Here is a 101,756-nt window from a genome sequence, read left to right on the forward strand (position 1 = left end):
ACAAAAATACCACTGAGGGGCTGGAGAGATGGCTCAAATGGTTAAGAGCATTGCCTGTTCTTCCAAAGGTCCTGAGTTCAATTCCCAGCAACCACATGGTGGCTCACAACCATCTGTAATGAGGTCTGGTGCCCTCTTCTGGCCTGCAGATATACAGACAGAATATTGTATACATAATAAATAAATAAATATTTAAAAAAAAAAATACCACTGAGTTCATGTGTGTTGGTCACTTATTCCTCAGCATGGGGACTGCCCTGAAGCGTGGTAAACAAACCCACTGAGACTCCCCTGGGAAAGCCTCACATTACCTTTGTAACTGGGCACTAATTGCTGATAGGCTCTTGGTTGGAAGTAGGACCCTGTGTCTACTTCCCATCTCAGTGCTTGAACCCCAACATCGCTGTTTCTAAATTTTTGGCCTTTTTGTTGTTGTTGTTGTTGTTGTTTTGCTTTGGGAGTTTTTTGTTTTTGTTTTTCAAAACAAAGTTTATCTGTGTTACAGTCCTGGCTGTCTTGGAGTTTGCTTTGTAGATCAGGCTGGCCTTGAACTCAGAGGTCCTCCTGCCTCTGCCTCTTGAGGTGGCATTAAAGTTGTGCGCCACCACCAATGGCTAACTTGTCTCTTTTTTTCCCCCAGTATCTCATGAGCCCAGGTGATCTTAAACCCATAGCTAATGGTGACTCTGATCTTCCTGCCTCTACTTCCCAAGCACAAGGTACAGTACCCCTCCCAACCTTGTCTTGGTTTTGGACTTTATAAAAGAGGAATTATACAGTATATACTCTCTGGAGATTGGATTACTTGGTTCAAAACTTTATATTTGAGTTATCCACGTGGTATATTGGTAGGGTACTTCTTGGCTGTAGAGTATTTCATGGTGTGACCGTTTTGGCTTATCTAGTTTCCTACCGATACGTTTCTGCCTACTGTGGGTTGTGCTATTTGCACATACTTTTAGAAATTCCATGACATTATTATTTACTTTGTGTGTGTGTTGGTGGTACACGCACACCACAGCACATGTGTGGCGGTCAGAGGACAACTCATCTTTACATGATGAGTTCTCTTCCACCTTTACACGGGTCCTGGGGTTAATTAGATTCAGGTTCAGACTCAGCAACGAGCTCCTCCAGCTGCTGAGTCATCTTGCCGGTACCTTGTACATCCTGAAGTGCACTCTCTTGTTCACCTCTGCGTGCCACACGTCTGGGAATGCCGTTGGTGGAGCATGGTACAAAATTATATGGTTTTCTGACAAGCATGATATGAATTTTCAGGTTGCTACTGGTTTGGTCTTTCTCAATGCTGTGACTCTTTTATTATTATTTTTTATAGTGCTGGGATTGAACCCAGGACCTTGCCTATTCTAGGAAGCACTCTACCACTGTGCTACGTCCCCAGTGTACTGCAACCGTGTTGATGAACGTTCTCTGAGCTTATAGTAGCGTTTCCCTAACAACTAATAAGGCTTAGCATGTTTCAGTATGCTTTCTGGCCATTTGGGTATCATTTTCTGGGGATTTCTTGTTCTAGTCATTTGTTGATAGAAACATCCCAAACATTAAATGTCCTATTTTCTGCCTAGCTAGCTTCTCCTACAGAAGATGACTCCCAGTTCCTGATGGCTTCAGCCCTCACTTTTCCATCCCCTTTCCACAGTCTCAAATGTCCAGATCTACTGCTGAATCAAAGAGGCTGTGGATATCCAAGTTAAGAACTGGGGCCAAACTGTTTTCCAAAATGGTCAGACGCTGGATTTCTCACCCTCCTCGCACTGGCTGTGACGAGTCAGGTTTGGTTTTGGTTTCTTATCCAGGTTTAAAATGCTCTCATTCTGCATTTCCACATCACTGAAGTTGAATATTCCTCTTCTGTGACAAGCTTGCTCCTAATTTTCTCCATTTTTTTACAGTGTTTCAGAGCTTTCAAGAACTGGAAGACACTGTTGTTTGTTTGACACGGTGTTGTTACGGAGCCCTGGCTAGCCACGAGCTCACTAAGTAGCCCAGATTGGCCTTAACTCCTGGTAGTCCTCTTACCTCATCTCCCAGAGTAGTAGGGTTACAGGTGTGCACTTGCGTGTGCCAGCGCATGTTTTTACATGTGTGTGCGGGCCCACGTGTGTGCTTGTACATATGGAAGTCAACTGCTGCCCGTCTTTTTGAGATAAGCGTAGAATTCACTGATCCAGCTAGCCCAGACGGACAGCAAGGCGCAGGCCGCCTGCCTCTGCTCACAGGTGTGGTCTGGGGTCACAGGTGCACTCTGTTTGGTTTCTAGTGTGCGTGTTGAGGAGCTTTGCACAGCAAGTACATGACCAACTGAGCTGCCCTCCTAAATCCCTATAGACTTTTTCGAGATAGGGTTTCTCTGTAGCTTTGGAGCCTGTGATACAGACTGGAAATCTCTCCATTTTTGACTTGTCTTTTTTTATTTTATTTGACAAACAAACACATAAAGTTTCAATGTATTCACATAGATCATCTTTCATCAGACAGATACTGTTTGGTCAGATGTGAGAAATCTTCTCCTACTTCTGTTTTCCAATAAAAATTAAGTTTTGCAGGGCATGGTAGTGCGGGGCTCTTAATCCAGCACTTGGAAGACAGAGTTTTAATCATGACTAGGGAACAGGTGTTGCTAAAAGTGTTTTAATCATGTCATCCCCCCCCCCTTTCCTCTCTCTCTCTCTCTCTCTCTCTCTCTCTCTCTCTCTGACAGGGAACTTGGTATATAGCCCAGGCTGGGCCTGAACTCACAAAGATCAACCTGCAGTGCTGGGATTAAAGGTGTGTGCCACCACCGCCTGGCTTCCAGACTGACTTTAAAGCAAAATGAAGGTTCCATTTGAGTCATTATTACTCATTAAAATCCAGAATTTCCTTCGCCCTTTATCACACTTTCCATTGCTTGACTAGAGCAGCACCGCTCCCCTGCTCCCCGCCCAGAAAATACCATAAAATCTCTGGGCTCAGAAGGAGAGGGCCGGGTAGAGGAGAAATTGGAAAAGGGGAGTCAGCCTTTGACAGTGAGAGCTACTCCCTCTGGTGGTCATTATGAGAATCTGCAGGCTCAGAAGCAGGAACCAGGGCTAGGGTTGGGGTTGGATGCTGGTTGAATGGTCCCTAGTGCTGTCTTTGTCTGGAGAAGAGCTGTCTTCTCTTCTGGCAGGATGGAGGGTTCCGAGCTTCTGCCCGCTGAGGGTCAGGTACTATGAGGATGAGTTGTTGCCTAATCTTCAGGGAGAGAAGCAAACTCAAAGGTGTAAATCACTTTGGCTTAGCCCAGTAGTGACTCCTTTCTTTGCCTTTTGTTTGTTCTAAGGAGACCATCTTGAACCCACTAGGCCCTGGCATTTTCTCTTTTCTTCACAGAGGTGCCTTTGTTCTGATATTTCTCTATAGCTTTAGTTCCTGACCTGGAACTTGTAGACCAGGCTGGCCTCGAACTCACATATCCACCTGCCTCTGCCTGCCAAAGTGTTGGGATTAAAGGTGTGAATCACCACCACCCAGCAAGACCATGTTCTTTACTTGGATATTATAATGAATTTCAAACCAGCATGGTCAATGTGAGCTCTGCTCTCTTTCCCCTTGATGCCAGGACTGTGGTACATCTTACTTTTACACAGTAAGGTTGTAGGGTAAAAGGGTCAGCTGGAGCAGGAAACCAACCAATCACTGAGCACCCTGACTCTGAACCCAGAACCAGTGAAAGAAACACACCCTGGATCTGAGAGCTGAGTCAGGGAAAAAAAACATTTTTTATCTTTGAACCCAAGACCAAAGAAACATGCCCTGACTCTGTCTGATACCAGTGTCAAAGAAACACACTTTGGCCCTGAAATCAGAGCCAGTGAAAGACATATGCCCTAAGATTAGAGTCAAAACGCTAAAAAGGCCAGTGAAAGAAACACAGTTTGGCCCTGAAATCAGAGCCATCTCTGCCCCTGACCAACAAAACTAACCAATCCCTGAGGAGGGAAAACTAACCAATCCCTCTTCTCCCTTGGGAAAACTCTGCCCCTAAGAAGCTCTATATAAGCCTCTCTGACAGAGGCAGCCACTCTCCTGGCCTCCTCCTTCCCAAATAAATCTCTCAGAAGAGTCTTGGGTGACTCATTCACCAGCATAGAATAGAAGAACCTGGCTGGGGCGTCCCTTGTGGTGGGGGAAGCTGAGCAAGACTGAACAGAACAGAAGAGCCTTGTTGGGACACCCCCTTAGAGGGGTTGAGCAAGGCTAAGCAGAAAAAGTAGTTAAGTTTTGGCGGGAGCACAGAACAGAGCTCAGCTGTAGTGGCTCTCCAGGAGATCAGGATTGCTACATCCTGCAGGGAGACCATCCCTCACCACACCCCAGCTTCAGGTAGCCTGGTTTCCTGGAAAGTCAGGACACATTCCCTCCAGGGCTGAGCTGTCCTATTGCTGCTCTACCCCAAGGATAGCCTGGCTTCCAGATAAGTCAGGATATCTTTGCAGCTCCAGGGCTGTAACACTCATACTCCCCTACAAAGGTGAACTCTTCTGAGGCAGCGAGCAGGAACCTCTAACCCAGGGACCTCTGCTCACCCCCCATTGGGAGAGGAAATGCCATACTGAGGCTTTCTCTCCCCGACTTCAACCTTCCTGAGAGCTGAAGAAAGTGCCTCCTCTTCTGAAGTTCTGTTTCCTCAGGCTGCACCATCAACACAGCCGGCCGGGCTATGCAGCAGGGTCCACACCATTCTGTTCGTAAGGCTCTAAGTTTAAAGTCGGGGAGCACGGCATGCGAGGGGCTTCGAGAAGTCTCTTCAGCACTGTTCAACCTTGCTCTTTCCAACCTCACCGGCCTAACGGTTAGAATCTAACCAGTGGGCCTGAGCGTGACAGCTACAGTGTTGGGTCTCAGGACCAAATGCAGTTCTTTCTGCCCTGGTAATGGTTTATTTCTCTCTGAAGCTAGTTTTAGCGGCTCAGGCCTTGCCCCTGTATAAACAGTTAATTCCTCGGGCTATGATCTTATGTTAACGGAAACCAGGGTGAAGGGAAAATACAGAATATTGGTAGACTGTTAAGTCAGGACAGAAGACCAGTAGATGGCACCTTCCTGAGTCTGCTGTGTGGGGCTCCTTTCTTATCAGTGAATACTGTTCGTAAATTGTGGGGGTGTAGGTTTTGGCTGTGAGAACAAAGGTTTTACACCAGGGTTTCACTGTGTGGGGAAGGTGTCCGGTTGCCCTTCCAGGAGAAGTCAGGTTGATACACTGCTCGGATACTACAGAAGGGAAAAATGCCATGATTTCACAAGATTTTTCACAGAATGGACAGTGACTTATCCAAAGGACAGGCGTTCCCGTAGCTCTTCAGGAACAGGTTGGTCCATGAGGATGTGTGTGTGTATGTGTGTGTGTGCATGTCCCGTGGATTGGTCCGACAGATCTGCCAGCTGTACATTTGCTGTATAATACTTGTGGGCTCACAACACCAACAGGCCATGAGCATCCTCAGAAGTTTCGTAAGTGGGGTAAGTGAGTTATGTATCCAATGGCATGGGGATCTGCCTTGTTGGCCTCCAGAGGAAAAAAATCTGTTCTCAGCTGGACCTCATGATGCCTTCCTCTGTGCCCTGAATCTTGGGTTCATCCTCTGATATCAAAAGGTCATTGTGAGTCTTGGGCAGTTTTCTCCAGATACCCTATAACCCCTCCAGGAGTCCTTCAATGCTCCAAGTGACATTTTCTGTCTCTGTGCTCCCTGATTCTGAATGGCCCCAACTCTTTCTCCTTCCTGGATCTCACATTCTGCTCATTTTTGGGGGGGAGGTGTTCGTCCACATGCACACGTGTGCACCAGCGTGGAAGTCACAGGTTGTCTCTGCCCCAACAGCCCTGGAATTGCAGGAGTACGCTGCTGTGCCCGGCTTTGTGTGGGAGGGCTGGGGATCTGATGAGGTGATCATGCCTGCACAGTGGACGTTTTGCTCACCTAGGCATCCCCACAGCCCCCCCTCAAACACAATTTTAGTCCTTTAGAAAGTCCAGTTATTTCTACCAGAGATACAGTTCTCAAATCTAACTTCCTGCTTCAGCCTCCCCAATCCATTACCTGATCACTTCTTTCCTGGCCTCATCCTTACTCCTCTGGTCTTCACGTCCCATCTGTCCCCTCCTCCACAGAGCAGGCATTCACTGGCATTTCCGGGACCCGTTTCTAACTGTGTTGCTGTCTTGCTCACAGAATTTGTTCATGTGTGCAGCCCACGGAGCTCCCTTAGCTTTGAATCTCATCCTGTTTCTTACGAGGCTACAGCTACTGATGGACATTACTGCCCCAGCGTGACCTCACCTGCTCAGCTGTGACACTCAGTTCCGTTTCCCGCTATAGCCAATTGCTGTGACCCTAAGGGACCTTGCTCTGCCGGGCCTTCTGGGACATGAGGTCCACTTTCATCTTAATGAGTATTATAAATGACTCCTGCATTAAATCCCATTTGCCCCAGTAAATGTTTTAAAAGGGTTTTTATTATCTCCAATTTGGGGAAGAATACAATACTCATTCTGTTTTTGAAACTTGAACTTGCTTGTATAGTCATTGAGTTGAAGCTGACCTGAGTTCCTCTTGAGTAGTCGGCATAAAACTGCACTTGCTGAGGGCGGAGAGATGGCTTAAATATTCACAGTACTTGTTGTTCTTGCATAGGACTTAGGTTCAGTTCCCAGCACCCACGTAGTGGCTCACAGCTCTCTGTGACTCCAATTCCATGGTCCAGTGCTTCCTTCTGGCCTCTGAGGGCTCTAGACACTCACATGGTACACATACATACATACATACATACATACATGCAGGCACTCACATATACATAAAATAAAATAAAAAGAATTTATTCTTTTTAAATTATTTATTTTGTGTGCATTGATGCTTTGCCTACCTGTATGCTTGTGTGAGGATGTTGGATCCTCTGGAATTGAAGTTGCAGACAGGTGTGAGCTGCCATGTGGGTGCTGGGAATTGAACCCGGATCCTTTGGAAGAGCAGTTAGCGCTCTTAACTGCTAAGCCTTTTCTCCAGCCCCATAAACAAATCTTATTTAAAAAATGCTCTCTTAGACATTTATTTAAACATTTAATTTTTATTTGGGGACATGGGTGTTTATTGTATGTGTTTACATGTCTGTACATATGCATATGTGTGCACACGCATGTGGAGACCAGAGATCATTGTTGAGTGGCTTGTTTTTGTGGGTTTCGCTTAACCTGTGTCCTGCTCTCCCCATTGCTGGGATGTCTGCTGTGCCTGGCTTTTTATGCGGCTGTGGAGATCCAAACTCAGGTCCCGCTGCTCACACAGTAAGTACTTCCTGGCTGAGCCAACTCCCTACTCCAAATGTGTGTTTATTTTGGTGCTGATCACATTTTAGAACCTTCTGAAAGCTTAAATAATTTAAGTTGTTGTTGTTGTTGTTGTTGTAAGGCGGGGTCTCTCTATGTAGTAGTTCTAGTTGCCCTGGAACTCTATGTAGACCAGGCTGGCCTCAAATACACAGAGCTCTATCTGCCTGCCTCTGTCTTCTGAGTGCTGGGATTAAAGGCATGAGCAGCTACTCTCTGTGTAAATCCTTGCAATGCTAAATCTGAAGCTATAAAGCAGTTGAAGTGTCTGAGTCTCTTCCAAGAGTCCTGGCCTTTGAAGTTTGTTAGGGCTTCTTTGTCATAACAGAGCTGGTGACTGGGGGAGGAGGTGTCCTAGCACCTCATTTTCTTAGTCATCAAAGTCAGTCCTACGGTGCCCGGTGCCTGAAGGGTCCTGGGGAGTGGTCCCTTCTCAGCTTCTCCAGCCAGGGTGCCTGTTGCCTTCTCATGCCACTCTGGCATCTCCTTTTCATGACTGTGTGATGCTGGCTCGCTTCCAGTTTTCTTCAAGTCTGGCTCCTCAGGGCCCCAAGCTACGTGGAGACAGACCAGACACACAAGCTCTTGCACACTCTGGTCTCATTTCCAGTGTCCCAAGCTCACAGAACTGTGGGATGTGGTGAGTGGCATTGGTGGAGTCAGAAGGCGTGGGCTCGTATGACATGCGATGGCTTCCTCTCCTCCACCTATTTTTAGTCCACAGTCTGCTCAGTCACCAAGGATTTTAGTCTGGCCAACTTCCTTTCCCACTTGCCTGGTTCTTGGCATGAGGACATCCGGGTGTCTGATCCTATGTGAGAAAGACCAGAAGCCTGTTTTCTTCACTGCTGATGGATGCTGGGGCCTCACTTAGCCTCCTGACGAGGTGTTCCTCTTTTCCCAACAGCCCCTGCTCTCCCTTCACTATCCCCAGTGTCCCCTGTCTTTCTGCAGAGGTGCAGAAGACTAAATGTATGTCCTCTGGGTTGAGTTCAAGACCTCACTCTCTTATACTCACCAAATGCAAACTGACTAATGGAATTCTCCTTCCTTTGGCCCTTGTACTCGACCTAACTATTTAAGCCCAAAGAGAAGGCTTATGTTCTAAAATAGAAAAAAATACTTAATTTGAACACCCATCATGAAGCAGTCTGTGTCAGCAAACCAGTCCGATGAATTGGCGCTGCTGTATCTTCCTTACAGGAAGGGGGTGGCTGGTGTCCAGTTTCTGTTCAAACTGCGGTCATCCTGCAAATATGGCAGCCAAACTTGGCCTGGCCTCTGTCCACCAATTTTTATATGCTGGTTACATAACAATGGGCAATATTTTCTTGCTTGACAAGCAGGGAGCAGGATCTCCAAAGAATGGTCCAGGTACCATCCATCCTTCTTATCAGTGTCACCACCATCACCACTACCACCATCTTCATCACCACCATTATCATCAACATCACCATCACCACCACCACTACCATCACTACCACCATCACCACCATCATCAACATCACCATCACCACCATCACTACCATCACCACCATCATCAGCATCACCATCACCACCATCATCAACATCACTAGTACCCCCATCACCACACCACCACCACCATCACTACCACCATCACCACCACCATCAACATCACTAATACCCTCATCACCACCATCACCAACACTATCACCAAAATTATGACTGTCACTAGCATCCCTACCCCTTCCATCATCATCACTACCACCAACACCAAAACCACTACTACTATCATCTTTACTACCACCCACCAGCACCACCATCATTGTGACCTGTGGTGGTTTGAGTAGGTATGGCCCCAAAGACTCATGTATTTGAATGCTTGCATAGGGAGTAGCACTGTTAGGAAGTGTGGCCTTGTTGGAGTAGCTGTGGCCTTGTTGGAGGAAGTATGTCGCTGTGGGGTGGGCTTTGAGGTCTCATATGCTCAAACTACACCCAATGTGGTGTACTGTAGCACAAATAATAGAAACCTAGAGACAGATATTGAGGTTCAACCTGAAGATTAGAAAAGCAGAGCAGCCAATCACTAGAGAGACCTTTTACCTCTACCAGATCTTCAGACCAAAAGGGTGAGATCCTGTCTCCATGAACCCTCAGATTCCACACTCCAGTGAGTTCCTCTCTCTTCCCCTGTATATTCCCCTCTCCACCCAGCCATATCGCTCCTGTCTTCCACCTCCCTAGTGCTGGGATTAAAGGTGTGTGACTCCCAAACACTGGGATTAAAGGTGTGAACCACCACCACCTGGATCTGATGATTATGGATCGATTTTGTGTAGCCCAGGGTAGCCTTGAACTCACAGGGATCCCTCTCCTCTGTCTCCTGAGTCCTGAAAATAGAGGTGTGCACCACCACTGCCTGGCCTGTATAGCTGTGACTGTTTTGCCTGTGACAAGCTTTATTTATTAAAACACAAATAATATACCACTATAGTATACAGTCTCCTTCTACTGTCTATGGATCAAGATGTAGAACTCTCAGCTTCTTCTCCAGCACCATGTCTCCCTGCACGCCACCATGCTTCTCGCCAGGATGATACTGGATTAAACCTCTGACTGATTTACAGCTAAGTCAATTAAATGTTTTCCTTTATAAGAGTTGCCATGGTCACTGTGTCTCTTCACAGCAATAGAATCCTAACTAAGACACCACCATCTCCATAGCCACTACCACCATGACCATTACTACCATCGTTACCACCATCACCATTATCACCATCACTACCACCAAAATTATTACCAACGCTACCATTCCTAGTCATGCCACCATCATCTCCACCACTATCCCATCTCTTTAATCCCCATCACCATCCCATCTCATCACTAGAGCAGGTGGGTGAAGACTCGCATCGATCAAAGTGTAACTTTCCCATCTGTGTGACCAGCCATCTTCATCCTGTCTCCAAAGTTCTACCAGGATGTCTCGCCCGGCATCTTTGCTGTCATTACATTTGTTCAGATCAGACATCTGTCCTAGCTAATGGCTTTCTATCGTTTTCTGACAGTGACACCAGTTTTCTTTCAGAGAGTCACTTTTACTGATCCTCTGATTGATTCATTTGGTGAACTTTTCTTTTTCTATCTGCCTTGTGATAAATATAATTGTAAGATGGAAACAGGATAAATAAAGCCAGCAATATCCCAGGGAACTCAGACAGTTTAGCAGCTGTGGTAGAGGGGGCGTTATACACAAATAGGTTTTTGTTTTGGTTTGGTTTTTTTTGTTTGTGTTTTGTTTTGTTTTTCAAGACAGGGTTTCTCTGTGTAACAGTAAGGATGTCCTGGAACTCACTCTGTAGATCAAGCTGGACTCAAATTCACAGAGAACCACCTGCCTCTGCTTCCTGAGTGCTGAGGTTAAAGGCATATACTGGTACCATCTAACAACTAAGTTTTCTAAGTGAGTAGAATGATTCTACAGTAGAAGGGGCTACATATTAAGGAAGCAGAGAGACAGAAAAGGACCAAGGATCTCACACTAGGCTCTTTCCAATGTGTGTTTCAGTAACAGACAGGCAACAAGGCAGCTGGAGCACAGGCAACAACCGGGAACTAGGCGAGAACAGGATGCTCACTGACCCCAGCAAGCTCATGTACAGTATTGATAGCCACAGTTGGGAATGTAGATGTTGTTCCAGGGGCTGTAGGATGCTGAGTATGGGTCCTCTAGGGGGATGACATAATCCCTGTGATGGTACACGAGGGTCCCCAGGGTGCAGGGGAGTCACAGGTGGTTATATCCGGTCAACAGGAAAGGTGCAGCTAGAACCCCATTTGCCCTTCAAAGAGCTTGGGAGGAAGGCCTTGCCACACATCTCAGAAAGCTGCACCTGCCAGCGACCCCGCCGGAAAGTCCAGCAAAAGGAAATGACAGGTCAAGCTCACTCATGAATATTAATATAATAATCCCTAATGATTTAGTAGGGCTATTCTGAAGCACATTTAAAAGTACATCACCACCAAACTGGTGTTCTACCAAAACAGCAAGCATAGCTGAATAGGATTGACTGTTATTATAATTAAATTTGTTGACGAATCAAAGTGGAAAAGATACGGCTGTCTATAGAGACTGGAAAAGCATTTTTACAACTTCATCATCTCTCTGTTAGTTTTTTACAAGGCTTTCTGAGTCAAATAGAAGTTGATGGATAGTTTCTAAATATTTTATGTCAAAATTCACCATCATGCTTAATGGGGAGTTACTGGAACATTCTTATTAAATCCAGGAAATAAGCCAGGTGGTAGTGGCTTAATCCTAGCACTTGGGAGACAGGGGCAGGTGGAACTTTGAGTCCAAGGCCAGTCTACAGAGTAAGTTCCAAGACAGAGAAACCCTATCTTGAAAAACTGGGGGGAAATTTTCAGAAAAATAATTCTAGAGACACAGTAAGGGTGATTGGCTAAGAGAAAGACATGGGAGATACAAAAACGAGAAAGGGGAGCTGGGCGGTGGTGGTTCACGCCTTTAATCCCAGCACTCAGGAGGCAGAGGCAGGCAGATCTCTGAGTTTGAGGCCAGCCTGAATTACAAGAGCTAGTTACAGGACAGGCTTCAAAGCCACAGAAAAACCCTGTCTTGAAAAAAGAAAAAAAAAAAAAGAAGGGGGCTGGAGAGATGACTCATGTAATGAGGTCTGGTGTCCTCTTCTAGCCTGCAGGCATATATGCAAACAGAGTATTGTATCCATAATAAGTAAATATTTTAAAAAAGAAAAACAAAAAACAACAACAAGTGTGTGTGTGGGGAACCTGTCATTTATGTAAGCAATAAACTCCAGGCAATTTACAGCTGATGAATAGCAGGGAATGTTGAACGGTTCCTGAGAAGAACATGTACGTGAATCTTTGACAACCATGCTGTTTACTGTGTCAGTCACTCGTCTCACGTCTGTGATAAAATTCCTGGTAACAAGCAGCTTAAGACGAAAGTTTGGGCTGGAGAGACAGCTCAGTGGCTCAGAGCCCGAGCTGAGTCTGATTCCTGCAGCTCACAACTGCCCGTGACACTGGATCCAGGGTGATCTGACACCTCGAGTCACCTGCACTCGTGTGATACACTCATACATACTTACATACACTCACACACATATACATGCACGTACACACACACCACACCATACACACATGCAGTACACACATACCCATGAGCAATACACACACACCACACCATACACACACGCAATACACACATATACACATGCAATACACACACAACACACACACATGCATGTGCACACACACCACGTGCAAACATGCACACATATACACAAGATTTAAAATAAAAACAAATCTGTTTCTAAAAGAGAAGAAAGGGGATTTTTTTTGGCTCACAGTTTGAGGGCACAATTCATCATGGTGGGGAAGGCATGGTGGCTGTCACATTATGCCCACAGTGAAGGTGCAGAGAGAAACAAATGCTGGTACACAATCTCTCTCTCTCTCTCTCTCTCTCTCTCTCTCTCTCTCCCTTCACTAGTGCCTTAAAGGCAAGTGTACTGGTTTAAATGGGAGTGCTCCCACAGACCAAGCTTGTGGATACTTGGTCCCCTTTGGTGACTTGGAGGAAGATGTCACTGGTGTGTGTGTTGGGGGGTGGGGAAGTTTGAGGTATCCATAGACTGCCTATTTGAGTTAGTTGTTTCCTGTCCAGCTGGAGACATGAGCTCTCAGCTGTTCCTACTGCCGATGCCTGGTGCTTGCTGTCCTGTTTCCCTGCTGTGGTGGTGATGGGCTCTTATTCCGCTAGAACTGTAAGCCCCAAACAAACCCTTCTGTAAGTTTCCTTAGTCAAGGTGTCTGTCACAGCAACAGAAAAAGAACTAAGATTAACAGGGGTACCAAATGGGCATATACTGAAGCCTATAACCCTGTGGACGAAAACAAATCTTGCCTCCTTATACAGCAATTATCTCAGGTATTCTGTCTCAATGACAGAAGGTGATGAAAATAATATCATGTATCTAGTGGAGCAGCCAAAGTAAAAATCACTGGTGCACCGGGCGTGGTGGCGCATGCCCATAATCCCAGAACTAGAGAGGCAAAAGCAGGAAGATCTCGGTGAGTTTGAGGCCAACCTGGTCTCTAAAGTGAGCTACAGCTAGGATTGTTACACAGAGAAGCCCTGTCTTGAAACCCCCCCGCCACACACACACACACACACACACACACACACACACACGCGCGCGCGCACACAGGCGCGCATCACTGGTGCTTTTCAAGGCTATGGGGAAACTAGGTCTCTCATTCACTGCTGATGGAAGTGTAAAATAGTAGTGCCCCTTTGGAAATCAGCCTGGCTGTTTCTTTAAAAGTTAAACCTGCATACTATAGAACCCAGCATCTATGTTCATGAGAAACAGAAGTAAATAGAACGCTTGTACATGTAGTTCATGAAAGTATAATGCTTTTTATTTTAATATTTATTTATTTATTATGCATACAATATTCTATCTGTATGTACGCCTGCAGCCCAGAAGAGGGCACCAGACCTCATTACAGATGGTTGTGAGCCACCATGTGGTTGCTGGGAATTGAACTCAGGACCTTTGGAAGAGCAGCCGGTGCTCTTAACCTCTGAGCCATCTCTCCAGCCCCAGTATAATGCTTTAATGTTCCCAAATAGAAACAGCTTAAATGTTTTTTTTTTTTTTTACAAAACAAAACGCAACATATCTAGACGATGGAATACTACTTATTTACAAAAGGGGACATGCAACAGCTTGGATGGATTTTCACAAATTAAGTGAAGGGCGGCCTCCATGGTTATCTGTGCTGTGATTGCATCTATTTAGTACTCTCAGCAGCCAAGACTCTAGGGGTGGAGGCCAGACCTGTGGTTGCTGGAGAAACTGAGGTGATCCGGGAGGGCGTAAGGAGGAAGAGGCGGCCTGGTGACAGAGCACTTCTGTGCCATCTGTGAGGAAATCGTAGATGGACAGCCCCTAAAGCCACATGAACAAAGCGCAAGGAAGGTCCAGTGACACCCGAATCCAGTCTGTAGTCTAGCTAACTGTGAGATGCAGTGCCAACTTCCTTCTTTTGATAGTGTGGTATAATTACGACCTCATCATCAGAACGCTGGAGTGATGGGCATAGGGGACTTTCCTGTGCTGTTTCTGAAACTGCAAGCCTGTAATTATTTAAAGACAGAAAGTTACAAAGTAATCCCATTTCCACCTGGGGTGGGGGTGGGGAGCATCGCAGAAGAATCCTATGAACAGGGTGTTGTTCTCAAGAGGAGAAAGCCTCAAAAATCAGAATATAGAAATTCTCAAAATATTCAATAAGTTGAACGCAATCCCATGAAAAATTTCATAAACCTTTTTTTTTTTTTTACTATTGAAGTTGCCAAGAATTGGACAGACTGACTCCAAAATTGATAAGGATGAGGAAGTGTAACTTGTTCCAGGTGCACAGGGCTTTGCTTGTTTCATTCAGTGTCCTGTACTACAGTGAGGAATGGGACCTGGTGGTCAGTAAGAACTCAGAAATATCTGTAAAAAGATAAATAACTATACAGAAAACAAGGAGAGGGGGGACAGAAGAGGAGAGGTTCACCCTGTTAATTATTAACATCCACAGTAATTTCTACCATTTTGGCCAGGGATAAGTAAATAAACCAATAGAACAGAAGTACTATTTATATGCAGAATCTCATGAGCATAAAAAAATTGCTGCATGCTGGAGGAGACATTGTCAGCGAGGGACGGGCATACTGCTCCAAGAACACTCTCTCTCTCTCTCTCTCTCTCTCTCTCTCTCTCTCTCTCTGAGACAGGACCTCACTATGTAGCTGGCCTCGAACTCTTGCCTCTGCTGGGATTAAAGGCATGTGCCACCACCACTCAGCCTCAAAGAACATTCTTAAAGAAATGTGGAAAAATTAAAAGCATTGCTGTCTCCAGTAAGGTTTGTTCTTGGCTATAATGTGGAGGGTTTTTTTCTCATAAAAAAAATTCCAAAGCTGAACAAAAAAGAAAATCCTAGAGACTAAAGGCAAGCAAATTCAATGAGGCCAGTGTAGCTCCTCACAGAACCACAGGCAGACCCAGGCTCCGACTGTCTGAACCTCCACAATCTGTTCTTAAGCTTGTCTCCTCGTGCAGACGAACAGGGATGAGACTCTATCACAAATGGAGAGGTCAGAGAAAGGAAAACAGAAGGGAAATACTTGCATCGGAAAGCCAATATTTTCTCAGAATCCCCTAAGGGTCTTTTGCTTTTTCTTCACTAGGAAAACCCCTGTTGCCTGACTACTTTGGCTGTAAGAAAGTCTAGAAGGGAAAGAACACGGTTTTCCTGAACTGAAATAACCCAGGGGCAAGGCCTCTAGGCAAGGAAGGAATTCTGCTATATGAATTCACAACACAGACAAAAGAGAGAGGATTCTGAAACAAGCAACTTCAAGAGATGGAGAGATGGCTCAGAGCTAAGAGCACTTAGAGCCTTTGCAGAGGACCCTAGTAGCTATCAACACCATGTTAGGCCGCTCACAAGCCTTAACTCTAGCTCCAGGAGATCTGACACCATCTTCTGGCTTCTATGTTCTGGCACCTGCATTCATGTGCAGAGATACACACACACACACACACACACACACACACACACACACATCTTTTTTTTTTTTTTTTTTTTTTTTTTTTTTTTTTAAATTTTTTATGATTTATTTATCTTTATTTTATGTGCATTGGTGTGAAGGTGTCAGATCCCCTGGAACTGGATTTTCAGACAGTTGTGAGCTGCCATGTGGGTGCTGGGAATTGAACCCGGGTCCTCTAGAAGAGCAGTCAGTGCTCTTAACCGCTGAGCCATTTCTCCAGCCCCCACACACATCTTTTTTTACGCCTTTAATCTCAGCACTTGGGAGGCAGAGGCAGGCGGATCTGTAAGTTCGAGGCCAGCCTGGTCTACAAGAGCCAGTTCCAGGACAGGCTCCAAAGCTACAGAGAAACCCTCAAAAAACTAAAACTAAAATTAAATAAAATAAACCCACAAGAAAAATATTCACGAATAGTGTTATAAGGAAAGACTCCAGCCAGTAAATGTGGAAGGAATAACGGAGTCAGAAAAATCACCATTGGACAAACACTTGTGGTAAGTGTGCTAGGGAAAACACATCATTCGTTAAAATTAACAGATGAGAATATCACGAGTGACAGAAGGGTCACGGTCTTGCTTAGTGTAATATTTGGACATGATAAAGAACGACAGAATGCTTAGAAATCTGAGAAAATATGTCTTCAAAATGTTCTCATGTGGTCTCTCTCATTCTGTTAAAAGAAGACATGTTTACTGTGTCTCTTAGCCTGTTTGGGGTTGTATCAGAACACCATAGACCTGGAGCAGAAACAACATGTGTTCCCAGCTCCAGGGCCTGGGAAACACAAGATCAAAGCGTTGATAGAAGTGGTGTCTGGTGAGGGCCCATTTCCTGCTTTACAGATGTTGCAAACATGAAACTCCAGCCTCCTCCTCTTCTTATTAGGGAATTTATCTGGGGGTGGGGGTGGGTATCTGTCCTCATGACCTCATCTATATTCCCCCAAAGCTAGTCCCTTGGTGTTAGGGCTTTAGCAGCATATGTGTTTGGTGGACACATACGTTCAGTCTATGATAACCTATAGCAGCAACCAGTGAAGAAAAGTGTGTGTGTGTGTGTGTGTGTATGTGTGTGTGTTTATGTACATGTGTGTATGAGTCTGTGGTTTCTAGCTTCTAATATATAACCTAATATTCTAATATTCATTTATTCTATGATTCTGGAATGATGTCATTTTATTGCTTTGAGATTCTAGGACTCCAAATAAATGGTTTTTTATCCTAAAATGCTATCATTCTTTTATTCGGATTTCAGAATTCAAAGATGCCCTTATCCTGCTTTCTTTTATTCCTATGTCTGATCTCACGGCAGCCTCCTCAGAAGTCCTATGAGTCCTCCAAGGCCTACATTGCTCCATCACTGAAGGCTTGTGACTGCGCCCCATGGTCCCCTGGTTGGTAGTGGAAGAAGGAAAAAGCCCAGCATTTCATGATAAAGTGTGAAGCCGGGTAGGCACCTTTGATGTAGCAGGGAAGGTCTACCCTCCAGGATATTGTAAGAACTGATTATTGGGTGTCAAATATGATCCTGCTCTTGAGTTGACGTATGCTCTTTCCCTTTAATCTGTTGTGGGCAGAATTATATCCACACATTTCTTCTATGAAACCAGTGCTCAGTTCTAGAATGAAGACTACCAATGATTAGATTTTTACATGTATTTATTTATTTTGAGCGTGCATGTGTGTGCATGAATGTGCCATAGCATGTGTGTGCATGAATGTGCCATAGCATGTGTGTGCATGAATGTGCCATAGCATGTGTGTGCATGAATGTGCCATAGCATGTGTGTGGAGTTGGAGCACAACCTCTAGAACAGATCCCTCACCAGATAAGCTGTACCTGGGCAAACTGGAGTAAGAGAAAAATGCTCAGTATAGTATGCTGCAGAGACTTTGCAAATTAAAGCAACAATGAAACCAAAATACAGACAGCCCAAATACCAGCAAGGAGTGGGAAGACAGGAGCTCTCATTTGTTAATACTGAGAACTCAACACTGATACAACCACAGTGAAAGACAGTTTCCTTTGTTACAAAACTAACCATCCTTGGACTGTGTGCTCACAATCCCACTCCTTGATAATCACCCAAAGGTGTTCAAAGCTTTTGTCAATAGAAAAACATACACACTGTTTTAGCAGCTTTTTAAAAAAATAATTCTACAAACATTGAAGCAATCAGCATGCCATTCATTAGGTGAATGGATCGATAAACTATGATATATATGTCCATATAAAGAAATATTACTTAGTCCAGAAAAAAATGAGATACCAAGCCATGGAAATATAAGAAGGGGCCTTAGGGCTTATTACTGAGTCTGTCTCCTCCTTAAGGGCTAATCCAGTGGGACAGGTTAGGGGACCACTAGTAAGAAAGTATGTTCACCTTACCACAATGTGTTCCTTCCTCCTGGACTTCTGACCTCTTAGTGCAGTTCCCTTGCTGTGCAAGCGTGAGGACATGACTTCAAATCCTGTGCAGCGAAGTAAAATCAGGATGTGGACCGGTGAGCACCTGACCGCCCCCCCCCCCCCCCCCCCCGCACTGTGAGGGGCGGAGCCAGGAGAACTGCAGGGGTTTGCTGGTCGATCAGCCTAGCTCCAGTTCAGTGAGAAGCCTTGTCTCAAGAGAAAAAGGTAGAGGTTGACAGAGCAGGACAGCCAATGTCCTCTCCTGGACGTGTACGTACGTATCACATACATACACACATTAACTTAATTAAAAGTAAAGAAACAAGCCAGGCAGTGGTGGCACACGCCTTTAATCCCAGCACTCAGGAGGCAGAGGCAGGCGGATTTTTTGGTTTGAGGCCAAACCAAATAAATAAATAAAAAGTAAAGAAATCACAGAAATTTTTAGATTTTTTTTTTTTGAGACAGGGTTTCTCTGTTGTTTTGGAGGTCTTGTAGACCAGGCTGGCCTCGAACTCACAGAGATCTGCCTGCCTCCGCCTCCCGAGTGCTGGGATTTAAGGCGTGCGCCACCACTAACCCGGCTAGAAAATTATTTTTTTTTAAATGAGGAAGCAAAGGCAAAGGGTCTCCTGGAGCAGGCTTCAGAGTCGCTTATCTGGAAGACTCTGCCTGCGGGACTCCTGGGCGGGCCTTTTGAATATTAACAGTGGCCGCTGAAAGAGCCGCTGTCATATGCCAGGGGCTGCCGCTAATTATCTCCAGTGAACGGTATCATTTTAGTTTTCACAATAACTTCGCAAGTTCAGAGTAGATACCCTCGTTCTGAGACAACATTAGGGTCAAAAGGTTCCAGGATTTGTTTCTGGCCTTGCAGCCAGAAGTCCCAAAGCCAGGATGCGAACCCCTGAATAGCTGATTGGACTGCTCACAGGCTTCTGCTGGGAGCGCTAGATCCCCTCATGAAACCTGAGGCACCTATTACCTCCTCCCTTCCTCTCCATGTGGCTGCAGCCAGAGACAACCCAAGCCACAAAGAGAATATCAGAGCCAAACTAGATCCGTTAGACCCCCATGTCTGATGAACACAACAGAGAATCCCTTTAGGGAAGGTCTTGCTCTTTCCCGGGGAACTCTCTGCCACCCCACCGCCCCCTCCTTAGGCCCCATTCCAGAATCTTCTTTCCTCATCCTCTGCCCCCCCCCCCCCCCCGTGCAGTCTCTGGGCTGAAGAAGGATGAGTCTTTCTCTGAGAGGGTAGAGAGCACAGTTTCCTGAGGATTGTGCAGCCAGGACACACCTAGACCTGCATCTCCCGATCTCAAACACCTGGGGGAAGCCCTGCGTATAGACGGGGGTGGTATAGGTCAGGAGCCAGCAGCACTGAGCGTAAGTACTGCCTGGTGACTGGCCACTAACAGCAGCTTCCTTTTTAAAAGTATCTGCTCAGGGCCTGCAGAGATAGCTGTGTGGTTAAAAAACTATAATGCTCCAGAGGACCCAAGCTGGATCCCAGCACCCGCACAGGCCTGGGATGGAAGTTCCTAAGAGTAACTCTAACCGGACTCCCCTGGCCCTCTGATCTCAACAGGCTCCCATACCCACAGACACAAGCACATAATTAAAAGTAAAATTAAAAAAAATTTAAAACGAACAAAAGCATCTATTCTGAGACAGACATTTCATTGGGAGGGAGTTCTTATACGTTTTAATGTAATATTCTCACTCTTTCAGTGGTCGGGCTTATTTTTACCAAAGAGGAGACTCGGATCCAGGATGAGACGCCAGCAACCCAAGGACAGCAAGTCCTCAGGAGCTTGGGACTTGAACCTACCAAGGACCCAGTTCTGTCGTTGCCTAGGAACAGAGGAGGGAGGAGCTGCTGGAGAGAAGGGAGGAGGGGACAGGGAGAGGGCAACCTCTCAGCAGCGCGCGCTGACGACAGCAGGTGATTTTTTTCTGCAGCGCGCACACTCTCAGCATCTTTTCTTGATCACCCCCCACCCCTTGCAGAAAAGGGTGGGGCCGCCTCTCTGCAGCAGAGACGGCGGCGGCGGCTGCGGCATCACCAGGGGTATCGAGACGGCAGAGGCAGCTGGGCTCTCTGCTCTGTCTGGGTTGGAGGTGACCGCTGCCTAGCCCTACTAGGCGGCCCACTTGAACCAGACATAAAGGAGACATGAGCCTGTTTGCGGATCCTGCCCAGTCCTCTCTCTGCGCCATGGCTTAAGCCCACAGCCTCCCTGCCAAGCATCTCCTCACTCGGCCGGGGTCTCCACGACACCGTAGCCGCAGGGAGGGCGCGCCCAGACGCTCTAGGCCTGGATTCTGGAACGCCGAGCCTCGCTCACATCTGTCGCCGGCTACAGCAGGTTCTCTGCCGAAGGCGTTTGCAGCCGGTAATCGAGGGACTTTGCGGACTTTATTTCAGCAGTACATCGTCCCTGGGTGCTCTTTGAGGGAGGAGGAAGAGGCAAACGACTGCTAAGGGGAGGAAGCATTGGGAACCACATTGGCGGGTCTGGGTTGGGGTTAAAGGGAGACTGGAGGTTTGATTTAGGACGACTAAAAGAGAGAGACGACCGGTTTTGCACCTAGCATCATCATGGCGTGGCCGTGCATCACAAGGGCCTGCTGCATTGCCCGCTTCTGGAACCAGCTGGACAAGGCGGACATTGCAGTGCCGTTGGTTTTCACCAAGTACTCGGAGGCCACCGAGCATCCAGGAGCCCCGCCACAGCCTCTAGCGCCGCTGCAGTCAGCGATAGCGCCCCCCTCGCGCGCTGTCGCCATAGAGACGCAGCCGGCCCAGGGCGAGTCGGATGTAGTTGCCCGGGCAACAGGGCCAGCGCCCGGGCCCAGCGGCGACCGCGAGACTGCAACCGCCCACGGCCGGAGCGGGCTGGGTCTGGGCGCGGCCTCTGGCTCCACTTCCGGCTCAGGCCCCGCGGATTCGGTGATGCGACAGGACTACCGCGCTTGGAAAGTGCAGCGGCCAGAACCCAGCTGCCGGCCGCGCAGCGAGTACCAGCCCTCCGACGCGCCCTTCGAGCGCGAGACCCAGTACCAGAAGGACTTTCGCGCCTGGCCACTGCCCCGCCGCGGGGACCACCCCTGGATCCCCAAGCCGGTGCAGATCCCTTCGACATCGCAACCTTCCCAGTCTATTCTTGGGGTACCCAAGCGTCGGCCGCAGAGTCAAGAGCGCGGGGCCATGCAGACCTCTGCCGAAGCCCGGGACCCGGAAGGCGCTGGAGGAGCCGGGGTGCCGGCGGCGGGAAAAGCGTCCGGTATAGACCAGCGCGACACACGCAGAAAGGCTGGGCCCGCGTGGATGGTGACTCGCAACGAAGGGCATGAGGAGTCGCCTCTGCCCCCGGCCCAGTCCCTGACCCAGGAGGGCGGCCCTGCAGCTGGAAAGGCCTCTGGTGCAGACCCCCGCGATACACGCAGGAGGGCCGGGCCCTCGTGGATGGTGACTCGCACTGAAGGGCATGAGGAGTCGCCTCTGCCCCCGGCCCAGTCCCTGACCCAGGAGGGCGGCCCTGCGGCTGGAAAGGCCTCTGGTGCAGACACCCGCGATACACGCAGGAAGGCGGGACCGGCTTGGATGGTGACTCGCACCGAAGGGCACGATGAGTCGCCTCTGCCCCCGGCCCAGTCCCTGACCCAGGAGGGCGGCCCTGCAGCTGGAAAGGCCTCTGGTGCAGACCCCCGTGACACACGCAGGAGGGCCGGGCCCGCGTGGATGGTGACTCGCACCGAAGGGCACGATGAGTCGCCTCTGCCCCCGGCCCAGTCCCTGACCCAGGAGGGCGGCCCTGCTGCTGGAAAGGCCTCTGGTGCAGACGAGCGCGACACCAGGAGGAAGGCGGGACCGGCCTGGATGGTGCGTCGCTCTGAGGGGCACGAGCAGACACCCGCTGCCCATGCCCAAGCCTCAGGGCCCGAAGGTGGCAAAGGGCGCGCCGTCGCAGATGCCCTGAATAGGCAAATCCGGGAGGAGGTGACGAGTACAGTGAGCAGCTCCTACAGGTGAGACAGGGGCAGCAGGTGATGCTGGTCACCCTCATCCCCCTCGCTAGGACTACCCAGGGTTCACTTCCCCCACTGAAAGCCTTGCATTCAGACCACGCCCTCTCCCTAGCCACGACATTCCAGAACGCTCACTACTCAGACTTCCCTGCCCCACCCTGTAGGCTGGTCCTTAACATTTTCCACCCTGGTCTTCCCAGCTCGGTTTTTTTTTTTTTTTTTTTTTTTGTGCCACCCCTAGACCACACTGGCCTCCCTGCTGCCTAGTTCGGCACCCCACCTGCCCCACAGAGACCTTGTCAGTTTCCTCCCAGCTGAAGTGTGCTTTCCTCCTGGCCCACCCAATTCACCTGCTACCTCAGCCTGGATCCTGCTCTCCCAACCCCCCCCAACTCCCCCAACCCCCCCCCCCCCGCGCGCGCCCCAGTTGGCTTTCCAGTTCTTCCCAAGCAATCCTTTCTCCTTCCTAGTCCATTTCTTTCTTTTGGCCTCTTATTCGCTCCCTCTCCCGGTCCCTTGCTGACACTCAAGCGCCACACCCTTTTGGAGATTTCCCCACACGATCCTTACAAATGACTCTCCTCAACCACTGGTACTTTGAAGGCATTTTTCTCTGGCGTCTTTAGTAGCTTTGACACATTGGGGCAGTTTCTTAACCTTCCTGGACCTCAAGATCTTATCTGTAAGATGTAATCAATAATAGTTATCTCAGGACCGTCCACACCAGGACCTTTTCTGTAGTTTTGAGTGTTGACAATATGCCAAATATTGTGCTGGCCGTTTGGGAGGATGGAAAGAGGTGACTCATGAGGACCGGCCATGCCTGGGACACAGCGGTGGTTTTTTGTTTCCATTGTAATCTCATACACGATGCCTTCTTACTCTGGTTTCTGATCCCTAGATCTCCAGCCCTCTTCCCTGTGGAGGCAGCTTTTTCCCTGTGTTTAGTAGATGCGTTTCTTGTCCTCTCTGGCACATACACATTCCTTGTAAATGAATGAGTTCAAGAATGGAAATGTTCCCCGTTTTACACACACACACGCGCACGTGCACACACACACATACATTTCTAGAATTCTGTGCTGCAGACTCAGTCTTCCAACCTACCTTCTCACCCTTTATCCATCCATTGAATGTTTAGCTTTCAATCCTTCCTTTGTGTTTCAACCAGCATCACTTAGCTGGTAGATCCTGGTTGACTTGAACGTCTAACGTCAAACTTGGGGTTCTGGGGAAGCAGGTGTGCGTGGCGAGTGAGTGAGCTAGTGGCGTCCAGACATAGCTCTTCATGGGGCCCTTCATCAGCCACATTCAGTTAGGTGCCTTTCCCCTGCAGGTGTGGGGGAGGGCTGTTGAGATAGTGTCTTCCACCAACACTGTATGTGGCCTCAGGTCAGAACGATAGTCTTCCTCAGCCAATGTGGCAAGCACCTCTTCACACATCAGAAGACCGGGAGGTGTAGAAACTCTCTTGTTAAGGCAAAAATCAGACCCCTGCCTCAGAATTCCATGTCTTCGTGAGTTCTGTTCCCCTGCCCCCTAGCTCTCTGGGTTAACTGGTATCACAGCCATACTGGTCTCCCAGAAGGGGTACATCACTTCCTTCTAAAGCTCTGGTTCAGCAAGGGAGAAGCTCCTTTTTCTTGAACAGCCACAGGGAAGTGGGGTTTTCACAATAATGTTTATACTAGAAATGGATGATCAAAGGAGAGAAGGGAACAAACAAGCCGGGGCATTAAAGAAACTCACAAAGAAAGACATGCCTTTTTGGTTCTGCCATGGTTTTCTCGCTCACAAGTCCTGGTTCGTTACCTGAGAAGCCTGTGGGTAGCCTGACATCGGATTCCAGCCCCTTTCATCTTCCTGCTTCCATTCTGCCCTGCCTGGCGGATGGAACTTTACCCACCACCCGCGAGGATCTTCCTCCTTCTGACCTTCGTAGAGATCATGCCAACTCAAGGTTCCCACACTGCCTCGGGTGATCCCGTTCCGCTCAGGTTGAACTGGCTGGAGTTGTTCTGTTTGTGGACGCTGGGTCAGACAGTCGAAAGTGAGCTTGGATGTTAGTCTGCGCCTTTGTTCCGTAGAGCAGTCTTCCCCACAGCAGTACCTCACCTGTAGTAGGCATGCCCTGCTCCATGTTTCCAATTACACAAATACTGGATGGTCAGACAGAGTAGCGGGCACTGTTGATGCCGGTGAGAATGACGGCTTTTACCAGCTACCGGAAGTCTAGCGAGATCACTCTTTCTGTAAAATATATACATACATGTGACTCTGTAAAATACATACATCTGACTTTGTGGCCATTGATGCCCTTTTGCTGTATTTTGAAACATGAAGAAAACGAGTCTTGCTAAAAGACATTTCTTTAATGAACAATTTGAATTTATGACAAATTAGTTGTGGAATTTACTTTGTGGCTGTCCTTGTTCCAGAAGAAATATTAATCAATTCTAGAGGAATGGACTTTGGGTGAAAGTAGCTATGAAGAAGTAATACATTCTATAAATTAACACATATATGCTGTAGAGAAAAAAATGTTTGGGATGTATGGGCCTATTTGGAACGTTGATTTTTTTTTTTACCTTGCCTATTGTCTGACATTCTTTTTCTCGCTATGATTCTGGATAGTTCCTTAATTTAAGTGTGTTCCACGACTACTGTAGAGGGGCCTAATGTCACCATAGAAACCGAATTAGGCTCCACGTCAATGACAATTTGATTTCTAAAACCTTTTCTTCTGCCGCTCCCCATAAATCACGGTGTGTTTACGCCATGGCAGCTGGTTCCTCTCCTGGGCTTTAAAAGTGACATCCATCACTTGACAGCAAAGCTAGCAGTTTGCTTAGTAAAGAGAAAAGGACGTAGGATCCATCATCTTCTCCTCTGGTCTGTAATGGACATTTGATGTGCAGAATCGTATATATGCTAAGTAACAGTCAGTGAGTAACATCTGCTACCCTGGATAGTTCTCTGGTTTTGAGACGTTGTCCTTCCTGTTTGGCAGCCCAGCTGAGTCATAACCCATCATACCAACCCGGGATTTTCACACTCAAGTGGTGTCTGAGGTATCTTTGTCATTATTCATAATCGTGCAGTTGATAAAATTTTAACATATGCCTTTTACATAGATGAAACTATAAAACTGAGAACCATGTCGTAAAGGCGGATTTTTATTGGGACGCCATTTGTGACATTCGACCCAGCATCTTCAATTAGGAAATAAGTCAGTCATAAGCAGGGGATTAAGATCCCTCTCCTAGTCAGCCCCATTGCCCTGGCTGTCAGCTAATGGGAATGGATGGGGTAGCAGGTGCTCCCTGTAGAAATGCTAATGACAAACCCTTCCTAGATGAAATCGGCGGAGACCCTGGGAGGTGGAAATAATAAAACAGAGGCAAAACACTTGAAAAAATGAGCGCAATAACAGGAACTCAGAAAGAAAAAGAGCCTTTGGTGCCTGCCTTCCAGCCCCGCATGAGGGTTGGAGAAGGCCCATCTGACTTGGCTTTCTCCCTATTCACCAACTACACACATCCCTAATTTTCTACTTCCCAAGTCATAGCAATGCCTCAAGACAGCCTGAGATATTGACTCTTCAGCACCTTCCGCAGTCCTGCCTTTTAGAAGATTCCTTCCTTTTGACTCAGAATGTACTCTGTAAACTCTTCTGTCTTTGCTTACATGAATGTGCTTGCCCCCATCCCCCAGCCCGTGAGGACTCAAAGAGAAGGGCTTTGCTTTGTCGTGTTCGTGAGCGTCACGGTCTAATCTGTGCCTGGATTTGCTGATCGTACGGGATTTGGGGGGCTTAGGGAAATGTTTATGCACCTACATTTTGATAAATTCCCTGCAGTTTCACATGGTTGAACTTAGAGCATGAGATGACCTCCAAGCCCTGCTATACATCAGCCAGGGTGTGGGGTGCGGGGTACCAATGAGCACGCTTTAATCCTACATAAGGAAGGAGATTGTGTCTCCTTTAACTGGAATAAAGCCTGAATCATGCAAAGTTACACTAGAAGGCAATGTCACCCGGGAAAGGCCAGCGGGACACACAGGCCTCTCTGCCCAAGCCTTCGCCTGGGGCAAGCGCCTCAACCTTGCTGCACAGATGCTGATGCAGGGCCTGGAGAGAGGCTCAGCTAGTAAAGTGATCACTGGGCAAGCAGAGAGCCTGAGTTCAGATCCCCAGAATCCACATAAAATGTCAGATGGGGCAGCATGTCTCTGCAACCCCAGCCCTGGAGCAAACAGCTGCAGATGCCCAGAGTGTAACAGCCAGCCAGCCTAGCTGGATTCATGAGTTCTAGGCTCAGGGAGGGACCTGTGTCAAAAATAAGGCAAGACCAAGGAAAACACGTGATATCAACCCCTGGCCTCCACATGCCCACACATGGGAACACATACATTTTTTTTTTAATGCTGATGTATATGTGTCCCACTCAGAAACTCTGATGCAGTTCATGCAGGGTATGGCCTTGCATCTGAACATCCAGCCGATAACATAACAGCCTCTTCCTAATTCGGGGCTCTCAGACTTCAGGCTGTGGAAGAACTGCCTAGAGAATTTCCCAAGCCCCAGATTCCTGGGCCATGTCCTCAGACATTCTACCGGGCAAGTTTAAACTGGAGCCCCCAGATCTATTCCTGTTGCTAAGTTAGACTTAAGGCTTTCTTTGGCAAAACACTACTGTTTTTAAGGGGATGAGTTGCCCTTATGCAAGCATGGTTTTTTTTGTTTTTTGGGTTTTTTTTTTTTTTTTTTTGGATTTTCGAGACAGGGTTTCTCCGTAGCTTTTGGTTCCTGTCCTGGAACTAGCTCTTGTAGACCAGGCTGGCCTCAAACTCACAGAGATCCACCTGCCTCTGCCTCTCAAGTGCTGGGATTAAAGGCGTGCGCCACCACCGCCCCGCATAAGCCACCACCACCCGGCGTAAGCCACCACCGCCCGGCGTAAGCATGTTTTTTTATTCAAGTCTGTTGCATCTTTGCCTACATAATTTTTCTCCATAAGATCTTATATAGATACGTAATCTTACATGTAGTTTTTAAAAGTTTTATATTATCCTTTTACAGTTTAGTCTGTAGTAACCTCATTGGATTTTTTTATTTTTTAAAATTGTTTTTATTAAGCTATATATTTTTCTCTGCTCCCTTCCCTTCCTTCCCCCCTCCCCTTCTACCGTCTCCCATAGTCCCCATGCTCCCAATTTACTCAGATCTTGTCTTTTTTTGCTTCCCTTGTAGATTAGATCCATGTATGTCTCTCTTAGGGTCCTCTTTGTTGTCTAGGTTCTCTGGGATGTAAATTATAGGCTTTTTTTTTCTTTATGTCTGTCTAAAAACCACTTCTGAGTGAGTACATATTATATTTGTCTTTCTGGTTCTGAGTTACCTCACTCAATATAATGTTTTCTAGATCCATCTATTGCTTGCAAATTTCAAGATGTCATTTTTTCTGCTGTGTAGTACTCCATTGTGTAAATGTACCACATTTTCCTTATCTATCCTTTAGTCAAGGGGCATTTAGGTTGTTTCCAGGTTCTGTCTATGACAAGGCTTTTATGAACATAGTTGAGCACGTGTCCTTGTGGTACCTCATTGGATTTTTTTATTCATTTGTAAAACGACTTAGGAATCAAATTCCCTAGGACTGGAGATTGGTGTAGCTGGAGAGATGGCTTAGCAGAGCAATTGCTGCTCTTGCAATGGACCTGAATCCCCAGCACCCATATTTGGCAACTCCTAAGTACCTGTAATCCAGCTCCAGGTGATCTGACATGCATATGTTTGGAGACATGCACACATGTATGCATTAATAAAAATAAAACAAACCTTTAAAAAAAAGCTTTCCCCTTCCCCTCACATGTGTGTCCCATACTCTTCATAAGACTTGCCTTCCCCTTAATAGACAATGTCTTTCCTCTAGCATGGAAGCATCCCATATACTTGGGTGTCATTTCTGGACCCCTTGTTCTGTTCCATCAGCCTGAGCTAATGCCACACTCTCATTTGCTCTTATTTTTCTCTACCCTTTATTTATTGTTCCTTTTGTGAGGAGCACAGTGGCTACATTTGCTAATGTATCATTGGTCGGACACATTTATTTCTCTAAGTTCATCTTGTGTTCCATAACCTTATCACATGGTGATTAGTTTGTCTTCTAGGGGATGATTTTATATTTCTAGCAAGTGGTAATCTGTTGTCATGCTTCCAACATGTACGTGTCTTGCTTGTGTTGTGTTTTGTATTCGTTAGAATGTCTGGTGTTGTTTTGAGTGGCCTGGGATAATAGCTGTCTGTCCGGGGACACGGGACTGCTTCTGAAATTTTATCGTAGAAGAATCCCAGCACTCGGGAGGCAGAGGCAGGCGGATCTCTGTGAGTTCGAGGCCAGCCTGGTCTACAAGAGCTAGTTCCAGTACAGGAACCAAAAGCTACGGAGAAACCCTGTCTCGAAAAATCCAAAAAAAAAAAAAAAAAAAAAAAGATGAAGTCTGCTCTGTTTTTCAGAGACCAGGTTAGGACACTTACTTCTCTTTCACCTACTCAAGTGGGTGGTCGTTTGATCCTGTTGATATCAACTGATGTCTGCTTTTACTTTTTAATGTTAATAGATTTCTTCCTGATACTAAGGCTTATTTATTGTCCTGGGATAAACCCTGCTTAGATAAAAGAAATGATTTTATTATGCTGAGCGTGACTTGCTGTTTTTAAATTAAAATATACTAGCATGTGTATTTGTAAGTGAAATTGGTCTGACATTTTCAATTTTTTCTGTACTGGATTCATGTAGTATTGGGGTGAGGTTATAAGATTAGCTGAATAGACTCCCCTCTTTTAAGTTGTTTGGAATAAGTTGTGTAAAAGGGTGTTTCTTCAGTATTGAATCAACTTTGGACATGCTTTTTTCGTGAATATATTTTACTACAGTTTAGATATCTTCAAAGCAGGCTTTTTCTTATTTCTTCTTGAGCCAGTTCCAGAAGTTCATATTGATATTTTCTGGTTTCTGATTTTGAATTTTATTGACATAAACTTGATAATCGCATTCTTTCAAATTTTTAAATATCTCTATTTGCCTGTAGCTTTATCTTTTTCATACCTAATATTAATTTGTGCCTTCTCTCCTTTTTCAAAGTTAGTCTTTGTTTGTTTGGTTGGTTTTTGAGACTGGGTTTCTCTATGTAAGAGTCCTGGCTGTCTTGGAACTCGCTCTTGTAGGCCAGGCTGGCTTCAAACTTACAGAGATCCACCTGCCTCTGCCTCCCAAGTGCTGGGATTAAAGGCGTGTGCCACCACCACCCAGCCAAGGCTAATCTTATTGAGATTAATTTTGCTTCTTTGTCTTCCCAAAGAATGAAATTTGGTTCTGTTGAAGAACACCCAGCAGAAATAGAACTGTCACTTCTGTGATGGGCCTTGACCTGTCAGAGGTTTCCGGACCACTGAAAGTACAGACTTTGTGTATGTTGGTTTTTCCCTCCATTTGGCGTTCCTCTTCCCAGGCCTCATTAGCGAGTTTGTTTTTAAGTCACCAAATGCTTGTGTCTACCGTGTCAGGGCCTGAACTAAGTCCTGGGATGATGAAGCGGCCCTGGCTTGCAAGCACTTGTGTTTAGTAGACAGAAACGTACGTGCTGTGCAATTCCTGTGCTGGTCGGGTAGGGCAGAGTGTGAGTTGTGTGCTAAGTGGGGAATGCTCGAGGAGGGACCAAGACAGGCTCAGGCCAGCTCCTTTATCCTATAAATGAAGGGAATCAGGTGGGAATTTTAGGAAAGGTGACTTTGCCAGAGGTGGGAGCGATGAACTTGAAGTATAAGTCTGAGACCACCAGGGGCAAGGGAAAAAAAAGAACTGTCCAGATGAGAGATGATAAGACCTTCAGCAAGGTAGGCACGCGTGTTGACGGTACAGGATAAGGTACCAATAGGCAGGCTGTGCCTAGGATGTTCCCTTGATGCCTGCTCCGTATGGCGGGGAAACACCGAGCCACTGAGTGAGCTGAACAGAGCAGTTTGGACAAGTTGAGTTGGCAATGTCTTCAGAAGGTTTACAAAGAGAGTCTCAGTAGAAAATGAAAACGGAAATACTGCTGGCACAATCACGTTATAGCATTTGTTCCTTTGCCCTATTACTCAACAGCTCCTTCCTTAGATCTCGCCTAACAGAAATGAGCACAGGAGGTGTGTGCAAGAATGCATGTAGCATCCTCGCTGGAGAAACGAGCACAGTGCAAGTGTGTAAGAGCCCGCAGGTGATGGAGAGCATTATAGCAGGGTCGAGTGGGGAGGACAGCACTTCCCTCAAGATGCCCCACTCTAATAGCTGGAGCCTGTGGGTACATAGGCAAAGGCGACTATGTAGGTAGATCTTGCGATGGGGAGAATAGCCTGGATAACCCCAGAGGACTGGGTCTGAGCACAGAAGAGAAACAGGAAGACAGTGTCAGAGAGATGCAGGCTCATGGTCTTGCTGCCTGTTTTTAGGTTGAAAGACTGGAAAGAGTGTGCCTTGAAGCTGGGGAAAGGGGGAAATGTGGGCTGCCCCGCACAGACCCCAGCAAGACCTGTTAATCGATGACTGAACAGCAGAGCTTCCTCCATAAGTTTGTGTGGGTTCTCTTCCCTCCTCCTTTTCCTCTCTCTCTCCCTGTGTGCACACTAGGCAAGCACTCTACCATTGAGCTACATCATCAGCTCTATTTTTTTCAGACCAGGTCTCAGTAAATCACCCCAGTTGGCCTTGAACTCACTGAAGAAGGCCTTCGCTTGTGATCTTCCATCCTGCCTCGGCTTCCTAAGGAGCTGGGATTACAGGTCCCTTCCTCCAGGCCCTGCCTTGTGTTCCGACCATTCCGTTCTGGCAGTTTGTTGTGGCTGCTATAGGAGACTGATACACAGAGATTTTCGTCTCGGCATTGAGACATTTTCAGTGTCCTTTTCATGAAGGGCTGCCTTTTGCTTTTGCAGTGCAGGGCATTTGGCAACACCCCGGCCCTATTCATGGCCTCTACCCACGTCATGCCAGAGGTATTTCCCATCCTTCCCTGCCCTGGTTGTAGCAATAAAAGTATCTCCATAAAACACCCCCCGTGGCAGCAAGGATTTATTCCTAACTGAGAACCGTTGCTAAGTAGCAGTGAAAAAGCCCATGACACACTCTGATTTAGATAGATCACAGGCATAATGGTGAGTGGGAGAAAATAAACACACCTGCATTTACTGCATGCCCCCTTTATATGGCATTCCCACACAAGCGGGAATCTCTGATGGTGGTTGGAGTAGCGATGCTTTCAGTGAGGCTGAGGAATGTCTTCTGCATGCGTGAGAATGGCATTGGCCTACATGAGTCAGTGGTTAGGACATGTAGACTTCTAGGGTGTGTGTGTGTGTGTGTGTGTGTGTGTGTATTAACCAAAAAAAGTATCCAGATGAAGATAAAGTTTGATGCTTAGGAGAAAGAGAAAGAACAGAAAAAGAAAAATTTGGACAACATCAACCTGTTGGTGAGAACCAAGCCCAGAGATGTTAGTCTGGGTGGGGGAGGGGAAGAGAAGAGAAGAGAAGAGTCGAGGAGGAAGAGGAATGGAGGAGAGAGAGAGAGAAGAGATGAGAGGAGAAGAGAAGAGAGGAGAGAAGGACGCTGAGACCAGAGTTCGGTGTCCACCCATCTCCAGGGGTGGGGTGGGGTGGGTCAGTGAGTGACAGGCTGCTGGTTTCCATGCTTGCCTTCCCAACTCAGGAGAGCCAGGCCGGTCGCTTACTGTCCCTGCCTCCTAGCTTCCCCCACACTGGAAAACACATTGAGTAGCCGTAGTAAATAACGGCTCTCACGTATTCCACACCAACGTGTAATTATTCACACATGAATGGAAGGCATTCTGCAGGATCAAGCCCAATGTGGGGTGGAAACTGTGCCCAGACCTCAGGCCACAAAACCCTCAAGAGCCGGGGAAAACACTACCTCATTCACTCTGCTGTGCTCCGTGGTCACCGTCCATTTCCTAGCGGTGACTTCACAGCATCGGCCCGCTTGGTGGCATTGCCTGCAGTGTATTTTCTCAAGCCTCCTACCAAGGCTTTCTCGCAATTAAATCACAGCAATTAAAAGAAAGACAGAGCGAAAACGGTGAGAGGGCAGAGGCAGCACGGTGCTTCCGTCGCATTGCTGAGTGCTTGCTCACTCGGCCACTTGCTCTTGTGTCTTTAATTAGGGGCGTGTGCACATGCATGTGTGCATGTGTGCACATGTGCTGTGCTTGTGCCAAAGGACAACCTTGGATATCACAGGTGAGGCCCAGCTTTGAGACAGGGTCTCTCTTACTGGCACCTGGAGACTGCTAATCAGGTTGGCATAGCTCGCCAGAAAACTTTTTTTAAAGATTTTATTTATTTATTATATATACAGTGTTCCGCCAGCACGTATCCCTGCAGGCCAGAAGAGGGCACCAGATCTCATCACAGATGGTTGTGAGTCACCATATGGGTGCTAGGAACTGAACTCAGGTTCTCTGAAAGAACAACCAGTGCTCTTAACCTCTGAGCCATCTCTCCAGCCCTCGCCAGAAAACTTTTAAGAATCCTCCTGCCTCAGCCTCTCCGGCACGTGTTGTGTACCTGGCATGCCATGGGCTTGCTGCACAATGAACTCAAGCCCTCACACTAGTGCGTCTCTCTGACTGAGTTATAGTTGTCTTCCCAGCTTCTATTTAGGATTCTCTAGGGTGTAGCCTGGCTGGCCCCTAACTCACGGAGACTCATTTGCCTTTGTGTCCTGAGTTAGCCAGACTAACATCGCCATATAAGGATGTAGAGTCAGGGAAGGATGGAAACTGAGTTCTCATACCCGTCAGTGGTCAGACAGGCCGAGGAATTCACTTCTCATTCAGAACATTCCCGACAGGAGCCCTGTCTGAATCGTGTAGCTCCTCCATCAGGTCACTTCTGTCACCCAGCCCTCCAGTTCCACACACTGTTCTAGAAAGGGCTGATCTCCCTCCCCTAAATCCATACGGTCACCCTCCATCAACACTATCTGTGTGTTTGGGTAGAGGGGTCTCCCCACTTCTTGTCCTAACCTCTCTGTGGACCCTTCACTTTGGCTTGAGGTCACTGCTTTCCAGGATCCGGCTTAGCTAGTGTTTCCAGCCTCTCTGCTTCCTGCTCCCACGCCTGATGCTTCCCCCTCCCAGGTGGGGGGTCTCAGCTCTGGTTGAACATTGAAATCACAGGGACACAGCAGGTGCTCTGACCAAATCCCATCCTGAGCTGAGTCAGGAGCCCCACACTTAGGTAGTGTGCAATTTCACTCCGTTTTTCCTCTTTCTAAATCCCTGGCCTGTGGGGCTTTTAGTTATGAAAGAGGCTTATGCTGTAAAAAGCAGGGAATTAGGTTGGATTTATGTCTTAATTCCGTGATAGTAATGCAGGGAGATTAATAGTTTTATTCCAAATTCAATGAGGCCATCTTAAAAGCTTGAAAGGCTGGGACACTGGGTCTCTCTGTTCGTGGCAACAAGCGCATGACCCCGTTAGAGGGGACCGCTGTCACGAAGAGAGTGACGTGAACTCATTATCTGAGTTGCCGGCAGGCCACCATGAAGGTGACCATTATCAGGGACGAGAGCTGTACAGGAGCCCTGCAGGGCTGGGTGATTCCACTGGAAGGCTGGAGGCAGAAGAGTGGCTTGCACCCAGGCCATGTCCTGGCGTTTAGAGAAGGGGTTGGCGACCATCACAACCCGAGGGGTGTCCTGGCGTTTAGAGCAGGGGTTGGTGACCACCACAACCCGAGGGGTGTCCTGGCGTTTAGAGCAGGGGTTGGCGACCATCACAACCTGAGGGGTGTCCTGGCGTTTAGAGCAGGGGTTGGTGACCACCACAACCCGAGGGGTGTCCTGGCGTTTAGAGCAGGGGTTGGCGACCACCACAACCTGAGTTTGAACCCTGTACTTTAGCTTAAAGTCTATGTGGCCTTGGGAAGGTCACAGTAACACAGTAGAGACCACAGAGTCATGGTGACTCTGGCAAAGTTAACGTTTGTATAACAACCACAGCCAGTGCTAGCTGCTTTCCTTGTTATTGTTTTGACAGAGTGGAACAGAGTAGGTGAGGAGGAAGTGGTCGTTTATCCTTGGCGGTGTGGAGAAGTTACACAGAGACCTGTCTGTGGGAGTGCTTGGTCTAGTGAGGGGCACGCATGGCAGGAAAATTACAGGAGCGACGCGTTGAGGAATGCCAGGAAGTGAGATAAGCCTGGTCATGACCACTTCCTGGAGAAGTTTGCCTGTGTGGAGTTAGGATGCAGAAGCTAGCTTCACGTGGAAGGAAGGGACCAGGAGGAAGCCATCTGGCAGGGAGCTGTGGGGGCAGGCGGTCATTTAAGGGCACACACATCCTTACCCCCACATCCAGTTCCTCTCTAGCTTTGGGGCCTTGGGTTCCGTTGCTGTCTGACTTGTTAACTGTAAGACGTTGGAGATGTGACGTAACCTCTTTCCTTATTGGTAACACAGAACCAGGGACACCAGGGACACCGGCTTGTCAGTTGTTGACAGACCTGACATTCCCTCAGGTCCGCATCTCTCTTTCCTGCCTTCCTTATCACTGCTCTCCCAGCACCTAGCCTGGTGCTTAGTAGTTTTTTGTTTTGTTTTGTTTTGCTTTTTCAAGATAGGGTTTCTCTATGTAGCCTTGGATGTTCTAGAACTCACTCTGTAGACCAGGTTGGCCTCAAACTCACAGAGAACTGCCTGCCTCTGCCTTCCGAGTGCTGGGATTAAAGGCGTGTGCCACCACCACCCAGCCCTTAGGTAAATTCTTAATAGACTATTTTTGAGACAGAGACTTGCAATGCAGTCAAGGTTGGCCCCAAATTCTCAGTCCTTCCAAGCTGGAAATATAGGCATGTGTCACCATGTGCTTGCTGCTAGAATTTTAAATTTTTTTATTGTTTAATTATGTGAACAAATGTGTGTGTAGAGGAAGGAGGAATCTGTGTGTGTGTGAGTTCAGAAGCCTGTGGAGGCCACAACAGGGCATCGGATCCCCTGGCACTGGAGTTGCAGGTGGGTGCTGGGAACTGAACTCAGGAGCTCTGCAGGAATGCTGAGGCACCTCGCAGCCCTCGGCTGGACCACTAGTTAAACACGTGAACGGGTGATGTGCGCAGCACTTAGCGTGGGGTGCAGCCTACAGTAAGCAGTAAATGCGCCCCATCTTCATCGCTTGCTGTTACCCGGGCTTGAGTGCCACTTGGCTTTTCTGTCTGAGCAAGTTCTGGGTTTCTGGGAAAGATCGTGGGATGCTCGGGTAAGATTCTCTGTGGGCGTCCACCAGTCATCTGAGTCACTGATTGACTCATGCTTTGTCTTTGCAAATATAAATTAAACGGGGAGGTGAGGCCCTTGCTATTCTGTGTTCATGAAAACATTGCAAACCTAAAAGAGAAAATATAAAATCCGAGTCTTAATGACATAAATTAGAAATGAATGATTGTTAGCAAGCTTAAATTTACAGCAGTTTCTGTCGTTAGTAAAGCTTTATGTTCTAATTGATTCTTCATGTTTATCATTAGTATATAGTAATTAGGCATTAAATGGATTTCTTTATGACATTTTCCTGCATTAGCTAATGCATTTTGACCCTGTTCTCTTCCCATTACCTCTCTTGTCCTTCCCACCTGTACTGGTCCCCTTCCTCCTCCCAGCTAGTCAGGCTTTTAACTCCCTCGGGGCCACCAATCGGAGTGTGGCTAAAAATCCACTCTTTTCATTAATAGTCCTGTATTGCTTAAGATTGTACTCAATCATCAACATTATTATGGGGTTTTTAATTTTGACAACACTATTTTGGGGGAATTTATTTTCTGTCTCTTTGTGGAAAGACTGATTTTATTCTTATTTATGTGCCTGTGTGGCCTGTGGAGCTGGAAGGTGTCGGAGCCCCTGTAGCTAGAGGGACAGGCAAATGGGAGCCACTAATGTGGTGCTGGGAACTGAGGGCTGGTTCTTGGGAAGGGCAGCAGGGGCTTTTACCTGCCAGGTATGGTGGCACAGGAGGCAGAGGCAGGCAGATCTCTGTGATCCTGAGATCCACCTGACCTATAGAGCTTCTTCCAAGCCAACCAGAGTTATATGGTGAGACCCTGTCTCAAAAAGAAGGAAAAGAAGAAAGAGAGGGAGGGAAGTAGGGAGGGAGGGAGGGAGGGAGGGAGGGAGGGAGGGAGGGAGGGAAAGAAAAGCTGGTTAGTGGTAGCACACGCCTTTAATCCCAGCACTCAGGAGGAAGATACAGGGGGATCTCTGTGAGTTCAAAGCCAGCCTGGTCTACAGAGCTAGTTCCAGGACAGCCAGGACTAAGTAGAGAAACCCTGTCTCAAACAAACAAACAAATAAATAGGAAGAAAGGAGGGGAGGAAGGAAGGAGGGTGGGAAAGGTCTTTAGGGAAATAACATGGGCTGAGCTAGTTCCAGGACAGGCTCCAAAGCTACAGAGAAACCCTGTCTCAAAAAAAAAAAAAAAAGGAAAGTTCTGAAGAAAAGGTGAGGATCACAAGAAAATTAGTATATAGTCTTCCTCTCCTCAAGATTTCAGTCACTTGTGGTTAGTGTTGGCCCAAAAGCATTAAACAGAAAATTCTACCCTCCTATTTGTCTCTGGATGTTATCAGACTGATCGTGCATATTTATGAAAACGTGAGGGACTCTAGGCACTATCAGGTCATCCCTAACATGTGTCCTCCCCGCTGAGCCTACAGGATTCCTTCTCCATATCTTGGGCTTTCTAAGAGACTGTTGTCCACATGGGGGGACTCCCCGACTCCTCCACCCTGTTGAACTGAAGGAAACAAGACTATCTTAGTTTTGGTATCTTGATCTGACGCCCATAGAATTTCTAAACTAAAAGAGGCAAGAATACAATAAATAAGAGGAGAATCAGAAAAATAAAGTCTGAATTTGATGTTAGAGGGATTGGGGTGGGGGTGGGAGTTGGCGCAGATCCAGTGACCAGCTGCTCTGACCAAAGGCTCTAAAATCAAACAAATCTCTAAAAACAAACAAATGTATCCATCAGCTAGCCCAGAATAAACCAGCAGCTGTGAACCAAAACAAAGGGGAGGCCCAGGCTTGGAAAATCTCCCCAATGTCTGCCCAGCAGACCACAGGGCAGTTGGGAAAAAGGAGTCTATGCTGGTGCCTGGCTTCAATCCAGAGGATGCCTTCTGTCAAAGTGGATCGTCCCTGGGGCCCCACACTGGATGCCAAAGCTGTCAGCACACAACACAGCTGTCACCAGAGGGGAATAAAAGATGGGGCATTCCGAGACAAATATTAAATGGTCATAGCCTAGGAACAAAGATACGGGTTTCCTTGGATAGTGTCTTTCACCATAAAAATGGTTATGTGAGCTTTAGTCACAAAGAAAAAGAAATTGATTGATCAGTGTATTGACCAAACACATGGATGGGGACGGACCACAGGTGAGGGCTACCACCAAGCAGATAAAACTAAACTGTAGGTTCAGATGTTACTGACTTTAGAAGACAGTAGTCTGTCTTACCAAACAATCCAAAGGGTCTTAGGTCACAGAAGTGAGCCATGAATATATTAAGGGGACCGAAGATAGCCCAAGACAATAGGATCTGGATTTGTAACACTCCAACTCCCTACAATCACGAAGTTCCGGTTAGCTGATCAGGTCTGGAGTGTCCTTAGCACAGGCGTGGCTTTTTCTGGAAACGTCTGTTCATAGAAAACTGAGCTTCAAAGTGATATAGTGACCTGAAATAGGGCAATAGCCAGAGACCCCATGTGACCCACAAATGTGGGGACAGTGAGAATGACCTGCAGGGAAGCCAGGACGCCTTCATCTCAACTGGAGTCCTGACCACTTGCCTTGGTCCTCCAGTTCTGCAGGGCTCAGTGGGAGCAGCCATTGTAGGACTTGGTGGGGGTGACAGCCATTCTGAGATGGGGGGGGGGGGTCTAATTTCTGGGGGGCAAAACCAGAACAAACCAGGCTCAGACAGAGCCTTCTTGGCCACCATGCATTTTCCCTAGGGTACTGAAAGTATTCATTTAGGGTTGGCTGAGTTTAATCCCTGAGACCCACAAGATACATGAGGACTAACTCTGGCGCCCACATGCAAGCTGCGGCACATACACACCTCTCCTCCCACCCTAAATAAATACAATGTTAAATTTTTTTTAAACTTTTTAAAATGTAAGTTAGCTTTTTAAAAATTACTGGTGTATATTCTTTGTATAAAATTGGGTTTCGCCAGGTTTTCATCCATGGTTACAACACTTACATTCTGTAGATTGTACACCATTGTATCACACGGCTCTGAAATGTATTAACCTTTCTCCTAGTGACTGGATGCTTCACTTAGATGTAGCTTTTCAATCACAGTTACTTCAAAACTAGCTTCCGTCTCCTCCATCCTCACTCCCTTTAAAGCCACTGCTCAGGTCCTCTGTCAGTCTGGTGATCAGAGGGATCTTATAAGGACCTCCCTGCCCTCTGTTTATAGATGTGACATCCGAGGCTGGCAAGCTGCATTTGTGACTTGACCCGGGCCACAGAGAGATAAATTCAGAGTAGGAAATGGATTTGTTGGAATTTCAACAAATCCTCTAAGCTCTTGGGCCTCTGGGCCTAAGCCCTGGTCTCTCCCTGGGCAGCCTCTATAGGGCTTTGCTTGTTGCACGAGAACGTTCCATCCCAGACGGATGAATATCTGGGATTGGATATTTTTCTATTATTTTAAATGTTTGTGTTTGGGGCTGGTGAGAGATGGTGCAGTAGTTAAGGGTTCAATTTCCAGCACCTGTATCCGGTCACAAACACATGTCACTCCAGCTCCAGGGGATCTGCACCTCTGGGATCCATGTATTCACCTGTACACAGACATGTAGTTAAACGTAAGATGAATCTGGAACATCATTTATGGCAAGTGAGAAGGCGGGAACTGTATCTTTTTCAGCGTAGCATTAGAACTTTGCATTTACACAAAGGAACCTGTGATAACTGTAGCTCTGCATGGCCTGCCATTCCCTCTTACCGTTCTGTCTGAGAAAAGCAACACCTTTGGGAATGGTTTGATAATTGGTCTTAAGTTCTAACCCCAAAGTGAACAATATCTAGGATAGCAGGCTTTGTTTAAGCTTGTTGGCCAAGTCTTTCAACAAATTCAACAGATACTTAGAACCTCACACTGCCTGAGACACTGAATTAATCCACTATTTGCTAGAGTTTGTCCTTATGTGGCTTCTAACTCAGTCTAGGGGCCAGGTCAAGGGACTAGCAGGGAGTTACAGAAGAGAATTTCTCAAAAGAAGCCCCGGGCCACACAAGACCACATGTCATCGTCACCAGGGTTGTCGGGCAGTAGCAGGAGTGGGTCCAAGAGCCGGGCAGAGCTTCTGCTTTGGTCCCTAGGATGGGACAGGTGAGCGGAATTAGTGGGCCAGGGAGCTATGGGGCAGGAGATGGCGGCTCAGCTGTAAGACTCTAATGAAGAAGGTCCTTGGATAGGCATGGACGAGTGGGTTTGCACACAAAAGGCAAACTCACAGAAGGTAATTACTATCTCTCTGAGTGTGGGTGTGGCCTGTTGACCTAGGGTCAGTGTCTCAGTTAGGCTTACTATTGCTTCAATGAAACACCTTGACCAAAAGCAACTTGAGGAGGAAAGGGTTTTTTTGACTTACATATCCTAAACCACAGTCCTTTGAAGGAACCCAAGGTAGGAACTCAAACTGGCTGGGAACCTGGAGGCCACAGAGGGGTGCTCCTTGCTGGCTTGCTCCTCATGGCTTGCACAGCCTGCTTTCTTATAGAACCCAGGACCACCTGCCCAGGGATAGAACCACCCACAATGGGCTGTGCTCATCAATCACCAATTAAGAAAATGCCTTGTAGGTTTGCCTACAGCCCCATCTTCTGGAGGCATTTTCCCTCCTCCCAGATGTCCATAGCTTGTGTCCAGCACAGCAAGGTCCCAGAAGCCAAAACATCAGATGAGACAGCCGTTTAACTCTAGTGTGTAGGGTGACAGCTATACATGACAGAAGAGACTCATGCTCCGGTGTCAGAGGAGATCCCTTACTTGTTCTGACTCAGGCTTAATGGAGGAATAGTGGCTTCTGAGCAGGGCGGGTGAGGGGAGGAGCCCAGCGGCCACCATTCACTGGCAAGCTGCCCTCCCTTCTAGGGCAAGTTAAAGAGACCCCCTGAACAGGATTCATTCCGTGTCTGGCCCAAGGCTGGGGCAGATCAGCAACAAAGTGTTTCTCTCAATATACATCATCATTGGGCCTGTACCAGGATCACCTGGTTAAACAGCCACCACCACCACCCCCAACCAGAATCCACCCGACCCTGACGGCAGGAGCCTGCGCTTTAACAAGTCCCTCATTCCCACGCTGGGTGATTGTTAGTGTGGGAGCCTTCGACCAGTCCCGAGAGAGCAATGCTAGCAGCCTTCCAGAATGAACTTAAAGAGCGAGATTCCACACAGCCACGGAGATTTATTTTGTGTACTTAATACCCTCACCGTGCTGGTGTTATACACACAGGAGATCCTGTGTAGGCTGCCTCCCTCTGGCAGTCTGCTGAGCTCAGCATTAGTCACACCCTTCCTAACGCCTCTCAGGCCAGCTGTGCAGGGAGTCTAATGTTACAGATGTTCTGATACCACCCAAAGGCATGAAGCCAAGCAACCAAGCCCTCAGACTCTGAGGACGTTCCAGTCACAACTCAACCGTGGATGCAGCTGTGTGATACAAATTCCTTATTTAGCCTTAAATGTTTCTATTTTTACCTCAGAGTTTTAAAAATACGAGCTGACAGACTAAATGAAAGCGATTTGGGCTACTTAGAGGGAAAATACATGGATAAAAATAACTGAACACACGTGAAGCCCTGTGGAGTTAAGGAATGGGGTCCTCTTCTCTCTGGTGCTGTGAGTCGTGGTGACTGAGGGGCTGGATTCTAACAATGACCAAGCATCCTGGCGCCACTTGTGCCTTCGTGTCGTGGTTATCAGCCCTCACAGCGCAGCTAGGAGCGTCTGTTTCCTATTTTACTGCAGAACAGTGAAGCTAAGTCATGGTCTGTCCCTTCCCTGAGACACCGTTTGAATACTTCCTGGAAGATAAATTTTAGCCAGTCTCGAGGCTCCTTTACATCCATCCAAGTCACCCCCAAGAGGCCACCCAGCATCAGGGAGACGTGAGAGCCTCCACCTCTACTTACCTCCCAGTCTGGCTACCCCTACAGCACTCTGAGAAACTCCCATTTTATGAACTGAGAGCCATTCTTCCCCGACCTTCCCTGGAAGAGCCTCAGACGTCTGACTGAACAGCCCACATCCAGCTGCCTGCTTCACTCTGCATTTTTCTTCCCGCCTGCTTAAAATTAAACAGCAATTATTATTCTGGTAATTACCTCATTAGGAATTTGGTGTGAGGAACTTCAATGAGATAATAATGCCTTTATAGTTCAAAATTACGAATGACAAAGCCAATTTTAATGTTCTAAGCACTCATTAAGAGAAGGTTTCCTGTACAGTGTTTTTAAAAGTGTTGACATGTTTCTTGATCAATACACGCATCTCTGACGAGCCCACGCTATTCTTATCTGGAGACTTCCAAGGAAGTTGGAGGTTCTGGAGGGAAAGACTGACAGCCTGAGGGGACGCAGAGCCCCGTCACCTCCCAGCAGAGGAGTACAGTGCCCCGGGCAGGGCTTCCCCAACCGGAAAAGCATGCACATCCACAGACCAGCGCTCAGGAGGTTAGAGCAGCAGCGTTGAGAGTGTGGGGCCACCTGGGCTGAGATGTTGAGACACTGTCTCAAAAACAACACAAACAAGACGCGGGAAAGATGCTAGGCCAAGATGGAACTGCGTATCCAGGCCATGGCTCCCCAGAGTCAGCACCTCTGAGTCCTTTCTCCTGAAACCAGGTTGGAAGCCCCTGGAGGCCGGCTTTGTGCTGTTCCGCCTTCCCTGGTTCCAATCACTCGGGCCCCTGACTGTAGCAGGTCCAGCTGCCCACACTCAGGCTGCTCGGGCTGCCATGTTACCTACTTTCCTACCTTCCAGTGGCTCCGCCCACCGTCATGGCTGTGACAAGCCCCACAATGCCTCCGGTTTGTGGAAAAATTATGTCACCAATCACCAAGATTGAACTTGTGGTTTTCTTGGCTTTTTTTTTTTTTGCTATTGTCCCACTTCCCTAAGTAGAATAAACCTCCCATGTGCTCTTAGTACAGTTGCACACTTCCTGTGTCCTTGCACAGTTGCACATTTCCTGTGTCCTTGCACAGTTGCACACTTCCTGAGTCCTTGTACAGTTGCACACTGCCTGTGTCCTTGCACAGGTGCACACTTCCTGAGTCCTTAACACAGGTGCACACTTCCTGAGTCCTTGGCACAGTTGCACACTTCCTGTGTCCTTGCACAGGTGCACACTTCCTGAGTCCTTAGCACAGGTGCACACTTCCTGAGTCCTTAGCACAGGTGCACACTTCCTGTGTCCTTGCACAGGTGCACACTTCCTGAGTCCTTAGCACAGGTGCACACTTCCTGAGTCCTTAGCACAGGTGCGCACTTCCTGAGTCCTTAGCACAGGTGCGCACTTCCTGTGTCCTTGGCACAGATGCACACTTCCTGAGTCCTTGGCACAGATGCACACTTCCTGTGTCCTTAGCACAGGTGCACACTTCCTGTGTCCTTGGCACAGTTGCACACTTCCTGTGTCCTTGCACAGGTGCACACTTCCTGTGTCCTTGCACAGGTGCACACTTCCTGAGTCCTTAGCACAGGTGCACACTTCCTGTGTCCTTGGCACAGATGCACACTTCCTGTGTCCTTGGCACAGTTGCACACTTCCTGTGTCCTTGGCACAGTTGCACACTTCCTGTGTCCTTGCACAGTTGCACACTTCCTGTATCCTTGCACAGTTGCACACTTCCTGTATCCTTGGCACAGGTGCACACTTCCTGTGTCCTTGCACAGTTGCACACTTCCTGAGTCCTTGTACAGTTGCACACTTCCTGAGTCCTTAGCACAGGTGCACACTTCCTGAGTCCTTAGCACAGATGCACACTTCCTGAGTCCTTAGCACAGGTGCACACTTCCTGTATCCTTAGCACAGGTGCACACTTCCTGAGTCCTTGGCACAGGTGCACACTTCCTGAGTCCTTAGCACAGGTGCACACTTCCTGTGTCCATCAGATTATTCTCCCTCTTCAGCCTCCTGCCTGGGAGTTCCCTCTGTCAAGTTGGGGTAGGTGAAGCGAGGAGCACATCAGAGGCTCGTGGAAGAGAATCAGCTCCCCAGGACCTCAGAGCTGACACTGGTTCCCAAGGCCATGGTAGAAGAAATCAAAGAAGCTCTTATAGTTTTGAAGTTTTTAAGTTAGTGGATTTAAAGTAAGAACTGACTGTCATGCTCAAAGGAAATTTCACCATTGGTAAAAATTCACTCATTTGGGACTTGAGAGCTGGCACAGTGGTCAAGAGCGTGCACCACTCCTGCAGAGGACCTGGGTTGGATTCCCAGCTCATAATGCCCTGAAGCCCCAGCACCTGGGATCAAATACCCTTTTCTGGCCTCCTCGGGTACCTGAATTCCTGTGCACAAATCCCCCCACAGACAGGCAGACACACACACACAGGTGCACTTAAAAATAAAAAATCTTTTATAAAATAAAATAAATGCACTCATTCATATGCCTGGTGTCCTTAACAGCGAAGGAAAGCAGAAATGCCTTTGTTGGTGGCACCGCTAGATGGAATTGGAGCATCCCAACTGAGTGACACAATTATCCAATAAGCTCGGTGCTTATCCCTTGGGACACCAGAAATGATCGGTTTCTTCTGATCTTCTGTAGAACTGGCCTTCGTGCCCCTTCCTGTCTCCCTCTCCATATATCAAAGGAGATAAATGCATTTTCTCCCAGTTGAATTTCCCTGGTCTCCTGTGGAGGCCTGTGAGGAGTAAGAGCAAGATCACAGCATCGCAGGCAGCCTTTGAATCTGCCTTTCTCTTCCCTTTGTCTTGTGTGAGTTTTGTTAGCTGAGACAATTACCAGAGGGCCATCCATCAATGTGGCAGCTGCATTATTCATACTGTCTCTTGCTGGCCTTGTGTTAAATGATCCCAGCTGGGAAGGGGGCAGGAACGGAGGCTGGGCTCTGAGAAAATACTTGTAGAGTCTGGGATACAGTTTAATGGTACAAGTATCCTTAGGATGGGGAGTCCCTGCATTTTATTCCTAATGGCCCTGAATAAAAATAAATAAATAAATAAATAAATAGACTTTTATAGTACTTCAGAAAACAGTAAATGACACCTCCATTTTACAGATGAGGGATATGAGGCTCAGGGAAGACAGGGTTTTTTTTCTTCAGATTTTTTTTTGGGGGGGTGGGTTTTTGAGACAGGGTCTCTCTGTAGCTTTGGAGCCTTTTCTGGAACTAGCTTTTGTAGACCAGGCTGGTCTCAAACTCACAGAGATCCGCCTGCCTCTGCCTCCCGAGTGCTGGGATTAAAGGCACATGCTACCACCGTCTGACCAGATTTTATTTTTAATAAAGTGTGTGTGTGTGTGTGTGTGTGTGTGTGTGTGTGTGTGTGTGTGTGCGCGCGCGCACATATGTACCTGAGGCCAGAGCTATCAGATTCCCTCTGGAGCTGGAGTTATAGGCAGTCGTGTGAACTGTGTGTGCAAAGAGCTAGAACTCAGATACTCCGTAAGAGCAGTGTGTTCTTAACTGCCAAGCCGTGTCGCTGGCACCCAGAAGGGCAGTTCTTGAAGTCATACAGCTGTAAACAGCAAACTGGGTTCACAAACTCAACCCCCTCTATTCCGATGGCCACACTTGGAACTGCCCAGAGTGAAGGAGACTGGTGAGTGCCCACACGCATAGGTCTGACTACAGCCCCAGCCGTGATGTAAGTCTGACTCACCGAGCCTCTGAACTCCAGTTCTGCTTCCCAAACCAGTCATATTGGCTCCTGAGGCATGAGCTACCTTGAGCAGGGTCCTGTCCCAGCCCACTTTTCCCTGGTTCATCACAGGGCTTTGACAGCTTCAAAGTGGGCTTTCTCAGACTGTGTCCCTCTGACTGGCAACATTAAAATCTCCAAGGACCCTGTTAAAGTATAGATTCTGGAGTTTCCTCTGCAAGCTGGAGACAGTGGAATTCATTGTTAAATTTTCCATCATGCTGAATGCACAATTTGATAGCAATTGTTCTTGCGATAACAACTCCTTGTTACTAATGAAATGCTGGCGATCACTAACTTTTCAAAGCCTTTGTAAGTTAACCACTTTGGTCTCTCAACACAGTCATTGATTCCTTGCAATGAATCATAGGATTGGGAAGGATGCAGATAGGAAACTGGAATCCAGTGCAGGGTTCAGGTGAAGGGATTTTCTCTGATACCCAGAAGAATCTGAGGTGTTTTATCTTGAGAATTGATGTCCAGGTCACGATTATAAAAACTCAGGTCCTGATACAAACATCCTTACAACTGGCCTGCGGTCTTGACTTCTGTAAAATTATGTGACATCATGTATAAATCTCTTTCGGATATTTAAGTGAGGAGGCTGGAGAGATGGCAAGGTTATAAAGAACACTGGCTGCTCTTCCAGGAGACCCAGGTTCAATTCCCAGCACCCACATAGCAGTTCAGAAACTGCCTGTAACTCCAGCTCCAGGAGATCCAGAGCCCTCTTCTGGCTTCTGAATGTACTGGTCATTCATGTGGTGCACAGACATACAAGTTGGCAAAACACCCATATGCATAAAATAAAATTTAAAAAACATAGCTCTTTAAATATTTAAGTAAAAATATTAGTTGTAAAGTATATTCAGTAAGGTACAAAATTACAAAAACAAGTTTATTTCTATTTGAGCTCCTTCCCAAGACATCAAGTGTACCGAAGGCACAATGGGTTCCAGAGACAAATTAGCAGGCGATTCTAACCACACTCAGGGAACCACTGCTGACTCCTCAGAAACACTTGCAAGAAGTGGAAGAGGGGAGATGCGCATCCCACAAGGGCAGCATTGCCCCAACATCCAAATGGGGCAGAGACAGAAGTTCCAGGGCAGGTGGGAGTTCAGGCTGGGGGTAGGCTGCCAGCTCTCTGCCTCTGCGGGGAGCTATCAAGGGAGGTGCAGACAGGGAGGCAGTTAGACCCTGGCCAGGACAGTGGAGGTATGTGGTGGTCGTAACAGTAGCATACAGCCTCTCTGATCTACACAAATATGTCACTTATGGACAGGTGAGACCTTGCTCCTGTGTCAGTAAGACTGCCTTCACGCTGTCTCCACCCGTGTCCCCAGTCCCTCTTCTCCTCTGGTTTCCCTGACTAGTTCCTTCCACATAACTCCCATGCCAACATACAGCTCTGTTTACAAGCTTGGACTCAGACCTTCAACGAGCTATTTGGCTGTGACTATTGCAGTTTAAATTAATGTTTTGACAATAACTCAAGCGGCAGCTGCCATAGAATGAAATTTTTCTTCCCAGTCCTTTTTAATCTCCAAACAGAGGACTTCATTTTGTATTGGTACTGAGAGAAAAGCCTTTTCCTTTCTGTGGTGAAATCTTTACTGAATGAATGTGAGAAGAATGAATTCAGAATGATTTCCTTGTAAATGCGTGGTACAGCTCACAGCAGGGACTTTTCCGTTGGTTAAGTTGACACGATAGGAAGACCCAGGCTGGAGCTGGTTGGCTCACTGGTTAAGAGCATGTTTTGCTCTTTCAAGGCACTTGGGCTTGGTTCTCAGCATCCACATGGTGGCTCACAACCATCTGTTACTCCAGATTCAATGGCCTCTGCAGTGAGTCTTTCTCTGTCCCACCAGCCAGCTCCCAAATAATGACATGGAGACTTATTATTTTTTTTATGAAAGTTTGGCCAATAGCTTATGTTTGTTCCTAACTGGCTCTTATAACTTAAATTAACCCATTTATTGTAATCTACGTTCTGTCACGTGGCATTACCTCATCTCTCCACACTGCTGTGCTGCTTGCTTCACAGCTGGCTGGGACGGCATCTTCATGGGACCCTGGGAAAACTGGGATAATGGACAAGTCTTGGGGGAGCTAGCGGTATTTGTTGTTTAGTCTCTGCGTGATGGGAAAGTGTAGAGCTTACCTGAAGGCTTAGCTGGATAGTCTGTGAGGCTGGACCATCTCAGCTAGCAGCTTTGAAATTGTTTTGGATGCAGAATTTTGAGGCAACAGAGGCGTTTGGGGAGCCATGCCTCTGTATGCCGAGCCTCCCTGAGAGACTGCTTTTTCCAGCGCTATTTGGATATTAAAGCCTCCATGTTGGATACCAGTCCTCTTCTCTCATCCGCGGGCAGTACATGGATGTGGTGCATATACATACACAAAATAAAAAGAAATAATTTTTTTCTTAATGAAAGGCCCAGTTTTAGAGTTCTTGGGGTTTTGAAGATAGTGCCAGTGCCAGGGTTTTGCTTGCTCTGTCACTTTAAGCAAGTCACTTGACCCCCAAGCCTCCATTTTCTAATCTATTAAACAGAAATAAGAGCTTTGTCCTTGGAGATTAGTCTAAGATTAAATTACAAAAAGTGTGCAAGTCCGTATCTAGCTTCTAGCACGCAGCCTGCACTGCCTATAAATGCATCCAGCAAACGCAGCATTACGAGGTGGCTGTTTTTAATCTTTTTACATTTTTGTAGGGGGTTGGGGGTGTCTCACACTGCTCTTGCAGAAGACCCGAGTTCAGGTCACAGTGTCCAGGTTAGGCACCTTGCAAGGGCCTGTAACTCCAGCTCCAGGGAATTCAGTGCCCTCTTTTGGCCTCTGTGGGTACTGTGCTCATATACTCACACCCCCCCCCCCCGACACACACACAATTTAAAATAAAACAATAGGGACTGAAGAGATAGCCCTCTCCTGGCCTCCATTGTCATCCCCACACATGTGACACACACACATCAACAACAACAACTAATAATAATAATAGTAATAATAATGATAATTTATTCTGTGGTTCAAGTTATTAGTTATTTCTCTGTTCTTGATGAAGCTTGGAGCAAGTCACATTCCCTAACTGTACATTTGGGAAAGTCTCATAACTTGGTGAATCAAACTCTACTAGTAATTAATTATTTTTTTCTTTTTTTGAGACAGGGTTTCTCTGTGTAGCTCTGACTGTCCTGGAACTCAAGAACCCAATCTGTAGACCAGGCTGACCTAGAACTCACGGAGATCCGCCTGCCTCTGCCTCCCGAGTTCCAGGATTAAAGGCGTGCACCAGCCACTGCCTGGCTCTATTAGTAATTAAAACATCCCATCTGACTATATATAAAAAGTCAATCTATTTAAAGTTACTGCTTTTCTCCCCAGAAGAGAAGCCTACTTTGACCTTGCCTCTCTCACCAGCTTTAGTCCTTTTCAGGGCTGGTCTGTGTGTTTGGGAGCCAAAGCAGAGGCCCCACCACAGGAGAGCCCTTGCCGAGACTGGCACTCAGATGGACCAGCAGTGTTTAAGGTGCAAACCTATCAGAGCTGCTCCCCACCCCCGTTGCTATAATGCTCACCCTGCTATATATCTGGTGTCAGAATGTACATGAATCTCTCTGGCTGCTCTCATGTTCCTTCCTAACCCCTGAGCATCCCACAGCTCCTCTGGCTGGCTTCCTGATGCTGAGAGCCAATTGCTCCTGAGTTGACCTCCTGGATCACCTCTAACCCAATGACACAGTGCTGTGCAGTTTGCTCCAACAGACAGAGCACAATTAATGCATTCCACGGCCATTGTCCCTCTCTCTGCTTCTGGGCCCAACAGCCAGCTGTCTCCCTGGCCTTTGGGTTTCCCAGATGAGTCTGATCTCAGACCATCACAGCAACCCTTAAGGCCCTTGTGCCGTTGGACTCTCTACACAGCCCCCAGAGCCACAGTGCCCTCTCCACCTTTGAAAACCCTGAGTGTGGAGCACAGGCCTCATGTGGAATTAATTGTCTTGATGCCTGGGTGAATTTCTCCTTAAAAGGCCGGGATGTGGCCATTAATTGTATTATTCTTATTAAGTCCCAGCATCTCTGATTGTCCTGGCCAAGGACAGGGCACCTAACTTCCTCAGCTCCTGTTTCCTTCACCATAACTTGACAGTAATGATAGCAGTGCCTGCCTCACAGGGCCTTTGTGGGTGAGGCACAAAGACAGTGTACAAGGTGGTTACCCAGGCTCTGTCTCTGAGAAGATTGTGAGCTGGTGGCCCTAATTGTCATCCCTTATCCCAGTGTGGCAAAGCAAATGAGCCACCTCCTGAGAAGACCTGGCTTTCATGTTTGTTACCATCCCTTCTCCTATCATTATTCAAGAAAGTACATGCACACACACACACACACACACACACTAGCAAACTGTAATCCCAGCTACTTAGGAGGCCGAGGCAGAAGGATCACAATTAAAACAAGCCTGGTCAACTTAAAAAGATTCTGACTCAAAACAAACAAACAAATGTAAAGTCCTGGTACAGCTCGGTGGTAGAATGCTGGCCTGGGATGTGAGGTACTAGGTTCAGTCCTCAGCACTGTGAAACAGCAGTTAGCATATAAACAAGAAGGCAGCTGAAGCCAGCCCCAGACACAAGGTAATGGCCATTTGAGAAAGGCCCCACAACTTCATGCAAGTCCCTCTACACCACTACTAATTGGTTTATCTCTTTCTACTGCCCTTGGCAGCAGTCTAATTAAAGGTTTCGCTTGTGAGAGCCAGCTGTGACTGGTCGGCCAGCCATCTTTCCCAGAATCCCCAGGGCTCCCCTAAATGGTGGAGTTTCCATGGGGAGGCAGAATCTGGGCTCCTCCAGGCTCCATGCTGAGCGAGAGTGAGTGATGAGCTGGAAGGTTGGTTGTGGTTTACACGTTTCCCTTCTGCTTCCTCTTTGCTTTTACTCAGTCGGACTTAGCTATAAAAAGAGAAGAGACAAACAATAATAGACCTAGGGCTGGGTGTGGTGGAATATGCTTAATACCAGAACTCAAAAGGCAGAGGCAGGCAGATCTCTGTGAGTTCAAGGCCAGACTGGTCTATATATACTGAGTTCCAGGACAGCCAGGACTACATAAAGAGACCCAGCCAAAAAAAAAAAAAGATGGTAGACTTGCTTTCAACTTATGACAGTTTTTTTCCTGTCCTCTCACATAAGAGTTTGCCCAGTGCCCCATACCTGGGCTTGTACTCTGTCCTGGGCCTTTTCAACCTCCTCTGTTTCCCTAGGTTATGGCAGAAGCCATACCACATGACTCAAATTGTTTCCTTTCTGCCTTGCCCCTCACTACACTCCGAGCTCCTTGTCTCTCATGCCAGATACTGGCATAGTGCCAGGGTTTCAGAGCCCCAGGACAGTTACCTGCACCTCTGCTAGCAGCCAGGAGTCTTTTCCTTTCTAGCCTCTTATTGTGCCCAAGCTCCTGAGTCACTCAACCCAAGCACCTCTCAGACCACACCCACCACCCCTCTACCCCAAGTTCTTGAGTGAGTCCCTCCCTCCAGGCTCTTGAGTCAGGCCTCCCTGCTGATGATTTCATCCCCCAACAGCCACCTCACTAGTCTCCGTTGCCCTTTGAATGAGATGAGGGTTTTTTTGTTTTTGTTTGTTTGGGTGTTTTGAGAGGGTTTCTATGTGTATCTTTGGAGTCCTGGAACTAGCTCTTGTAGACTAGGCTGGCCTCAAACTCACCAGAGATCCACCTGCCTCTGCCTCCTGTGTGCTGAGATTAAAGGTGAGCACTACCACTAACTGGCTGAAATGAGGTGTTTAGTTACTTTGTTTAACTCTCTGTGAAGGCGATGAGGGTCATTAGTTACTTTGTTTAACTCTCTGTGAATGAGATGAGGGTCTTTAGTTACTTTGTTTAACTCCCTGTGAAGGAGATTAAGAATTTTCAGGTACTGTTCAGCTTCTCACTCTGAACCTCCCACACTGAGATGTTCACCCAGCAGCCCTCTCTGAGCTTTGCCCTGGCCCTGGGCAAGGTCTGGGGAATCAATGCAGCTCCTGTGCTCGAGGGCCTCCTGTCTAGAATGAGGACAGCAGCTTGTCTAAAGACAGCTAAAGCAGTTCATGTGAGGGGTGGAGGGTGGCAACTGTAGTGAACTCATAGGAGTCACATTTGAGAGCCAGCAGGATGACTCATGCACTAAGGGAGCTTGTCACCAAACCTGATGACCTGAGTTTGATCCTAAGACTCACATGGTTGAAGGAGAAAACTGACTCCTGCAAGTTTTCCTCTGACCCCCTCAGGTTCCCTGTGGTACTCATATGTATGTGCACATTAGAAAAATGTAACTTTAAGAAAAAAAGATAAATCACATTTGAGTAGGTCAAGCAAAGAGATGGGGACTGGGTAAGCAATCTAGAGGGAGGAAGTAATGTCATCAAAACCAGAGTGTGAGAGGGTATGGCTAAGCTGTTAGGATACCAGAGTGGAAGACAGTGGCCCTACCAGAGAGTTAAGCTAGACTGCCAACCATCTGGTTGGGGAACCTGGTCTTGGTCCTTCAGATCCTTACTGGGGCCGTCTACACAGGTAGAGCATCTCTAAAGTGACCCGAAGTGGGCCTCTTTTCTGTAGCATAATTTGCAAATATGATTTTATTCATGCATTTATCTTATTTATTTAGCCATACTGAAAACTGAACCCAGGGCCTCACACATACACTAGGTAAACATCGTATCACTGAGCTACATCCCCCATTTCTAAATTATGTTGATTTTTTCTTTCTCTCTCTCTCTCCCTCTCTTTTTTCTCTCTCTCTTTCTTTCTCTTTCTTTTTTTTTTCTGATAAAAGGTCTTGTTCCATAGCCCAGTTATCAATACACTTGTAATCACTTGCCTTGGCCTCCCAAGTGCTGGGATTGCAGGTGGTCCCACCATTTATTTTGTTATTAAGAGAAACAAGATGTAGCATGTTTTGCGTTGCAAGCCTAAGAGGACAACTGTCTGTTTGGTTTTTTCTCTCTATACAGAAAGATTAATGTAGAATAATAAGAAAGTACCAGGTTTGTAGTTATCCACTTCCGAATTTGATTCCTGGTCTTGCAGTTCACTAGCTGTGTGCCCTTGAGCAAATCCATTGTCTATCTGCAGCGTGGTTTCTCAATTATTGATGAGGTAAAGTCTGTCTTACAGCATTGTCATGGAAGTCAAAGATAAATGCGTACTTTTGTGAGGCATCTGGCTCACTCTAGACCCCAACATCCTCTCCCCTTTCCCTCTCCCATCACAGGGCACCAGCCTAAGAATACAGGATACTGGAGTGAGAACGGTTTTGTCTAATGTTCATTATTCCCTGGAAGATTAGGTATTCAGAGGCTTTGCCCAGCTGATGGCTCGGGACATGATTGTCTCTGCTCTGTCAGCCTGGAAGAGCTCTGTGGGGGCAGCACCCAGCTCTGAGGTGGTGTTAGTAGGGCTGTGGGCATGACTTTCCCAGGGACAGCCACACAAGAGGTAAGAGGCCAGGGGCAGTGCTTCCTTACCCCTTCTGTAACCACCTTTAGGTTCCTCTGTGAGGCCCTGTGGCTCTCAGGGCCCTCCATCTCAGTGCCCTGTTGGACATCTTTGTCTTTGCGTTTGGCGAGGTTCACAGCCTGCCCACTGACAAGTTGTTAAAGGCCAGTTTGTGCCTTTGTGTGATTCTGAGGCATTTCCCTGGCGTGCACTGAAGACATCAGTTGGCAGGACTTGGAGTGTGCTTAAAATGGCAGCTGAATGCTGCATACAAAGTGTGTGTCCAGCATGTGTGGGCTGAACCGGGAGCAGGTGATAGATAGCGTGGCCCTTCTCCTGTGGGGCCCATCGCTCATACTGGCTTGTATCTTCAGTTTTTTTTTTTTTTTTTTTTTTTTTTTACTTCTTTCTGTGATGCATATAAGATAGATCTTGAAGACACAGTTTCCCCAGGGGGGGAAAAAAAAAAACAAATCCAAGGCAATGACAGGCTATAAAGACACAGGCTACAGAACATGTTTCAGGCTTCTGCAGGGCAACTTTGGAGCTTAAATTGTGCTGTTGGGCAGACCTGAGTTTCAGTGAAGTCTTCTACTTCTGACAGAGAAGGAATCTCCAGCCTGACTGGCTGCCCTGGGAGGTGAAAGAGTGGGCCTGTGAGCTGCCCGTCCTCCTAGGGAGAGGGAGCAGGGTAGCCAATGGGCTGTGACCCCAGCTGGCAGTTGGCCCCTAAGGGCATCCGCCATGTGGAGTCACTGTCACTTGGGGTGTTATCTGAGGCAAGTGACTCAGCTTTCTGCTGTGGGTCTTTGCTGGGCTCTAGATCTCCTATAACTGGAGCTACAGATGGTTGTGGGTGCAAGGACTGAACCCAGGTCCTCTGCCAGAACAGCAAATGCCCTTAGCTATTAAACCATCTCTCTAGCCCCAAGAGGAAGCAACTTTATAATTTTTTTTGGCCTGAAAAATAGTTTCACATTTCTATTAGAGAACACAGCCCCTCTATCCACACCATCTCCCACCCCTGCTCCCAGGTAGCCAGACCCTAAAAGAGATAGAACTGCACAAAGGTAAGGACACACCCAGGCCCCTACGACCTAAGGATCAGAGGCAGCCTGACTGTTGACTACTGAACTCCACTCTCCTGCCCACACAAAGAGTGACCGCTGTAAGAAGCCTAAATCATACATGTCCTGTTCCCTGCCTTGGTCAGATAGTATAGGAAAAGTATTTACTAAGCCTGCTTCTTCATGATGTAAGACTTCTTCCCACAGAAGCCCTTAGCAGTAGGGCACCTTCTTTTGTCTGGTGGGGCTGAGTCACTTCAGGTCCTCCGACATACTGCCCCCTGTGCTCTAATAAAGGTCTCCTTCCTGTCTTCTGAGTCTCATCGTATCAGGAATGAGACTTCCTAGCACTGGGGATGGCATTTAACCTCTGCATACACAAAATGATGCTCATCCATCAGAGTGAACCGGGAACTGGGGTCCCGGGACAAAAGCCACTCCTGTGTCAAACATCCAGAGCTGTTTAAAACGGCACTGGCTCCAGACAAACTGTTGCAGGCCCGAAGCCGAACTATTATGGGCTGTCCTAGCCCCTGACGTAGCCCTTTGTTGACTACCTTTGTGTGTAACCTGACATCCTCGTGACAGGAACTCCAGCACCGGAGGAGCCGAGCAGCTTGCCTCAGATAGTGTGCTCCCGTGAATTCCTCCTCAGAAGACACCCCAGCCAAACAGATAAGTGATGGGGGAGCTCTGAGACACCCCCTCCTGGGTGGGGGAGCTCTAAGACACCCCCTCCTGGGTGGCAGTTTTTCTTCCGCTCCTTCTTACGCCCAATCTCTGCATGACAGACTCCTTACTTCCTTCAGGGTGGAGTCGTTCTTCTGAATGACAGGGATCCTACGCCTTCCAATGCCATGGATTTCCTAACACTCTTCCTTTCGACTCCTCAGTTCCCTCCCACACTAAAACTGCTTAAAGAACCCACTGCGTTTAGCCTAGCCAAGCAAACTGCTTGTCCCCTGAATCCTGCCCACTCTTGCTGTTTGCTTACACTTTGATGCAGAGCTCCAGCACCTGCCCAAGATGGCTTGAGGACCGTCTTCCAAGGAACGCACGAGGCCAATCTTTCCTGTCCTTTGTTAGTTGGGAGCTACTGGCCCAGAAACAGATTTAAGAAAATACCCAAAATGAAATGGATGAATTCCTAAAGCAGCCACAAACAGTGATGTACGCTTCCCTGGTGGATGGTTGATCACATGTTTAACCTCTCTGTATTCAGTAAGAAGGCTCTTGGCCACAAGTGGAAAACTTTATTAATCTCTACCAATCTGTCCAATCACTCAACTGGAGTAACCTTAGAAACACTCGTTACGGGGCTGGAGAGATGGCTCAGCACTTAAGAACACTGACTGCTCTTCCAGAAGGTCCTGAGTTCAATTCCCAGCAACCACATGGTGGCTCACAACCATCTGTAATGAAATCTGGTGCCCTCTTCTGGCCTGCAGGCATACATGCAGACAGAACACTCTATACACAATAAATAAATAAATAAAATTTAAAAAAAAGAAAAAGAAACACTCGTGACAGTCCAATTTCAAAAACATCTTTCCTGCAGGTGTGGTGCATACTCCTTTATTCCCAGCACTTGGGAGGCAGAGGCAGGCGGATCTCCTCTGTGAGTTCAGAGCTGACACAGTGAGTGCCAGACAGCCATGGCTACATAGAGAGACCCTATTTGTTTCCCCGACAACCTCCTCCATATCTTCCCTAGTTATCAAAACATCCTCCAGGGAGCTGATACGTCAAAAGCTTGGTCTCTTATGCCCTGCCTCCCCTTCCTGTCATGGCGCATGTCCTCCTCCCTGTCACTCTTCTTCCTCAGCTCCCCCTCTTCTCGATAAACTTTTACAGTTCATATCTTCCAGAAGTCAACAAATCCCAACTCCAGATGGTTTTACAAGTGGACAGTGCCCTCCTGATGCAGAAACACAGAAAACAGCTTCTGACCCAAAGGCCACTGCCTGGCTACCCACCCTGAGATGGGGGTCTCCAAACCCAACAGTGCCCCAGTTCAGCAGGAAGTAGCTGGACTGATTCCAACGCCCACCAATCCCTTAGGCACCCCATCTTCTCTTCTATAGAATCACCTTTCTGATTCTCTTAGATGTAGACAAAAAGGCTGGAAAAGTTGGAGAACCTGAGCCTTCAAGTTATACAGGCCCCAATGGATAGGACTTCAAATAAGGCAAGAGCACACTCAGCTTGCTCGCGTTCATGCACAGACACCTGCCACCTAGAAGTCTGAGACTGACTTCCGTCATGCTGAATGAATCCTGCAGTAACCAATGAATCATGCATCCCCCACTCAGAGAAAGAGTGACCCTTGTCATGTAACCTAAGTCTTGGATATCCCAGTTCCCCACCTTGACCATATAGTATAGTAGGTCACGTGTTTACTAAACCTGCCTCCTCATGGTATAAGGCCTCCCCTTTTCCCTAGAAACATTAAGTAGATGCTCTGTTTAAGACTCTCTGAGTACTCCCCTGTGATGTTAATAAATCTCTCACTTGGAGGATGATTCAACTCAGTGTCTCTCTCTTGAACTCCCTCGCTTCTCCCTTCTCAGACCCTCACAAGGCGTCTCCTCAGCTGCTGACAGCACTGAGTATGTCCGTCACTTCTCTCAGAGTGAGCAGGAGGCCGAAAACTTAGCAGAAGTGGAATTGCTATGTAGAAAGAAAAACCGAGAAAGAAAGAAATTAAGCCATGAAAGCTTCCTTGTGCTTCATCATTTACTGATTTGAAGTCTTTGTTTTGTTTTACTCTTTGTTGTGTTTTTGAAATAGAGTCTTACTATGGTGTTCCTGCTGACCTGGGACCACTCGTGCTTTTGGGTACTAGATTATGGGGCTGTGCCATTACCACAACTGCCTTTTAAAAAAAGATTTACCTGCATTCATGTATGTACGCTACGTGTGTGCATGTTGGAGCCTCTGGAACCAGGATTATGGATGGTTGTGAGCCACCGTGTGGGTATCGGGAGTTTCAACAAGAAGCTCTCAACAGGGTTTCTTTGTGTAGCACTGGCTGTCCTGAAAGTAGCTCTTGTAGACTAGGTTGACCTTGAACTCACACTGCCTCTGCCTCCTGAGTGCTGAGATTAAAGGTATGTGCCACCACCACTGGCCACCTGGCTTTTTAAAGTGTTTGTGATTAATTTTAATTTAGCTTTCTCCCCACCCTTTTTTTATTTTTGTGTCCTACCTAGGAAATATTTGCCTTCTCTGAGGTCACAAAGATTTTCGTCTATTTTGTTTGTTTGTTTAGTTGTTTGTTTGGCTGTTTTTTTTCTTAGAGATTTATGATTCTGGGATTTGTTTTGTTTTGTTTTTTGACATATAGTCCATTTCTAATTCATTGCTGTGAACAACAGGAGCGAGTGAGCAGCCGAGATTCGTTTTCCTTTCATTTGGACACCCAGCTTTCCCAACATTGTTTGCTGAGACCTTTTCTCTCTGAATTGCCTTAAGCTTCTGTCCAGAGCAAACCTGTAAGCCACATCTGTACACCCGGAGGTTTCACAGAAATGCTTATCAAACTACTCGGAACAAAGGAAGGGCCCGAAGGGTGTTGCTGGCCGCTTTCTTAATGTGAGTGGTCTCAAGTGGCTGAGAGTTACCAATCGTTTAGCAGTCAGCCACCCAGGCCCCAAGACTCTGCCAGCTCCATAGGACAATGCAGGTCAGCTTCAGCACACTGCAGTCTGCAAAGACCCATGTCTGCGCTCTCCTTCCCCGTCCCCATTCATACGCCCATGAGGTTGCCTCATGTGGGCAACACATTTGTCTGCCATAGCAGCCTAAGGTTTGAAATCAGGTGTCATAAATCCTCAAAATTGTTTTTGTCAATTTCTTTTCATATTATATATAATACACACACACACACACATTAAAATCAGCTTGCCATTTTCTACAAGGAACTCTGCTAGGATATTGATAATGGTCACTTTAATTTATAGACCAATCTCTAGGTAATCATCATCTTACCAATATTGAATCTATTTATAACAGCTCTTTTGTTTCTCTCTGCAATTGTTACTGTTGTGTATTACGAGCGCAGCATGTGAGAATTCTGGCTGTTGCACGTCATGTGATTTCCAGGAACCTTGCTAAATTTCATTCTTCTAGAAGCTTCTCGTTAGATCCCTGAGGAATTGAACTCATTCCCAGTTTCCATTTTCAGTTACCTATCCTCACGGGCTGTGCCTGCTGCGAGCGTGGGCCTTCTTTGTTTGAGACCACTTATCAGGTGCACAGGAACCTGCAAGCTGCAAGCAGCCAACGACCAGACGTCCATGGCAGTGATTGCGGCATGCCACTTCCTTAATGAGGACTCCAGCACCTTGACACCCGCCATTCCAGCTGTTACGCATGCCAGATCCTTCCATGCATGAAATAATTTAGAGAGAGAGAGAGAGAGAGAGAGAATCCTTTCCTTGTGTAGAGTACTACTAAATCATTCTACTCAAACGGCAGCGTAATGAGTTTGTTAGATGTTAGGGGATAAGAGAAATCCTCAGTGATCGGAGCACTGGCATTCCCTGGCCACACCTCCCTTCTGCTGCCCTGAAAGATGCGTGCGAGCATGCTCCCAGGCTCAGGTCCAAAAACTCCCCTCTGACCCAGCTGTTTCTGCAGGAATCAATCTTCCTTTCCCTCTAAAGAACAAAGGCTCTCCAAGCTGCTCCAACCAGGGCCCAGAGTCGCCCTCTTCCTTTTCATCTACAAATCCTGCTTCCTGAACCACCTCCTGACGATAGCTTGGCAGCTGACAGTGTCTCTCTGCTGCCTGCGCCAGGGTTCATGACCGAGCTGCTTCCTTTCGAGGAGGACATGTTCATTTAGCAAATGCAGACAAGACTTCTGAACAGAGCCTTGCTATGTTTCCATGGCAACATAAATTACTTATGAAAATCTGTAGGAAGATTTGGGACCATTACGAGTTAAGTACGGTCTCCTTCCTGAATAAAGCAACTGGGAAATGTTGAAAATTTTATTGTGCAGAGGCTGGGGGACAAAATTTGATTTCCCGAGGATTTAGATACATAATAAATAAATCTGAGGCCTGTGGGGAGAGAAACAAAAGTTTTACATGGTGTAATTGGCAGCAATCCATTATTCCAAGTCCCCACCATCGTGAGGAACACGTCGCTTTCCATCACAGCAGAAGAACTTGTTTCTTATACAATCCTCTTTCATTGTTACTCTAATTGTCAGTTCTGTTTAAACTGGAAACAAAACAGTGGCTTCTATCCTGTTCCGTCACAGACCACACTTTCTCCCCGTGCCCCAGCCGCTGCCCCACCCCACCCCTTTGGGGACCCCGCTCTTCAGTGGCAGGGCTCTCATAGCTGTCTGTAGTCTGTCTCTCTGTAATTGCTCCTTCAGTCTCTGCCCTTGAGTCAGTACAGCCAATGTGCTTAGAGGGACAGAGCTTCACTAAGAGAACGCACATCTGTTTAGAGTGGGCTCAGCATCGGAGGCTCAGTTCATCAGCTGGTGGCTGAAGGCTGCTTTGTGCAGTCTGACTGGAAACTTGCTCAGCGGAAAGCCTGCTCCCGAAGCAGAGGTCAGAAATGTAACAATGGCTGAATACGTATCTGATTGTGACTGTTTTCATTTCCCCATCTAATAAGAATGCTGGGGAGGCAGAAGCTGATCTCAAGCCTGGAACACAAAGCACTGGAAATAATTTTTCTTAAATAAACAACTTTAATGAAAACCAAATGTATTTATTATCTAATTATCCACCACAGGCTTTCTGATTCTGACAGGAGCCGGCCTGCATTGAGCCAGTCTTCACAAATGGCCAGAGGACTAGAGTTGAGAGGACTATGCCTCCTCCCCTTTTCCTCCTCTTTCTTTCTTCCTGAGACAGGTTCTCACTAGTAGCCTCGGCTGTCCTTGAACTCACTATGTAGATCAGGGTGGCCCTGAACTCACGGATCTGCCCACCTCTGCCTCCATTGTGCTGATTAAAGGCACCATTGCACCGAGCCTGTGGATTTCTTTCTGGAGATCCCCTCTCTGTTCTGGCTCAGGCTCAGTAGTAGTGTCTGTGTGTTTAGCTTGGCTTGCAGGTGACAGTTTTCCCGTGACAACCTGTGTGGTGTCTACAGCTGTTCAGTCCCAGTCTACAGAACTGAGGAAGACTTAACGTGTGATGTGTACCAAGCCAGTCAGCAGCAGGGAGGGGCATCAGGACTCCAATGCTGTGATCCATTGGTCCAGGGAAAGGCTGTGCTGAGGGCAGGCGGGGGCATAAGTCTAGACAGGAGCTGAAGGCAGACTTCTGTACGTGTCTGAAAACCAGATCAAACCCAGAAGCCACACTTTAGTGACTGCTCTGGATGTACCTAGCAGCTGCCCAAAGCCCAGGAAACTTGCCCCCAAGTCCGCAAACTGTCTCTGTGATTAGAGTTGGGGGCCTGGCCTGACCTCTTCTCAGTAAATCTTCCCAGCACAAAGAGCCTCATGAAGAGAAGTTTAAAGAGAGCTCAGTAGTGGTCGCAGGAAATGGAGTTTAGGCTTAGAGCTACAGCTGGGTCTGATACGGGATGCTCTCTTAAAAGCTCATCTGATGTACCAAGGGTGTTAAAGATTGGGGGTGACCTAGCTTCTCTCAAAGGGCCGCTTCCCAAGCTTGATCAAGAGACTCCCCAGCCACAGGATCTGTGAAGAAACACAAAAAGCTTCCAGGACACTTGGAGGGGCAAAGAAACAGCGCTTAGGGGCTGTGCTGTGTCCCTGAGGCCTGGTTCTGGAAGCTTCGTGGCTGAGGAGGCTGGATCTTACCATGTTGATAGCAGGAGATCCAGACCTGTATCCTAGGTCTGTCACGCAGGCAGGGCTCTGTCTGAGGGGGAGGAGTCTCCAGAATCTTCCACACTACCCTAGACCAACAGCACTGACCTGCACGGAGCGCCACGCTGACGTGGGAGTCAGGTCATGAGGACCCGGGTGAAACTAAGGCAGGTGGCGAGGGAGGAGACAGAAACCCCCAAAGACCCTTGACTCCCAGGGGCTGGGGTGCCACTGAAGGAACAGGAAGCTCCCAACTGTCATTCCTTATCTTCCTCTCTTCGTTTCCCCATCTACAAGAGGACACAACCACCCACACGCCAGACTCCTGGCATCTCCCGGTCTCCTCCCACAACCCATGTTCATTGTGCCCCTGACCCAGGGTCCCTTCTCTGTCCCTGCGCCCGCCTCTCTCTGGATCAGTCTCTATATTCCTTTCTGGTCTGCTGCTGTCTCCTGCCGGGCCGTCAGTAGCCATTTCTCTCCACTGTCTCTCACCCACACCTCTGCCTCAGTTCTTTTCCAGAATAAATCTGGCTATATTGTTGGCTTGAAACTCTGGGCAAAGTCGTGTTACAGAGAAGAGCTTCAGCCTAGCATGGCCAGTAGACTCTCCATGATTGTTATAGTAGAAATACCTGGGTGAGCAGTGCAATCTTCCTGGAACTGTTCCCTGCTCCCTCCTCTCCCTCCCTCCTCCTGATGGAGTTGATGGCCAGCTCCATGCCTCTCTGACTCTGGTCCAGATACCTCCCATGCTTCCAGGCTGGAGCAGAAGCTCCACCATGCTCCTACCCCCTCCTCTTTCAGGGCTCCGTCTTGCCCTGTAGTAACCTCAAATTCCTCTGCCTAACGCACTTAAGTTCAGCATCTGTTTTTACTTGTCTGAGTTCTGCAGTGTTCGGTATCTCCCCAGGCACTGGGCAAAAATATCTGAGTGAATGAACGATTGTGGGTGGGAGTCCAAGAGAAGGGAAATGGCGGGAAGACCGCAGAACCTCGGTGCGGCAATGCTGAGCCGGAGGAGCCCACGAGATGTCCGGATGAAGTTCCAGGCTGCACCTGAACGGTGGGCCTGGAGCTCTGACAAGGGTCTCCCAGAGACAGTGGTCTCTCCACAGAGGAGCCGATTATCTAGAGAAATTCAGAGAGCAGATGGAAAGTGGCTCCAGTAATGAACAGGGGAGGTCGGAGCTCATCAGGACCTAGTCTAGCCAGATACTCTCGTCTTACAAACGAGAAAACAAAGGCCCAAAGCAGGAGGGCTGATCAGCAGGTATAGGTGAAGCTAAATGGGCGTACAGGGCTTCACGTACAGCGCTGTGCTCGGTCCCCTGGCCTCCAGCGCACTGGGCTCCATCATACAGCGCTGTGCTCGGTCCCCTGGCCTCCAACACACTGGGCTCCATCATACAGCGCTGTGCATGGTCCTCTGGCCTCCAGCGCACTGGGCTCCATCATACAGCGCTGTGCATGGTCCCCTGGCCTCCAGCGCACTGGGCTCCATCATACAGCACTGTGCTCGGTCCCCTGGCCTCCAGCACACTGGGCTCCATCATACAGCGCTGTGCATGGTCCTCTGGCCTCCAGCGCACTGGGCTCCATCATACAGCGCTATGCTCGGTCCTCTGGCCTCCATGTTTGCAGTTCTCATCTCTGAGACCTAAGGAAAGGAATCACAGAGGGTGAGAGAGGCCTTGGACCAACACAGCTCCACAACCGTCCACACTAAACCCTTCTTCCAAGCACAGCTGTCTATAACACCCGCCCCCTCCAAGGGACAACAGACTAAGGCCTCTTGAGCTGCTGCCCAGATGCTCCTGCCCTCAAAGTGGGGGATTGTTTGGGCCTTCAGCACCTACAGTTTTGAACTTCGTGGGCCACCTACTTTCCATCCTTATGGCAGATTAGAAAGAGCCAAGTAGCCAGGCTGAATGGGTGCAGGTCTGTCACCTCAGCTACTGAGGAGGCGGGGCAGGATACAAGTTCACAGCCAGCTTGAGCAACAGTAAATTCAAATCTTGGGCAATATAATGAGATAAAATTAAGAAGAGGGCTGGGAATATAGTTGAGCTAGAGAGCACCTGCCTGCCTAGCACACGGGAGTCCTTAGGTTCAGTACCAGAACCACAAAAACAACAGTCAGATGAGAGGAAACCATGACTCATGGGGGGAGGTGGACGTGTCACACAAGGGACAGAATAATAGCCATTTGCACCCATACGGTGGCCATCCTAACCACACACAGCCAGCACAAGTCCTGGCTATTCTCCGAATGATGTGGGGACGTACTCTGCACCAAGACACATCGCTAAGCACATCACTGAGATTCCCGTCCAAAGCGACCAGGTTGCTGCTGGTCTGGCATCATAAGAAGCAAGCACGGGAGGGGTCACCCTGAAGAGTCTGGACAGCAAAGGTTCCTCACCATGAGAAGCGGGGAGAGAAGGGCTGGAGGCTCCTGCCTCTCATACTCAGGCCCTGGGCTGATCTCCACCACCATACAGCAAGCAGCAAGGAGGCCTTGGTATTTGCTGCAAGGCTGCAGGGCACCAGTCTCCACCGAGTCCGAAGCTCTTTAGCCTTGCGTATGAGGCATCCCATGCTCACTGAGCTCCCAAAGTGCGGACGGGGCAGGGTGTCTCAGCCCTCTTTAGAGACTGGGCGTATAAGACCTGAAGGTGAGAATAACTGTCCTGGGTCCCCGGAGTCTAGGCCTGGGAAGGATCCTGAGCTCTTCCTCTGAGATCCACACCTGGGACAGTCCTGAGAGAAGGAAATCCGTTGGTCTTGGTGGCGACAGTGGTGCCGACTCCCGGCCCTACTTCAGCAGATTCGTGTGTGGCGGGGTGGGTACATTTCTCTGCCCTGTGATGTTTCTCATCACTGTTGCTTTCTTTGACTCACAGGAACGAATTCAGAGCATGGACAGACATCAAGCCTGTGAAACCGATCAAAGCCAAGCCCCAGTACAAACCCCCAGATGACAAGATGGTTCACGAGACCAGCTACAGCGCCCAGTTCAAAGGGGAGGCCAGTAAGCCCACTGCCGCTGATAACAAGGCCATGGAGCGCAGAAGAATACGAAGCCTCTACAGCGAGCCTTTCAAGGAATCCCCGAAGGTGAGACAGCTCTTACTGAACAGCCGAGAGGAAGCAGAATAGGGGGAGGGAAGCTCTAGCTAGCCCCCTCCCCCAGAGCTCCTGATGAATCATGCCTTTCTTATTCAGCAAGTGGCCCAGGGCCATCTTCAACAGGTACCTCAGTTAAGTTCAAAGGGCACATTGGAAAGGAGCATTACATAAAAGTAGCTTAACAATTGGCTCAGCGGATTCTGTTTTTGAGAAATGCAGGATAAAAACAGCAGAAAAATCTCACCTGGGTGCCAAATCCCCTTGTTCTAAAGGAGCCCTTCTCTAGCCTCTGAGCAGCTGGCCCAGGGTTGCAGCTTCTTACCTGGCCTGTTTTGCAGCTGGCATTGGCCCTGCAGCTCCTTCTCCACCCTGCTCCAACCCTGGAAAGGTCCTCCCCTCCCAGTCTCTGAAACACATCCTTCCGTCATCCTTCCGCCATCAGCGCCGCCCGACAGAGTGCCAAGTGTGTCACAACACACTGAGTGCAAGAGATGTTCCTGGTTATTCATCACTGAAGTAGCGGTTTCTGAATGAGGATTTGGGGTTTGTTTGTTTTTATGCTAACACTGCTCTACCTAACTTCATCTCAGTATGAGTTCGATAACAGGAGAAGCGTGTCTGGCAGAGCTAGCAGGGTGGGCTCACAGGCCCACTCCTGTAAGTCAGGCCAGATGGGGCTGGGCACGTAAACACCTTTCCCATGTGCAATAGCAGAATATGGCTGGCTACCATAATAACTCCAGAGCCTAACTGGCCTTTCTCCAACTTGGTCTTCAAGTCTAGCACTCAGCTGGCATTTCCATTATGCCAGGACCAGCTTGTAGCCAAGGTGACAACAGACCGACCCAGTGTATCTGGAATGCGTCTAGTTTTAGCACTGAATGTTTCGTGGTCCTGGAATACCCCACCCCAATCCAAGCAAATCAGTTAGTGAATGGCCCAGCCTGGGAAACCCATCAATAACTCTGTCCATCCACAGATGAAATGAGCTCCAGGATATAGGTTAGCATTGAAGGAGAGAAGATTCCTAGTGAATGAGGAGAGGTTATTGGGGAAATTAGGGATGGTCAGCAAGGTATAACATACTGACCCAGCAAGCCCAGTTACTCCAGAGTTTTCTGAGAAAGAAAAGGCAAGACTGTGTCTTCAGAATGAGAGGCAAGATCCAGAGAAGGGGCCTGGAGACTGGAGTGATTGCCCTGGGGAAGCTGGCAAGATCCAATGAGAGATAAGCACATGGCTGGTCGTGCCTATTGCCTGGCTGGCACTCAGTTGTTCCGATGTACTCAGCTCCCCCGGGATCAACTATGGTTCATCTCTATGAAAGCATACCTGCCCCCTTCAGTCAGTCTAGGGCCCACATGATCGAGTATCTCTGCCTACCTGCCCCCTTCAGTCTAGGGCCCACATGACCGTGTATCCCCTCCTTGAGATGCTCAGTGTCTTGCACACTGACTACAGCAAGCCGCATGCCCAGGCCTGAGGCGAGGGAGCGAGCCACAGCCTTACAATGAGGAGGGGCAATAGATTCTGTAACTGCTATCTAGCCCACCACCTGGTCTGCTCTGGGGGAGAATGACAGAGAGGTGACAGCGTTGCTACAGGATGCCTACAGATTCAGACGACAGAAACCAGGTGCCCAGACATCGTGGAAACCATGCCCTCACTCTGCCTGTCACTATCGTTATTCTGTTGCTAACGCTTCGATGTCTTTCTCTAAACCCCTCTCCCACTCCCCGCTCTTTGTGTTTCTATACGTGTGTTCTGTCTGTCTGTCTCCCCATGCAGGTAGAGAAACCTAGTGTTCAGAGTTCCAAACCAAAAAAGACCTCAACGAGCCATAAGCCCCTGAGGAAGGCCAAAGACAAGCAGGCGGTATCGGGCCAAGCCGCCAAGAAAAAGACGGCAGAGGGCCCCAGTGCCACCAAGCCCGACGACAAGGAGCAGAGCAAAGAGATGAACAATAAACTGGCTGAGGCGAAAGAGTAAATGTCCCTGCACTTTCCTCCCCCTCCCCCAGCCCCCCTTATCTAAACCAACAAACAAAAAAAGGCCACAAAATTAATTAGAGACTTCCCATCTGCCTTGGTTCCGAGTGTCACAGGAGCCCTGCAGCTGTTTTTTTTTTTTTTTTTTTTTTTTTTTTTTTTTTCTGGGAGGAATCATGTTTCACAGACTGAGGCCACTGCCTCTCCCTATGGGTGGCACAGCATCCAGCCAAGGGTCCCCAGGACACCAGGAAACATTGTGCACTGGCTATGAACTCCCTGTGGGTCTGGGTTGGGCCAGGTTTCACCTGCTGCCAAGTGCGGCTCCTGGCGGAGCTGGAAGTGCCTGTGCAAGGCATCCTCCCCTGTGCCTCCACAGTTCGGATTTTGGACTTTAGGCAAATGTTGCTTCTCAAGTTCATTAGATGCTTACATGTTACCCAAGTCCAGTTTGGGCTTCGACAGCTAGAATTTGTGAGCATGTTCAAGACAAAGGAACAACAAACCAACCTTGGCCTTACTGTCAATGAAATAGAATTCTGTCTGTTATCTAGAAGTAACCCTCTCTTGGAACCCTCAGTTAGGAGTGTATGCCTGTGTTTCGTGCCTATTGGTGGGCTTTGAATAGTGTATCAAGTAATAGGCCACTGGCTGGGGCGTTTGGGATGCTGTAGATGTTGTAGAGGACGCTCCCAGCCGTGGGAGCCCACGTCCCCTGTTTGCCCTCAGCATGCTGCCGATGTTGCAGAGAATAGTCAGGTGTGCAGGCGGCATATAGCATACTTGTTGTGACTTTCCGTTCCTAAGGCGTGCAGGAGGGGTGTGTAGACATTGCAGCAAATACAGTGATGCCCCCTCCCGCCCCAAGCTCTTGCTCTGCTTCCCAGAGAGGCCAGCGCGCTGAGCATCCAGCCAGAGTCTGGGTGGTGAGCCCTGCTAAGGGCTTAGCAAGCAAGTATCTACGCCTTTGGAAGCTTAGAATCAGCTCTCATGTACTCCGTATTGCTGTGTTGCCTGTGTGTGATTGTAGCCCCCTAGAGTTGTGTTGTAGGAATTAGGGAGTGGTTATGAAAGAAACCCACCCTCCTTATTTATGAGGGAACACCAGAACTGCTCTGGTGGCCTATAGATTGCTCCTGTCCTGGAAGTCCATATTTGCTCAGCATTCTGAGTAGCTGGGATGGTGCACCCCAGCTTGCTTTCTCTTGTGGTAAAAGTGATTCAGAGGGAAGGTCTCATGGCTGTCCCCCTCAGAAGTCCCTTCAGGTCCTTATAGTTTGGGAGGGCAGAGCTCCCGCGCTCCGGCTCAGTTTTGCTCTGCTGACAGTGAAGGTTTCCTTTGCACCTTTTGGGGCTGGTTGAGACACGTTTGTAAATTAAGTCACTGGTGCTGTGCAAGCCTTCGTTATTCAACAGAACAGACTAGAAAGAAGCCTATGGCATCAGCTGACACCGTCTCTTCCGTCTCAGGGCGTGGACTGTGAGGGAGGCTAGAGAAGGGAGAAGACATTGAGGAGTCTCGTTGCTACGACTCACAGGTCTTGATTCCTGTCCAGAAATACCTAAAGCTCCGTACTGTTTCTGGCTACCTCTTAGCCAACCTTACTGTTTACTGAGAACTCTATGAAGAGCTCCAACTGTAGCCACCAGCGCACGCTGCTCTCAAACCCTGGCAGCAGCCAGATCTGCTGCTAGCCACACTTTGATTTCCCTGTAGAATAGCTGTGTGTTTTGTAGATCGAGTAAGTCAAGAGTTTACAACGCACAGGGGAGCCTCCGTTCACCGTTCATGTTCTACCTTGTGTCGGGTACTGTGCCAGGCTTGGTGGGCACACAGCTCTCTATAGCGACACTTCCAGGTGCATGACTGTCTCTCATGTGCTTTGAGTTGAGTTGGTGATGTGCACACTGTAGTTTGTCGTAGCTGACCACAAGGACCCCAGAGCCTTAGGGGCTGAATTTCTTACCCTGCCCTGCCCGAGGGTTTAGATGACCTGGATAGTGTCCCCTTCTTTTTCACACACACACCCACGAAAACTGTTTGCAGTCACTTTGACACTTGAATGTTTCACTCCACTGACAAGAGACTCCCTTCGATTTCTACTGTTTACAAATCAAACTCAGTCGGCCTTGCTCTGTCTCCCAAACGCGCCGGGCAACACTGACTTGTGGTTCCTCGAGCAGTGTTTGGCGTTGCCTTTCCGCAAGTGACCACGCCCGTCCCTCATTCTGTACATTTCCCTACTGTTCCCTGCTCATCCCGGGCAAGAGGGCTGGCACGGAGACTTTTTTTTTCGTGGCCCGCCTGCGAAACTCCCCCAAGCTGTGCCCAGGTTTCCCTTCTCCAGCCCCAGCTCCTGGACATCCAGCTGGGTCACTGAGGCAGAGAGGAAGTGTCTATGATTTTGTGGCCCGGGTTTTGTTGCATACCACAGATTGTCTATGTACCACGTAGTGCACACCTCTCTTGGTGCTATTTCATTCCTGCTGTTAGTTAAAGAATGACAAAAAAAATTCATGTATAGCCAATTGATTGTGGCGTCTTGTGGTCTGTGCTTGCTCAGAAAGCAAACCAACAGGTTTTTTTCCAGTCATAAATAAATGCTAAAGACGAACACCACCTTCTCGATCGCATTTCCTTGGTGAGGCCCCTCTGAGTAGGTAAAGGAAAACACCTTTGGCGTCTGAGCCTCTTTGTGCAAGATGAGCTGTGCCCTGCAGTTTTCCCGGGGTCTCCATAATGCAGCTTGCCTCTTTTAGATTGCCTCTCAGATACTTATTGCAAGCAGTCAGAGCTAAATGTTGGGAAAGGCGAAGATGGACCCGGAGGTGCCCTGGCCAACAAGGTAGTGTAACGATTTCATGCCATGTTCCTGGAACAGTGACCACCTGTGCCACTCACTGCCTCACGGGGGTGAGAAGCTGCCGTCTAACTCTTCCCTTCCTGTGGCCAGCAGCAGTGCTGCTCCGGGCCTTTTCCCCTTGCAGGGATGGCAGAGACGCCTTCGCTTGCTCATTTAATTCACAGTCATGTCACAGGTTGCACCCAGAGCTTGGCTCACTGTGTCGTGCATGTGCCTGACATGGGGATTAAAAAAGCAGCCACGAGAGTGGCTAAGGCAAGGGTCCAGGGAGCAGGGGACTTGAACGCTTAAGTGGAGAACGGATTTTCCTGTGGGGGTGGGAAATAGTAGGAAGTTTCCTGTCGGAGGGCTCTACGGAGGGTGCCAGGATATAGGTACTCTGGGCACCTGGGGCAGGTGTCAAGGCAAGGGCATAGATTCAGGGAGGGGAAGGGGTGGGGTCAGTGGAAAACCACATTAGCTCACTTTGTTGTCCTTCTGGTAAAGCAGGAGACAAAGGCTTTGCTTTCATGATCCCTCCAACATGTGTCAAGTGGATACTGTTGTGTGCCAGGCTCAATGCTGGGCTAGGGGAGCCAGGAGACTGAGACCAGCCCTCTGATCACAGTGGGCATGAAGGAGGAGTCTGTTCTAGCTGGTTCCATGGATGAGAAAGGACTCTGCAGATGGGTAGGTGCTGATCGGGTGAACAGAAGGGAACACACCCAAGGCATGCCAAACAGAGGGGATGTGCCCAAGCGAAGGTGTGGAGGGGCGGGGTGCAAAGGCCAGAGGGTGCAGAATTCCGTGGTAGAAAGGGTGGCTACTAACTGGGGGCTCCATTCCACGTGCCCAGGTTGCACCCATGCCCTGCATGCGTCCGCCATCATGCTTTGTGCCTCACCATGCCACAGCCACAGGTCCTTCCTCGTTCTATTTAGGAGCCCTGGGGTGGCCCTGCTTCTGAGCTTGGGAATACAGTGTCAAAATCAATCTGTGTATTAATATTTTAAATCACTATTTATTTCTTTTCAAGATGGGTGGATTCCACCCATCGTCAATTTTATATGAGGCAGGATACACAGAAACTGCTCAGTAAATAAAGACGGACATATGTGTCAGTTACCTCTCCCCCCAGTTAAGGGAGACTATATAGGACTGGGAGATGGAACAGAGAAGGGCAGAGGTGCAAATGGAGGCAAAGGAGAGAAAGGGAGAATTACAGACACACATCAGGACACCAAGAGGAAGCCCAGACAGAGAGAGAAGAGATGCACGCGGAACCAGACTGGGTCAGGAACTGTCCCCAGGGAGGAGGTGGCCAGGAGGATGGCCTGACAGGCTTGATCTGTGCCGCCAAGTGAGCCGGTTCAGCCACACACACCTGTGGCTCCTGCTGCTGCCCAGGGCCCAGCGCATGAATCTACACGTCAGTGACATATCTACACATCAGTGACGTATCTACGCGTCAGTGACGTATCTACGCGTCAGTGACGTATCTACGCGTCAGTGACGTATCTACACGTCAGTGACGTATCTATGCGTCAGTGATGTATCTACGCGTCTTACTCATATCACTCTCCAAGACAACCAACAGCTAAACCACACATGCAGTTTTAGAACAGGCCACCATTGCCAAATTAGTTAGAAATATGTTTCAGTTCTTGCTTCAAATACATATACATTTAGTGCAGTTGCAATCAACATCAGTCCCATCTCACTAAGGCCATGGACCCCAGCAGCACCTCATGGTGGTTTCAAGGGCACTTCAAAAACAACTGCTTTGGAAGAATTCCAGCTACTGGATTCTTTGGAGTCCGTGGACCAAATAGCGTCCAAACGTTTTCTACTTCAGACAAAGCCTTCTTCCTATGAGTGCCACGAGGCAGGTAACAACAGAAGAGGTAGGAAGCTCCTAGGGGAAGGCCCTGGCCGGGTTGGCCCAGCCTGAAAAACAGGAAGCTTAGGGCTTGCTGGGGTGAATCAGGTTCCCAACAAATGGGACCCTTGAGGAAAATTACACCTAAAGCACTGGAAACTGCACTGTGGCTGGGCCATTGCAAGCCCTCCAGCGAGCTTGCCCAGCACTCTCTCTAGATATTGGGATCTGATGCAAACTGGAGAAAATCAGAATTGGACCAGGTCTTCGCACTCCTGTTACCAACTGTGGGACGAATCCAGAGGATATTCCGTTCCTAAGCAACACATTTGGTATCGGAGGAGCCAAGATAAAACAGGCATCCGGCATCTGCTACTGCAGACTGGAGGCCACTCCTTGGTGTTTTTATTTCCAACCCTGGAGTCGAGCTGAAATGTCTGTCTCTGTCCTCGTGTGAGTGGCTTTGGCCACTTGCCCACTAGGCATCACACTTAGCTGTCTCCACAGACGGCCTTAGGCGTCTTCGCTGGGGCCAAGGATATTTCAAGCACGCAGAAAAGTAAATTGTTGCCACTGCTGCGGGGCTGGTGCTGCTGGAGGGTTCTTGAGGCTTGCAAGCCTGATCATGTCACCCCTGCTTGAAGCCATCGGCTCCGGCTCCCACGGCCTGCGGAAGCTCCTCAATCACCACGCTGCTTCTCACCTCCATGCCTTCCCCACGCTGTCCCTCCTACCCAGAATGCCCTTCTCCTGCTTCTCACCTGGCTAACTCATCCTTCGAGACTCGGCTCAGGGGACCGCTCCAGGATGCCTTGCCTGCACCCTCCAGGCTGGGTAAGATGCCCCCTGTGTGTATCTTCATCACGGAACTCATCAAATGTCCTGTGTCATGGGCTCATACATGTGTGTGTCCCGCCCCGCCCCCATTGGATTGTGCTTCTCCAGGGGAAGGGTCAGCTCCTCTGTCATCTATGTCCTTGCCCCATGTCTACCACTGAGAATGTGTAAATGTCTGAAGTGTTTTCTGAGTGAGTGGGTGGGTGAGTGACCATAATCACTGTGCGCCCCACATTCGCCATGGTGCCTCCACAAGGCTTCTTTATTCTGCTGGATAACTGCCCCTGCTCTTAAGAAAGGAATGGCGGAGACACACACGTCACAGCAACAACAAAGCTGAGAGCAGCTATTTTTATGATGGCCTCTGTTTGGGTCACCAGCCCCTGGCACTTGATGTAGCCAGCCCCCCTTTCTATGCATTTTCATGCACATTTTGTGATTTCATAAAACCAGGAGCTCTCAGACAGAGTAATCTTGAGAGATGACCTTGTCCCACTCCCTGCAGGACCCTTATCTTTGGCGTAACAGAAACGTGTCCTCCCTCCACTCCCCAGGTGGCTCACAGTTCGAGCGAGCCGTCCTGGTCTTAAATCAAAGCTCTGCCATCTGCTAGCGGTGTGACAGGACCGAGTCTCAGAATTTCATAAAGCTCCAAAGAGATGGCAATACTAGTCTGCCCTGCTCACCCTCAGGAAGTGCAAGTCGGGCAGGCCAGGAATAGTATGGTGCTGGAATCTGTTTGGTGCCAGAGCTTGGAGGTAGCAGTCAGGAAGAGTGCTGATAGCTAGGTATCTGTTCACCTCTGCCCCCTTTTATTGTGAGTAGCTGAACGGAAAGGCCGCCTTTGGCAATAGATCGATTCCCGCTGCTTTGCTGCCTACCACTTCCCTCTGCCCGCTTTGAGACACAGCTGCAGCCACTTGAGGGAAAGCCACTCTCTCCACAGCGAGACTGAGATCCGTACTATCTAGAGACGGCTCTCACAGCCCCACCCTCTCCAGCCCTTCATGGATGCCCTCCTCTCTGAGCGCCTCCATAAACCACCCGTACAGATTCCAATTTTACAATTATAAGTTCTTTTATATCGATCCTCTCTAAACACCAGGAACGGACTTTGATTAATTGCTGAAGATCCTTTGCTTTACCTTGTGGCGGAGAGCACTAAAATATTGATCTGTAAGTTCCCAAAAGTGCGGAGTTAGGTAAGAGCTGAGCCACTGTTGTCTGGCCGCCTCCCTTGGTCCCATGCGTTATATTTTTTTTAAAGTGTCATTAACAGGGTTATCAGGTTCTTGGCAACCCATTCAGAGGATCAACCCTGCCCTTGACTTTGCCTTCTTAGAGTTAACACGACCAAATATGCTTTTTATAATACTTCTTATTTATACAACTGGGAATTTATTCCATTCTTAGAAAGTCAAATCTAGAAAAGATGTTTAATGGTTTTTAAATAAATGAGTAAATACATTTGTAGGGCAATTTAGCCACTTATCCTGACTTTAGAAACTCATGCTCACAAGGAGAGAAGGAGGCCCACAGTTCTAGAGGGCCCTGGGAACCAGGAATCTGCCCCGAGACTCTGGCTTTTGCAAGTTGCAGAGCTGGTTCAGCCCACAGAAAAGGAACAGAAACGAACACTGATTTGGCTCTTACACCACTTGTGCCCATAATAAGGTTCTTTTCAGATAAAGAGATGAAAACTCGGTTGATTAAATGATAAAAATCCCACAACTGAGTGTGAGCCTGGGTTTGAAGTCAGTGGTTGACACTGCAGCTCATCTGGGTCCAACTTTTGGATGCAGCCCAGATTCCTGCTATGGCAGAACACCTGCATCCTCCTGTAAGCAGCCTGCCCCCTCTCATCCCCTTCTCAGGGACTACAGTGGCCTTCCACACGGAGGCCTCAGATTCTCAGCCAAACAGGGAGGGTGGGGGCACTCCCCTGGGGGTAAGCCTTGTGGATGCAGCATCTCCCTTCCTACCTGTGATTCCAGCTGCTCTGCCATGTGTTGAGCCACCATGGGTGAACTCTGTCCGACTGGTGTCCCCACGGCTACTGTGCTCAGGTAGGGCTTATGGTGCCAACAGGGCTGGCCCTTGGGCTAGGAAGCTGCTGCTTCCTGGAGCTGTTTTCTCTGTAAGGGTGCGTTGCCAGTTGGAAGCAAACGTGGGGATGGCATGATCTGGTGTGGTGGATTCAGGAAGGGCTGGGAAGATGGGCCACTGAGTTGGCACTTGCTAGGAACTGTTCTAGAAGATGTCTTTCTCGGGAGATGAAGCTGGGACTCAGAGCTGGGACCTGCAGAGGTCTTCAGTGCCAGCCAGGACGAGTCAGGGACAGCACAAGCCAAACCTGGTTCTGAGGCTATGCATGCATTTGGGTCTCTATGTGTGAAGAGAGGAGCGAGCCATGGAGTCTTGGCATTGCTTGTTCTGTCTGCGCAACACTAGGCAGCTTGTACTTCCCTTCCAAGCCTCCTTTCTTCTTCTGGAATCCCAAGATGCAGTGCCTGTGCGTTGTTTGAAAACCAAAGCCTGTGTCGTATGGAAGATTCTCTAACTGAGATATCAGGGTGAAGAGAACCAGAGATCCTGAGGCGAGCATAGCTAGGAAGATGTACGTCTTATTCGCGTGGTCGTTAGGATTTGATCTCATGCAAGTTAGGTTTAGCTCCTCATTTAAGATGCCAGTTCTCTTGAGTGCCAGCCCGCGCCGCAGCTCCCTGGTTCCCAACTATATCCAGTGGCCACACACTCAGTAGGCATGTGTGGAATGTTAGAGGAAGGAAGGAGGGAGGGAAAGCAGGAAGGGAGGGGAGCAGCAAGCATCATCAGCACCCATAGAGGGCCCACTCTGGAGACAGCTACAGCCTCACTATCGCCCACTGGGAAGGGCAGCTGCGGGGGACTGAGGGCACGGAGTGGGACTCAGAGATAGTTCTACTGGGGAAGCAGCCATAGAACTGAATCTTCACCTGAGGAGGATCTCCTAGCAGGGCAAGCAAGGAGAGCAGGATGGCCATATGGCAGGGGTGTGTTCTATCTGGAGGCCATGTCTGTAGCCTAGCTTTCCATTCTGAGCTTTGGCCCTGAGTGGTGGGAGCTGACTGAGACCCATGCAGGACAGTGGTCTGGAGGGTGAGGGCAGCTGAGTTCTTGGCTATGGGGTGTAAGCTGGGGGCAGGGACATGACTGTTGTCCCTTCTGGGGTAGGCAGTGTGGTGGTCCCAAGTGTCAAACCCAAGTGACTGTCCAGGTCTAACCACTGAGATACCAAGGCATGGATTGGGTCACCAAGGGCTATAGACCTATAACTGAGCACTAAAGGCAGTGAGGACCAGGAATATGCCAGCGGGGAGTCAGGAGGTCTGATGGCCCCGGGTATCTCTAGTCTGGCTGTGTGAGCTGTGTTTTCATGGAACAGAGAGGGAAGGCTTCCCAGCAAAGTCATGTCTTTGAGCCTAGAGAGAACGTTGAGTCTGTTTGAAAAGATGCAGGCCAATCAGGGTTAGGACCAGGCAGGGCTGGTGTGGTTCCTGTTCACTGGTAGCGATGCTGTGTTCTGAGCCTATGTCTGGGGCTGATCAGAGGACAAAGAGAAAAGGTCACCCCCCAGCTATTGTCCTACCGTGTCTGCCAGACACTCTGCTAGATACCCTGAAAGGAGGATAAAGCAGAGCCCACAGTCTAGCAGGAGAGGAAGAACAGTTGCCAAACGACACGGAGATTACCAAAGCAGAGGCTCCCACCATGTCCTGGCAGAGAGAGAGTAGGAGAGCCCTCTCCATCTCCATGGAGTCTTCCTGAGAATAAGGAGCCTTCCAAAGGTAGTCTCCCTGGCAAGGCCCCTCCGGGGCTGCATTTCCCATCTCTGAGTTTGTAACTGTTGTACCCAGGAACACGAGCGTGTCTGTGGGGACCCGCAGAGCAGGCAGTGAAAAGACAAAGCCATGGTATCAGTCTGTCTGCTGCCCAGCCACTGCAGGGTGCTGTGGCATGGTTGACCTGGCCCCGACCCTTCAAGTCCTTTGCTCCAACTGTGTCCAATTCTCCCCACTCACCAAGGTGCTGGAGGATAATATTTGAGCACTCAACCTGTGCTCTGGGCGTCTCTGTGAGCAGCCTACCAGCCAATCCCCTTTTATAGATTAGGAGAGCAAGGCTGAGAGAATTAAGTGCCCATGACCTCCGCCCATGGCTAGGAAGGAGCTGGGTCAGCATTTGAGCCCGGCTCTTCTGGTCTTGAGCCAGCTCATACATGCTGACCTCTGGAGTTTGGTTCTTACATTACATGAAAGCTGGCACACGGCTATTGCTCGGTTAGCAAAGGTCTTTTTCTTTCTCCCGTTTTTTTCTGGACAGGACTCTATGCCATCAGGCACTTCGCCCATCACTGATACAACAGGAGGAAGTCTAGAAAGAAAAAGGATTAGACTTTTGGAGCGGCAGAGGGAGGGAGGGAGACCAGGAACCAGTGGCAGCTAGTGCTGTGCAGGGTAAAACTCAGTAGCCTGATTTCTAGATTCTGTGTTTTTGGAGTGTGTGTGTGTGTGTGTGTGTGTGTGGAGAGAGAGAGAGAGAGAGAGAGAGAGAGAGAGAGAGAGAGAGAAAGGGAGAGAGAGTTTGTTACTTGTTTGGTTTGGTGAAGTTTTTAGTTTGTTTTTTGAGACAAGATTTCACTGTGACCCAAGCTGTCCTAATACATATCCTCGAATGACTTTGAACTCACAGCAACCCTCCTGCCTCAGCCTCCCAATTGCTGGGACAACAGGCACACCCACATTCATGCCCAGATTCTGGGAGAATGGATCCAGTGTCCCTGGACTCTAGAGGCACCAACTGTCTCCATGGAAACGAGAGGCAGAGAGTGCGGCATCTGAGACTCCGTGTCTCACACAGCCTTGAAATATTCATTTGAAATAAGAGAGCCCAATGCAGAAAAGATTCCTGTCCATGCATTCACTGGCAAACACTCAGCCCTATAGTTTGGTCCTGTCCGTGGGCGATATGATGTGTAAAATGCAGAAGATACAATTGTGAGCAAACACTGGTCCCCGCCCTCTGGACATATCCAGATGGCATAGGAAGGGTTGGAGAGAGCTGGTGGGCTCCCTGGAGCCATGACTGGGGTCAGGGCAGGTTCTCTAGGGCAGCTGCAGTGAGCTGAGAAATGGGAGCAGGGTGAAGAGGGAAGGGACCGTTGTGGGGGAGGGGAGGTCTAGCTAGTGTGAAAGCTGGAAAATGGGAAGGAGTGGGACTCACGGGCAGGAGAGGGGAGGGAGTGGCAGCCATTCAAATGTTTAAATGCATATAGCTGCTTTTATTTATTTATGTATTATTTTATTTTGAGACACGGTTTCTATGTGTAGCTTTGGAGCCTGACCTGGCACTCGCTGTGTAGACCAGGCTGGCCTCGAACTCACAGAGATCCGCCTGGCTCTGCCTCCCGAATGCTGGGATTAAAGGCGTGCCCCACCACCACACCTGGCATTGTCCGGTTCTTATGTGGCACTCACCAGAAGTGCTGAGGTACAGCACAGAAGTTTGTTTTTGCCTCTTGCCAATAGGAGGAAAACAGCATCCTACTGTTGGGCTGTGTATCCGAAAGACCCAGTGTTGCTCACTGTCCCACGGGCTGATCGGATGACTCATTCCCCAGAGCCGCTTTCATTCCCAGATTTTAATTCTGATAAATTGCCAGAGACACATGCTTGGGTTTTCCTTACAAGTGTCATAAGCCAGAAGGTGGTTTTGGGTCTGTGTTTTGAGATAGGTTTCATAAAGCCCAGGTTAGCCTCCAACTTTTAATGCAGTCAGGATAACCATGAACTCATGGTCCTCCTGCCACCCCTCCTCCTCCTACCAAGTGATGGGACTCAGGCCTGGCTTCCGTGTCTAGTTTATACGGTTCTCAGATGGAACCCACTGAGGGACAGCCCCAATTCCCCAGAATTTTTTAAATTATTTGTGTCTTGACTGAATTTGCAAAAATTACGTAAGAAAAAAATCAAATAATTTATAAGTGCAACTTAGTTATTTAATTACATGCTTTATATTGGAGTAATAAGCTAATTTTAGATGGTCTAATTCACCAAACTAACTTGAACTTTCGAACTAAAAAGAAGAGAGGCATATTTTGAGTTTATTTAGCTCATTTCTCCAATGGAGTCTTTTTTGGTTTTTCGAGACAGGGTTTCTCTGTAGCTTTGGATCCTGTCCTGGAACTAGCTCTTGTAGACCAGGCTGGCCTCAAACTCACAAAGATCCGCCTGCCTCTGCCTCCCGAGTGCTGGGATTAAAGGTGTGCACCACCACCGCCCGGCTCCTTTCTAGTCTTTTAAAAACATGCAGTGTGTGTGACTGTGTGTGTGTCTGAGTGTGTGTGTATGTGTCTGAGTGTGTGTGTGTGTGTGTGTGTATGTGTGTGTCTGAGTGTGTGTGTCTGTGTGTGTGTCTGAGTGTGTGTGCGTGTGTATGTGTGTCTGTCTGAGTGTATTCTGTGCATGCATGCAGGAGTCTACTGAAATCAGAAGAGGTTTCCTATCCCCTGCAACTGGAGTTACAGTCAGTTGTGAGCCACCACGTGGGTGCTAGGAACTGAACTCAGATCCTCTGGAAGAGCGGAAAATGCTCTTAACCTCTGAGCCACCTTTCCAGCCCCTTTTTATCTTTTAAAAAAAGTTATAATTACATTTATTTATGTGGGTGTGCGCATGCATGTATATGGACAAATGCACATGCACACGAGTCAGTCAGAGAATGGACTTGTAGAAGTTGGTTCTTTCCGTTATGTGGGTTCGGGAAAATAAAGGGAGTGTTACGCTTGGAAGTAGGCTATCTTGCTGGCCACCATTTCTAATCTTAATCCTAAAACTCATGATTAAGAAGATTTAACTACTAAGGTAAGGGTTTACTGACAGATCAATATGGGGTTAGAGCCGTATTGATGAAGCATGGCAGAGAAGGTTCAGGCTTAGAGCCAAGGCTGCAAGCACCCAGGCTTGAGGGCTGCCCTTGTTTATAAACTTTGCGTCAGCAGGGGGCGCTAATGCCCCGTCGATGGGCTAGAGGCTGCAGCGGAGGTCCTGAGTTTGGCCTGGCCGCTCTTCCTGAGCTTCCTTAACATGGCACCCAGGTCACCCAAAGATCTGAAGAGACAAATCTAACAGGGTTCCTGCTTGGGTCCCTTCTAAGTTCTTTGATGCTGGAGGGTCGTTAGTGCCCGTTTGGATTCTGCACCCTCTCACAGCCCTGCCTTGCTTTCTGCTTACATACTCTTAGCTTCTACGGTGACAACCTGGCCAGGGCAACTAGGCTCCGTGTGGCGCTGAGCCAGAAGGCTGAAGTGGCCTTCTCTTGCCTCTGTATTGTTCAATGATAGCAACGGGGAGAGGATAGACAGGCTACTTACATCATAACTGTGCAATCTGCTGAGACAGCCATTCCCAGGCAACCTGAGATCCTAAACACAGCAGAGAGCTGCACTGTGGAGCAAAAATAAGCGGGATATGTGGTGTTTTGCTTCTAATTAAATAGAGACTCGTACAACTGCCCGATGCCAACCATGGTTCAAACACTCTGTGTCCCTGCCTGCCAATCATTACATATTCCTGCATTAATATCAGTACAAACAATGAATAGAGGAGAAGCCGGAGGCCCATAGAGTTAAACTGTAATCAGCTGAGAAAATATCCTGACATAGGGAAGGGCTAGCAAAATATTAGGGGGTAGAGTACTTGCCTAGTTCAGTGCTCGAACTGTATGGAAACAAAACAAACAAAACAAAATGCAGCGCCCCGGTGATCCTAACATTCTAGTGGTAGAGGCAGGAGGCAGAAGTTCAAAGTCATCCCCAGGGATGTGGCTCAGTGGTACACCCAGCACTTACTCTATAGGACCAAAAGCCCTGAGTTCCAGCCCCAGTCCTGCAGCACCAAAAAGAAAAGGGAAACAAAATAAGAGAAATCTGACTAGGGGGCCTGCAGAGCTGACTCAGCAGTTAAAACATCTGTTGCTCTTCGGGCGGAGCCACGTTAGATTTCCAACACCTCCAAGGTGGCTCGCACCCATCCGCAACTCCAGTTCCAGGAAATCTGACGCCCTCTTCTGGCATCCTTGGGTATGACACACGTGTGATACACAGACATGTACACAGCAAAACACACCCCACACACATGCACACAGAGACATTATATATATATATATATATATATATATATATATATATATATATATAACCTGTCAGGGTCTATTAAAATGCTAACTTGGGTCTAACCTTACAGATTTTGTTGTTATGAAGTATAAATGAATAATAACCAAGAAGTGTCTTATATTAAAGACTGCTGTGAGCCAGGCCCTCGGAGAGAAAGCACCCAGACCCCAGAAGCAGAAAGATCTAGGATCTAGTTCCTGCCAGTACCACACCTCCTCTTCACCTGCTGTCTCCAGACCTCAGCTTCTGAGCTGAACAAGCAGGGTGTGTCTCACACCCGTGTGTTTCAGAGGGCTTCTGTCTCGCCGGCATGAGCCGTAGGAAGAAGTAATTTGGCAGGTGGAATGTGCCTGGGTGTGCAAGGGTTTGTGATACAGGCTGATCAATGCCAGTCTTGAGCGGCGTCTTTCAGCCTGGCCTACGAAGAAGGTGTGTGCGGTGTAGATCAGAAGGCTCCAGAATGGCCAGGTCTGAGTTGGTGATGTTTGCCCTCAGGTGGCGGCGTTCACGCATGCGCTCTGCAATGAGCGTGGACCGAGGGATGGGTGGGAGATGGTAGTCACATAGGGCAAGTATCTCAGGAAGGCTTTGGAGAGGGTTTTGGGCACTTGGATTTGTGGGATAATCCCAGGAGCCCTAGAACCAATGAATTCAAGAGTCTGGGGAGGGAGTGGAAGTGCCGATAGAGAAAGGGTACCAGGGACCTGGGTGGGGAGCCCCTAGTTGTCTACTGAAGGCTGGTGTGGGGAGTGGTGCAGGCAATGTGGGGTACACTGCATGCAGAGAGCTGAGCAGCTATATTTTAAACAATTCATTTTTATTATTACCATGTGCAGACTATTCTAAACATGAATGATTAAATACTCTTTCTCTTGTGTGTGTGTGGGGGGGGTGGTAAGAAGGATATTCTTAACCACCCTTTCCTGATATGCCATAGACCCTTGTCCTTGCCAGTAACCACCCCTTAATAGAGTCAGGAGAGGAAAGGAACCTTGGAAAAGACTAGGAAAATGACAAAGCCGTTGGGTCTCCATAAGCATTGAGCAGATAGTTAAGATGAGGCTCCAAGGATGGACCCGGAAGTATAGGAAGAAGTAGGGCTGGATGGAGTATGGGTTGGGGGGACCTTCTGTGGGCATTACTGCTGCTGTCTCCCAGGCACCGTGCCCTCTGCCACATGCAGGTTATAATCAATTGGCAAACACACTGAACAACTGACTCCCTGGGCTGCCCTTCCTCCCACCCTGCACCCACTCTGGATGCAGAAGTCTGACTTCCTCTTGATTCTCCACTAAGAGCTACCCTGCCGAGGCCCTACGAGGCCGAGTCTCATCAGGCAATCTGTGTTCTGCCCTCTCCCTGGCCGATGCTTGACCCTCAGTGACGTCCTCTCTCTCCTTTGCAGGAGCCGAGTCCAACCCGCCAGTGATGCACAGAATCAAGGTCCTGTAGCCAAAGAACCCCACAAGGATCAAGGTCCTGTGGTCCCAGGGCTTTCGAAAGGCCAAGGTCCTGTGGTCCAAGAGCCGCTGAAGGACCAAGGCCCCATGGTGCCAGAACTGTCAAAGGATCACGGTCCCGTGGCCCCCGGGTCCATAAAGGATCAAGGCCCTCCACTCCTGGGCCCTCGAAAGGATCAAGGTGCTGTACTCCCAGGGCCCATGAAGGATCTGGGTCCGGTGGCCCCAGCACCAGTCAAGGATCAAGACCAGGTGGCATCCGAGCCTTTAAAGAACAAAGATTCTGTCATCTTAGCACCAGCCGAAGCCCAAAGCCCGTTGCTGCCGGAGCCGCTAAAGAATCAGAGGCCCGTGGTTCCAGCCGGAGCGAAGGATCAAAGCTCCTCAACACCAGCACTTCTCAAGGACACCGGTCCTGTGGCCCCCGAACCTGGGAAAGAGGGAACTCCCGTGGTCCCCGAGCGTAGGAAGGACCAGAATGCCACAGTCACGGCGCCTTTGAAGAATGAAGCCCCTGTGGTCTCTGAGTCCATGAAGAAGCAAGGCTTAGCTGACCCAGAGCCAGTCAAAGGTATAGGTACAGATACCGTGGTCCCCGGGCAGATGAAGGGCTATGATTCCGTGTTCATAACACCTGTAAAGAGCCAAGATCCAGTGACCCCTGAGCCGGTGAAGAGCCAAGACCCCATTATCCCAACACTAGCCAAGGATCAAGGTCCCATGGTCCCAGAACCTCCAAAGAATCAAAGCCCTGTGGTCCTTGGTCCTGTAAAGAATCAAGACCCTCTTTTCCCAGTACCTCTGAAGGGTCAGGATCCCCTGGTGCCAGCCCCAACAAAGGACCAAGGTCCTGCGGCCCCTGACCCTCTGAAGATTCAAAGTCCCAGAGGCCCTCAGCTGTCCACGGTGTCACCTTCACCCCCAGTCATGATCCCAACCATTCCCCATGCAGAATATTTTGAGGGATCCCCTTGATTCCCCTGAAATGCCATGAAGGAGCAGGCCATGGAAGAGCTCCCCTCCTGGGGAGGCAAAGACATATATTTATTCTGCATGAAACCGTGCTGTATAGTCTTGCTGGAATCTAATAAAACCGGTCCCTCTGGCTCAACAGTGTCTTTCTCTGGCTCTGTGTGCTGGAGTGTGTAGCGTGTATGCTTGTGTGTGTGCATGCCATGCGCACCGGAGAGCGGGTCAGTCAGTCTGTGAAGTCAGAAACACCCATCTGTCAGCATGACCCAGGGGTGCATGGGTGCTGGGTGGTTTTCCCTGGACAGATGGACACGGGCACATATCCATTTGCCCCTAATGGGTCCCACACATCTAGTTTAGCGACCAGTGAGTTTACTGGGCTCACTAACAGAATTGTGGGTAAGGGGTTACCTGCAGGAGAAGCATGCCTGGCTCAAAGGGAGTTGCGTCACTGATCAACTCAAGACTCATTAAGACTGTGTCCCTGGAGATCTTTGCATGACTTGCTGGATAATCTTCCAGCTCCTGAGATCCTTACTCATGTTGCTTTGAGGTAGGGCCTTGGGAGTCTTGTGTGTTCCATTCACCTTCTGCACATTGCAGCCTCCCTCCAGGAGGAGATGTTCCGATCCCCAGGAAATAGCCGCACATGGGTAAACAATGCCGGCTGATTGAGGGCAGGGCCCATCACATAAGTGCCAAGGTACTGCAAGGACCTGAGCCTTGAAAGCTCACCAGAGGCCAATCCCATCAGGCTGAGCTCTGGATGGGTCAGAGCTGAAGCCCACAGATGAAATAGAAGCAGGCCTTCAACTGAGCTGGGGAAGTTAGGGGTGACTCTTGTTGGTCACGGGGTCAGTGGTAAAGCTCACTGATCATCTCGGGACTCTCTAATGAGACTCAACACTGCTGTTGCTCACTCTGTAACCTTGGCAACTGAATACAAGGTTTATAAACATTGCATTAGCTGGGGACAGTGGTACAGGACCGTGGTCCCAACTGCTCAAGAGGTTGAAGGAGGAGGATAATTTGAACCCGGTGGGTAAAGTTCAGCCAGGTTACATAGTGGGGTCTTGTTGTGTAAACTGGGCTGGCCTTGAACTCAGGATCCTTCTGCCCCTGCCTTCCAAGTACTTGAATTACAGACATGTGTGAGCTACTGTGTCCATAAAATAGATGTTTTGGGTTTTGTTTGTTTTGTTTTGTATTTTTTTGTTTATTGTTTCTTTTTGAAACAGGGTTTCTCTATGTAGCCCTGGTTGCCCTAGAACTCACTCTGTAGCCCAGGCTGACCTCATACTTAGAGATCCACCTGGCTCTGCCTCCCAAGTGCTGAGACTAAAGGTGTGCGTCACCACCTCCCAGTTTTTACTTTTAAATAAATTTAAATAATCCAAGTTCCTTGCCCAGTTACACATGCAGCAGTCTCTCCCCAAAGCGTGTGCTCTGTGGAGAAGCAGGGTCTCTGCTGTAAGGAATCTCAATCCATTTTCATTGTCGCTGTACAGGTCTAGGGGCTTATTTTTGTTTGTTTGCCTGTTTTGAGACAGGGTCCCCATAGCTTTGGGGAATCCTTCTGCCTCAGCTTCCTAAGTGCTGGGACTCCTGTGTCTTTTGCCATGCCTAGCAAAACAACTCTGGTCTTGGAATAATAAGATGTAAGGTGGGTTGAGGCTCAAGCTAACTCCTAGCTTCAAGAGTACAATGCGGAAAGGCACAGGCTCATATCTGGTGGGGATGAACCCTCAAGAAAGAGGGAATAAGGTTCTTTCTTTCCAGGTGACTAGGTTTATATCATGGTGGCAATAAAAGCCAATCATTGTATATAGCAAGTACCATACCAACTATGGTGGCTGAGCAGTCTTCCCTGCTTTGATGCATCTGCAACACCTGCCACTTACTAGGACCGGGGTATAACTGATGTGGTGGGCAGAATGCTGTCCTGATCCCTACCAATAAGTCATAACAGAAAGCCAGAGATTTAAGACAAGATGAGAAAGGTGCACTGTCAGCCCCGTCAAGAGGAAGAAAGCTTCACCAGGAACTCCTTATAGAGAAAGAGAGGGAATGGTCAGCTAGCTTCACACCAAGTGACAATATACGTTCTCATGAACACACCATATCTAGAACAGCCTGACTAAAGCCACCATCAGAACAGGCTCACAGCAGAACCAAGAACATGTCACCCATGTGGAAAATCACAGGAGCGAAACCAGTGTGACAGAAACCACTCCAAGGGCTGGTGGGTTGGCTCTCACCAGGTTAAAGGCTTGCAAAACCCGAGGACCTGAGCTGATCTCTGGAACCCACATAAGGGAAGGGAGCCAAAAGTTGTCCTCCGACCTCTGCACATGTGCACAAACACAAACACCCATCATACACGCGCGCGTGCACACACACACACCCATCATACATACACACACCCATTATACATGTGCACGCGCACACACACATCATACACGCATGCACACACAACCATCACACACACATACAAAACAACCCCCTGCATCGTTCAAGTCTGTCTGTGATTTTCCCCAAATCAGTTTTCCTTCTGACTTATGCTGGGGAGAAGACTTGGGATGGGTTATTATTATCTTTCAGATAATCCTTTCCCCTCTAACACCTATTACATGGGCATTCCTGGAGGCTCCTGTGGGAATCAAACAGGAACTAGATGCAGCTGAGAACAGCTACCTACACAAGACTGGAGTGATCAGCATTTCATCATGATGGAGGGCGGGGGAGAGAAGGAGGTGTAGACAGCTCATGGTTGCTGGGGAAGAGGGAGGGAGTCCTAGTCCTCGGTGGTGTTGCTAGGCAACACAGAACCACTGGACCATCTCTCTTATATCAGGCAGTGTGCTGAGCACTGTGCTAGACATACAGTAGTGTCCCAATGCTTCAGAAATAAGAAAATGTGACAGAGAAGCTGGCGTAGGCATGGGACTGGCTGTGTTGCATGGCCTCTCAAGAGCAGCTGACACCCACTACAAAGGCTTCGTTGGAATGTAGTGAGCCCTGAACGCACAGGCTGGTCACTAACCCCAAGTGTCCATTTCCAGATGAAGACCCTTGAGAGTGGACATCTAACGGATTGAGTTCAAAGGACAGGTCAGGTCTGGGTTTCTAAACAGTTTTGTTTAAACTCAGTGGGGTGGTGCTGAGAAAGGGGCATCCCTCTACAGCTCCACCTCCACCTGGCTGACTTGTCTGGCCAAGGTAAGGGACCATCGGTGGCCCAAACCCCTCCAGGGGGACTTGGCAGTAGAGGGAACACAGAGAGAGGCGTGAGCTGTGCAAGGTCATAGCCAGCAGAGGTGGAGCTCAGTGCCTGTCTCCTCTGCCTCTCTGCACTCCCATCTCCATCCTGAGGCATCCTAAGGACCACAGGAGGCAGACATGAGGACGGGGGCTGTGGGTTCCTCCTTGGTCACAAACCCAGTATGAGGTATGTCTGGAAGGATTTTCACTAGCCTCCCCTGTACAGCTTAGACCAAGCAGTAAGCCTATTAATTCCTCATGTGCCCATTTGCCCTCTGTGGCCCCTAGGTTGAGACCAGAGGGTTGACTAGCAAGACCCCTCAACGTGCAGGACCAGGGTGCCCAGGTTCCCTTCTCCGTCAGCACAGTGACCATAGGCCACTGTTCAGTCATCAGCCAGCGTTCCGGAGCTAGGTATGGCCTACTTAATGCACAGACTGTCTCTTGGGGAAAAAATGATATAGGAACCTTCTTTCATCTACGTCCACGCTCCCGTAACATTTTATTGGAAAAGTTTTATTCAAAAAAAAAAATTGTACAAATTAGGTTTTCATTTTGAAAGCAACACAGGCTCATGTGCTCCCCTACCCTCCCCATTTTTGAAAAACTAAAAAGGGAGAAAAACACGAGTTCACCCCTGCAATGCCCAGTGTAGCGGCCCTAGAGCCGGGTTTGCCAGGGGTCCTTCCTAGGCTCTGTCTCCCAACTCCCACTGCTGGGCAAGGATCATTTTAAGGGTGGCCAGTCCTGGGGCTGCAGCACCTAGTTCTGTGGTTAAAGGGAGTGGGAGATGAGCGAGAGAACTGGGGAGGGCTGAGGGGATGGTGAGAAAGAGGGCTGCCCTGCCCCCAACTCGATTGTCTCACAGATAAGAAAGGGACTCGGCCATAAATACGAACACTGACTGAGGCAGATTGGACCTAGAACTTGGAGGGCAGGGAAGGATGGCTGAGACACCCTTGAATTTGGCATCAGAGTATCTGGGCCCCATATTCTAGTGGAGTGGATTCTAGCCTGAAATGTCTATTCACACAGACGGGAATTCTGATCTGCATTGCCAACCCCACCCCCACCCCATGGACTATTCAAGGTTGGCGCCCCCCTCCCCCCACAATAGCACCCATGTGTCTCAGGAACTGTTGACAACTTCCTGCCACGCCATGACCACTCTGGGACTCTACAACTCATCTCTCATCTTGTCTCCCTTGGGCCGGACCAGGCGCCCGATGAACAGCAAGGAGCCGCTTTGATTATCTCGCACCAGGAAGATGAAGGGGTGGTCGGCATAGAACAGCTTGGGGCTGCGCAGCTCCTCACGCCCGTAGATGTCTTGGTCAAAGGGGTTGCCCTCTGTGTCCCACTCGAAGGCAGTGGCATGGAACACGCTGGCCAGGTACAGGTCCTTCTTGCCGGACATGCGAGACAAGTCTGCCTTGTTCTTGTCGATGGCCTCTGTCAGGCCCAGTCCAGCCAGATGTTTCTATGGGAGCGGTTGCTAAATGAGGTCAAGTACGCCAGGCTCTTATACCCGCGTCCTCCATCACACCACCCCGGAGGCTTCTCCAAAAGGAGACAGTCAACCCCTAGCCACCTTGCTCCAGGCATGGTGGTAGAGGCTTCGAACTACGGTTCCCTTCGCTACCCTGTATACCACCAGGATCTGTACCCTCCTTTCCCCTCATTAGCTTTGTTGACTTGACACAGTCTAGAGTTATCTGCAATGAAAGCCTTAGAAGAGGAATTGTCTAAGACAGAACTGGCCTATACGCACGTCTGTGTGGAATTCTCTTAAGAGGGTTCGGCCCATTATGGGCTGCAGCTGCGGAGGGACAATGCCCAGCAGCTGTTCAAACTGTTTTCAGTACTACCTGTCAAGGTCGGGTGCTATCCCGGACACACTCCAGAGAGGAAGAGATTGTTTATGTTGGGGTCTAATCAAGAGAAAAATAATTTAGGGTCCCGGATAGCACCGGACCCTGACATAATGGTGCCCAGACATGGGGCTCATCAGCGAACCCCGACAACTACCCACACCATCCTCCCAAAGGCAGAGCCTACTTCTCAGTATTAGCGGAGCCCAGCACTACCTGAATGCCCCGTGGATGCAGGATGGACCTGCTGAGCAACTGGGTGAAGCCTGCCCTAGCCCTCCGGCCCTCACCTGCAGGTCATGGGTCACTTCCACTACTCCCTTGGGCAGCGAGATGGCAACAGCCTTCTTCTGCATCTTCCCCATCCAGGCCTTCAGCTGCTCTTTGGTCAGCAGCTTCTCCAAGCGCTCGAGGGGCTCCACGTGGTGGGGCATGAGGATGATAAGGCTGGAGAGCTTGTGGGCCAGGGGCATCTCCAAGATCTGTAGCTTCTCCTTCTCGTCATCGTAGTAGTTGTAAAGGCCTGTATGAAAAGCAGAGGAAGGGAGGTAAGGGGCACACCAGGCTCTGGGCACTCTGATAACTCACCCACCCCTTGACTCTCGGTCTGACTATGCCTACCTGTCCGGTGCATCATGGTAACACCCACAGTATAGGAGCGAGTCACCATGAAGCCACGGTTGTCCACCATCTTGTGATGAAATTTCTCATCCCAGTGTGCTATGGCAGAGAAACAGAAAGAGATGTCAGTGAGCTGTGTCCCCCAGACACGATCAGTTCAGAGCCGTCCCGACAGGGCCCCTAGGCTCCATCCATGCCACACGCTCTTTGTTTTCTCATGTATGGCAAGTCCTCAGTCCACGGAGCACGTGTTCCCTGTCTGAGCATGCAGGTCTCTCTGATCACACTGCAAGAAGCTTGTGTCCCCACGTTTGGGTGGCATCTGTCAATGTCTGGGGAACTTGCTGAGGGAGGCTTTCCTCCCTATTGGGTAACTGAGGCTGGGTCTGTACCTTGGTCAGGAATGAGCAAAGGCCACCCTTAATTCTTCTCCACAAGTTCAAGGCTAGACACATACACATTCAAATAGTAAATTAGTTTTAAAAACTTTCTTCTCTTTAAGTTTTGCATGGTCAGAAAGATGGCCAAAAGCATATATGCATGACAGCGGTCCAGTCCCAACCAGACCTACATCCCAGTCCAGACAGACTGATGGCAATTAATTCCTCACCTAGTATGGCCTATTTGTAAACCAGGGGTCACCTTCACCTGCCAGCAAGCTCTTAGGTCAGTCAGTCTCCCCACATCTGGATACTTACACAAAACCACAAACCCCAGATCTAACCTTCAGTCGATTCAGATGCACTTGGTACCTGTCTTTTTCCGCCTAGCTGGGCCTCGGTCTCCTTAACCCTGCACCCATGGGTCCTTAATTCATTTGGTTGAAGCAGAACTGATTACTGACTCAAAAAGGTTCCCACTAACACAAACAAGAACCCTAAGGTGGTGAAGTATAGTCCTATCTTAGAGACTCCTGCTGGGCTCCCACACTGGATCTAGTTCCTCGCACGTGAAAAGGGTTTAGCAGTAAGCCTTGCCTCTGACAGTTGTAGTTATCACGTTCAGACGAGAAGCCACGAAGGATTTAGTATTAGGAAAAGTAAGCTCGCGAGACTGGGAAAGGGTCCCGCCTCTCCTTCACCCCCATCCCGAGACTCACGCTTAAAGAACATGGCGTTAACGAGCAGCGCACCGTCCGTGCGCTCTACGTCCTTGGTGACCTCGGGCAGCTTGCCGTCGGTGGTCTGCGAAGCCCACTCGTTGATGGACTGCAGGGCGCTGCGCTTATCCCGGAAGTTGATCTTGGAGTGCTCGCAGTTGTAGTGCTGCTTGCTGCTGTGCACAAAGTCGTCCACGAAGTTCACGGAGCTGGGCCCGTACAGGCGGCTGCCCAGCTTCCAGGTCACGTTGCGTGCGGTGGAGTTACTGAGGGAGCGTAGCAGCTCACCCAGCCCCGAGTGCACCTCCTCATCCCGCAGCTTCTCCGCGCTCAGCACCGCCTTGGCCTGTGACGCCGTGGTGGCTTTACCGCCCAGGGACACCAGACCCAGGGATGAGGCCACCACCAAGGGGGACAGGAGGATGTTCTCCACCGCCTGGTCTTTGGCCATGGCCTGATACAGGCTGAAGGCCAGACCTGTGCTGCGCTCTGCCAGGGTGGTCGCCTTGGAACTCAGCTTCTCGGCAGTACCGGGGGCTGCCGCCTCCACAGGCTTCTTCACCTCGGCTGCCAGCGCCACAGCCAAGAGGCAGAGGGTGGCCAGAAGGAGAGAGCGCATGGTTGGGAGGTGAGCCGTGTGCACCACAGAGGACCTGAGAGGGGTACAGAGAGAGAACCACCCTGAACTTCAAGCCTTTCTCCCTAGCCTACCCACTAAGTCACCAAGGGGACAGGGGCAAGAGGACTCAGCTCTGTAGCCCAGACGTGACTCGGGCCACACACTTTGACCTCCTTACCTAGAACAAAGTTCCTGACACATTACCAGGCCGCCCGCTGGTATCTTCCACGGGATATTCAATACTTATACTTATTTAGAAGTTAATTATGAATCTAGAGCTGCCCAGGAATAGGCTGTAGCCACCAGAGCTGGACACCTAGCCTACATATCTGGTTCCCTACAACATCCCAAGGCTTAGCATTTGGCATAGTTGTTTCTAAGTGGCAGGGCCACTTGGCCAGAATGGCTTCTCTCAGGGCCTCTGTCAGTTGGGAGAAGGCAGCAGCTGGGCTGGGGGTCTGTAGGAAGCCCACATGTCTGAGCAGGGGATACCACGTGAGATGCCACTGAGGGCCTGGCCCTCTCTGTGTCTTGCATTCTGCCCTGGGACATTAATAAGTCACTGCCCGGTTCACTCATTAAATGGGGGAACCCAGAGGCCTCACTTGCAGCCACTAGAGTGACCTTGATTGTGTGTATGCACGTGTTACCACCCAGCCTCAGACTCTTTTCCGAGTCCCGAACAGGGTCTCCAATTACCCAAACCTCCCTCTTAGCGGGGACGTGGCCTGTACATCAGGGCCCACACAGCCCCTGAACCAGATGGGAAATCCCACGACAAATGCTCTTGGGACCAGGTCTTTAGACTCGACAGGGGTTTCCTAAGATCACAGCAAGGGCAAGATCCTGAGGAAGGGGATGAGTCACTGCTCAGCAGAGCTCCGACCGTTTCCCTCCTTCCTTCAGAAAGCCACAGCCAGACCTTCCATCCTGCCCTCCCGTGGGACAGCCATGGCCACATCACCATCTGTCCTAGAACCTCAAAGATGCCTTCACGTCCTCTCCCCAAACTCCAGCAGTAGCAAGAGTCCCCGAGACAAGCCCCATAGATGAAGAAGGTCTCTATTCCCACGTCCCCCTCAGCCCATCACTCCCTCTCTACCTCATGAAGCAGTTCAGGCAAGTAGACCACGAGGCAAAAAAAAGATCAGAAAGAACCCGGGTGGAGGATGAGGGGCCCTGCTCTGGAAGACCCTTGAGAGCCTAGCCAGACTGAAAAAGTATGGGATTTCTGAGATGACATGACTGCTGGCCAGTCCAGTACCCCACCTCCTCAGCTGCTTCCCTTCTAGGGACCTCGAAGGAACAACATAAAGGAACAGTGGGGGAAGAGGGAATGGAGGACCACAGCCTCATAGCTGCCTGGGGGAGGATGTGAGGCCTCACTCTTAAGAGAGGTGGGGTCCTCATGTCCAGACCATGCTCCTCCCTCATGGGACCTCGAAGACAGGATGACTTGTACATTGTACACTCAAAGATACTTGTGAGTGTAAAATGAAGCATTATGGATTCTATCCTAGCCACAGACATGTGGCCAACCTACTGAAAGAACCACTAATCCAGCAGAGACCACCAGCCTGCCTAAGGAATGGGAAGAGAAGCCTAGCCCTGCCACGTGGCAGCCACCATCTTGACAGCCCCCACGCCCAGCCAACCAGGACCTGGGAGGGGCTTCTCCAGAAAGCTCCAAATGACTAGTTTGGGATTCCTCAGGCAGCCGCGAGGCTCCTGGTGTTGACGTGGCAGGCAGAAGTTGCCTTATCTCTACAGGCCAGCAGAGCAGAAGAAACCTAGAAGCCTGGCTTGGGAATTAGGGGTGCTGAGGAACTGCCTGAAGAATCCAGGGGTCTCCTGGGTTTTATAGTTTCACACCTGCACTTCCAAAGTCTGAGGGAAGAGGCAGGGCTGGGGAGAAGGGCCACCATGCTAAACCCAGCATTAGGAATGAAAGTGGGCAAGTCTCTGCAAGCAAGCCAGCTCCCACAGCCCAGCCCTTCTGCCACAGCTAAATGCCAGCCCTCCGGCCAAGGTTAGACAATTTATAGTCCCATAGAAAAAAAAAAAAAGAAAAACAAAACAAAACCAAGATACCAGAAGGCCAAAGGCTATACCAACCACTGGCCCTGGGAGCCTGGGATGGGGGAGAAGGGGAGCAGATGCCAGGAGGCAGGACACGAACACCGGGGGGTTTCTCAGTTACTTGAAGGGTCTAAAGTACCTTGAAACTGCCTCAGAGGGAGATCACTGCCTGCCTTTTTCATTCTGAAAGAAAACAAAAGAGTAAAGAGATGGGACCCCGCAGAGAACGTGGGGAGCAGAGGCCTGTCGGGCCCAGCCCCCAAAGGCTACGGAGTAAGGAGGAGGATACTGCTGAGGTGGATTCTGCACAGGGAGAAAGCAGGGCCCGACTGGGGCCTCCACAGCTCAAGTAGTTCAGGATTTCTAGTGAGGGGCTCTGCCCTCAGCAAAGCTTTCCCGCCAACCACTGTGGCACTGTTACTCAGCAACCCACTACCAAAAAAAAAAAAAATCTCTGCAGGGAATCCCGGGACAGAGACAAAGGACCAGACAGGAATGGGGGATGGGTACAGGAACTCTCTGAGCAGAAGGGTGTGGCCTCGGCTCGACTTCCAGGCAGTCAAAGCCCCCAGTTTTTCCACGGTCCTCCATCCGGGCCCTGGGGCCCCGAGGGCCCAGCAGGAAACTTGGAAAGTGGAGAGCTAGGCCTTTAGACCAAACCGGGAAGGCTTTCTTCCTCTCGTCTGAGGCTGGGTACCTTGGGCCTCAGAGGAAGTCCTCACCCTGCAGGAACTAGATGGCTGGACAGACGACCAGAGTGACTCAAATCACCCGGGGGCCTGGTGGACCCTGATGACTCCCCTTTCGGGTGGGGTGAAAATGGTCAAGTCCAGCCATCAGTCACCTTCTGGGATGCGACTTGAAAAGTGACGGCTCCCAAAGCATGGGGTCCCTAACAGCTAGGGACTCCCACTCACGATCAAGAGAAACCGAGGCTATGGCTCCTCTCGTGCTAGGGGCAGAAACTCCCTACACAGTCTGTGTGTGTACGTGTGGCGGGGAGGGAGGGGGGATGCTGGGATCGACAACTGCGGGTCCCTGGGCCTTCACCCCAGAGTAAGAAAGCTGGTCCTTCCCCATGGACGACGGGAGAATCAGGTCTCCCCGCCCTTTCCCTGTTGTGCAGAAGGTCATCTCTGTTCAGTCCCTGCCACCACCTTTACCCTCCCCTGAGCTGCTGGGACTCCTCCACACCTCCCCCGCTCCGTCCGTGTCCCAGACTACAGCTCCAGGGACCGCGATGTTGAACCTGGCCCCAAGCAAGACTGCTCCATGTCCGATCTTACACTGCCCTCCAGTGCCAGGACCCCAGCCCCTCCGGGAGCGATCTGATCCGATCCCCCTCGGTCAAATCGCCCGGCCGCCCCCGCCCCTCACCTGGGCCGGGCTGCTCCGGGACCGACGGGACACCGGCTCTCAGACAGGCTCTACTCAACTCACTGCCCCGGGGCCGGGATCTATATATGGCTGTCCCCACCCCCTCTTGCCTGTCCTAAGAAACTTCTGGAAAGTTGGAAACGCTTCCGGAGAGCTCCGTGGCTCCCAGAAGTAGAAAAAAATGCCAAAGACCTCCCCCAAACCGCCCCGGCTCCCGCCCCAGTGCCTGCGGGCCGCTCTCCCAGCCCCTGGGTCCTACTGCCCCCTCGTCCGGCTGGGTTGGGGGCGTTGCTCCTTAGAGCCTGGACATCCTTGGACTCCAGCTCCAAAGTTCTGCTCCCAGGGACCGGAGTCCGCTTCTCAGGTTGTCCACACAAGCATACTCTGGTCACACATTTCTCTGCTCTGCCCCAGCAGATCGATTGCTCGCTGTTACCAGGTTTTAATCAGGCACCCCTTAGTCGGGGGGGGGGGGGAGGGGGGGCTCTCCTTTGCTTTAGGAGAGAGAGTGAGAGGCAGGGGTCAGTACCCTTCTCCAATCCTGGTTTCAACCTTAAAAGCTCCCTGGGAAGGAGAAGCCATGAGAGTTGCAGCTGGGCCCACATCCTGGAAGCCACGTGTTGAAGTGATTTCAGAGACAAGCGCTAAGCGGTCCCCCCAGGAAATGAAGAGGTCCCCAGAAATGAAGAGGGGTGTGTGTGTTAAGTTCAATGTTGTATGACCTTCTTTTTCTGGGCTAGTATCCTTGACTGAAACATGATGTTCTCATAACTACCCCTTTCTCCATCTCGACTTGGCCATCCCTACCCACCAGTGCTTCCCTTCCCTCTTCAGGGCTCAGGGACTCACAGTTATCTCTCCCATCCTCCCCACCCCACCCTCTGACGCTGATAGCCTTCTGAGCTCTGAGTTAACCCATAGTGTTCTTTTCTCTTTTTATTCATTTTACCTGCCAAGCACAGTTCCCCTTCCCTTTCCTCCTCCCACTCCCCAGCCCCCACTCCCATCCCCATAGCATTCTTTACTATTCTAGGTATTGTGAACAAAACCGCACACTGGGCAAAGCCCCCCCCCCCCCCGCCCTCAGGGACATCCTTTCTGAGGGGTGTGTGCAGTTAGAGAATCCCGCAGGTGAGGCGGGATGTTTTAGGATTCCCCCAGTCTTCTGATAGTGGCATAATAGACAATTGACGGTGTGCAGGGATAGAAGGGGGAGGAGATAGAGAGGCCTTTTTCTTTTTCTTTTTCTTTTCAATGCTTTGGGAATCAAACCCAGGGCCTCAAGAAAGGTAGGAAAGGGTTCTGCCACTGAACCACAAGAAGCCCTGAATTAACTCTCTGTCATTCATTCAAACTCTTTCTTCTCCCAGAGTTCTGACTAGAGTCAGCACCCCAATAGATGATTTCTCTGGAGTCTTGGCATCAAACAATTACAGGGAACAGTGGTTGAGGGTTTGGGCACCCCACCCAGCTGCCCCACAGAGGTCTGGCTATCACTGCCCAGCCTTTTGCTCTAAGGACTGAGGCAAATATTAGATCCCAATATATTTAGGCCTGATTCAAAGAATCAGAGAGTAAGTGAATTCTCGAGTGACCACCACAGATGATAGATAATCTTACACCAAAGCCCCAGAAAGTCTCCAAACCTAGTGGAGGAATCTTAGCCTGTTAGAATCTCAGTCAAAGGATCTTAGAAGGAAAATATCAAAAAGTCTCAGTGCCAGGCCTGGTGTTATAGCCTGAAGTCCCAGGACTCTGGAGGCAGAGGGCAAGAGGGTGGTGAACTCCATTAAAGCTTAGGACTTACTTCTGTCAACCTATAATCTCCCAAAAGTACCCCAAAGGCAACCACCTGCCTCCCTCCCTCTAAGCGCAGGGTATTGTCCCACGATTGTTTTGTAGAACAGATCTGATCTTGAGTAAACTTTCCGGGCACAGGGTGGTGTCCCTCTCTTCAGTGGTGGCTGTCCGATTCTCCTTTGCTTCCTCCTGCATCTGTGGCATGCTGCTTATGAGGATAAATCTTTGCAATGTAAGGATGCCACCTTAGTCCTAAGCCAGACCCCTCTCTATTATCATCCTCATATTGGCTCTTTGGGGTCTTTTGGAAGTCACTTAGTAGGCTGTGAACCAAGGCAGCCATGAAAGCTCACTAAAGCTGGTGGAGCGTAGTGGAAGCTTGCTGGGTTCCCAGCAGGTCCAATGTAAAAATCCCACACAGACATCGAGGCTGGAGAGATGGCTCAGTGCTTAAGAGCATTGCCTGCTCTTCCAAAGGTCATGAGTTCAATTCCTGGCAACCACATGGTGGCTCACAACCATCTGTAATGAGGTCTGCTGCCCTCTTCTGGTCTGCAGACGTACACACAGACAGAATATTGTATACTGTATACATAATAAATAAATATTTAAAAAAAAATCCCACACAGCCCCACCCCACCCCCCTTTTCTCTGCCCTTCCATCTCTCAGCACCCAGGCCTCACTAGCACAGGAATGGAAGCTGAGAGGACCATGGCTTTCCCAATTGAGAGAGGGTAAATTGAGACTTGCCATGTTAGACAAATCCAAAACCCTAGTAGTAGCAGGGGAGAAGTAGAGATGAAAGCCCCCCATTTGTAAGCAGTGAAGCTGAAACCCTAAAGTACGGTCTGGGGCTGGGACGCTCCTGCAGCTTCACAGACCCCTTGTGTAGCTCTGCTGGTCAGAAGTCTCCTCTATGCCTGTCAGCCTGCACCCAGAGATTGTAAGTGAATGTCACTGGGGACTTTGGAAGGGTGGGAGAGGCCTCACCCTTCTCCCCCAGCACCCCTAGGGTCTGGCATTGAAAAACATGCTGGGTGAAAACCATAACCATGCCCTCGAGGGACACGTGGGAAGCATCTAACTCAATCTCCTTAGGAAAGAAACACCATGCATGGCTCCTTTAAATTTCCAACATCAGCAAAAAATGTCAAGAGTCTTTGCCACATTATTCTTAGCTTTGAGCCCAGCCCAGATGCTGAAGGCCCTTCCCCCACACTCCAGGCAGCCTGCCCTGAAAAAAAAAAAAAAAAAAGCCTCTTTCTGAAGTGAGTGGGAGGAGACTCTTGCGTCTGGATTCCTCCCTGGCCTGCAGCTCTGCCCCTGCCACCCTGCCCTGACCTGCGTGTAGGGACCAAGCTTGATGTTCTCAAGATCCAGGAGCAAGGCAGCTGGAAGCCAAACACCTTCCAGTCCAAATATGCCCACACTTGCCCGAGAGGAAAACCGTCGCAGAGAGGGTCACACAGCACATCTGAACTGGAGATTGTGCCCTGAGCCCTCTTCCTCTATACCACCCAACACCCTTTGTCTGACCTCCCTTAAGCTGGGCGCAGTATGGCCAGGGGTTGTAGAAAGAGCTTCCTTTGGCCCCTGTGACTAGATGCAGTCTTCACATCTATGACCCGTGGACTCCTAGGACAGAAGCTAGCCTGTCATTTGAGTGTCCACATTGCCCACAGCTTCCATCCTACCTGATCCTTCCAGAAAGTGAAAATGTTCCCATCTTAAGGCAGCCTGGGAGAAGTGGGTGGGGGAGTGGCCAGCACCGTCAAGGCTCAGGACAGGGCAGGAAGGAACAGAGCAGAAGGATTGATCAGTAGCTGTGCTTTTCTGCGACAGTCCCCTCGGGCTATTTTAACCTAGAAAAGGAAGTGCAATTCCCTCCTTTCACCTGAAGAAAGGTTTGACAACCAGTCCTAACTGCCCTCTCCATGGAGCTGAGGGCCCAAAGTCTGTCACTTTGTGACAGTTGTCCAGAGGCCAAGTGAGCTCTTAGCCCAGGCATGAGTCAGGAATTCTGCAATGTCTGCCTCCCACAAGAATGCCCTTTCCTCTAAGGGGGCTGTGCTGCTGGCTGCCACCAGGGAGAGAGAAGTGCAGAACCAATGAGGACCAGGAAACTCCCTGCCCCTCCTCCAAGAGCAGGCTCCATTCCCAGCCATCTACAGCTACTCTGGATCTCTAGTGTCCTCATCCACACCACTGGCCCAATACCCAGGGACCCAAGCCCACTGAGTGCCACAGAGACATGTGTTTCCACGTGGCTGTACAATGCACACAAGGCAGACCCTTCACGACATCAGTGTGCATACAGGTGTTTAACTGTCTGGAAACCAAATGTACTACGTGAGATATACATGCGTGTGCTTGATGTTGGTGGGCACACAGACAGGCACCCTGCCACTTTCCAGCTTTCCTCTGTCCCCTTCTGGCCTGTGGTCAGGCCTGCGGGACTCCTAAGATTGGACATAGTAATTATTCTCCTTCTTTCTCACCTTTCTCACAGGTGGCATGATGCCTGGAATTAGAGTTAGGACTAGGTTGACCACAGAATTGTCCTCCTTATCATAGCATCGCTGAGACACAGAAATGAGCTGTGACCTGTACCCACCCCACTCTCCAGCTCTGCTCTTACCAAATGCAAGGGCCCTGGAAGCTCATCCTGGCTCTGCCACTGTTTGACAAGGTGCCCATGACCTTGTCTCCCTCACAAACCACACTGTTATCTCAAAAAGGTCCAGGTCCGGTTTCCCGGTTCACACTCTGCTCACTCCGCACAGGCTGTCACCCCGATATCCCCTGAGGAAATGCTGCTGACCTCTCCTGCTAGCTTCTGAATGTTCCCAAAAGTTTCACATGCCTCATGAGTGCATGCACGCTCAATCACACACACACACACAAACTGCTTTGTGAGTGCATACTAATACATACACACATACACATGCACACACACATGCACAGCTAGTCAAGCACAAATACACCACACACACACACACACACACACACACACACACACCCTTAACCAAGGTTGGAGCTAGAATGGGAACTCCCCTTGGAGGAAGAGAAGCGCAGCCTAGCCAAGAGGTCAGGAAGTCTGTGTCAGAATCTGCTTCTTCCCGCCCCCCATCCCCACAAATAGATTATCCATTGACCTTGGAGATCCTCCATCCCAGCAGTTCTCAGCTTGTGGGTCTTGACACTTTTAGGGGATTGAACCACCCTTTCACAGGATCACAAATCAGATGTCCTGCATATCAGACATTTACACTATGATTCATAACAGTTGCAAAGTCATAAAGTAGCAACGAAAATAATTTGATGGTTGGGGTTACCATTGGTGTGGGAGAATTGTCTGTATTCTGTCAATCATGTTTTAAATAAACGCTGATTGGCCAGGCAGGAAGTATAGGTGGGTCAACCAGACAGGAAGTAGAGGTGGGGCGATGAGAACAGGAGAATTCTGGGAAGGAGGAAGCCCATTCCTCCCAGTCCTGCCCAGACCACTGAAGAAGCAGGATGTGACCTGCCTTGCTGAAAAAGGTACTGAGCCATGTGGCTAACATAGATAAGAACAATGGGTTAATATAAGCTACAAGAGCTAATAAGTAGCCTGAGCTAATGGGCCAATCAGTTTATAACTTATGGAGACTTTTCTTTGAGGTTTACCAGCTATGGGAACTGGGCAGGACAGAAACCCCAACTAGCAGGCCCTCATGTTACACACCATGACATGAGGAAGGTTGAGAGTAGCTGCTCTAACTTCTGCAACCCAGCCCTACCTCCTCACCTGTGGTCTCCTTGGATGTGTTTTAAAAGAGAAAGAAGCTTGAACACACTCCTGGAGGAAAAACCAGAGTGAGGCATAGCTCTCACATACCAAGGCCCTTGGTTTAATCTTCAGCGAAGGAAGAAAAGAAGAGACAGAAATGAAGAAAAGACCAAAGAAAAGAAAATTTTGCTGGAGAGAGAGACAGCATTTATGCCACACACAACTGGTGCACGCCTGATGGCCTCCCAGAACTCAGGAGGCAGAGACAGGCGGATCTCTGCAAGTTCAAGTCCAGCCTGGTCTGCAGAGCAAGTTTCAGGGCAGCTACAGCCACACAGAGAAACCCTGTCTTGAAAAACAAAAACAAAGAAACAAATAAAAACAGCAACTTTAGTGAATCCTTTCTTGTAATAGCACAGATGGGGTGGGAACATCCTGAAAGGGATTGAATGTAGGAGTAGACCGAGAAAATACACTACCGGGCTCTCCCTTGGTCCTGCATGGGGGCCATCCCTGGAAGGTCACTGAAAAGATTGACCTGTCGGCTGCGACCATGGCTGCAGAGAACTGGATGGGAGGGTAGAGTGGAAAGGCTTGTCTCTCCCTGGTTGTGAATTTGGGGACTTATGTGAACCCTCCACCTATCCACACACATTGAATGTGGACAGTGACTTGTGTTCCTTGGGAAAAGGCTCCTGTTAGAGGAACCGATCTCGTGGAAATGGTTTTTAGATATATGCAAATGTGTCTGGGACTTGTTTATTTTTAATGTCCACCTAAGGCTTTTTTGTAGTGGATAAAAATTGGAAACAGATGGGCACAGTGTGCTCATTTTGGAACCCAGAAGTCAGAAGAAAGAGGCGGGCAGATATCTGTGAGTTCAAGGTCAGACCCACCTACAGACTGTGTTTCAGGACAACTAGAGAGACCCTGTCTCAAACACACAAACAGATGGAGACAAAGTCAATGAGGAATAGAGCACTGGCAATGTCAGAACCAGAGAGAGCTCTTCCAACCCCAGGCTAAGAAAGACAGTTTGCTGGATTGGTTTAAAAAAAAAGCCATTTATAAAGCAGTCTGCTCGTGAGCATTCCATGTCCCGAGGTAGATATCTGGAAGATGCGTTCATGCGTCACAAAAAACCCCCAGCTTCAGCGATTGTGTGATTTCCAGTGGATTTTGAAAGCGTTTCTGCTAGGTAAAGGCCTGAGTACATACATTTACTTTTATTTAATGTGTTTGTTTTAAGAGAGGGTCTCCCTATGTAGCCCAGGCTGGTCTGGAACTCATTACATAGACCAGGCTGGCCTAAAATTTAGATATCTGCCTGCCCCCATCTCCTAAGTGCTGGGATTAAAGCTGTGTGCCACCCCACCCAGCCTTGTGAGTTTGTTTTCCCTTTAATGAGTGCACATTGTAAGTAATTAATGAAATATACATGCATACATATGTATATGCATGGATGTGTATAGTATTCACAAAGAAAGTCTCAAAAGAAATATTCTTAAGGGGGTTAACACTGTCTCTGGAGTGCTATCTCCTTTTTCCTTTCTCTGCTCTGGATTTTTTTTTTCTTAACAGTATGCACTTTATGATCAAAACACCAATAAAGCAAATAAATTAAAAATAAAACACTAATAGGAAGCCAAGCTTTGGCTTAAAGAGGTGCGGGAGGGTGTGTGTGGCAGGGGTAGTATTGGGGAAGCTTCTGGCCTTTGGAGACCCCTACAATGGAACCACTTCGCTGTAGCCTGGTGGCAACTGCAGGTCCCTCCAGCCAGGGCTGACTCTTCCTATTAACCCAGGCTACAGCATGGAGTGGACAGGGATGTGTGTCAGGGAGCTCTTACAAGATGTCACAGAAAAGACGCAGTGACCCAGAGCGAGAGCCTGGAGCTTTGACTCTGGCAGAGCTAGGGAATGTGTGGCTGTAGATTGGGCCTGGAGGCCACAAAGGAGGAAGGACAAAACGTTCCTAGTACATGGCCTGGGTGAGGAGGCGCAGCAAGTGGTCCTTCCCCTGAGATGGAGATTGTACAGGGAGCTCTATGGGAGGCAGGGACCTTCCATAGTCCCCAGGAGGGGGAACTATGGTGCCAGAAGGCTTCAGGTGGAGGAGGCTGAGCGAGAGGTCAGGCAGGATGCTGTGCCCCAGCTGCTTCCCCTGTTCCTCCTCCTGGACCAGGCTGCCTGAGTGAGCCTTGAATGGGTAGGGTGGGCCAGCGCTGGGGTCCGTACACTCGGCTGGGTCTCATTGGCTGTCGGGACTGGAGCTTCACTGAGACAGGCCAAGCTGATGCAACGTGGGCCTATCATTGCAAGCCCTGTGGAGGGAGTGGGGGGGGGGGGGGATGCAGCTGTGCTGGCTGCAGCCCAGCGGTTCCAGCAAGGAGGTGGGGAATGGCTCTCGAGGCAGTCTGGGGCCTGGGACTGCAGCCCAGCCAGGCCCAAAGGCCGTCCGTTGTCAGTCTGCTCTGACTCAGGAGGGAAACATGCCTTTCATGGAAGCGCCCAGATCCCTGGCGTGTGCGTGCGCTTGCGCGTGTGCGTGTTCCACCAGGAGGAGAGTCACAGCTGATGCTGTGCTACAGCTGTTCCTCATGGCTCAGTGCTCTCCGGGCCAGATGGAGAGGAAGGGGAAGGGAGGAGCCTAAGGAGCAGGACCAGAGACTCTGTTCACCTCTTCTGTGCGGGACTTTGGGCAAGTCCATGATCCCTCTGAGATGGAGGTTCCTCATCTCCTTAGCTGGAAGAGTTGTGAATGAGAACGCAGAAGGCAGGGAAGTAGGTGCCCCAGAGGGCCCAAAGGGCACAGTGGACCGGTCTGCGTCCCGACACAGTACAAGAGAAAGGAAGAGACCTCTTCATTCTCCTCCCCTTTTTGTAAATTGTTCCTCTCCTGTCTGCCCCCCACACACACACACACTTTGTTTGTTTCCTTTTTTTAAAAAAAATATTTATTTATTTATTTATTATGTATACAATATTCTGTCTGTGTGTATGCCTGCAGGCCAGAAGAGGGCACCAGACCTCATTACAGATGGTTGTGAGCCACCATGTGGTTGCCGGGAATTGAACTCAGA

General features: G+C 49.1%; 2 protein-coding genes across 3 annotated transcripts; one reads left to right on the forward strand and one right to left on the reverse strand.

Moving 5' to 3' along the window:
* The first annotated feature begins 20,367 nt into the window (after positions 1 to 20,367).
* On the forward strand, positions 20,368 to 82,306 carry LOC121458892 (microtubule-associated protein 6-like). Its single transcript, XM_041668254.1, has 4 exons — positions 20,368 to 22,439; positions 63,757 to 63,970; positions 65,771 to 65,967; positions 81,147 to 82,306. The coding sequence occupies exons 1-4, from the start codon at positions 21,010 to 21,012 to the stop codon at positions 82,174 to 82,176; spliced, it is 2,871 nt and encodes a 956-aa protein (XP_041524188.1). The 5' UTR covers positions 20,368 to 21,009; the 3' UTR covers positions 82,177 to 82,306.
* Positions 82,307 to 85,909: 3,603 nt separating this feature from the next.
* On the reverse strand, positions 85,910 to 93,234 carry LOC121458925 (serpin H1). Of its 2 annotated transcripts, XM_041668328.1 has the most exons (6): positions 93,101 to 93,149; positions 91,863 to 91,906; positions 89,026 to 89,678; positions 87,927 to 88,025; positions 87,596 to 87,828; positions 85,910 to 86,914 (listed from the first exon to the last, which is right to left on the reverse strand). In XM_041668328.1, the coding sequence occupies exons 3-6, from the start codon at positions 89,642 to 89,644 to the stop codon at positions 86,612 to 86,614; spliced, it is 1,254 nt and encodes a 417-aa protein (XP_041524262.1). In that variant the 5' UTR covers positions 89,645 to 89,678; positions 91,863 to 91,906; positions 93,101 to 93,149; the 3' UTR covers positions 85,910 to 86,611. The 2 variants fall into 2 exon arrangements, with proteins under 2 accessions (XP_041524262.1, XP_041524260.1); XM_041668326.1 differs by lacking the exon at positions 91,863 to 91,906 and having other exon boundaries at positions 93,101 to 93,234.
* Between the last annotated feature and the right edge of the window lie 8,522 nt (positions 93,235 to 101,756).

This window comes from Microtus oregoni, unplaced genomic scaffold (genome assembly GCF_018167655.1).
Source record: "Microtus oregoni isolate MIOR12 unplaced genomic scaffold, Mior012 000018F_ref0000195, whole genome shotgun sequence".
In the NCBI taxonomy this organism is placed as follows: domain Eukaryota; kingdom Metazoa; phylum Chordata; class Mammalia; order Rodentia; family Cricetidae; genus Microtus; species Microtus oregoni.

What these genes read in the sequence shown, in the direction of transcription:
- LOC121458925 (XM_041668326.1), bottom strand. Translation starts at nt 89,644, where the DNA reads ATGCGCTCTCTCCTTCTGGCCACCCTCTGCCTCTTGGCTGTGGCGCTG. An exon ending in TAACGCCATGTTCTTTAAGC is followed by an intron (nt 88,026 to 89,025) that starts GTGAGTCTCGGG and finishes TCTCTGCCATAG; the next exon opens with CACACTGGGATGAGAAATTT. An exon ending in TACCATGATGCACCGGACAG is followed by an intron (nt 87,829 to 87,926) that starts GTAGGCATAGTC and finishes CTTTTCATACAG; the next exon opens with GCCTTTACAACTACTACGAT.
- LOC121458892 (XM_041668254.1), top strand. Translation starts at nt 21,010, where the DNA reads ATGGCGTGGCCGTGCATCACAAGGGCCTGCTGCATTGCCCGCTTCTGG. An exon ending in ACAGTGAGCAGCTCCTACAG is followed by an intron (nt 22,440 to 63,756) that starts GTGAGACAGGGG and finishes TTTGACTCACAG; the next exon opens with GAACGAATTCAGAGCATGGA. An exon ending in CTTTCAAGGAATCCCCGAAG is followed by an intron (nt 63,971 to 65,770) that starts GTGAGACAGCTC and finishes CTCCCCATGCAG; the next exon opens with GTAGAGAAACCTAGTGTTCA.